Source organism: Rhinichthys klamathensis, unplaced genomic scaffold (assembly GCF_029890125.1).
Source record: "Rhinichthys klamathensis goyatoka isolate OS25496 unplaced genomic scaffold, OSU_Roscu_1.1 h1tg000110l_1, whole genome shotgun sequence".
Taxonomy (NCBI): domain Eukaryota; kingdom Metazoa; phylum Chordata; class Actinopteri; order Cypriniformes; family Leuciscidae; genus Rhinichthys; species Rhinichthys klamathensis.
In genome coordinates this window covers 1,327,345-1,471,523 of record NW_026606648.1, presented here as the reverse complement: position 1 = coordinate 1,471,523, position 144,179 = coordinate 1,327,345, and the positions used below count along the sequence as shown (strand labels likewise).

Here is a 144,179-nt window from a genome sequence, read left to right as displayed (position 1 = left end):
ATTGGTCAATATCGCCATCCAGCGGTAAGTTATTCCCAAATAACAACCGCTCAAAACAGATAACGCAGGCTCATCCGGGTTACTGAATTCAGCAGTGCTATACGCCTGCTAGGAACAGTTTTTCTTCCTGGAGTTTTGTATTTGGTAAGCTAATAAAGTATTAAAACTCAGTCGAATCAATATTTTGTGTACAGTTATTTAATTACGCCATCCAGTATTGTGGATTCGCTCTCTCTTGTTTCATACAAACACAGCATGCTGCCATTTTGTGACTATTGTTTGGTACACTGTTGGAAAATAAGATACAAACAGGTACGTATTTAAAACAGTTTAATCTGAAATCAATGTAACTTATCCCCATAATTATTTATGTGGCGAAATGCTGTGTAATAAGTGTACCGTATCTCTTAAATGTCCGTCTAGTTTGAACTTGCCACGCTACAACTGTTCTCTGCCGAAGCTTTGCGTTTTAACACCTAATAAAATATTTCAACTCAGATCAATATTTTGTGTCTAATTATTTACTTATGTGGCAAGTACCCGTGTAATAACCAGGATAATGTACATCCAGCCGGTGGTTCTCTCAAAATAGGCTTATGACATCCAGACTTTTGTCAAACGATCATCACACGCAACTGGTCGCATGCACACACACATCAACACAGCGTTCAGTCAGTTCGTGAGTGTGCATGGCCGATATAAAGAAAAAATAATCTTCATGATTAAGGGACACGGTGTAACTACTAGCAGGGCTGCCCTTATGTCACGTCATATCACAACTATCTTTCCAGAGTTAATTCTATGTTTTAATTAAATTAATCATGCCATGAAAGAAAGCAGGAGATGTGTTTGTGGGAATAATCTGGAAAATAAAGACCTGTAGGCCTATACTTGTTTCAGGTGGACATATCTCCAGTTACTCAGAGCTACCAGAGCTTCATGATGATAATTATTGAGTCAGAGCTCTGAGGAAATGCTGATGCAAAACAAACAATCCAAAGTCCCCAAAACTGTCATATAGGCCTATATAAAGTTGTAATCCTGTTGCCTTAATTGTGGATTTTTTCTTAGAAAAAATTATTTATTCTTTGCTTGTTGTTTCTACTGCAGGTAATTATTCTACTCTGTATTACAGTATTTACTGCTGTAAAAACAACAACAACGATGCAGCACTTTTATTAAGAAGCTATTTTATGTGTTTATCTTAATAGACAACATGTTTTCAAAAAAGGAGCTTTACAACATTATCAGAGCTACTGATAATATTAGTACATTTTAAGCCCCATTGTCAACTTTAATCATATAAAACGTAATTTTCCAACAACAGAAATGTGGCTAGTAAAAATGCTGCGTGGCTAGTAATTTTGGAAAACCACTAGCCTCATTGGCTAGTGAGCAAAAAATTTAATGTCAAGGCAAGCCCTGATTACCGGTAATTAAGTATAAGACGGTGGCATTTTTTTCCACCTGAGCATGTACTATTGCAGTGATTCAGGATAAGACAAAAACATGATTTGGAAGATGGATTCATGATGTACTCACTCATTATATGAATTTTGCAAATTCTGAACAAAACCGTTACATAGTGTACCTTTAACAAACCTTTAACTAGCCTATAACTTATAATACCAAGTTATTTATCACATCTTACTGGTTGATGACTTCTTGGCATCTGTTGTAGACTCCTGCCTGCTTGTCTTGTTGCTGTTGGTGACTCTTCTGGCATCTGTCCTCACTCCTGCTTGTCTTGTTGGTGATGACTCCTATGATGTTCTTTTTTGTGCAAAAATATGTGAATAAAACGCCAGTTTTGAACACTTTTGAATGTAATCCATTTACACAGTATCAAGAAACCTTCTCGAAAGTGAAGAGCGAGACATATGTTTTCTACTGTGACGTCACACTGAGACATTCCGCGGCTGACGCACATATCAGTGGTCTGACGACAGAAACCATAAGCTCCTCCCCTGAGCGCGTGGAACATAGTCCGCCATGTTTATCTCCTCGCTAGTGCATATTTGGGTAAGAAATTGGTTATTTAAAAAGCTACTAAAGTTATCCAGGCAAGAGCAGTGAGTGATTTTCTGTTTTTATTCTCATTAACAGAATAGACAGCAGCAGGTTCTGTACATTAAGCTGCTGTCGCTTTAATACACAGATATAATACAGGTGAATTCGTCGCCAGTTGTTTACATTCACAGATAATCGACAATATTGTGAACTTTGTGTGGTTTAACCTTGTGTGTATTGACAGTTAAGGCCAATAATATGTGAAAGAAAACTTAGTTTAGTACTTACGACATGAGTCTTGTGACAACAGGGGAGTATTCCAGAAACCATCAAACATACACTAAACTCTTGGTTGATTAAATGAAATCTTGCTTGCTCGAGGTAACGTTATGCTGGTTCCTAAATCGCGTAAGTAAGTTCAGCCAAGCCAACCCAGACCATGGTGTCGGTTAACACCAGGTTAACACACAAGACATTCTCGTCGATCTTCCCAACAGAGGGACGAGTCACCATGGAAACAAAAAGCGCTACTTTCTTCTTTAGCACAATGCCGGTTTACATACCTGGTGAATATCGCCACCTATTTGGTGGTAGTGCAATCATTTTTCAATGTTTTGTTTAATAATCTTTAACCCGTGAATAAGAACTATATTGTTTGTTTTATGCTAATTATATGTATAAAAAAAGACTGATTCAACTAAATATCTATCTATCTATGATCTATCTATCTTTCTATATATATCACTTTGAAGTCCGCTCCAAGAAAAAAGTGATGGACAATTTTTTTGTTTGCATTTCTTATCTCCTTATGTCGCTAGTAACCACACTCAATCAATGTATTTTTTTTTCCCAACACATCCCATAATTTTTTTAATATCGGCCTCTACCAAACAGAGATGGGGACTCGAGTTTAAGACTCGGACTCGAGTGCGACTTAAGTCCCACACACAGTGACTTCAGACTCGACTTGAGACTCGTCCTCGAAAGACTTCGGACTCGAGCTGCGGGACTCGTGAACAATGTTTATTTTTAGGAAACGTCTGATGAGCTAGCTGTTATCCCCCTCCCTCCGTTACCTATAACCTGCCTACGTAACCACGTACTACGTGGCCTATTGCTGGCAGCGCGCGCGCGACTGCACATGAGAGGATAACAAACAAAAAGTTCGACTGCACCGGCCGCTGCTGTGCCATTCATCGTTAGCTTTGGGTTCAAAAACTTCAAACAAGACGCGCTCAAAAGAAGCGCTCAATGCAAAATATGCAGTATCACGATAAAAGATTCTGGCTCAACCACATCTAATTTTATCAGGCATCTGAAAACGCACCCTGATAGGTGAGTAAACATGTTTAGCTCAGCATTGACCATCTACCGTTAGCTTGCTTATTGCTTTAGCTACCTAACGTTACGAGAGGTTAACTCCGACTGTCTTCCTTATGAAATATGAATGAGCGTTTGTTTAATTGCCAAACTTGTGGTGGTCGATTAACGTAACGTTAATCATTTACGTGCCGCTGGCTGCCCGTTGTCTACAAACAGGTTTATTGTTGATCATGTAACGTTACTGTTTCATTTAGTTATAACGTTACACTGGTTTGAGAGTCTGGGATGTGTTGGCTTACAGTATATAAGCTATGATTAGTTGCATAGGCAGTGCAGCCAGAAGAAGCCAGAAATGTTTTGTGGCCCATACCTAGTGTGTTGAGAGAAGAGAAGGTTAACCAGTCTGATCTCACCCTTTGGATTTTTTTTATTTCTAAACATTTTGTTCTTAACAAGTTACATGCCATAAGTTGGTCAGTTGCTTCACATTTACACTAAAGATTTTGAGCATTTTAATGTTTTGGAAGTGCACTGTAGTGTTAATTTCATTTGGATGCAATAGTTTATTTGCATTTAGCTACACTGATGTTTTGCACTAAATAGGAGTGTGTCAATTTTAGTGTTGCGAGTTATATCATTTTCTATATTTGGTCTTATGTCTTGGTATGTTCAAGCTACAAGGCAAAATAAAGAAATTAACTAAAAGTAAAGCATTCTTGCTGTTTTTGTCATGTTGCAATAGCCTGTTTACACTGATTATATACCAAAATCAAAGCTGATACTGTATGCTAATAGATAGTCATATCTATTAGCATAATAACTATCTAGAGTCATAATATGGTACCACTTTATTTTGATAGTCCACTTTATACATTCTACTAACTAGGGCTGCAACGATTAGTCGACGTTGTCGACAACGTCGACAATAAATATTTGTCGACAAATATCTTTGTTGTCGAGTAGTCGTTTGATCTCACGTGACCTAATGTAAGGGCCTGCAATCCCGAGATTTGACCGCTACGGCGCTGTAGCGCTAGAGTGTAGTGCAGCCCTTACAAATGCTATTGCGGTAGAAGAAAACACAGCGCGAATTATGACAGTGCAAACGAATCCGAACTAGCAAGGTTTAGGTTTGGGAAAGTTTCACAAAACTTCAAATCAAGAATGCTGTCGTGTTCAATACATGCAAGGCGGAACTTGCTTTTCACGGGAGCACAACATTCATGTTGGAGTGCAAGAGGAAACATCCCGGCAAAAGAGGAGCCGGTGAGAAGTGAGTGTTCTCCAGCTGGAGCTTAACGTTACTAACCAGCGGTAAATCTCTCTTTATTAGAGAATGCAATACTACTAATAATAGTAATAATATTATCAATAGTAATATAATTACAGTAATGTGATGACTTATTTTGCATAGAATAAAGCTTGATAGAGCTTAGGAGTCAGGGCTGTTTTTATTATTGTAACACTATTAGTATATTAGGTATTATTATAGTCTTATCACTTGCCTGTATTTTGTTCAATAATCATGAAGACTTACAAAACGAGATGTTATATCCTTCCTATGATATAGGAAGAATATCATGGCAGTAACTTTATCATACTATAAATTAAAAGGTGAATGAGAACATCTCTGTCAGCTCAATTGTCATGTAAAAAAAGATTGTAATTTTATTCTTATAATAATTGTTTGCAGATTAATATTTTACCATTCTTTGTGTCCTGAAGTAAATGTCCCTTTTTCTGTTTCAGTTCTAAGAAAAGCAGTGGGCCTATTAAACAATGCTTAGAGAGCATTTGTGTGTGATTTGAGTTGGACCGAAATCTGAAAACTTAAAGAGAATGACCTGTTTAGTTGGCTCAAAGTTCATTAAAACAACTATTTCAAAAGCTGAAGTGATTTTTTTTATTTTTTATTATAGTTAGAATATGTATAACTCAATGTTTTAACTAATTGGAAAAGCTGAATAATCGTTCCAAACTTACTGATTAGTCTGCGAAATAATCGACGATTAGTCGATTAATCGTTCTAATAATCGTTAGATTAATCGATTATCAAAATAATCGTTTGTTGCAGCCCTACTACTAACTATAAGTAACTTTGCAGCTGCATGTCAACTAACTCTCATTAGAGTATTAGTAGGCTGTCTGCTTAATATCTGCTAATTATATATTATAATATCTTATTTTGTTGGTTCCCCAACAGATATTCTACTGACTATAAGTAACTTGGCAACTACAAGTCAACTTGTTCTCCAAACCCGAACCCACATCATAACCTGACAGTCTACTACAGTCTACTAATACTCTAATGTATGTATTTTAATAGTGCATTGTAATGTCCATTCTCAAAAAGGGGGATGACAGTTAACCGTTATGTGTCAAATCAACCGTTTGGTTGAGCATGTTTTTGAAAAATTATTAAAAACATACTAAAGTTTTTTTAATGGCACCAAGTAACATAATTTTGTAAAGTTAGGGCTCTTACAGTGTAATATGTAAAAAAAAAAAAAAATGCTTAGCTTGCAAAATTTCACCAAAAACAGTTCACATGGTTGGGGTGATTTATTTGTTTCTGACATCCATGTTAGAAGAAGTGTTGTGACAAGTGCTGTTGATTGACACTGTGACATCTAGTGAATTTTTTTGGCATAACATACCTCAACCAGATGGTACGAGAGATGGCTCAATCAGTTTGAGTTAAGTTAGGTACTCCTCTAAATAAAATATAGTGACTCAAAATGTGCTCAACCGTTTGGTTGAGCAGACAGTTAAAGGGATATAACTAAGTAAACGAACCCTGGAGCAGGTTATGTAATATACTTATATACATATTTTTTAATATATATATATATATTTATATATTGTCCTCTGTATTGTTCATTGTTGTCTGTTGAGTGTTGTCTTTCTCTCTGTCTATTTGTGGTCAAAGATAGATGATCTTGTCTTTTGAAGGAAGATTTAATAGACTGATTTGTCTGGGGACTCTGGGCGAACACTCCAGGTTTGCTCAGACACAATTTTGTCCGAAACAGTTTTGCCCAACAACATTTTCATAGACGAAAAAAAAAAATGAAACAGTATATGACTGTATGAGACTCTGGTTGTTTGGATTATTGACTTATAAGTTTAAATGACTTGTATCTTTTGTTGTTTTATAGGCTATACTTTATATTTTGCAGGCAGAAATTCTATGAAAGAAATAGCTTTGACATTTCACGTGATATGCTGGAATGCCAATCATGAATGAAAACCACTTGGCTATTGGCATTCTGCTCTTCTGTTTACCCTATCAAACAAATGCTCTACTATCAGCCTTTAATGCCACTGCCTCTTCATCTCTGCCAGCAACCAATTTCACTGATACTGGCTCCACTCCTCCAAAATATCTCACTGACGCTGCTAACCTTCTCAGAACGTACATTTTATGATAAGCAAGAAATTCTTGATTTCTATAACACAAACATGAAATGTATGGTAAGTCACTACAGTAATCACCGTTTTAATGTATGATGCAGTCAGAAACACTTTATGACATAAAAACTGATTAAATAAATGTATTTGAATTGTTGTTGAACTGAAATACTTTGCCGTTTCAGTAGTTATAGGAAATTAGGATCTAAGAGTCAGTGAACGATCCATTGTGTGTCTTTCCCCAGACTTTCTTTAGTTTCTTTAGTCATTTACAGAATCAAAAATTTGCACTTTGTGGTACTCTTTGGGATATTAAAACTTTCTAATAAAATGAACAAATTTACTAAATTAATTTTGAACAGAAATTTTAGTCAGAGGACTGATAACAGTGTATTTTGTTTTTCAGCTCTGGGTCGACTATGTAGCAAAGACAGCTGAGCAATATCCACTTTTATTGAGGGACACACTCGCCCCAGTCTGCATGGGTCTTTGGGTCAGAAGTCACAGTTGGTTTATCAAGGTTTGTACCTTAATGTTTGTCATATGACCAGCTATGCCATGCATTTGTTACTCATTATATAATAAAAAATAGGATTTTTTATTCTTTGGACCATTTCTTATCCCACAATTTTGAACACAAACTGGTTTGAAATCTTTTCTAGCATTATACTGTAAATTAGTTTACTGTCATTTTTTATCCCTTTTTTTGTATCTTTGCTGAATAAAAGTATTAATTTCTTTTAAAAAAGAATCTTGTCATGTCAAAGGAAATTTCAAATTGTATATTTAGTTCATATCTGGCAACCAGTTCTCAATGTCAACTTTCAGGCATTAACCCTCAATGAGTTTTGTCCCGGTATGAAGCTGATTTTAAAGGGGTACTTCACCACTGACAAAATGGGCTTTCAATAAAACTTAGCTGCCTATATAGTAGAAAGGTGAAAAAAATGGAAATCTGCTCTATCTGATTAGAGAAAACAGAGAAAAAAGACTTGTCTTCCCTTTTGCCAAATAGGTAGGAAAACTTCAACACCCACGATGCACTGGGCGTGTTGCCATCCAAGGCCACTCCCACCAGTCTGCTATGTATACGCTTACCAGAGTCAAATACTGCCTTGCTTAGTAGGAAATACTTCTTAGCAAACTTTTAGTCATAATGGTGTCGACTTCCTGGGTGCAAGAATTCAAAGAGTAAATGTTTAGCATGAGTGAGTTAGTTCGGTTTCCAGTGAAGGATCCAGCGCGTTGTAGGCAGCGGCTAAAGGCTGCAAACAATCATAAATATATAGAGAACACTGCAACGGAAAATCTGAAAAACCTCCATGTTTGTAATCATCATTTCAAACTGGATGAACACAAGTGTTTTAGGCCAAACGAAGGGGGAAAAAAAACAAAATGCTGTTGCTTCCAGGCAAAGTCTGTTCACTCGGTGGCCATATTTGCAACGCCTCCGGGCAGCTATTCCGGACATCCAAGACCAAGTCCTATCTATTTGAATGGGGAAATCCTGAAATCTCAAAAACTGCTTGCTGAACTCAGAATTAAATAACATGTTTTAAATCAGAAATATGTTAACAAAACCTGACACTAACTGACCCATAAATGTTGTTTCTTATGCTCAAATAGCGTTAAAAAAGCGTATTTTTCAGACTAGACCAGCCAGTGCGCATGTGTGTCCTAAGCGCGAGTTTCAGGTTTATAGAGGAACCAGAGCTTCTAACAGCAGCTGCAGTGACATAATGACTTTACCAATCAAAGATTGGCTCTTTTATTCAGAAGGCTATTATAAGGTATTCCGACATATTGCGCAATGCAGTTTCTCCCATTCATAAGTAATAGGAGTGCAGTGTCTTTGTATATCTATAGACATTGTACAATACAATTTTCAGTGATAAACAAACCCGACATGTTCAGGCAGTCCTGACATGTTCAGGACTGCTGCTACCTACAGCGGCCATACGGACATTGATGAGTACGCCACGTCGGTGTTAGCTTACATCAGCAAATGTACAGAGGACGTTAGCGTCATGAAGACCATCATTACCAGAGCTAATCAGAAACCCTGGGTTAATGCAGAAGTACGCAAGATGTTAAAAGCACGCAACACTGCTTTTAAGTCTGGCGACGTAGAGGCTGTGAGAACAGCGAGAGCCAATCTAAACCGTGCCATCAGGCTGGCAAAGCGTTCTCATAGTGAGAAAATCCAGGACCTGTTCCAGGACCCAACCAACACCAGCAACATGTGGAAAGGTATAAGGACCATCACTAACCATAAGGTAACACCTCCTCCGGGAGGTGAGGCTGACACTGACTTTCTAAATGAACTAAATATTTTCTTTGCGAGGTTTGAGGCACTGAACAGCACTTGTGCAAAAAAAGCAGTGTCTGAACAGCAAGAAAAAGCACTGTGCCTGGACATAGCTGATGTACAAAGGTCTTTGAGGAGGGTAAATACCCGGAAAGCCCCAGGCCCTGATAACATTCAGGGGCGAGTGCTCAAGGATTGTGCAGATCAGCTGGCCTGTGTTCTGACGGATATTTTTAACATCTCGCTAGACCAAGCCATAGTGCCAACGTGCTTAAAGACTGCCACCATCATCCCAGTGCCAAAAAAATCTCAAATCATCTCACTAAATGACTACCGACCCATCGCACTGACTTCCGTTGTAATGAAGTGCTTTGAAAGGCTGGTTAAAGACTATATTATCTCCAGACTCCCTCCCATGTTTGATCCCTTCCAGTTTGCCTACCGGCCAAATAGCTGCACTGCGGATGCCATCTCCTCCGTCCTGCATCCGAGTCTTGTACACCTAGAGGAGAAGAACACGCATGTTAGGCTGCTGTTCCTGGACTTCAGTTCAGCTTTTAATTCCATCATTCCTCAACATCTGGTAGACAAACTGGGACCCATGGGTTTCAGTACACCCTTGCGGAACTGGCTGCTTGATTTCCTCACTGACAGACCTCAATCAGTGAGAGTTGGACAAAATACGTCTAGTGTCATTACTCTCAGTACTGGCTCCCCCCAGGGCTGTGTCCTGAGTCCGCTGTTGTTCACTTTGATGACACATGACTGCGTCCCTAGGCATGCCACAAATCACATCGTAAAATTTGCGGATGACACAACGGTGGTAGGCCTAATAAAGGATGACAAGGAACTGGCCTACAGAGAGGAGGTGGAGCAGTTGGTGGGCTGGTGCAGAGAAAACAGTCTGATCCTGAACGTCGAAAAGACCAAAGAACTCATTGTCGACTTCAGGAAGAACCAGCCCAGCCATTCTCCACTACTCATCAACAACATAAACGTGGAGGTGGTTAGCAGTATAAAGTTTCTGGGTGTGTTCATTACTCACGATCTTACCTGGTCTGTAAACACAGCATCACTGGTGAAGAGGGCACAGCAGAGGATGTACTTCCTACGGAGGATGAGAAGAGCCCATCTGCCCCCGCCTACCCTCACCACTTTTTACAGAAGCACCATAGAGAGCATCTTGACCAGCTGTATCTCAGTGTGGTGTGGAGGCTGTAGGGCCTCTGACTGGAAGGATGTAAGAAGGGTGGTGAAGACAGCGGAGAGAATCATCGGCACCTCTCTTCCCTCCATTCAGGACATTGCAGAGAACCGCTGTGCCTCTCGGGCCAGGAAAATTTGCGGGGACCCCTCTCACCCCCACTACGGTCTGTTTAGTCTGCTGGCCTCCAGAAAGAGGTTTCGCAGCATTCGGTGTCGGACCTCCAGGTTTTACAACAGCTTTGTACCCCAAGCCATCAGACTGTTAAATACTAATAAATAATCCTTAGTACTGCTGGTTTTATACTTGACTACTGTCAAATATTGAGTTAGATGTTTAGAGGGCTAAATTATTTATACTCTGCTATTTATATATTTATTATAAACTGTTTGTACAAATTTTTGGGATGAACATTTACACTGTAAAATTGAAACTGTAAGAAATTTGTGGCCTATGCAAACGAAATTTCGTTCTGTATGCACTTGTTGTATTCTGAATGACAATAAAGTCTGTCAAAGTCAAAGTCAAACCCTTGTTAATAACCCTCTGTCGATCCAACTGCCCGTGGGTGGGGATACAAAAATGTGGAAGTATAATCACTGGAGTTGTCAAAAGTCTGCCACATGACACATTTTGCGTCAACTGGCGGACTTTTGCTGACAAATAAACGTGAATTACTCGGCCCAGGTATACACGGAAAATGAGTTAACGTTGTTCATTTACATATACTAACGACACTGTAACAATACTAAACAGGTTGAAAATTGGCAAAGTTACGCTTTAAGAGTATTATCAAGAAACTTAAACCAGCCCAAGCAATAAACAAAGCAGCACTTTTGACTAATGCTGTAGCTGTTTATTGGGGGAACAGTGTAGGACGTGATCTATAAAAATATAAATAAGGCGCTCCTTGTTCCACGTGCCCTCCCAACTATTCAGAAAGATTTCCAGTGCTTTCCTGCTGTGAAATCATTAGCTGTGCTGGTTGGAAATTGGAATGAACACACAAAAATGATTTTTACTACTTGTACCGGTACTTAAATGTATCATACATCTAATTAGAATCTCTGGAGGAACATGCATGACAACAGATCTCTGTTTGGGAATTGTACATTGCATTGTCTTATTTACTTTTTGAACATTATTGCAGAGGCATTGGCAGAACCTTCCTGGCACCACTCATCAGGGATGTGAACATAAGGGCCATTCCACTCTTTTCCCTCTGCAGATTCAGCATAAGATATCAGAGTCACCAAATTAGGTACTTCCCTTTTTTATTTTTTTAACTTTTTTTGCATAGTATTTATTTTTTTCTTTGCTGCATAGTGCAGACCCGACTAAGGCTGCGTTCACACTGCAGGGGCTTAATGCTCAATTCCGATTTTTTGAAAAAATTTGATTTTTTTGCAAGGCCGTTCACATTTCCAATTAAATGCGACCTTTTGTGATCTCCTGTGTGAACGTGAAATGACCCAGAAGTGACCCGCATGTGCAGAAGAGTACTCAACAGCCAATTCCCGCCTACTTCAACGCAGAATTATGACGTTTGTCGCATATCAATGACGTGCGGGTCGGATACATGTGACCTGGCCGTTCAGATTGAAGTCGCATTTCAAAAGATCGGATACGGATACATATCGGATTTGGACCACATACCCAAGTGGCCTGGGTCGCATTTGAAAAGATCGGATCTGTGTCGTTCAGACTGTCATGAAAAGATCAGATACAGGTCGCATAGGGGCAAACAAATCGGAATTGGGTCGTTTCAGCCTGCAGTGTGAACGTAGCCTAATTAATCATTAAATGCATTGAGTGTTTTCAATCATATATTTTATTATTTGCTCGTTGTATCCCTAGTGCATATTAAAATCCGCTGCATTAAAATGTGTTGCACAAGGTTTTTACGTCAAAAAGCTTTGCATGATTATTAGCAAAGTGGAGCTGCTTTAGGACAAACATTTGATAAGATTGCCATCTTCTGGTGATTCATCACAGTCAATAAAAAGCTAATTTGAAAAAGATTTACACTCTCCAACCATGCAAGAACAGGTTAAGTTAGAAGTTGAAACCCTGTGCAGCACTTCTTTGATACTTATGACTGTAGTGTAGATTATGGTACTTAATGTAACAATGGTTATTAAATATGCAATTTAGAAAAATTATAGTCGTGGCCAAAAGTATTGTCAGGGACATCAATTTTGTGTTTCACAATGTTTGGTCTTAGTCCTAAACGACAGTGATGTGGTTATGTCTATTAAACTATGTCTATTAAACCTTTGACAGCGATGTGGCTATGTCTATTAAACCTTTGATAAGTACGATCACGGTGGAATATTCAGATCTGCGTTGGTGCCGCCGCTGACCCAGAGAGAGTTGTCATGTATAGGTATGAAACAGCTTCACAAACATTTTCAACCACACAATATCGTTATTTCTGTCTTAGAATCATTCAAATTATAACAGAAGTACTGGGATAAAAGTTTATAGTTTGGATATAAACACTGATGTCTATGGTAGCGATCAAATAATGATTCTTTCTTATATGATTCTTTCAGGTGCAGTATTTTCTTGGCCATTTTGATGCAAAGCCATGGCTGCGCGTCTTTCTGAGGTAACCATTGCTAACCATTCTGAGGTAACCATTGCAGGAGCTCAATGATTGGAAGCACCTCTTTCCTCTTTTATAGCAATCAGTCTGCTCTTATAATCCAATCAGAATAATGGAGTGATTTCTCCTGACTAGTACTTGTTCACACTTTTCCATGTGTTGATATGATTATTTAAATTTTAAATGATGTTAGCAGGTCATTTTCGATCAGGGCCGCAAACTGTGAAATTTGTGTTTTTGTAAAAGGATCTTTTTTTTTTGTCCAATGAAGCTTTATGCAATTATTGAAATATGTAATAATGGTGCTACTATCAAATCAATAAATACATTATTGTGGTACACTTGAGCCTGATAGAATTAAGAAGTTTGCTCAAAACCTGATGATCGTGTTTTGCAGCATAATTTGAAAAAGGATCCTAAAGGAAGCAAGAAAATGTGACTTTTTGTACAAAGGAATTCACATGATCAGTCACAAATATGCGTATTTAATTAGTGACCTTGTGCACAATCCTAAATACTTAAATGTGTCATATTTAAATAATTAAACATAGTAATTTTTTTAGTTCAAATTACAACTTTACACCTGTACACTATAGAGTTGAAACCTTGTAGAGTCTTGACTGTACATTAGGGTACTTGCTGTAACAATGATAAACAATGTATCGTATATGGTTAATGTGTAAATGGTTATAAATGTATCAAAGCCAGAAAACAATAACATTATTATGGTGATACACTGGTGCATGATAGAAATAACACCAACATTTGAACCATAGACTTTAGATTTGAACTTGTGTAGGTAAAATTCCACCAAGAAAACGGTAGAGGGAGACATTGAACTGTTTTTTGGTCTTGTATTTATGGGTTCATCCAGTTTATTGGAAAGTAAAAATAAACAGGACACTAACTTATACTTATGTGTCTCATCAGCCTTAAAGTACATGTACACTCAGGAAGTAAGGGGGGATTTGACTGTTTAACAGGGAGCCAAATATGAAAAAAGTGCAAACAGACTTCCAACTTGGAAGAACCGATAATCACCATAATGTTCTGCCATGTTCATTTTCAATTAATAACATATCTGCATATTATGTTAAAGACATACTTTTGAAGCTTATGATGAATATGCAATGAAAAGTTCAGTTATTAATAAATTACTTAATGCAATGAGTGTATATACCTTATTTAAATATCATCCCCCACTTCAAACTGTATGTCGTTTCATGTACCATGCATAAACATATTTTGAATTTTATATCTGATTGAATTTTTATGTCTTAGCAGCCCATGTATTATAGTTAAACTCAGAGCAGCTGTCACTCTGTACTATGGCTTATGAATTAATGTAGTGTTTTGTGGTGGGCTCCTGCTGGCACTCAAAGCACGTTGGCATTTCTATTTCAGTTGTGGACAGTCCTGGTCTCTTCACACAGCTATCTATTCTGATGGCTGCGGTCACAGCCCCACGCCACTGACCTACACAACCAGCTGCAAACTCTGGTTCATTGCTGTTTCAGATGTGGTAGGTCATGCTGTAGAGGCTCATTATAACATGTAAGTGCAAAGTAAAGCTGAACTCCAAAAATCACAGCTTCTGGTTTGGACAGGACAGGGATGCTAAATATAGATTTTGAGAGTCAGCAATAAAACTGGATTGAGTTCAAATGTATACACATGAGGGATACCATAGAACAGTGATTTACATTAAGATAAATACAAGGTGAGCTGCAAAATATAGCAAATAGGGAAAATTCATATTCTGGCAAGTTCATTTACCAAATATCTAAATATAAATGGCAGTGTTGGTTAGGTCAAATAATGAAGGTCATATATGATTTTGTATGGAAACTTTGTATGTAGCAGTTAATTATATTTCTTGTTTATTTTTAAGATGCAGTGGGGTCCAAAAGTCTAAATTAAATGCAAGGGAAAGGCTAAACTAAAATTAACATGAAGTTTGCTCAAGACCTGATGATCGAGCTATTCAGCATAATTTCATAATCCAAATGGAAGCAAGAAAAAGTAACTTTTTGTGCAAAAGAGTTAGCATACTCAGTGTCACAAATTTGCTTGTTTGATTAGTGACCTAGAGCATAATCTTCTTCATTTTATGTCATAGATTTAATCATAAAAAAGGGACATGCCCAAAATCCTAAACACGGTAACTTTACAATACGGTTCATTACATTAATGTTTTTACTAACATGAACTAACAATGAGCAATACATTTGCTAGAGTATTTATTAATCTTTGTTAATGTTAGTTAATAAAAATCCAGCGGTCCATTGTTTGTTCATGATAGTTCACAGTGCATTAACTAATGTTAACAAATACAACCTTTGATTTTAATAATGTGTCAGTAAATGTTGAAATTAATATTAACTAATTAATGCTGTAGAAGTATTGTTCATGCTTAGTTCATGTTAACTAAGGTATGTTAACTAATTAACCTTATTGTAAAGTGTTACCCACTAAACTTTCAATTGTCTTAACCACAAATTAGGTCAGGAAATTAGCACAATTTAAGCAAATGCACAACATAAAAAGTAATTGCTGTCTCAGAAACACATCAGAGACAGAATTAAGTTTTTTGGCAGGATATGGTAAGTTGTGTGTGAAATGATGAATCATAATGAAACACGAGTTGCATGGTGATGCTCCAGAGCGCTGTCTTCGAAAATCTGGCAAGAAATATAACAAATTCATCTCTACCACAGTGGAGCATTAAGGAAGAGGAGTCATTGTGTCGGTAACCTTTTTAGCTGCTCGTATTGGTGAGCTACTTTACTGTGAAAAGTCATTTAATGCTTTGAAAGACAGGGGAATATTGCAGAATGGCTTGCTTCCCACAAATGAAACGTTTTTATCTAAAGAGAAATGATCAGATGCCCAAATTGCAAAGACAACCAAGAAGTGGCTTGAGAACAAGTCCACCATCAGGCTCATGTTTTGGCCTATAGTCAGTGTCCAGATTTAGATTTCCACTATAGTGAATATTTGGTCTCACATAAACTTAAACTACCTGGGAAACATTTTTAAACTACTCATGAACTGTTTGAAGCCATCAACATTGAGTAAAACAAAACACAGACTCTTCTTCCTGTAAAAATCTGTAAGTTTATCCACATGGCAAACTTTTAAAGAAAACGAAAGGGAAGGCTATTCCAAGTTATTTTACCTACAGTATTTGTGCAATTCTTGGTAATTTCCTGAGTGATTTGTGATTTAAATGGTTAAGACCACGAAAAGACCACTAAATATTTACGTCTGTAGACTTTTAAAGCATGCTGATAATGTCAAGATGCTCTGTTGTTCAAATCAAAATGTGGAAGAAATGTGATCTGTGACTGATACTGAATGATTTATAGTGCCACAACTGCTGATCTTCTGGGATTTTCATGCACATCAGGCTCTATATCGAGGATGCAGACACAAAATAACAACTAGTAAGTGGTATTTTTGTGGGGGGATGCTGTATTAATGAGAGAGGTGAGAGTAGGATGACCAGGCTGGTGCAATCCGACAGAAAGGCAGCAGTGTGTGAAATAGCCACATGTTACAACAGTGCTGTGCTGAAGAACATCTCTGAACACACAATGAACATTGAAGTAAAGCACATTAGACGGCAGCAGAAAACCATTTCTTTCCAGGTTCCTAGACCCAGGTTCCAGGCTGGGCACCTGCTGAAAACTATACTACAGATGTTCCCTGGTATGATCTTCTTCCACAAACAATGAGTTTGAACCCAAATGGCATCTAGACTTCAATCCAACAAGTAATTTTGGGATGTTTCGTAACAGATCTGATACAAATGATGCTATCATATCAACATCAGGAATGTTTCTACCCCTTGTTAACTTCATGCCACTGAAAGTTGATGCATGCTTAAGTGGATAGCAATAAGGTGCATATTGATGATACATTTTGCATTAGCCTCTCCCACACAAATGCGCACAATAATGTGTTTACAGTTTGAAAATATATTCATTTGAATCCATGTTTAACGGGTGGGTCGACTGAAACAGGGGAGGCGTGGTTTGCAAAGAAATTCGATACTGTCAAAGAAGTTGAGTTTGGATTTAAAGAGATGTTGCACTCTGTCCCACATAAGGGGAACCGAGTCTCCTCTGCACATTTATGATCGTTAAATTGTATTTATGAGCATGCTTACAGATGCTTTTGGATCTATGGATGAGCATTCGCAAAACACTACGGTCAGAAGACAAGCAGTTCTCAGTAGGCTAGCCTGCTGAAATTTACAGCAAGTCTGCAGAAAATCTGAGTGATCGTTAATTCGCTGGATACAGTAGCTCAGGTAATCAGTATTAAAATAGTTTTTCTCTAAAAAAAACTTGGTTCAAAGTCTAATTAATGATTGCTTTATTATTGTTCTCTGGCAGTGTCAAATCTCATCAAAGACTATAAATACATATTAGGCCTACTTAATTTATTTTATGCAGCAGCAAAGATTTTTTTCTTTTATATTTTGCAAGCCTAATGTTTTGTGTTTGTCATCGTATGTAGTCTACATCTTATAACGCGCGTTTTTGCATTATGTTTAATTGTTAGTGTAGGCGTAGATATGTAAGACAGAAATTATGGCGTTGCGTTTTATGATAAAAACTTTAAAAATGATTTAAATTCCGTTGCTTTCCGTTTGACACTTTTTCATAGAGGTATACTATTCGTGAACAGTTCTTTTTAGTCGAATCTTTTTAATGACTCAGGTGAACCGGTTCAAAGAACTGATCTGAATCATTCGTTCACGATCGGTAATCAATCAACAACTCTCCGAAAAGTAAGTTGCTTTTAAGCTAAATATCAGAAATGTTATAAATAAAACGTAGTGGAAATATGTTTAGGCCTATAACTATTACTAAACATTCGAAACATCCAAAAAATGTTTGCCGACAAGAGATGTTAATACATTTTTTATTGTTTAACATGCAAGTAAAATATTTAGGTTTGAGTTAAACTTTTATAAGCCGAATCGTGGTTGCAACAAACTGAATGTGGATACATAGAAATACAACAGCCTTAAAATAAAACATAACTGAAATAAACATATAAACAGTCAGGGACAATGTGACAGCGTAATTACATAGTTATGTAGGCTAAAATAAGTTCTGAATTGATTCAGTTCTTTGAAATTAAGTTTGTTCATTAGACTTTCCTTTAATAGTTTTTAAACTTAAGAAAGTGTGCTCTTTGTACACTCTGTAAAACATTATTCAGCAGAATGATGTTGAATATGTAAACAAGAGCTGGGTTGAATTTTCAGAATTTTCTTCACAAGCCCTTGCCCATCTCTTTCTCTTTCTTGTACCTGTTTTATTTCTCAGCTTTACTGCCTGAAAGCTCTTCCTCTTCTCAACAGTTACCTGAAGACCCTCTGACGTCATCATCAGAAGTCATCCACCATGGGTCACTTAACCTCTGCATTACTGAGGGGGATTTCTCTCCTGCTGGTGACCCAGCGTGTGTTTGCTATGGTGTTGTTTAATGCCACAGATCTTGGCATTCTTTTGGATAAGTACCTGGAAGATGATGATGGAGACTGGATGGTGGAGAGACAGCGAGGCAAGAGGGCCATCACTGCCAGTGACATGCAGGCTATCCTAAACCTTCACAACAAACTTCGAGGGCAGGTCTACCCACCAGCTTCAAATATGGAATACATGGTAAAACATCCCTTCTCTGCTTCAAATGATCAAATTTGGTGAATAACATGTATTAGGAAGAATTATCCACTCAAATTTTGCTTTAGTTTAGTGGTAAGTGTACACATAGAACTTTGCAATCTATTTTGCATTAATTTGTTTTGCAGTCAGCTGTTACCTTTGTGGTTGTGGTATTGCATAGAAAACTATAATTTCAAATTCACAGCTTCTTCATGACGGTCTAATCCTGGCTTAATCTAAGCCCTGTCTGTGAAACCGTCTCTGGTTACTTACGTAACCTATGTTCTCTGAATAGGGAACGAGACGCTGCGGAAAGCGCAGTGGGATATCCTCTGGATGTGCCGATTGTCTGAAGCCCTATAGAATCACGCCAATCCATTGGCTGATGGCGCTCGCGCAAAGCTGGCTCCGCCCCGACGCTCTTACGTCGTAGCATGATGTACGCGCGCGCGCCATCTTCTCCTCAGATTTCTCTGCCGAAAAGAAAAACTGTCGGCAGCGCGAGGAGCTTGGCAGCGAACGCAGCGTCTCGTTCCCTATTCAGAGAACATAGGTTACGTAAGTAACCAGAGACATTCTCTTTCATAGGTTCACTCAACGCTGCGGAAAGCGCAGTGGGAACGAAATACCAAACTCGCCAAGCTAAGCGCTGCCATAACCGGTACCAGACCAAATAATAACAACCATGATAGGTTCAAGCAGATAGAACCTGGGAACCTGGAGTCATGTCAAGATCCAAATTATAGAACCTCACAAAGGTCTGCGGAGAGGACCAACCTGCCGCCACACAAATGTCTTCCAAGAGGGCCCCTCTAAAGAGAGCTTGAGAGGAAGCCACACTTCTGGTGGAATGCGCTCTGATGCTAAGAGGTGAAGGCAAACCACGCACCTCATAAGCCAGCGAAATAGCGTCCGTTACCCAGTGGGAAATCCTCTGCTTTGATGCTGCAAGCCCGCGGCGGCCAGCACCAAAACATACCAAGAGCTGGTTTGATTTCCTCCAACCGCTTGAGCGATCTACATACAACTTCAAAGAACGGACCGGGCAGAGCAAGTTAAGTTTCCTTTCTTCCTCAGAGGCAAAAGGAGGAGGGTGGAAAGCATTAAGGTTAACAACCTGAGAGCGGAACGCCGTGGAAAGAACCTTGGGTACATACCCCGACCTCGGCCTCAAGGTAACCCTAACCAGGCCAGGAGCGAAGTCCAAGCATGACTCACTAATAGAGAGAGCCTGCAAATCCCCTATCCGCTTCAGTGAAGATAAAGCTAACAAAAGAGCAACCTTAAGAGTCAGAATCCGCTCAGGAGCTGACTCCAAGGGCTCGAAGGGAGCCTCTGTCAAACCCTCCAGGACGACTGACAGGTCCCACGAGGGAACACTAGGGGGGCGAGCCGGTTTCAGGCGCCTAACCCCACGCATGAAGGCCGAAACTAACCTCAGTTTCCCCAAGGGAATCTCATCCGATTCTCTATGAGCAGCAATAGCTGCGACATACACTCTGAGAGTGGTAGCGGCCGCTCCGGAAGCAAACTTTTCCTGCAGGAATTCCAGCACTGAGCCTACTGGGCAGCTAACTGGGTTCCTATCATGTGCTAAGCACCACGCCTCGAACACCCTCCACTTGGAGGAGTATAGCCTCCTCGTCGAAGGGGCTCTAGCATTCGCAATAGTCTCCTGAACGTCGGTTGGGAGATCAAAGCTTAAAGCTAACGGCCTCTGATAGGCCAAACGTACAGCTTCCAAATGTCGGGGCGAGGATGCCATATCCTGCCCTGAAGCTGGGAAAGCAGGTCCTCCCTGACCGGTATCTCCCAGGGGGAGGATTCCAACAGAGGGATCAGCTCCGAAAACCATGGCTGGGACGGCCAGAATGGGGCTACCAGAAGGAGGCGGACTCCGCTCTCCCTCACTCTGGACAGAACCGCCTGGATCAGCTTGATGGGCGGGAAGGCATAGAGTTTCTGCATCGGCCAAGGGTGGGCGAACGCATCTATCCCCAATGGAGCTGGAGGGCTCAGAGAGAACCAAAGCGGGCATTGGGACGACTCCTGAGATGCAAAGAGGTCCACTTCCGCTTTTCCGAACACCTCCCAGATCAGGGCCACCGACTGGCGGTTCAACATCCATTCCCCAGACCTGAGCTTCTGCCTCGACAGAAAATCTGCTGCGAGGTTCAGAATCCCTGGGACATGAACTGCTCTCAGAGAGAGGAACTTGTCCTGGGACCACAGGAGAAGGTGACGCGCATGCCTGTCTAGGGTGCGCGATCGTGAACCCCCCTGTCTGTTTACATGGGACACTACTGCCATATTGTCCGTTCTGACAATGACATGGTGTCCTTCGAGGAAAGGGAGAAAGTGGCAAAGAGCCAGGAAGACAGCCCTCAGCTCCAAGCTGTTTATGTGCCACGAGAGGGTCTCGCCAGTCCAAACCCCACACGCTGGCCTGCCCTCGAAAACCGCTCCCCAGCCGGTCAGAGAGGCATCCGTCGTAACCATCTGGCGACGGAATACCGCACCCATACCGACTCCTTTCTGAAGGAAGAGGGGGTCCCGCCAGATTGACAGGGCGCGAAAGCAACTGCGCGACACCTTCAATAGGCGAAAGGCTGGCCCCGTGGGCCGAGCCCCTGAGAGCTTCATCCACCACAGAAAAGGTCTCATGTGGAGCAGCCCCAGAGGTAGCACAGGGGAGGCCGCGGCCATAAGGCCCAGAAGTCTGCGGCAGGTGCTCACGGAAACATGCTGGCCTAGTGCGAAACGGGACAGACATGTCACCAGACTGGAAATCCGTGCAGGAGCCAAACGGGCCTGCATAAGAACGGAGTCCATGCATACCCCCAAGAAAACCGTGTTCTGAGCTGGAGTAAGAACGCTCTTCTCCGTATTCAGCCTCAAACCGAGAGACTGAATATGACGGAGGACAATGTCCCTGTGGTGAGTCACCAACTCTCTGGAGTGGGCTAAAAGGAGCCAATCGTCCAGGTAGTTGAGTATATGGATGCCCTGGAGCCGCAGCGGGGCCAGAGCAGCATCCATACACTTTGTGAACGTCCTTGGCGCTAGAGCGAGGCCAAAGGGGAGGACCCTGTACTGGTACGCTTTCCCTCCAAAGGCGAACCTGAGGAACTTCCTGTGTCGCCGTACGACCTGGATGTGGAAATAAGCATCCTTGAGGTCTACCGTCACGAACCAGTCCCCCCGCCGGATATGAGATATGATGGCCTTCAGCGTCAACATTTTGAATTTTCCTTTGTAAAGAGAGAAATTCAACCGGCGAAGATCTAGTATCGGCCGCAGGCCGCCCCCCTTCTTCGGGACCAGGAAGTAACGGCTGTAGAAGCCCTGTTCGACTTCCCCCGAAGGAATCTCTTCTATCGCCCCCTTCAGCAGAAGGGATGAAATCTCCTGCTGTAGCACAGAAGCCTGAGCTGCGCTGTCGACTACAGTAGGAAAGACCCCGTTGAAGCAGGGGGGGTTGCGACAAAACTGAAGCGTGTAGCCGAGCCGAACTGTGCGAAGGATCCAAGGCGATACCCCTGGTAAACGCTCCCATTCTTGAACGAAATGTGATAGAGGCAGAGGAGTGTTGCAGTGCAAGGGACATACCTGAGGTAGGGTGTCGCGCTGGTTTCCATGGGGAGGCGCGGTTGACCGTGGAGGAGAGCGCTTGGCGTCCTGACACGTATTGGGGGGTACCACCACCTGGATAGAAGTAACTGGGTCCGCCTGCTCCAGAGGAAAAAGAACTGTGCCTCTGAGGAAGCGATTGGCGGGTGTAACGTGCACCGGGAGCGAGGGGAGAAAGCAAGATGCGTCTCCTTCCTCCTGCGCCGGACTGGGTGAAGAGAGTGAAACAGGACCTGCACTTCGAAACACGCTGGGTGGCGAAGGTGACAGGGTTGGATGAGGAGAGCCGGCTGGAGGAGGGCAGAAACGCTTGCGCGGTCTGTCCCAACCTCGTAGATCTGATGAGGCTCTCCTCCTCCTGCCCTGCGGGTCAGGAACGGCTCGAGGAGGCTGGAGCGGCCGATTTGTTGGACCGCTTCAGCTGAAGGCGCTTGTGAGGGCGCTGGCGAGGAAATGGACGACCTCGGGCTCCCCAGACAGTAGTTGGTGGGTGGCGAGCCGGGTCACTCCTGCTAGTAGGGAACTCAGCCCTATGAGCAGAGCGTTCTCGGGTTTGAGAAGGGGGAGGGTTGGAGTCACTGGGCCCTCTGACCCTCCTGGGCATAAACTGCCTGAACGCGGCCGACTGAGACTTAGCGGCGCGGAACTTGTCAACCACCGTGTTGACCGCCTCCCCGAAAAGACCTGAGTGGGAGATAGGGGCATCCAGGAGGAAACTCTTATCCTTGTCTCGGATCTCCGTGAGATTCAACCAGAGGTGGCGCTCTGCAGCAACCGAGCCCGCCATAGAGCGACCTACAGCCCGAGCAGTGTGCTTGGTGGCTCTTAGGGCCAGATCTGTGGCTTTGCGAAGCTCTTTGACAGCTTCGGGCGTCAGTCCCTCTCCTTCATCCATGTCCTTCAAGACGTCCGCTTGGTAGGCTTGAAGGATGGCCATGGTATGCAGGGCCATGCCTGCCTGACCAGCCGCCATGTAAGACTTCCCAATAAGGGAGGAAGTAGTCCTACAAGCCTTGGAAGGAAGAAGGGGACGCGCCTTCCAAGACGGTGCAGACGACGGGGCGAGGTGGTTAGCCAGCGTGTCCTCGACCGCTGGAATAGCGGAATAACCCTGCTCCACAAAACCAACAAGGTTGGTGAAGTCAGCGGCTGCCGCATTAGTTAGGCGTGCGGAGAATGGCTGCTTCCAGGATCTGGAGATCTCGTGATGCAGATCGCTGAAAAAGGGCAGCTTTCTTCGCTCTGGCCTAGAATTAGGGCCACGTAGGAACCTCTCGTCGAGTTTGGACGATTGAGACTCGCGGGGCTCATCAGGCCAGTCAATAGAGAGCTTCTCTGTAGCGCGCGACAGCACCTCAATAAGCTCAGTGTAGGCCGGAGTAGGCCGCGCGTCCTGGCCGCTAGGCGGGATAACGTCATCAGCCAAAGCAGGCCCGAAATCCTCGGAGTCGGAGGCTGCAGTGTAAATAACGTCATCCAGACCGAAAGAAACCGATTCGCGGGCTCCCGGGCTGGGACATAAATAATCATGCGCGAATTCAACCGCGCCGCGTGCGTGCTCGGGAGAGGGAGGGAGAGAAAGGGCGAGGCCCGTCTGCTCATACTCAATATCCTCGAGCTCAACATCCGAACCCCAGGCCGCGGATCCACGAGAGGCCTCAGCAGTCTCGGGAGCGCGACGGGGGGAAACGAATGTCTCCTTCTCAAAAACCGCGAGTCTAGAGCGGAGGGTTTTGAGAAGGAGATTGTCACAAAATTTACATTTCGACAATCCTAATACAGCCTCACGCGCATGCGAAAAACCCATACATTTAACACACTTACTGTGAGGGTCGTCGTTCGAGATAAAACGAACGCATGGCGGAGAGCAGCGTCGATAATCCATGACACTTCACTGTAAGGAGAACAGAGTTCCACTTATACCAGTCGCTGAAGTGTCGAGACGAAAGCTGAAGTTGAATTGAAGAATTCGGGCTCAGAAAAACGGCACGAAGGGCGAGATGTGACCGCTTCGTGAAGGCAGAGAAATCTGAGGAGAAGATGGCGCGCGCGCGTACATCATGCTACGACGTAAGAGCGTCGGGGCGGAGCCAGCTTTGCGCGAGCGCCATCAGCCAATGGATTGGCTTGATTCTATAGGGCTTCAGACAATCGGCACATCCAGAGGATATCCCACTGCGCTTTCCGCAGCGTTGAGTGAACCTATGAAAGAGAACAGGCCTTAGAGTATCTGATTTTACTTGTACTGAATTTAGGCTCTAATATGCACTAGTCCTCAACACCTAAGATACATGCCAGTGAAAATAAGAAACAGATGATTTGTAACTAGAGAAATCATAAAACTGAACACCTCAAAATTGCAATAAATCAAGGTCAACACAACACCCTCTTAACATCTACAACACTTAACACTGAATTAATCTCAAGTGCTCAACAAGGCCATAAGTAAACCAATATCCTTCAAAAAGGTCTCTTCAGTATAACATAAATAATATAATGTTAAGTAAAATTAGTCAAAGTGTACTTGCACTGGACCCAGCTGGTTTCGGCCTCATCACCGACTGCAGTCATGACCTCATCCCATAAATCAAACACCTGTGATTCACAACTACCTGCTAATGCATTCAAATTCATGTAAGTAAGGGCAAAACACACAAGATACAGTACCTTCAATGCCTTATAGATGGCGACATCGCTTCTTTATAGCAGAAATAAACTGCTGCAGAGAAAGTTAGGTGCCATGGAAAATGTAACAAGTAATTTCATTACTCAATACTCATCACAAATGTATTGGAGTAAAGAGTACATACTGTATACTTATTCAAAAATGTAGTCAAGTAGAGTGTACAAGTTGCTAATATCTTTGATACTCAGTAAAACTACAAAGTAGCCAAAACGATACTTAAGTACAGTAACTAATTACATTTACTCAAATACTTTACACCACTGCCAAAAAGTAAGAGGAAATTTTGATAGCTTGTAATGTAAATCAATGAGCTTTTGGAAACAGCAAACTACTTAAAACTACAGTACATAAAATGCATAAATATATCAGTTGTCACTCTATATCTTCCAATAATATGTTTTAGTAATATGAGGGGGGGGAATAAAAAGGTATGAGATTATTACAGACAAGTGTGGTGTCATTGCAGAATAGAAATAAGGTAACAAAATAAGAACATTGAAACATTAGTACAGCTTCACTGAGCTTATTGCTTTGTCTAAACTACCGGTAGTAACTAATACGTTTTTGATGTCTTTGCTCAAGCACTGCTCACTTTTCAATGAGCTGTTTTAGACTAGAGGACCACATACTTGCAGACACTCACCAACAACCTTACTTTAGTCTAGATAAAGAAGATACGGTAAATTATTATTCCCATATTGTTCTTCCAGTCTGTCTGTGAAACTGACAAATAACCTTCATCAGAATGTTGACTCATGGATGTAAACCAGCAAAATGTCAGTATCTTAAGTGTTGTAAAACAAATGCCGTTAAATATTGTTTCAGAAGCAGGGTTTCCTCATGCTTCTTCACGAAAGAGTCATAGTTCATTCAAAAACGAACATTTTGTCATCATTTACACCCTCATGTTGTTGGCATGTTCTTCAAAATATCTCCTTTTGTGTTCCCCTGAAGAAAGAAAGAAACGTGTTTGGAACAACATGAAAAATTTTTTGTTTGGAGAAACTATCCATTTAAGGTGTGTCTAAATTTGCTCTGTTTTACACTACTGGTCAGAAGATTAGCATTTTTATAAAATATATTTATGAAAGTCATCTCTCATACTCACCAAGGCTGCATTCATTTGATTTAAAAAAAAATACAGTTATAATGTGAAATATTACAATTTAAATATAACTCTGGTTTCCATTGTAATACATTTTAAAATGTAATTTATTCCTGTGATGACAAAGCTGAATTTTCAGCATCATTAGTCTTCAGTGTCACCTGATCCTTCAGAAATCATTCTAATATGATGAGTTGGTGCCCAAGGAACATTTATTATTATTATCAATGTTGAAAACACTTGTGCTGTTTAATATTTTTCCTCTCCAGGATTCTTTGATGAATAAAACGTTCAAAAGAGCAACAGCTATTTTAAATAGTTATTTTGCAACATTTATTAATTTCATAAATGTCTATACTGTAATTTTTTTAATCAATTTAATGTGCTTTTGCTGGATAAAAGAAATATTTTTTTAATCTTACTAACCCCAACCTTTTGAATGGCGGTATTTCATGATCTCCACAAAAATAAAACAAAATAAAATAAAATATTAAGAAGCAAAAACTGTTTATTCAACGTTGATAATAATAAGAAGAAATGATCTTAGAATGATTCCTGAAGGATCATATGACACTAAAGACTGGAGTAATGATGCTGGAAATGCAGCTTTTTGCTATTACAGGAATAAAGTACATTTTAAATTATTTTCAGTTATAAAACAGTTATTTTAAATTGTAATAATATTTGACAATATTGCTGTTTTACTATTTTATTTTATTTTGTATTAATTTTTTTTAAATAAATGCAGCCTTGGTGAGATCAAGAGACTACTTTCAAAAAGATTTAAAAAATGAATGATTTCAAACTTTTGACCAGTAGTGTAGTGTAGAAGAACCAAACCAAAATTAGGATAGAATTTGAAGCTGGATTTCCTTGCATGTTAAAGGGATAGTTCACTTTGAAATTAATTTTTGATATGTTTTAGCTTACTTTAAGGGCATCCAAGATGTAGGTGTCTTTGTTTCCGCAGTAGTTTCAATTTTGATATTTTTAGGTCAAACCGTTCTTGTCTGTCAGTCATATAATGCAGATCTATGGTCACCACCTCAAAGAGCATGCACAGAGAAGTCCAAACTAAACATGATTTAATGACTCGTAAATGTAAGTACACATTGATGGCCTAAGACACGAAACGAGCGGTTTGTGTGAGAGAACGAACAGTATTTATATCGTTTTTACCTCTTGTAACGCACAGACCGAAGCGCCCGCGCCCTCAGATCACTTGGACGTGGCTGTGTTTACAAGAGGTAAAAACGATATAAATACTTTTCGTTTTCTCACACAAACCGCTCGTTTCGTGTCTTAGGCCATCAATGTGTACATACATTTACGAGTCATTAAATCATGTTTAATTTGGACTTCTCTGTGCATGCTCTTTGAGGTGGTGACCATAGACCTGCATTATATGACTGACAGACAAGAACGGTTTGACCTAAAAATATCAAAATTGAAACTACTGCGGAAACAAAGACACCTACATCTTGGATGGCCTTGAGGTAAGCTAAAACATATCAAAAATTAATTTCAAAGTGAACTATCCCTTTAAACAAAACAGGACCATGAGACTGACCCAGCTTAGACCTTTACTTCAGAAAATGAATAAATAAATAAATAGGTGCATGCAGCATGAGCAGTCTTGAGCAGTAAGAGCCCATTTATATTGCAGCTTTTCAGAAAGACAGGCAGCGGTTTGAGAGATTGTTAACTGGCTGTCGGGAGTGGAGTTTGGGCAGCTCAGCAGAGTGAGAGTAATAGGAAAGGTGTGATGGATGTGGAGACATGGAATGTGATGATGCGCTGCTCCTGCCCTCCACAGCCTCTTACAATAACCGATTCTGAATTCTAGGCAAAACAGCAGAATTCCAGACTGCAGCAGGGAAATCCAGCAATCAACAGACCCACATTTCAACAGGAACCCAGTCTTATTCCCACACACATACGCTGTACAGCGGCTACATTTACTCTACGTTTCTCATTTGATACTTTAACTGAGGCTCTTTTGCCACTCAACAGAAAAAAATGAGCTCGTGAGGGACATTGGAAATTTTTCATTTTCTTGGAATGTGACCAGATGATAAAAAACGTGCAGCTGATGAGGTGTCAAAAGATGTAAACAATGGTGTGTGAAAGAGTGTGTGTCTGCACTGACGGGACGTGTTTTCCTTTACTGGTCCTGTCAAAGTGCGGATTCTTTAGGGCCTCCCATACTGAGAACGCTGTGTAAACAGAATCAGTTTACCCTCTTTTTTTCAGTTTACAGATTTTTCAGGATGGACCATTCACTGAAAGAAATACAGTACAAGCTGGCATTCGGTTTTGGGCAGCTGAACAATCTATTTGTGGTTTTGAAGTGTTTGATTTTGTTGGTACACCATAACACCTTGGATCATTAATATACACATGCTAAATGGAATACTGAAAAAAATATCTCCATTGATGTCAGTTGGTTAATATAGATATTAGACACCTATCCTTCTGCTTAAAGGAATATTCTGTTCAAAACAAGTTAAGATCAGTTGACAGTACTTGTGGCATGATGTTGATTACCACAAGAAAATATTTTGACTGGTCCTTCCTTCCTTTCCCTAATTCTGGGATCCGATGAGGTACTTAGGTTATGCTTTATTTTATAGTGACAATGTTACAGTGTAATTACACAAATATGTACTGAGTAATATTAATTAACTACATGAACTTACTATAGGGTTAAGGATTTGGTTTATGGTTAGTTACTTGAAATAATGTATAATTTACTGTTATAACTATAGGAACTACATGTAACGTGTAACTATGTCACCTTAAAATTAAAGTGTAACTGGTACTTACAATGGAAGTGAATGAAGCCAATCCGCAAATGTTAAATTACGCACTGTTTCAATAGTACAGGCAAGACATACTACAAAATGTGTGTTAAATTATTTTAATGTGAAAACATTGCTTAAATGCCAAAAATGTACAGTGCTTAGCATAAGTGAACACACCCATGCTAAAGTTGACTAAAAAGAGGAATAAAAAATCATCTTTTGGAAATTGATCTTAATGGCTTAATTTAAAAAATGAGGAAAACTCCAATCTTTAAGGACACCAATTTTCTTTGTGAATGAATAATGTATCATAAATAAATAAATGTTCTTCCTTAAAATACAGGGTGCATAAGTCAGGACACCCCTTTGTTAATTTCCCATAGTGGCAGGCAGATTTTTATTTTTAAAGGCCAGTTATTTTATGGATCCAGGATACTATGCATCCTGATAAAGTTCCCTTGGCCTTTTGGAATTAAAATAGCCCCACATCATCACATACCCTTTACCATGCCTAGAGATTGGCATGGGGTGCTTTCCATAAGATTATCTCTCAATGCAAATCGTACCAGCTATTAGGCTAACTGAAATAAAACCATGCCAATCTCTAGGTATGGTGAAGGGTATGTGAGAGCGTGGGGCTATTTTAATTCCAAAAGCCGAGAGGACTTCTTACAATGCATTATTCATTCACAAAGAAAATTGGTGTCCTTAAAGGTTGGAGTTTTCCTCTTTTTTTTTTAATTAAGGCATTAAGATCAATTTCTAAAAGGTGATTTTTATTCCTCTTTTTAGTCAACTTTAGCATGGGTGTGTTCACTTATGCTAAGCACTGTATCTTGTTACGTAATGTTTTTAAGGTAACACTTTATTTTGATACTTCACTTTAGACATTCTTCTAACTATAAGTAACTGTGCAACTACATGTCAACTACCAGCCATTAGAGTATTAGTAGACTGTCTGCTTAATATCTGCTAACAATTTATTTAGATTGTTCACTTTAGACATTCTACTGACTATAAGTAACTTTACAAGTACTGCATTTTTTGTATAAAAGGTGCTAGATTTTTTTACAACTTTGTTATCATGACAATGTAATGCCTAAAACTTAAATGAAAAGAACAACTTTAGAGCTTCTTGTATTAAATGCCGAATATACCTTTAACTCTACAGTATAAAGGCCTACTTTGATGGGTGGCTTAGCAAACCAAGCCGACATCCTGTTGGCAGGTGCTCACTTCAAGGATTAATGTCTCAGGCAATTGTTTCAGCTATTTTGGGGACCTTTTTGGGCCAGATTTACCACTGGACTGTGCTTGGGAGTTCCTAGGGGAAAAGTGTAACATGTATGGGCAGTGACAGGCCAGATAACTCCCTGGTCACCCCCGCCTCAATTCTGGCTCCAACCTTGAGTTTTGTATGCTTTCCATTCAAGGTGAAAGTGCCATTTTCCCTTTCCATGTGGGTCAGATAGACATAGAAATGCTTAGATTTGTGAGTAGCCTTGAACGGTGTAGTGTGCAACCAAATCTAGGAACAGAGCAGGAAATACAGAAGACAAAGGCATATGGAGAACATTACTGTAGTCCAGTGGTTCTCAAATTTTTTTTGGTCATGCCTCCCCTTTAAATCCCCTGCAGTACCTGTGTGCCTTAACCCCCAGTCAGCCGCGCCCCACACTTTGAGAGCCACTTCTGTATCCAAAAAAATTATTGTGCCTTTTGAATCAGTGCACAAGAAAAACAAACCAAGAGGTGGACCAGAGAGAAACCTGGTTCTTTGTACAGCCTGCAAGCACTCATTGTATTGAAGGCTTGCTAAAGTCAACTGAATCTATAAAAACTATCATACTGAATGTCACACTGACTAAAACAGCCATTGACTTTAGTAGAATTACACAATTTTTTTTATGTTAACAACCTTATAACCAGGTCATAATTACAACTACGCATACAAAAGATTAGGGATTTGTTTCTGTAATGCTCTGCTTCCCACCAACTTTGTCTGAATCTCAGCCCTGTATCTGTATTTTTTTTAGGTGTGGGACACTGAACTGGAGCGGAGCGCTGAGGAATGGGCCGAGACCTGCCTGTGGGAACATGGCCCAGCTGGTCTGCTGCCTCAGATTGGTCAGAACCTGGGAGTGCACTGGGGAAGGTCTGATTGTGCTTTGTTGCTTTATTGGCATGTGAGCTTAATAGTCAACACATTGTGATATCTAAACTACTCTATTAAAAACCCTTTAAAAACTAAAAAAAAATCTTTCCCAAACTCTTGAATGGTAGTGTACATGTCAGTCTGAAAATCTTCCTGTCTACGTGGACAGTTCTTTGCTAGAGTAAATTGTGGACAACCAACCCATATGATGTTTTGTCTAAGACCTGGCTATGCTAAGCATGAATTTTAAGTTATTATTAATTATGCTTTTTTAATGTTCACCCCAGGTATCGTCCACCTACTTCTCATGTACAAGCCTGGTATGATGAGGTCAAAGACTACTCGTTCCCATACCCCCAGGAATGTAGCCCTCACTGTCCTTTTAGGTGCAGTGGTCCAGTCTGTACCCACTACACTCAGGTTAGATATAATGACTGGAACATACCTCATAAGCATATCATGTGGGTAATTAGGTGCAAAATAAATTTGACAGATCTGAAAACGATTCTGAAATCGGCAGTGAAGGAATTTTAATACCAATGTAATATGTGCTCTCGTTCTGGTTGTCAACACTTCAGCTGCAGCCTTTTTAAATAGTTTGGAGTTTAACCCTCTGGGGTCTGAGGTGTTTTCGGGGTCCTTGAGATGTTTTGGCATGCTCTGACATTTGTGCATTTTTCAGTTGCTTATAAACATATTAATGGCACAGGTGAAATTACACTCTATATAGCACACACAGGGCTACCATTATATGTGAGCAACATGTATGTACATGTTTGTATTTTTGAGAGAATATTGTTTATGCGTGGTTATTGAAAAAACTAAAAAATAAATTTTCTAATATATGGCCACAAATAACATACTAAATATCTGTCCACAAGACTTTTGACTAGTGGATGTTGTCGCCTAGAGTATTTGCTTCAAATTGATCTGAAAATCATTCTGGCTAATCATTCACATAAAACAATAGATTGTTTTAAATTGTGAAAAACATTTTTTTGTTTGCAAAGGCAATATGCGGATGGGCGGATCGGCCCAACCCCCTCATGAATAATTAGGCAGTTCTCACCTGAGCAGACTGCATACTAATGAGCCTTTCATTCAGGGGTGTCACACAAGAAAGAATGCAAGGACAATATATATATATAAATAAATAAATATTTATATACACACACACACACACACACACACACACACACATATATATATATATATATATATATGTGTGTGTGTGTGTGTGTGTGTGTGTATATAAATATTTATTTATTTATATATATATATATATTGTCCTTGCATTCTTTCTTGTGTGACACCCCTGAATGAAAGGCTCATTATATATATATATATATATATATATATATATATATATATATATATATATATATATATATATATATATATATATATATATATATACATATATATACATATATATATATATATATATATATATATATATATATACATATACATATATATATATATATATATATATATATACAAACAATCAAAATATAAATGAAAGCCAAAAGCACATTTTTAGTCACACATTTTAGCCATCCACATACCATTTTTAGCCATCCACCGCGGTAAAAATAAACCAGTCGCATTTCAAAGTCGTACGCGAAATGACCGCCAGGTGGCGCAAAGGGACATTTAGCAAAACGTAAGTGGGGCTAATGTCTATTAACAGTAGCCTAAGGATGAAATACTACAAGTTATGGTAATTTCCAAATAAGCCTACAACAAATTGTTGGTCATACAGATAAGATATAATCTTTTAAAACTGTAAAAGGTTAAAGTAGGCCTACACTCACAGGCTAAAGACAAAACGTTTTCTCGCTCATGTGAGAATCAAACGTTTGGTTATTTCTCAGTAACAAAATTCATAGCCGAGCGGTAGAACTGATGGTTCATCATCAAGATGACACAGGTTCAAATCCCGCACAAACATGGTCTGCTGTATATTTTATATTTATTATTGCAGAGAGATTTGTCTAGCTCTAAAACTCTGTTACACCATACAGTTTTGTTTTATATAGGCTATATATATTTTTTTATTTATTTATTCCAGGCTCTCACGCCACCCCCCCGATTTCTCACGCTGAAGTGTCAACCCGGTCGGTCAAATTCCTGAAAGATATAGTTTATCTATAGATCTACCTGTTGAGCCACTCGTGATCGACTAGTTATACCGTAAATTAGTTAAAATATCCCGTAATCTATTTAGAGCGAGCGTGCATGCGAGACAGATATTGTGCTCCAAACCGTGCGCGCGCATGGCAGAGAGGTCTGTTCCCTACAACCTAGAGTTTTTAAAAACATGGTTTTAAGTAAAGTGTGATTTGCCAGGGGGGACTGGGATTTCCTTCTGGTCTAAACATCCCTACTTCTGCTGAATTATTTTAATCCCCACACCCCTCCCTCCACAGCTAATCAATGCTATAGGCTACTTCACCAATATCAAATATATAAAATAGAGATATGCAACAGGCACGTTTAAACGAAAAACAATAAAATCAAAACCAGCGTTTCAGTTGTTCATTAGTTCCAGTGGCCTTAATGCATGCACGGCTTTTCAAAATTTCACAAAGCGTGTTGAGATTATTTTGAATGAAATATTGAAGTTTATAATTAAGTGTTTTGGCACACCACGCCGAGTGACCCTATGCATTTTTCTAAAGTCGGGTTTTATTCTGGCATCGTGAGTTAGTGTTCGACAAACGCGGCGGCGCGTTCATTTAGATTAATTTATTTATCTCATTATTACAGCTAAAATAACTTAATAGGCGACTCCGTAATTTTTTGTCATACAGATAAGAGTAGAGTAGCTTACATCGTTCAAAACTGTAAACTTGTATTCATATTAGGCTAACGACAAAAACAGTATATCTGTCCTCTCTGTCTCCGGGAACTGCGCGTCACAAAAATGAACCGAAAGCCACTTCAGCTCAGTCACGATAAGAAATCGGCTATGTCTAAAGCCTTTAAATGTCTAAATATTTAGGCTAATAAATGTTATCTGATTATGTAGGCTAATCCATATGAAAACGAGAGGTACAGAGGATCTACTCAAACATGCGCTTCCCAATGAGAAAATGACAAGACATGGGTGAAAATCTCGCTCTAATTAAATGTAGGCTAAATCGCCCTGAATTAAAATGTAAAAACATAATAATGTATTTGTCGAAATGTTGCGATATTGTTTCATTTAAGTTCATAATTATTCTATAAATGTTATTTAATTTAGCAGCATTACCACGAAGCACCGTGTTTCGATATTTATTTGAATAATACAAAATAAAATAAAAACTTAATTCACAAATTGCATGCCTGGTTGTAAGGATCCAAAGATCCCTGTAGACTTTAATATTAAGTGACAACAAATTCACAAGCGTTTTTTCAGATTATATTTAGTTTTGCTTGGAAAAAGCTGCCCCAAACCAGTTTTATTTCATCAATTATTGAAATAATGAAATATTTAGTAATAAACTTTTATGACAGAAATATCACTAGGCTACATGTAACTTAAATCATTTAATTCCTTCATTATCAACACTGTCTAGAATGGCGATTTAAGTGTGAATTGCGACTTCTCTTTGTGTTAAGTCAGCCTCAGACTCCGATAGCCTGTGGGGGGTTGGAGGGACAGTTGCTGGACAAAGGTGTTAATGTTCCTCTTTCATATGGAGAGTGTCGGATAGCCAGCCTGATGAGCAGGCAAAATTATTGTAAGGATAAATCTGTGTCCAAATGTAGGCCCCATATCTTATTAAATTATAAATATTGTAGTTTATTTATTGTAGCCTATTTAAAGTTTTTTTTTCACACAAAATTTCAATTGAAGTTATTGTAAGGTGAATTCAACAAGGCATGCTGTGTCTTTGAAGCAACAATTAAAGGTTAAATAATTTTTTCGTGATTTGTATGGCTGACACGCAGCGACATATACAGTATTATCAGCTGTATGATGTGTTTTTACCCTGAAATGATTAATTTCGAGAGAGAGACCCGCGCGCGCAGCGAGGGAGACTAAATAAACTTGTTAAAAAGAGATCCAGCGCGAGAGAGGCAAAGAGAAACGCATGTTTTTAATTTAATTATGTTTCTTTGGACAATTTTCGTTTTGTAGGCCTACTGTTTTAATTGTTTAATTTAGCTGTAATTTCTTTGGCAATACAAATTTAAAATGTCGCAAGAATAAGATTAGCCTAGTGTTTCTTATTTTGCATCGCAAAAGAAATAAACTCTAAACAAGATGCAACCCTGTTTTAAATTAAACAATTTAAACCTTGAAATGTTCGAACTTGGTTTCAAACTTAAGTAATTTTAGTGTTCTTTTACATTACACAATAATTTAGCAGACTAAAGACGAGCTTCTTCATTTTCATTTTCTGATCGGCTGACAATCTTCATCAGTTTTTGTCGTTTGTGCAGCGGCTGCGGTTCTACAGGAATGTAGCAAATTTATGTTGTAATGATAATCAAACAAAACTCTTGACTTTAAATAAGTAAACAGATATAAACAGTTACCTATTTAAGCATCAAGGTGGGAAAATATAAACGTAGGACAACATCGGTTAACAACATCTATGCTACATTGAGATTCGATCTCGGGTCTGTTGAAGCTCCTCGAAGCTCGTGTCGTTGCGTTGATCACTGAGCTATCGTCTGTACGCTGTTAAAGTTGTAAAGCCTCGTTCATGTAGCCTAAATGTTTTTATTGCAATGTTTTATGTTGAAATGTTTTCATTATTTATTCAATTACATTTCAGTAGCCTAATTTCAGTATTGTGATTATGAATTATTTTAACTACGTTTCACTTGTTGAATTCTTCTGCTACCAGCTTTCAATCGCTCTGAATCAGCGCGGTGCGGCAGCAGATTACGCATTAGAGAGAATAAACCGGAATAAACGAACACTTTTCAGAGTCTATGATTGTAGCGCCTCTTAGCGGTAAAAGGCAGCAAATACACCACACATTTTACCGCCGCGGTGGAACAGCTGATGTGGGCGTTGTCATGGCTTGCCTCGACATTTGCGTTTGAATAGCGCGCGTCGTCCGTGGGCGTGTCAGATTAACGCGTAATGAAGTGTAATGAGCTGGGGGAAAAAATACTGACAGCACTCTCTTTTCATACAGATTGCATAAACTGAGAATATTTGTTTTTTATATAAATTACTTCATTTAAAAGAAGAGAATTCAAGCTTCATAAAGAAAAACCTCTCGTGCCTGTGTGACAAGTAATCGCGGAGTTACAGTTAATCTTAGGACGCGTTTCAGAATGGACTTCACTGACAGAGAGAACGCAAAACTCGCATCATGTTTGTTTTTCTTTATTTGGTGAAAAGCACAACACTTTGTTTTTATTGTGAGTATCCACAAAAAAAATAGAAACTTAACAGGATCTAATGATGTACAACACTTATATGTAAGATCAAAATTAACAGAGTAATTTGAGTCTCTTTTGCACTGATAAGGAAAAAAGTGAGCTGGTATCGCCGGCGAGACCGCCGACCCCAGAGAGTTAACCAAAGTTTTTTGAGAACACCAGACAGGAGGGCATTAAAGCGTTTCTGTCTGCAACCATTGAACATATGAGTGCCAATATCTGTGTGCCTCTTTGACGGCGATTCTTAGATGTTATAAGGCAGTTGTGAATTTTGAAGTGATTGAACTAAATAGGTTTTAAGATAGAACCTTGAAGAACATCACAAGTTTAGCTGAGCCGCTGTCACGGTTATCTGGACTCATTCATCTTTAGTTTCACTTTCATGGAATTTCAGTTTGTTTTCATCAGTCACATGTGTTCCTTTGTTTGAGTTTTCTCTTCAGTTCTCATGGACACTCATCAGATCATCACACCTGTTCGTCATCTCTGGTTGTCTTGTTGGTTGTTGTTTGTGTGTGCGTGTTACACACACTGTTATGTTGCCTTCCTCTTCATGGAATACCTGAGTTTGTTTTCATTAAAAGACCCTTTTGTTCATTCAAACCTTTGTGAACTCTTCTTCATCCTCATCATCTTCATCGTGTGACAGAACAACCAACCTAAATGGAATATGCTGCACGATCTGGCTCGTGAGAGCCAGGTTTTTTTAACCTGCACTGGACAATTCTGCCTCCTTGCCGTCACCAGCCCCTTTGATGACGAGACCCTGAAGTCATTGTTCTGGATCAGGGCAAATTACCATCACCCCGTAGACCTCCCAGACACCTCTGGAGGCTGATCTGAAGGGACGCTATCATTGACTTCAGTGCCGAGGTATCGTCTCCCACCCTATCCCACCCCATTTCGGATTTTTCATCGCTGTTCCTAGACTGCACTATGGCCTGTATGAACTTTCTTCCTGTTCCCACTGACCCTTCATTGCTGTTTCTAGACAGCAGAGACACCTGCATGGAAAATTTATTGTTACCTTCAACCCTGTCTAGCCATCATCTGCCTCCGTGACCGTCCTGCTCAGCCAGTCCTCCAGCCCCGCCTCTGCTGGAGGTTGTCAGCACTTCGCCATCTCCTGCAATGCCAAGCACTCACATCGAGCCTCAGGTCCTGCAACCACCATCAGCGACTGAACGGATAGATCCAGTAGCTCCGCCTCCGGCCTCAGATTGTCTTGCTCTGTCGACCTGACGGCTCAACCTTGCCCCCTCCCACCTTCGTCCCACCAGCTCCTCCTTGGTCAGTCGTCACTCCTCCTCCACCAAAGACTTGCGGACCTTCCACTACGCTCCGTTCCTCCACCCCTCCACCCCTACAAAAGCGGTTGTACAGCACTTTGGTCAGCAGTGGCTGTTTTAAGTGTGCTCTAGAAATAAAAGTGCGTTGCCTTGCCCTACGGCTGCTCTTTTTAAGGCCCTCTTTCCCTTTGGGTACGCCTCAGTCCTCCATCACACAGGCATCGCCTCAGTCCTCTGGCAATCTGGCTCCTCGTCAGATGATCGTCGCCGCGGCATCACCTAGGCTTTCTGTGCCAGCGATGTCACTCTTCTCCATTGGCTCACCGTCTGCGCCCTGGGATCCATCTGCTCAGTCTCCGTCGGTCGTCCCGGAGGTGAGGTCAGCCTCTACGCCACATTGGCTCCTCCCTGCCTCATCTCCACCGTGGGCTGTCATCGCTGGGCTCTGGGTCTGTGCCGTCGGTCGCCCTTTATTATCACCATCGGGGTCACCATCCCCTCATCATAACCTGTCTCCTTCACTGTGTCATTGCCTCGGCCACCTCCTAAGTCCCCTCCTTGTTTTCATTTAAAGACCCTTTTGTTCATTGAAACCTTTTTGAACTCTCCTTCATCCTCATCATCTTCATCGTGTGACAGCCGCGCCCAAATGGCAACAAAAAAAAACAGTTAAAGCCTACCAAAACTACCAAATGATTAAAGTGTAATTTAAAGTAAAAATTCACCCAAAATTTAAAATCTGTAATTAACACTTTTTTAAGAATCTTCACTCAACTCTTGTCCATACAATGACAATTAATAGCAACCATTATCCTAGTCTGTTAAACTCCAAATAGAAGAATGGACAGTAATACAGTAGACAACCTAAATTCAATATTTTTCTCACACAAAGCTATCTTATGGTTTCAAAAGACTTTATAGTGGGAAAAATAGCAAATCGTATGGATATAAAAGCTACAGACTGCTTGAGGTTATTGTATAGACAAGAGTAACCCATGCAAATAGATTTGAATATAGAACAAATTCAAATTCATTGTGCTGATGATAATGCCTAAGGTCATTAAATGATACCAACCAGATTACTTATAGTCAGATATAAGTGATTGACTGTTTTGCTTCCTTACTTATTCCAGCTTGTTTGGGCAACTAGTAGTCGAATTGGCTGTGCGATCAATGTGTGCTACAACATGAATGTGTGGGGCCAGATTTGGACAAAAGCAGTTTATCTTGTGTGCAACTACTCACCAAAGTGAGTTACTTATTCATTATTCTTCATACATTATTAAATACTGTACTCATTCTCTGTCATTTGTATTATGATAGCTTGTCATTGTTGTCTCTCCTTCTCTGTGTTTTGTTCTGTGTAGAGGTAACTGGTGGGGATATGCCCCATATAAACATGGCACCCCTTGCTCTGCCTGCCCACCTAGCTATGGAGGAGTTTGCAGAGAAAACCTCTGTTATAAAGGTTTGGAGCTTATATTACAGTAGCTTCCAACTTTGCCCATACATACACTACTGTTCAAAAGTTTAGGATCAGTAAAATGTGTTAACATTTAAATTGTTACAAAAAAAGTTATTTTTCAAATGGTAGTGTATATACATTGTGTTTAATTAATCATTTATTGATTTCTTGATGATTAGGATCAGTTTTTCAAATACACCATAACTTGATCCAGGCAAAATGGAAGACTCATTTATTTGTTTCATTTATAGGTGATGGAACAAATAGACAAAGCCCACGTGAGGAAACAGACGAAAGAAATTCTATAGAACCTGAGGCCCCTCATAGTTCTGGACCCCATTTACGGGCCCCAAGTCCTACCAGACGCCCAAATGCAGTTGTGAGCAAAGAGCAGATGTGTAAGCTGTGGTTCACTGATTATACTTTTTAGAGTCATGGGGGAACCACTTTCAGAAATAAAAGTTGTGCTTGAAAAACAATTTCTGTTTCATCTAAAAAATAAAATTTCTGAAAGTGTCTGCACCCAAAAATTGCTGGCTCTTAAACGTATTTCTGTTTAACTCAGATTGTTTTGATGTTCACCAGGCATGGATCTGTCAATTAAATCTTTTTTTTTTTTTTTTTTAACGTATATTTAATGTTGGAAGTGCAGCAGGGAGGTTTTTTTGTTCTCATAATGGTGATCCCCCTGCTGAGTATGTTTGCTTTGGGGACGATGAATACTTGTGGGTTTTAAATTGCTTCCTTTGCTGAAAGGGGGTTTGGACTGAAAGCTGAGATCTCCTGCTGTTGGCCACCATGAACTCCTGCTGGAATTCCACAGCTTGCTTTTACAGAACTGCAGGAACAGAGCTGTACATTTCTGCAGTGCTGCTAAACTATACAGCATGTCTAAACACAAATGAACCACCTGTGTTTCTTTTCTCCTTTGTGCAGCACAGATTGTGACATGTGACACAAAGCTAAGAGACCAGTGTAAAGGCACCACATGTAATAGGTGAGATAAAATATTTCATTTAAATATATATATACCTTAAAACGTCATTTTGGCCATTTTCTTGCCACTATTAATAACAGGTCCTGACTACACACGATCTATGTACCATAATTCTAAAGATCTGTATGCAATATTATCTTTAATTTCTGCAAAGGTACGAGTGTCCTGCTGGTTGTTTAGACAGCATGGCAAAAGTGATTGGAACAGTGTATTATGACATGGTAAGTGTGGCATACAGATGATTTTTTTTTTCAGTTTATCATGTCTTGTGTAGTTCATGCTAACAACATCTTCGCCCTCAGCAATCCAGTATTTGCCGGGCAGGCATTCATTACGGTGTCATTGACAATGATGGAGGCTGGATGGATGTCACAAGACAGGGCAGGAAAGACTTCTTCATCAAATCATACAAAAATGGACTTCAGTCCTTTGGGTGAGCAATCTGTTCAAGATTGAATTACATGCGCATTAGAAACAACTCCATCTAACATAATGAAAATGTTACAGGAAGTACCAGAGTGCCAATGCCTTCACAGTATCCAAAGTGATAAGTAAGTTTTAAATTAGTTTTTCAGTTTTAAATATATATATATATATATATATATATATATATATTACACTCTGCAATACTTAATTTTGATTGGTCAGCTGCAGCATTCAGAGGTAAATTATTTCATATAATGGCTTCGGTCTTAAAATGTTTTTTCAGCGTTATTACTTCACTATCACATGATCCTTCTGAAATCATTTTCATATGCTGATTTGGTGCTCAAGAAAAAAAATCTTATTATTATCAATTTTGTAAACGGTTGTTCTGCTTAATATGTTTGTGGATATATATTCTTTTGATGAACAAAGTTCAAAAGAACAGCATTTATTTGAAATAGAAATCTTTGGTTATTTTATAAATGTCTTTACTGTCACTTTCGATCAATGCATCCTTTCTAAATAAGCCCATACTTTTAAACAGTAGTGTAAATATTTGCTAAGTAGCTGAGTAAGAAGCACAACAATGACCAGCCAGTCAGTTATTACCGCAAAATAAACCCTGACATAAGTGATCAGGACCGCAATGCGAAACGGGGGGTCTTTTATCACCCTGGAAGGGTTTCATAAAGTACCTTTACTATTAATTTCACAATCTTTCCTTTGTTGCAGTAAAAGTTATCACATGTGAGACTACAGTTTCTGTGCTGTGCCCTTACCACAAGCCTGCAAGACACTGTCCTAGGTACAAATCTGTAATGAACCAAACCTCCAGCTGAAATGTTATTTGATCTTAACAGTTTTGAAATAAAACCTCCAAATAGCATTTGAAACTTCATTTGAAAAAAGAAAACTTTCCAACCTGTGCTGTCTTTCCACAAGGATTTACTGTCCTCGCAACTGCCAGCAAGAAAATCCCCACCTTTCTCGAGTCATTGGCACCGGAATTTATTCAGATGTAAGCTTTTTCATTTTTCAAAATCAAATTTAAAGGGACAGTTCACCCAAAAATGAAAATTCTGTCATGATTTACTCACCCTCAAGTTGTTCCAAACCTGTATGAATTTATTTCTTCTGCTGAACACAAAAGAAGATATTTTGACGAATATGGGTAACCAACCAGTCCCAGGGCCCATTATGGAAGTCAAAGGGGCCTATCAACTGCTTGGTTACCAACATTCTTCAAAATATTTTCTTTTGTGTTCATACAAAATTCATACAGATTTGGAACAACATGAGGGTGAGTAAATGATGACAGAATTTTCATTTTGGGGTGAATTATCCCTTTAAAGCACAAAGATTGCTGTCCCACTAAAGACTATGTATTTGTTTTTCAGAAATCTAGTATATGCAGGTCTGCAATTCATGCCGGCGTATTAAGCAACGGGTCAGGTGGTTACATTGACGTGATGCCCACAGACAACAGGAAGCTGTACATTTCCTCATACCAGAATGGCATAGTCTCAGAAAGGTAGGTTTTATCCCCAAACTGGCCCATGTGCACTTGGTGTAAGGCAGAGTATGGGGCAGCCTGTCTCTCCTTAAGCTTTTAAAATCACAGGCCTTTTTTGAGAAAGCTGATTAGGGTAGAGCCGTACCAGTGGTTCCACTCCAAGCGTGATAGAGTAAACTTTGTTAGTCACTTTGAAGGTATGCTTGCTAATGGTAGACAAAATCATGGATGAATGGACATGTGACAATTATGCTACTTCACAATGGCTTGTAATGACAAAATGAACATATCTATCCCACCAAATCAACACCAAGGATTTTTATCATAAACATCTTGCACTAAATAAGCTTTTCACCAAAAGTGGTCATTATGAACACAATTATGTTTAAGGGTTGGGAAGCATTGCTTATTTAACCTCTGTGTCCTCTCACAGCCTGCAGAACCCCGCGGGAGGCAAAGCATTCAGAGTATTTGCAGTTGTTTGAAATTGCGGCCACTCATCAACTTGTTCTGTTGATTAGGCTGTAATAGTGGCCATTGCAAGACCTTTTTTGCTCTAACCAGCCTATACTGTATTTCCTTTCACACAAATGTTGCCTGAACTAAGAATTTGCTGTATAGACTGAGACCCTCTCCAATGCATCAAGCTGATTAGCCATTGTATTACCTAAAAAGCATGTAATTAGAGGATCGACAGGGAATATGGTGTCTGTATTGCAGAGAAAAAGCACTTAATTTAAGTTTTAGTCTTCCATTATTTTCATAAAGAACATTTCAGAGACCATTATACCATATCTACGATATATTTTAGATAGAAACATGTTAAGTTGTCTTGTTATGTTGTCATGTTAATTTTTCCACTGTATTTATATATATATATATATGTGTGTGTGTGTGTGTAAGGGCAAGAAAGGACTGCTGATAAAGTTTTAGGGTTTTTGCTGATTATTTTGATGATAATAAAGAATGTGGATATAATCCTGCAGGGCAGGAGTTTACATCTAAAAACATCCAACAAAATGTTATATGAAACGTCCACATTATTAAACACTGTAAATAGCTTGTTTTGAATAGCTTTGTCTTAATAGTATTAATTGTAATGAGGTGCTGTATTCATATGTGCTGTGTACTGTATCATAAAACAACTTTAATATCATTTAATGTTTTTTATAGGTTACTAAAAAAATCTAGCGTTTATATGATGTCCAAATTAATTTGAGGTGCTTTTTTGTTTGGAATTTTTTTTGGAACTTTACATTTCCTTAAAGTCAAATTGAAACGGAAGTTGCGATAGTCGTTTCTTCCCTATTGTGATGTACTGTATATCTGAGTGAAACTGCTTCTCGAACAAGAAAATAATGTAGGGCAGGACTTAAGTTTGTCAATCGGGAATTAATTGGATCGTTGTGGTTTGTTATTGCTGTAATGTGAGTGACAGGTTGTGCCATCCTTACGCCAGTAAATTGGATTTTCATGGAGGCTTTAATGCAGTGGTTCTCAACTGGTCGGTCACACCCCAAAAATTTGTCGCAGATCTGTTCCAATGGGAAAAAAATCTAACCACATAATTAAGTGAACGCGATTTAACCAAGTACAACATGTCCCGGGATCAACATTCCAATCAACCAATCAAATTTGAGAAACCAGTTGTTAACCACTGTCTTAAAGTGGGGATACATTAGTGAAATTTAATGGTCAAAATGTCCTTTGTCTTTTGTGTAGCAATTTATGAAGCACCGCTCAAAGTCACTTTCCATGTGGAAAGAGAGAAATCTCCAAAACTGTCCAGTGGCGATTGGCACTTTACATAGTCCTCCCCTTACAATGTCTATTATAATGGCCTTGTGTAATGTATGCATATGGTTGTACAAATTATTTGTTTTCTACCTCACATTGTTTAAGAAACATTTTACAATAAACTCAATCAATCTCTTGTATGCCTTTTTAACCGAAAACATAGTGTTTTCAGCTCACAATGGGAATTTTTGTTGTTGTATACACTGGACTAGCACAATGCATGGAATAGAGAAATGATTGAGGCCATCTGTCTGTAACGAAAACCAGATGGAATAATTTTCAGTGTTTACTGCTCTCTCGCCCTCAAAGTAACAGCTGAAACAAATCCCTTATGGATTATAGAATAATTTTATTGAGGAACACACTTCCACATTACTTTCATTCATTCAGGTTGAAAGATGCTGTAGATCTAATTTGGTAGAAGAATTAAATGTCTTCTCAGTAAGAAGGATGGTAAATTTGGGTAAATAACTACTAAACCGGGTGCTATTGAATATTAAACGCCTGCAGACACCTCAAGTTTTCTTTTAAATAACTTGTTTATTAGTTAGAAGTCCACTTTGTCAGTGCTACCTGACTATTTTCAGACGTGCCGCAGTCGCAGCCTGCTGAGCCGTAGAAAGCCAGTATTTATGGCTAATGTCCAAAACATCATTCTCCATCCAGGTCATGTTCCACCTGAATGCCTGCAGTCCAGAAACACAACTCAAGTGTAATTACCAGCCACCACACTGACATCATAACAAAACAGAGTAATGCAGGGTGACTGCCACACTAACATATGTTTATAATATAAAGTGCCACTAACATATAATGACATGATTTCAACACCTTGATAAATAACTTTGCCTGTTTATTGGAGTTAGGTGCCTTTGGATGGAAATCACTCAAAAAAGCAATAACATTGGACATGGAAATATTAGTGTTACCACTGCTTTCTTACATCATAATCAACAAAATGTACACACACACAAAAAAAAACAGATACCCACTTTATTAAAGGAAAATGAAATACGTACATTTATGCTCAATTGCTCTTTTTCAGCTAAGTGAGAACAGACAAAGAACAACCCTGTGAGCATGTCAGAATTATTATGGCCATTGGACCAAATGGAGCTATAGTTGAATGACAATGTTCTATTCTAATGTATTATTGAACATGCATTTAAATGTCTACTGTATAAATTTGCTTGTAAAGTTAAATGTGTGAACAATGCCATATTTATTTACAATCAAATGTTGCTTAGAAGGATTGTGAACAAGCAAATGACTACTCTGTTCATTTGGTGCTATTTCTTTAAATTGGTCTTTATGTATTTGTGGGTTTTATTCCATGTCTATAGCTTTAAAGCCTCTATATATAATGTAGTAAAATGGGCCAAAAATATTGATGACTTATCCTGTACTTTTTGTCCAATCAAAATGTCTCTAGAATAAGAATGCCCGCCCCCACATACCATTTGCAATCAACTAGCACTTAGGTCCATAGCTCTGATGTAATTAAAGCCCATTAAGTGCAACAGACACTTTCTGGAAGTAAAAATACACTGCTCAAAAAAATAAAGGGAACACTTAAACAACACAATGTAACTCCAAGTCAATCACACTTCTGTGAAATCAAACTGTCCACTTAGGAAGCAACACTGATTGACAATCAATTTCACATGCTGTTGTGCAAATGGAATAGACAACAGGTCGAAATTATAGGCAATTAGCAAGACACCCCCAATAAAGGAGTGGTTCTGCAGGTGGTGACCACAGACCACTTCTCAGTTCCTATGCTTTCTGGCTGATGTTTTGGTCACTTTTGTATGCTGGCGGTGCTTTCACTCTAGTAGTAGCATGAGACGGAGTCTACAACCCACACAAGTGGCTCAGGTAGTGCAGCTCATCCAGGATGGCACATCAATGTGAGCTGTGGCAAGAAGGTTTGCTGTGTCTGTCAGCGTAGTGTCCAGAGCATGGAGGCGCTACCAGGAGACAGGCCAGTACATCAGGAGACGTGGAGGAGGCAGTAGGAGGGCAACAACCCAGCAGCAGGACCGCTACCTCAACCTTTGTGCAAGGAGGAGCACTGCCAGAGCCCTGCAAAATGACCTCCAGCAGGCCACAAATGTGCATGTGTCTGCTCAAATGGTCAGAAACAGACTCCATGAGGGTGGTATGAAGGCCCGACGTCCACAGGTGGGGGTTGTGCTTACAGCCCAACACCGTGCAGGACGTTTGGCATTTGCCAGAGAACACCAAGATTGGCAAATTGCTGAAAAGCAGCAGTGCTCTTCACTGATGAAAGCAGGCAGCAGAATGTTCTCCACGGCGTCTCAAGACTCTGACACGTCTGTCACGTGCTTAGAGTGAACCTGCTTTCATCTGTGAAGAGCACAGGGCGCCAGTGGCTAATTTGCCAATCTTGGTGTTCTCTGGCAAATGCCAAACGTCCTGCACGGTGTTGGGCTGTAAGCACAACCCCCACCTGTGGACGTCGGGCCTTCATACCACCCTCATGGAGTCTGTTTCTGACCATTTGAGCAGACACATGCACATTTGTGGCCTGCTGGAGGTCATTTTGCAGGGCTCTGGCAGTGCTCCTCCTGCTCCTCCTTGCACAAAGGTGGAGGTAGCGGTCCTGCTGCTGGGTTGTTGCCCTCCTACTGCCTCCTCCACGTCTCCTGATGTACTGGCCTGTCTCCTGGTAGCGCCTCCATGCTCTGGACACTACGCTGACAGACACAGCAAACCTTCTTGCCACAGCTCACATTGATGTGCCATCCTGGATGAGCTGCACTACCTGAGCCACTTGTGTGGGTTGTAGACTCCGTCTCATGCTACTACTAGAGTGAAAGCACCGCCAGCATACAAAAGTGACCAAAACATCAGCCAGAAAGCATAGGAACTGAGAAGTGGTCTGTGGTCACCACCTGCAGAACCACTCCTTTATTGGGGGTGTCTTGCTAATTGCCTATAATTTCGACCTGTTGTCTATTCCATTTGCACAACAGCATGTGAAATTGATTGTCAATCAGTGTTGCTTCCTAAGTGGACAGTTTGATTTCACAGAAGTGTGATTGACTTGGAGTTACATTGTGTTGTTTAAGTGTTCCCTTTCTTTTTTTGAGCAGTGTACATTTTCTCCATAGAGAAATTATTTTAATGATAACTTATAAACCATTAAAGGGGCTATATGGAACTTTTTCCCCGAAATAAACGTAACAATAGCCTTTTTATTTTATCATTTATGACTTAAACATCTCCTGATGAGCATACTGACACCTTGTCCGCTCACATTGGGTGCACCCATAAGCCTGTATCCTATTTTTCCTATTTTCTGTCGGGTCGGATTTTCCCCGCGCTGTCTGCGGATGTGACGTCAAGCGTGTTCATGTTAAACGTTTCAGATCACTCTGCCACCACCGCTAGTCAGCAAGTAGCCTACACTCGCAAGCAGTGCAATTGCGAATACACAGAAGAGAACCAGGACAACTCGGACACCAACAGTAACTCCACAGAAGACTAAAAAAGTTAAACCCCTGACAAGTGGCCGAAAAAGATCGAAGATTGAGAGCGACCGGCGCCGAGCAAGGCGTGACCCAGAAATGGCTTTTTTTTCCTGAAAAGGTAATACGTGATAAAACTGTTCATTGAAATAGCACTGTTATTTTCAGTTCACTTGTAAATGCTGTTAGTGAAGTGTGCACGTACGAGCGCGCGCTGCGAGAGTGAGCAGAAAGGAAGAGCAGTTCTGCTTTTTTGGCCACAGGTGTCAGTCGCGAGTTTAAATTTCAGAAAAACGCATATAGCCTCCTTTGAGTTCATTGAAATAAAAAAAAATTGAGTTAATACAGGCAACCAGGTAACTTGCTTTTTTAAGTTAAACCAACTTTTTTTTTTCTTTTTTTTTTACAGGAAAAGGGTATTTCTTTCTTTATTTAGACCAAATAAAAGGTCTTCTTTATCTGGTAGATAGTACTTTTCGTCTCACACCAAACTCAAACTTCTCCTATAAGCCCAAACAGAAGGTTGTGCAGTTAATTTGACTAAATAGAGCATAAAGGACTGCCTTTGGACAGCAAGGCATGCAGAGGTTCATGCAGGACAAATGAGGCTGGGAGTTGCCGCAACTTTCCATCGACACGTGCAGTGGTTGGCAGCAGCAGATTGAAGACTGAAGATGTTTGTGCGTATGATGAAAGACAAACCTTAAGACTTATGTTTTCTGAGAGTCATTTGAAATAACAGTCACCATTAATAACTTTCTAAGCTGCAGTTTGATGAACTGAACTGAAAGCAGCATATATTCATCGCCTGGCAAGGGAATGTTAGCCTTTTCTCTTTCAGTCTTTTGGAACATCTTCAACAATCTTACTCATTCGTTTTTCTATTTACATGTGGCATTTTCCAAAACCTTTGAAAACGATTCAGTCTGGCATTCACAAGGTTGTTGATGATGAATTGAAATATTATAGTGACCAGAGGTAATGTCTGCCTTTCTACGCCCACCTTTTCCTTGGCATCAGAATTGAATTTACAGATGAAGGAAAGCACTAAAAATATGACACACAAATTGAATACATTTTGAGTGGAAGGAGCTTTTTAGACTTCTCTTGACCTGCCAAGTGAGTCTTAAAATGAGCTATTTCAGTTCTTTAGACAAAAGAAAACCCCTATATAAATATAATAAGTGATTTTAAATATTATTTAATTACTATCTGGGCTACAGAAACACAAGCTTCTGCTCGTTTCTGCATGTTTTTTTGGATTAATATGAATGTGAAATGCACTTGTATGAGTGATATGATTTATTACTTCTGTCACATTAACAGGTCCCACTCTATAAGCACAGTCAGCATCCCATTTGTTCATATAAAAACAACAACTCTGTTCCCTATGCAATTTTCACAAAATTTCACATTTTGATATTTGTAGGTCTTAAAGTAACAATTTAAGAACCACAAATATCTTAAAGTAACCAGTCAGAAAAACATGTTTTTCTGACTGGTTACTTTAAGATATTTGTGGTTCTTAAATGGTTACTTTACAGTTTCAATTGTGCAATTTGAAGTATTTTAAAATACTTCAAATTGCACAAAAGAGAGCAATCTGAACATTAGACCACACTGAACATCATTACAGCAGATGAGATGTCAGATGGATCTGGAACATGTGCTCCAGTACAGGCAGTATTGAATAAATAAAGCTGTCTTGTTTCCACACTAATACAGTCATTTTGTGCTGAGTGAAACTTTTCCTTTAAACATGCATTCTGTGCCATGGTTAGTTTTTGGACGACATTTTACTCAAATATACTATCACTGGTTGAAATAAAAAGATTGCTATTGTTATCTTCATACACACAATAATTTTTGCTTGAAATTTGCACCTAGAAAAAAACGTAATTGCATGCCATTCATTGTATGCCAAAACTCCATCAACAAAAGCCCAAGAAAAACATTTGCTCATTTGACCAATGTAACATTCTCTTATGAGATGTCAGGAAAACCATAACAAAGTTTTTCTTCAGGTGTGTACCATATGTAGAAGGTTTTTAAAGCAAGCTCACAAGTATCAATAACATCAAATATGCAAGATATTCTCCAGAGATTACTGGAAAACTGCTGGTATTTGTGCATTAAAAATCAAATTCAAGGAAAGATTTATGATGAAAGTCTTGGAATATGCATGGTGTAGCCTTTCTAATACAGATTATTATTATGATTATTATGTACAGATTTTTATTACGGTGGAATATGCATGGTATACTTTTCTAATATGTACGGATTATTATTATGATCCTGTAAGTCCCACTGTTTTAGTTTACTGAAACAACACCACATTAGTGAAATGAGGAAATACCTTTAAATACAGGAACTACCACAGACGTTGTAGCGCTGTCTATTTTGGCATTCCTGTGAGAAGGAATCTAGGTCAAATAGGATGATGAAGAATACTGTTATTTTTTTCTAATCAAATTTAGAAAGAATTAAGCTGAGAATGAGTGAATCCAAAATATTAATTTATGAAGGTAAAATGGGATCTTGTCAGGCAAGACAAGATAGACTACACAATATATGTATGGTATATAGTCCATTTGAGTGTGAACTCATAGCCATGGTCAAGAAACCAGTTTGAAATGATTTGAGCTTTATGACATGGCATGTTGTTCTGCTGGAAGTAGCCATCAGAAGATGTGTATACTGTGGTTATAAAGGGATAGATGTTCAGCAACAAAACTCAGGTAGGCTGTGGTGTTTAAACGATGCTCAATTGGTACTAAAGGGCTCAAAGTGTGCCAAGAATATATCCTACACCATTACATACCAGCACCAACCTGAACCGTTGATACAAGGCAGGATGGATCCATGCTTTCATGCTGTTTAAGCCAAATTCTGACCCTGAATGTCGCAGAATTCGAGACTCATCAGACCAGGCAATGTTTTTCCAATATTCTGTTGTTCAATTTTGTTGAGCCTGTGTGAATTGTAGCCTCAGTTTCCTGATCTTAGCTGACAGGAGCGGCACCCGGTGTGTCTTCTGCTGCTGTAGCTCATCTCTGCTTCAAGATTCAACGTGTTGTGAGTTCAGAGATGCTCTTCTGCAGACCTCGGTTGTAAAGAGTGGTTATTTGTGTTACTGTTGCCTTTCTAACAGCCAGTGGTGGAAAGAGTACTAACAAATTGTACTTAAGTAAAAGTATTGGGTAACACTTTACAATAAGTTTCATTAGTTAACTTAGTTAACATTAACTAAGAATGAACAATACTTCTTCAGCATTTGTTAATCTTTGTTAATGTTAATTTCACTATTTACTAATACTTTATTAAAATCTTGTTAACATTAGTTAATGCACTGTGAACTAACTTGAACAAACAACAGCTGGATTTGTATTAACTAACGTTAACAAAGATTAACAAAAACAGTAACAAATGTATTGCTCATGGTTAGTTCATGTTAGTTAATACATTAACTAATGTTTAATAAATGAACCTTATTGTAAAGTGTTACCAAGTATTGCTTAAGTAATAATTTACTTGAGTACAAGTAGAAGTACTGAAAAATAATATGAGTAGTTTGCTAGTAACTACGTTACAAAGTAGGCTACTTTAGTATTATTTTTCTATTTTTACTCAAAATGGGAAGATGATAGCGATATGGAGCACTAAACACTCAACCCTTTAATGCAATGCGAATCAACATAGCTTGTATCATATAATTTAATAAAATAATATATTCTCACTCTGTGTTAAGAAGCAACATGAAACCAATTTCAAACACGACTGACATGTATTGTGATTTTGAAAAGCATAGTCCAGGAAAGATCATTTGAATGTTTCATTTGAATCATTTCAAAATTGAAAGCAAAGGTTAAGAGGACCCATAAAAAAGAGAGATTTACAACAGTAGCCTAGGAATAAAAAAGTGCCAGTAAAAAAAAAAAAAAAAAAAAAAAAAATTAAGTTGGGTACGGGTTAACATTAATTAAATACTCTCTTTTTTCCCGCTCTACCGATAATGTGCTGGGAGGCCATTGTTGCTATTGTAAAGAACTACACTTTTACATGCCTCTGATTGACAGATAAATGATGCGATCTTATTTCACTGTTGTTGAGGTTTTTTCAGCTTTGTACAACGTTTGCTTCGTACATTTAGTTTAACTGTATTGTTAAAGAGGGCGAGCTTTACCATTTAATTGAGCTGTGCAGTTTTAGACACTTACATTGTTCTTGCTCCGTCAGTGCAATAACTGCGTCCATGTTATGAGCCGAGTTTTTTATTTTCTTTAACTGCTCAGTGCTCTGGTATTATACGTATTTCAGGAGTTGCTAATAATTCAAATTTAAAATCAGAATAGTAGCATAGCTCACTTACATTCACTGAAATATTGAAACATTAGCTACTGATTCAAAACACGAGCGCCAGTGATTGAATGTCAAAGCGCGGTTTGAACGCCCCGCCCCCCAGCCGAACTGAAAGTTTTGATTGGTTTTGCACCCGAGTCAGACCTGTCAGTTATTGGCTGAAGCGCAGGGCTCCACCGCAGTAGTTTTGAAAAGTGTCTGTCAAATGTCAGCTTGCCCTGTTGCTCCGTTGGCACCTTTGACAAAGTAGTACCATAGTAGGCCTACTTTGTACTTTTGGTGAAAAATAAATTTAGCGAAGTTGAATGCTTTATTTTTATTCTACTCAAGTAAGAGTAAAAGTACCACATTTTAATTATACTCAAGAAAGTAGAAAAAATCGAAAAATGTACTCAAGTACTGTAACGAAATTATTTGTAATTAGTTACTTTCTACCTCTGCTAACAGCTCGAACCAGTCTGGCCATTCTCCTCTGACCTCTGGAATCAACAAGGCATTTCCACCCACAGAACTGCTGCTCACTGGATATTTTCTCTTTTTCGGACCAGTCTCTGCAAACTACGGTGGCCCAGTAGTGCACAACACAACGAAATTTAAAAAGCAAACATAAGTTCACAACACAACGAAATTAAGCCACAACACAACGAAATTAAGCCACAACACAACGGAAAATGTACAACACAACGGAAATAAGCCACAACACAACGGAAAATGTACAACACAACGAAATAAGGCCGCAACACAACGGAAATGCTCCCAACCACTGGGTTCTCGGAGCGCGATAAAGTAGTTTTCCTTGCCACTGTTCTATAGAGTCAGCACTCATTCAGCAGTCTAAAAAATATCAACACCACGATTAGTTTTAACAGTATAGCTAAACATTGTAACTACATTTATTAATTCAAAATCACCTACGTGCATTATAGCTGCATATTTACAATCTAATGCTTTGACGCGCTACCACAGCGTAACCCTAAGGGAACATCTGCCAATTCCTTCAAATTGTTTAAACGTATAATTTGTATGAATTAAAATTACTTTTAACATTCAAAAACATACATGTTCAAAATCCAAAGCTTGATTGTATTGGTAGTAGACTGACTTACTACAGCTGACTGTTTGTCCAATACCTCCCTTCATGTATATAGCCTACAGTAAACAAATATATTTTTAGGAAATTTCTGTAAAAGTTTTTTTTTTTTTTTTTTTATCAGGTTTCAAAGGTTGTAGTTCCTATTAACCTTAAAACAGGTGAAATTTTGTCAATAGCTCCCTGCATGCACAGTACACAATTTTTTTTTATAGAAACATTAGGCCTACTGTAATGTCCCAAAGCTTGTGTTAGGTTCCTAGTGACCTGACTGACTTATTACTGGTGAAATTGTGCCAATGCCTTCCTGTAATTCTGCAATTCACCTAATGTTTTATATTTTTATTCATCAAATTTTATTATAATAAATCATACGTTTTAACCACTTGGTGGAATTGCCAGACGTTCCCTTAGGGATCATGCGCTGTGGTAGCGCGTCAAAGCATTCTCTGAGTATAAATACGCTTGTGTAGGTGATTTTGAAGTATATTTTATGTCGATTTACAATGGTTACATACTGTTAAAACTAATCACGGTATTGATATATTAAGACTGCTAACTCTATAACAATGGCAAAGAAAACTAACTTTATCGCGCTCCGAGAGCCCTCTGGTGAGGAGCATTTCCGTTGTGTTGCGGCTTTATTTCGTTGTGTTGTACATTTTCCGCTGTGTTGTGGCTTATTTCCGTTGTGTTGTACATTTTTCGTTGTGTTGTGGCTAATTTCCGTTGTGTTGCGGCTTTATTTCGTTGTGTTGTACATTTTCCGTTGTGTTGTGGCTTATTTCCGTTGTGTTGTGGCTCATTTCCGTTGTGTTGTGGCTTCATTTCATTGTGTTGTGAACTTATGTTTGCTTTTTAAATTTCGTTGTGTTGTGCACTACTGGGCCACCGTAGCAAACCCCTGTAGTACGGTGGCCCAGTAGTGCACAACACAACGACATTTAAAAAGCAAACATAAGTTCACAACACAACGGAATTAAGCCACAACACAACGGAAAATGAGCCACAACACAACGGAAAATCTACAACACAACGAAATAAAGCCGCAACACAACGGAAATGCTCCCGACCACTAGAGGGCTCTCGGGCGCGATAAAGTTAGTTTTCCTTGCCATTGTTCAATAGAGTCAGCAGTCTATAAAAAATATATCAACACCACGATTAGTTTTAACAGTATGTATAGCTAACCATCATTCAAAATCACCTACGTGCATTATAGCTGCATATTTATATTTTTTATATTTATAGAAAGCTTTGACGCGCTACCACAGCGCATGATCCCTAAGGGAACGTCTGTCAATTCCTCCAAGTTGTTAAAACATGTTAAATGTCACAAAGCGTGTGGTTCCTATTGTGGCCAGACTGACTTATTACAGGTGGAATTGTGCCATTACTTTCCTGTAATTCTGCAATTCGCCAAATGGTTTTTATTTGAATTTATCAAATTATATTATAATAAATTATACGTTTTAACCACTTGGTGGAATTGGCAGACGTTCCTTTACAGATTTCTGTGCGTGAAAATCCCAGTAGATTTTCAATAATAACGCAGTGCTACTGCACAGCCAGCATAGTGCTGAGACTTACTCGCACACTATTGGCTGGTCAGTGGTAACTGCAAACCTACACTGTAAAAATTTTCCAGGATTTCACAAGATATAACCGTAATATTTCACAGTTAATTACATTATTACCACTTCACAGGCTTTAATTGTGATAATTCACAATATAATACCGTATTTAGACTTTTACTGTGAAAATAATGCAGGCGCGGGGCTTTTACAAGAAACTACTGTGAATTCCGTCTTTTTCGAGTGGCAACTGCGTCAGCGTCATCAGAGCTCTCTGATCTACGCGGTCTCCATTCGGTGGATTCAGCGGTAAGTGTTTAAATGTCATACTTTATCAATTTGGTGACTGTTTTTTATATGATAGTGCATGTTATTTAAAGGTATGAACCAAATTAGCGTTAGTTATAGGTTCTGTTGTCAATTTTGTAACTTTTTGTAAGCTGGAGCAGACTGGCGTCTAGGTTTAAGCGCGCAAATTTGAATGAACAGACGTTGGTTGTAGTGTTAGCTGCTAATTATACCGAATTAATTTAGTAGCTAACTGTGAGATGTCTGGTTAGATACACCGTCCAACATTTAACTTTAGCTTTGCTTAAAGCTTATCTTAGTTACTCTAACAGCGTTCTCTCTTTTTCCACAGCATTTTTCTACGTTGACCGACGATAAATAAAGTTATAAGGTAAGATGTGGCCTTAATAGTGGGTATTATGACAGTTATTATCAACTAGATAAATTATGGTGTTGTGGATTTGGGCAAAGCTGGATTAAATTCATCTCAAATTAGTAACGTTAACTATAGTTTTCTTCCCTGCTGTGTGTGTGAAACGGAGCAACCGTTGTCTGTCTCGTCAAAAGAAAAATGAAGTGCGCATGTCAATATATATAAGTTATATATTTTAATTATCTTGTCTCTGGAATTTTCCACTGCCAAAATAAATGTTTTGTGCGGCCGTTTTCCCGCTGTTAGACCAAGGTGCACTCATCTGTGTTTTGCAAGAACATTAATGTTGGTTAGATGAACCCCATAATTATTAAAATACCAGATAATTAATGTAACGTTACATTCTACTCAGAGGAAGGCATGAGTGGTGCTGAGAGAGCTGAACCTCTGATGGAGAACACCTATCATCCAGCGACGCTATCTTTATAGTGTACCTGCGCCAGCCATTGCAGTTGTTAAGGAGGAATGGCCTTTTCTCTTTTCACCAAGAGGTATTTTTTCCCTATTCCATCTTGTGAAGCACATGGCTCTTTGCATGGGTGGAGTATAGTCTCAATAATCTGAAATGTAAAATGCACATCTCTTTCAAAAACAATCCAAAGCTATACAAATTCCCTTATTTTACATGGCAGTATGTAACAGACTAACGGGTTGCGACAAACACAGGTCTTTCTTCAAGGTCATTGTCCACAATATCTTTCATTTGTTTTGTTACAATAATGAGTTAAAGGGGTCATATTATGTAAAATTCACTGTTATAAGTTGTTTGAACAGCAACGTGAGAACAATGAGCCTATACTGGCAAAAATCCACTCGCTCGTTTTTGCGGCTATATTCCAACCATGCAACACACACAATGTACCTGAAGCATCCAAAGAGCACCTGTATATAATTACAACAAAGATTCAGCAGCACTTCTACTCCATTATCTTCAGGTGTTCCCACTTTACTCTACTGACCGATGTCTCCATCCTCGTGAAGTTTCGTGAGGCCCTGGAGAACAAATTCAACACCATTCTGAAGTTCTGCCAAGAAGTCAACTGTCATCAAGGCGTGAAAGATGTTTTGGCTTGTTTTGAACCGGAGGCTTCAGACAAGGCTACATGCATTCTTCTCCTTCTGATGGCGTACTTCAAAGAGCCCAAGGATGCCATTGTGCTTGATGTTGATGTAAGTATATTTTCACTCTCACATTAACATAAGCATTAGGCCTATTGTTTTTTGTAAATGGTAATAGGACTGTACTTATATTGCATCTTTCTAGTTTTCTGACCACACAAAGCGCTTCACTCTACACTTCACCATTCATACAGGTGCCAACTGCTCATCAGTCCAAAGAAACCTGTCACATTGTCATGATCACATTCTAAACTTTACCAAATGTGTACTGCCTAATCTAAGATAAATTAATGGGGGCCAAGGGAAGATTTGTTCGCAAGTTGACTATAGCTACTATAGGTACAGATTATTAACATTTGAATCTTATTCTACTCTTATTTTTGCAGCCTTGTGCCACAGCCATTGATGTAGAAGGGACCGTGATGCTACCAAGCACCCCTCGCTTGATTGTTCAAGGTAATGTTAATGTCTTCCTCATTTTGAATGTATTCTGTCAAGTCATCCACAGATTTGTTGTGAACAGTTTCATGTAATAACTATTTTCTTTCAACCGATAGTTCCTACATGAAACTGCTCACAATAAGGTCTGGATTATCTTAAGTAAACCAGGTCATGATTTCTGGAAAGAGACATTGCTGTTGAGTTTTTCAAATGTGTTTTTTTGCACTTTGAGCACCACAAACAAAGTTCCATATAGTCCCTTTATATACAAAAAAATTCTGTTAAAAATATAACCTGAGAGTGAGTAGTGTTCTGAGTATGATGTTCATGTATTAATTTCACAGGCTTCAACTTGAATTAAACTAACAGGTTTCTTCTGTCTTTTTGTTTATAGGTGCTTCTTGGGCATCAACCCAGAGACGGGCACAAAATCTAAGAGGCAGAGAGGTCACATGAACCAGCAAGTCTGCACTCTGATTAGGAAGCTCATTGACTTCGAATGGATGTCAATCTAATGTAAGCTGTGTTCCAACTTCAGAACGGACGAACGAAACACTGTATCTGTGTTAAAGGAACACGCTGACTTTTTGGGACTTTATCTTATTCACCGTATCCCCCAGAGTTAGATAAGCCCATACATACTCTTTTCATCTCTGTGCGTGCCATAACTCTGTCTGACTAGTCACTGCTAGCCTAGCTTAACAAAGACTGGAAGTAAATGGCTCCAGCTTTTGTCTTTTCTTCCCTCTCTCTCCCTCTTTCTCTTTTGACACACATTCCTGTTACCCAGTGTTTTATTCCTGTAGTTAAATTGTATTTTACTTCTAAAAAATAAAAGTTAAATTACTGTTTGTATCAGTTTTGTTTGTTCCATCATTTATGCTAAATCACAGTAATAGATAGACATTCACAGTTATGTACAGTGATTCTACAGCTGCTTACTGCTAAATTACAGTAATACATGGACACCAACTGTAATTTCACAGTTAAATACATTAATTCTACAGCAGCTTACTGCTAAATCACAGTAATGCGATGGCATAATTACTGTGAAGTCACAGTATACAACTGTCATTTCACAATAATTTACTGTAAAAATAATACAGTAACTTACTGTGAAAGTCATGCAACTGGTAACCTGCAATTTATTGTAAATTTACAGCCAAATAATTAACAGTGTATGGCAGAGCGGCGTAACTGCGCGAAACAATCGGTGCGAAGCCCGCCATGCTGAGCGCAGAGCCCGCCAGAATGGGCGGGGCATCTGCCTATAAAAGATGCTCGATTTTGCCATGGATTCAGATTTATCTCCTTCAGCGACGATCTTCGGACCTTCGCTGAACTCCCTTCTACGAAGCCTTTGCCTTCTTCGCGAGACAAGTGGAGCCAGCAGTTGAACAGCGAGCGAGCCAGCGGACTGACTGATCCAGTGCGCTCAATTCGCCGGCGATCCTCAGCAAGCTGTCGCGCTGTTTCCCTGCGCTCTCCGGCGATTTTCAGGCGTACCCTTTTTCTCTTTTTCATTATTTGTCTGAAAGAGCAGCGACGTTGTTGCAAATGTCGCGCCACGGCTGTGGCAAATGCAGAGCCCCTCTGCAAGACAAGGACGGTCACAGCGAGTGCGTCGCCTGCCTGGGCAAGGCCCACACGGACACCGCTCTCACAGAGTCGAGCCGCTCTCTCTGCGAGAGTATGCCGCTCTCTTCTCTCCGCTCTCAGATCGCTCTCGGACTAGTGAGCTTATGCCGTTTCATACCCCACATGCCTCACTGTCTCCGCACAGAGAGATCTCGCCTGTGATGTTCTCACGTACGGCTGGCAGGGCCGGAGTGGGACTAATTTTCAGCCCTGGAGTTTCATACATTAGACCGGCCCACTTTAGTTCCCGACCGACTATATTAAAATAATGTAATTAAACCCTCAGTATATAAGTCTGCAATAGTGCACTGTTCTGTACAGCCTTGTAATTCATTGTATTTTTCAAAAATATAATTTTCTATTCAGTGCAATAGCCGTACACAGGGTTTTATAAATACAAAGGTCCCAAAAGTGATCTGGGTTCGGGGGCATATTATTTTTCCACTGTCATTGGCAAAGAACATGTATATCTGTGTTAAATAGGAATCCATTGTAATAAAGTTATTCTCATTCTGGGCACAATATGCATTAGGCTATTGCTCTTCCTGCTCTCCTCTCTCATCTCCTTCTCTCATTCTTCTTCTCTCAGTCTCTTTATCTTTAGGTTACCGTTGATTGATACAGTCTTTGCAAACTGATTATTTATGTCGGTCGTTTAATACTTCTATGGTAAAACAGCTGTTTAGTTTAGGCACTTGCATCTTATCTCGTGAAGCGCCGCGTTGGGATTCGCGCGCGGCCGCGGCTCGCGCTTCTGTGAACATAAATCCCGCTTGCTTTGATCGGTCATCTCAAACATTTTGCCATTGCCGACGAGCGGTGTTGAGTAGCTACTGAAGCAGCTCAGATTATGAGGTCGGTTATCGTCGCAATATGCGAATCATTGCAGCACCAAATTAGAGTATTAGGCAATTATTTCTCAAAGTTCATTATACACTCGAGGACCGAGGTCCGGACCTCAGAGACTTCAATGGTACGGCCCTGAGGCTATTTGGCCGCTTGAGTTTCTAGAGATTTTATATTATTCTGGCCTTTTCAGCGCCGCCTTTGCGCCTATTATCCATGTTTTGTATCTCTTATTTTTTGTTCGCACATCTCTAACAACTGACTTTTTTTTTGTGGGGCTGTGAGAAAATAACAATAAAAAATAGTGGGGCTGCGCTGTGACTGGAGCATTCAACCCAGTGCCATGACAACACCGGCCCTCCTGGCCAATAAAACAGACCGGCCAACCGGGAATTCTCCCGGTGCTCCCGATTAGCCAATCCGGGCCTGACGGCTGGAATTGGAATTGGAGTTCTCACATAGGGCTGCAATTGACGCCGAGCTGATCCGCTTCCTTTCCAGAGCAGTCGACGAGCTCGGTCTCGACTGGGCCTCGCCTGAGGAGCCCACACACAGCCGACTGGATGCGCCTGTAGCTACTCAGCCTCACCCAGCACCTGCGCAACGGCAGCGCTCCAGTCAGGCAAAACGCTTCCCACCTAAGCGTCAGGGACCCCGGCCTAGAATTACGATGGACCCTGAACCAAAGAAGCAGTCCTGATCCTCAAAGCAGGAAGAGGGAAGGGCTAAGTCTCGCCGAGGCCGGACCACCCTTCAAAAAGCCAAGAGTGTTCCTCCAAATGCCCTGTTCAGTTCTGGCCAATGGACCAAATGTTGCTATTGCAAGCAGTGGGCCTGTTCAAGTTCACGCCCCCTTGCAATCTACCGCTATTATAGCGAACACAATAAAAAACAAAAATAGTTGGCAAAAGAGCACTTTTCCTATTCCACACCACACGAGGGTCAGCTCCCTGGTCAAATGTAGCGCGCTGCCACTCGAAACTATAAAACCCATAGTCAAGGGCATGGAAAGACATCCCTGGTGTGTCACGATGGGTTATGAACACAGTAGAACAAGGTTACTCACTCCAATTCGATCGCAATCCACCCCGCTTCGCGGGCATAATCCACACTTCGGGGAAGTGCAACATATCTCACGTCCTCAATGCCAAAGTGATGAGCTTACTGGAAAAAGGGGCTATAGAGGCAGTGCCACCAGCCCACAGCGAGTCAGGCTTTTACAGTCGCTACTTCCTTGTTCCCAAAAAAGACGGTGACCTCAGGCCCATCCTAGATCTCAGATATCTGAACAAAGCCCTTATCAAACGGCCTTTCAAGATGTTAACTCTAAAACAAATCCTTGCGCAGGTTCGCCCGATGGATTGGTTCTTCTCAGTGGATCTGAAAGATGCTTACTTTCATATCCAAATAATCCCCCATCACAGACCGTTCTTGAGATTCACGTTTGAGGGTGCGGCTTACCAGTATACAGTCCTACCGTTCGGGAAGGAGCCCTCCACCTCCACTGTACTTCAGCAACTTTGACTGAAATAACCACTCGTTACAACCGAGGTATGCAGCAAAGCATTTGTGAAGCCACAACACGCACAACCTTGAGGCGGATGGGCTACAACAGCAGAAGACCCCACCGGGTACCACTCATCTCCACCACAAATAGGAAAAAGAGGCTACAATTTGCAAGAGCTCACCAAAATTGGACAGTTGAAGACTGGAAAAATGTTGCCTGGTCTGATGAGTCTCGATTTCTGTTGAGACATTCAGATGGTAGAGTCAGAATTTGGCGTAAACAGAATGAGAACATAGATCCATCATGCCTTGTTACCACTGTGCAGGCTGGTGGTGGTGGTGTAATGGTGTGGGGGATGTTTTCTTGGCACACTTTAGGCCCCTTAGTGCCAATTGGGCATCGTTTAAATGCCACGGCCTACCTGAGCATTGTTTCTGACCATGTCCATCCCTTTATGGCCACCATGTACCCATCCTCTGATGGTTACTTCCAGCAGGATAATGCACCATGTCACAAAGCTCGAATCATTTCAAATTGGTTTCTTGAACACGACAATGAGTTCACTGTACTAAAATGGCCCCCACAGTCACCAGATCTCAACCCAATAGAGCATCTTTGGGATGTGGTGGAACGGGAGCTTCGTGCCCTGGATATGCATCCCACAAATCTCCATCAACTGCAAGATGCTATCCTATCAATATGGGCCAACATTTCTAAAGAATGCTTTCAGCACCTTGTTGAATCAATGCCACGTAGAATTAAGGCAGTTCTGAAGGCGAAAGGGGGTCAAACACAGTATTAGTGTGGTGTTCCTAATAATCCTTTAGGTGAGTGTATATATATATATATATATACACACACATATACACATATATATATATATATATATATACAGTTGTAATCAAAATTATTCAACCTCCATTACAAATCAGTTTTATTGGCAACATTTACAGACTTTCTGATTTAAGTAATTAAAATAGCTCAACACAACAAATGTTTCAAGTGGTGTCCCCAAATTCAACTGAAAATGCCACTTTTAATGACTTCTGCAGTCTCAAAATTATTCAACCCCTTCATGGCAAGCATCTTTAGTAATACTTGAATACTCTTTTTCTGATCTGACCTGCTGCAAACGAGATGTACAACCAGACACCAGCTTCTGGCAGCGTTTCTGAGGAATTCATGAGCAATGGATCTGAATAATTTCGATTACAAATATATATATATATATATATTGCTCAGTTTATATGGTTCACATCCGTTGCAGCAACATACAGGACACAGTTAAGGTTACAAACTGTGGTGAGCACTAGGGTTGCGCCACTCATCCACGTCACCACTGACCTTTCTCTGTTTATAAAATGGATTTAATTTCGCTTCTTTTTCCATGTTCACACATGAGCCGTTGTCAGTACCCAAGGTGAGGTAAAAGAGTCGCTTTGTCTTAATGAAATGGCAGTGGCGGCCACACATGTTTCTGCCAAAACCAGCCAAGATTCAGAGCTCCACAAACTTCAACTGTTTTATATTAAATCCGTCAGATTAAATGAGTGAGCCGATAAACTTATGAATGCAGTGTGAGCCAAAATACACGCCTCTACCCCCTCACTGGCCCTAGTTTCCAGCTGATCCCATGAATGATTCTGTACAGCTCACTTGCAGTGACAGCTCGTGTAATGAAATCTGGTCTGAAGTTAACAACAGTTGCTTCTTAATCAATTAATTTCCTGTCCAGTTTAATAACTTATACAGCAATAAACATACCGGATAATCAGTATTTAACCGAGTCTTACAATCACTTGTTGCATGCAATAATAATAATAATAATAATAAATTACAACAGTAAATCAAATTACCTCAAATAATATTAAAAACAATACCCAAATACAAATGTTATTTGACTATAATTTATTTTTACTTTAAAACCAACCTTTATATAGGGAATGAAAACTCTTGATTCTTTTAAAGCACATAAAACCATACCAAAATATGTGTACAGCATCAGTGCAGCCTTAAACTTATAATTTTCTTTTAATATTTATTTAGAATTTGATGTGTTATCAAGTATATAAAAATATTCAAAACATTAAAGGAAGAATTCATGTTCATAAATTAAAATTATGTCATCATCTTACCATCATGTCCTTTTAAATCCATTTTAAATCCACAATTTTTCAATTGCTCTTTTTCATGAGATTACAGTGAATAAGGACTGAAACTGAAAAATCTTGCAATTGTGACTAAAATCAGTATTACAAGAACGAGAGTTTTACAGTAGTGGCCAAAAGTGATGGAAAATCACTTGGAAAATTGACATTCAATTATCAAAATGTTCACCCTTTACTGAAATATTATAAAAACTGGTTAAAGATTTTTTTAAGCATATTGTTGTGCTTGAAGTCAGTTGTTTAATCTGTGATAACACAATAAAACATGTCAAATTGTGCAGACTTACAAAAAATTATGAACATGCAAAAAAAAAAGACAGAACCAACGTGTGTAGTCAATGTACTATATGCTTTTTCCTGTGAGATTTTTTTGTTTTTCTGTGTTTTTCTGATTTTGTTTTGTTTTGCGTAGTAAAATAAAACCTGTAGCTGTTTTTGCCAAATAATTTCATCAGATAAATAGCTTAACCAAGTCTTCCCTCATATTTAAAATATTAAATTAATATATTTGACGTAAATACGTTTAATCGAACTTGTAGGGTCATTAATAACAAATATCCCCTCAGGACATTATTTGTTCCCCACTACTGTACATTTTATTATAATAGTTCTAATTTAGTCACTTTCAACACATCATTATAAACTCTGAGTCATGTTTAAAAAAAAAAAAAAAATCTAAGTACAAACTGAAGTCAAGACATATTCTGCTATAAACAAAATTAACAAAATAATAACCAAGCCAATTTCATCCACTTTTTTCATCCACAGTTGAGAATGCACCATCCAGCCTAAGAGAATAATTGATCAACTATAAAAGAATTGACGTCATAAGTGCCCTGTCCTTGGCTTAAACACAGTGCGCCCTGATTGTTTGTTGAATACAAGGTGAGTAGAGGATGCAGACAATTGATGAATTCTTGATTCTTATCTGAGGCCCATGAGGACCAAACTCTCCACATCAGGCCCAGCAGAACAAAACAGCCCAGCATCATCCTTAACAAAGGACAGCAGAGAAACAAGATCTAGCAGTTATCCACATCACACCACCTGCAAAACGTTTGCCTGTGATGACGTCAGACACCCAAACTGAGAACAGCAGAACTTGTGTGTGATAGAGAATGATGCCGGTAAGTGGTTTTCTATAATTAGCACAGGCATTGCAGCATTAATACCCTGATGGTTTATTCTTGCATGACTTATTTTGATGACCAATTTTGAAGCCTTACTGTTTTAATTCATAATTGATTCCAGTCTTCAAAACAATTCATTAGCCAGAGCATTGTTAATTGCATATAAATATTTATGACTCCAAAAAAGCAAACAAATTGTGTCTCTGGAGAGGGTTGTTTTATTGAAATGACATTGCACTCTCTGAACACTCTCTGTACTCAGTTACACTGCTCCAGTGTTGCCTAAATAGAGTTTGGATTTTTATTTCAAGGTCAAAAATTAATGTGCAAAGGAAACCAATGTAATCATTGTTATGCTGGATTTCATAACTGTGCATATTGTAATTCTGGATCAAATCTGCATACACACATACTGTAATTCTGCATAAAATCTGCATATACACACATACTGTAATTTTGGATAAAATCTGCATACACACATACTGTAATTCTGCATAAAATCTGCAAACGATTTCATGCAGAAATCCTGATTCATCAAAAGGTTGACATGTTGTTTTTAGTGTGCATATATGCACATGTGGACAAATTTTAGTGGATGAAGCTCATTGTCACATGAACATAACTTCAGTAGTTTTATTTATTTCCTTTCAGATTGATTAGCTCTTATATTGAGATATTTCACACAAACCAATATCATCTGCAATACTATTATTGTTTTTAAATATTTTGAATTATTCAAAGTTTGTGTTTTTGTCATTTTATTAGTTATTATTTTTGTAAAAAAAATCTATATAGACATTTAATATCTTCAATAAGTCGTTCAATGATTCAATAAGTCGTTTTCAATTTTAGTTTTAGCTATCAGTCATTCTAATGTAATTTAAGTTTAACTGACTTTTCAGGAATCATAAGGCAGCAACTTTTTTTACAGTGTAACTAAAATAAAATAAGTTTATATTTTATTTCAGTTAAGGTTTATTTAATTTCAAATAAAGCATATATATATATATATATATGCTTTATTTGAAATTAAATAAAATATAAAATAAAATATAAAGGTTGTCATATATATATATATATATATATATGTTTTAGTTTTAGTTAACAATGATAACCCTGTGGTAGCCTACATTTTGCTCATGGTTCTGAAAACCAGGATCAGGAAACATTTCACGAAAGAAAAATGACAATTCTATTTTCAAATATTTTCTTTTGTAAGAGACTCAAGTATATAAAGTAAGCATCCAAATGAAAGCATATGAAATTTCCTCAGATATAAATAGTCAGGTGATCCAAGGGAAGGACTGACATTTTGGCAGGAGCTCAGCTTAATGACCATGTGACAAGTACTGGCATGCACTAACTGGACCCTTAGGTTTCTTACTACATGCATCAAATGTAACATTGCCATCTAATGGACAATAGCTGCTGTGACAGCTGACAGTGCATGTGTTTGTCACCTCAGTCATGTTTCTAGAGCACAGGAGATATTTTGATGATTTATGATATTTTGATTTAAGAATTTCTCACCAGCTAATGTTAATAGCCAAAAGCAGCAGGTATTTATTTATTGCCAAAGTTCATATTAAAGAATAATCTTTAAAGTCGATATGAAACGGAAGTTGCGAAAGTATTTTCTTCCCTATTGTGACCTGAGTTGTGATGTGATCTGAGTGAAACAGCTTCTCGAAACAAGAAAAATTTTTGCGCAGGACTTGATCTTCTCCATCGGGAATTGATTGGATTGTCGGATTGTTGTGGTTTGCTATTGCTGTGATGTCATGTGAGTGACAGGTTGTCCCGCCCTCGCGCCAGTGAACACATCATCAGAGAAGAGAAGAGATGTCACTGCTAGAGGAAGTTAAGTTAAAGTTATTTTGATTAAAGTTTACGAGGGCACGTTAATTAAGAAAAAATAATTATGGGAAAAGATAAAATCCTGTATAATATGCAATAGTTAATTAAAAACAAGAATTGCCCATTTTGATTTCATGGTGATTTCAAAGGAATAGTTCACCCAAAAAGGAACATTCTGTCATCATTTACTCACCCCCATGTTGTTCCAAACCTGTATGAGTTTCTTTCTTCTGATGAACACAAAAGAAGATATTTTGAAGAATGCAGACAGTTGATTGTAGCCATTGACTTCCATAGTATTTTTTTTTTTTTCATATGGAAGTCAATGGTGTCCAGCAAGTCCGGTCTTACTCTGGTTTTGCCCACAGTCCAAAGACATGCAGGTTAGGTGAATTGAACAGTCAAATTTTTTTTTGCCTGTATGTGTGTGAGAGCCCTGTGATGGACTGGCCATCTGTCCAGGGAGCTTTCTTCTGCCTCTGGCCTTACAAGAAACTGGAATAGGTTCCAGCCCTATGACTTGGAAAGGTCATATAAGGAATAGAAAGAGAGAGAACCATTCGATGGCCTTCATTTACAGCAAGAAATCGTTTTATCGTAAAAAATAAAATACTAGATGTTGAATGAAAATAGTCATCTGTTTAGAATGTGCTTTCAGCTGAGTTATCAAGCATGATCAAACATGCAGTGGCAGCGAGATTGTGACACTTCACATGCACAGTGTGTATTTGTGTTCATGTGTGAATGAGTGTGACAGTTAGAAGTGTGACAAGGCACACATTTTTTGACAATAAATCTCAATATAGCACAGCCAGCCTGTGATTAATAGTTTGGAGTTCACACTTCACACACGGCACAATGAAATGTGTGAAGTTTATTCCAGTGGAAGGCTTTGTTCCATCTTCGAGTGAACACTTTATTGTCACCTTCAGTGACAGCAGCTCTCAGACTCCTCATGCCCGGTACGCATTGTACGATTTTGGACTGTCCCAGACGAAAGATGACCAATCAATTTCTGTGGCTGTGGCTCCTAAACGGTTGTCCTACGTCGTACAGTGAGAGAGGTTCAACAATGGCTGTGTCACGGTCTTGCGACCAAAGATAGCCTGATAGTGTCAGAAATTTGGCATGATCATCTCGGTGTGTTTGCTGCTACGACCTACGTCTACTGAGTAGTTAATACAAATGCAACACGAAATGGCAGAATGATCAACGCGACATGGCGCTAAAACTTAAAACTACCTCAAGCTACATTTGCAAAACTCGCATCCCAAGTTGGCTTCTTTTCCCTGGCCATGGCCGCGTCCATATTCTCCTCTTTCGCTTCCTCCTCTTTTTTTCAAAACCACAACTGCCAAAGTGTGATTCATCTATTTGTTTACCACTAGTGCATGCTGATTATGTTTTATTCTTCTATACTAACTGGCGTCATAGCCTACGATTTAAGAGGTGTCATCATCGTACAGTCTAGTTTATTAGATCCATGTTGTACAGTGTGATTTGTAATGATCTTATATGATTGCTGAAACCACACAGTCTGTAGCAGGCATTATACATCAAGGGTTACATTGTGTAGAGCTTTCATTTATAGGTGAGTTATCTATGTCATCAGCACGGGTAAATTACTTCAAAGGCAGCTGGGCTGCTAAAGTATGTTACCTCAAAAGTGAAGGTCAAGGAAGCCCTCAAACCATTTCCTAACTGTTATGAATAAATCATAACCATGATACCAGACTCCTCAGGGTGGACGGTGGAGATTTCTTTTTTATGCATTACAGTAAGTGGAAGGCTTGCAAATAAAGTTGCTGCGAAAGGTACTTCATCTAAGGGTTGCGTGTCTGTTTAAAAAAAAGAAAGATGAAATGTTGGTTGTGAGACTTGAATGCAAAATGATCTGCTTTCTTAACACATAATGAATAACCTGTTTTGCTGAGGTCAAGGTATTGGTGCTTTATTCTACCAATATAACTCACTGGAGGTTCACCTGTTCAACTGCTCGTTAATGCAAATATCTAATCAGCCAATCACATGGCCGCCACTCAATGCATTTAGGCATGAAGACATGGTCAAGACCTGCTGACGTTCAAACTGAGCATCAGAATGGGGAAGAAAGGTGATTTAAGGGACTTTGAATGTGGCATGGGTGTTGACCCAGACGGATTTTCTAGGATTTACAAAGAATATCGAGTGAGCGGCAGTTCTGTGGGCGAAAATGCCTTGTTGATGCCAAGAGGAGAATGGCCAGACTGGTTCGAGCTAGAATTCGAATAACCACTCTTTACAACTGAGGTCTGCAGAAGAGCATCTCTGAACTCACAACACATTGAATCTTGAAGCAGAGATGAGCTACAGCAGCAGAAGACACACCGGGTGCCGCTCCTGTCAGCTAAGATCAGGAAACGGAGGCTACAATTCACACAGGCTCAACAAAATTGGAGAATAGAAGATTTAAAAACCGTCCCCTGGTCTGATGAGTGTCGATTTCTGCTACGACATTCAGATGGTATGGTTATAATTTGGAATAAACAGCATGAAAGCATGGATCCATCCTGCCTTGTATCAACGGTTCAGGTTGGTGCTGGTATGTAATGGTGTAGGATATTTTCTTGGCACACTTTGAGCCCTTTAGTACCAAGTGAGCATCGAACACCACAGCCTTATTGTTGCTGATCATGTCTATCCCTTTAACCACAGTGCGTCCATCTTCTGATGGCTACTTCCAGCAGGATAACACGCCATGTCACAAAGCTCAAATCATCTCGAAAGGGTTTCATGACAATGAGTTAACTATACTCAAATGGCCTCCAGAGTCGTCATGGATTTGCAGCCGCCAAATCTGTAGCAACTGCGTAATGCTATCATATCAATAAAATCTCTGAGGAATGTTTCCAGCACCATGTAGGAACTATTCCCTTAAGAATTAAGGAAGTTCTGAATTTGACTACCTCTAAAAAAAACAAATTTAATCTTGTAACAATCAAGTAGAAAGTACTTACATACTTTCCATACATGTTGGATCCATGTCAGTGCACACGTCTTATTCATCATTCTCAATAATATTTTTATATTTTTTAAGGTAATATATTATGCCACCTCAAAAAATGACTTCAATTCAGGAAGGTTAAGCATGTTCTTCGAGAGGTGTTTTCAAGTCATTGTATATGCATGAAATGTTTAATGTTTTATGAATGCTTAATGATTTAATTAAAAAATAATGTTTTATAATTCAATAATGGTTCAAAAAATGAGGGTCATGTCATTGGACAACTTTTGTTTCACTCATTGTCTCATATAAACTTCGGTGCATAGATAACATAGATTTGCAACATATTCTCTAGCTATGTTTATGTCTTTCATTTTAATGAAATGATTGAATGAATTTAATGTAATTTTCATGGCCAAGATGGTATAATGTTGTGCCTAAAAACAAATTAAACAAATGAAAAATGATAGCTCTCAAAATAACTCTCGTTCTTCTTCTTTCTACTATTTTTTTTTCACTTCAGTCTTAGTGGAATGGATGTATGACAAGACGGTAAGATAGACAGAGAGCCAAACTAATATATATATACTTTACTGAAAAGATCAAATTATGTGATCACCCATGTGGATTGTATGTCTGATCCATTTTACCATTTGACTTCAGTAATGTGAGAGATCTTTATTCACGTAACATCTTTCATTGTCATGAGAGATGCAGAAAACCCTCTCACACGTGTAACTGTGTCATCAACTGTATCAAATTGGTTTTGCCATTTTTCCACAGGCAGGGCGTCTCTATAAAGTAGGATTAAAGGAGGAGGCTTTTTCAGGCATTTTCAGCATTTGTGTCAGTGGAGGTTCAGCACGCTCTAATATAGCATCCCATCCATTTCTGTACTTTTTTTTCTCATTTGCTTTTGATCTGCTTTGATCTTTTAATCCCAAGGATCCAATCAACAAAACAAATCTCCCATCCACTAGTTATCACCACCCTTTTATAGTAGGATAATTCTCATATGAAAGTAAAACTGTATTTTGCTAATGAATAAAAATGTATTCTCTAAATGTTTAAAGATATCACATGTAGTTAGTTAGATTTAAATCAATAGCAGCACTTTTTTAATTACTTAATGTGTTATGCTTGAGGCATGCTTATAATAACATGCAACCTAGAAAACTCATATTTCACATAACATAAAAAAAATACTTTAAAATAATTTTTTATTTTCATATTTTGCTTACAGAAAATAAGGCCTGTTTTAGGATAATTAAGGATTTTTGCATTGTGACATTAGTTTCAATGCAGAATTCCCCCTCCCCGAATGAATGAATGAATGAATGAATGAATCAATCAATCAATGATTTTTGTGGAGCTTAAACATCACATAATTACATAAAATAAAATCACAAGGATTATGAATTAAAACAGAGTAATAGACTAGAAGCCTATAAAAAAATATATGATCAATAAGTTATGACAACATATGTTTTGACAATCAAAATAAGTTAAACAATAAAAAAAAAAATGTGTTACCGTATACAAGATTCAACTCATCTTACATTCAGTGTAATGTAAATTAAGTTGAAATGACTTCAACATCCAAGTTGATTGTACTTAAAAATTTAAGGCAATCTTTTTTCGCGTTTTAGATAGAGAACTGTTCTTGATCATAATCATCATAATGAATAAATTGTGGCCAAATTTTATGATTTTGTTTTTTCTTTAGTAGGCCTAAATTACCTTTTATACAGGTGTTCATTTTTGATATCCACATCAAAATGAAATTTCTTGTGCCTGTGTGACAGTGAAATAAAAAAAAAAGTCTTAGCTTATATGGCTTTATTATAATATAGGCTACAGCTGTTAAAATTTTGAAATCCACAGTAGAGAAAAATTCCTGTGCCTGTGTATGAAACTGAAATTTAACATCTTTCCAAAAAATCCTAATACTACTGAGTAAGTAAGTAAGTAAATAAATAAATGGTTCCATTTTACGCAAGTAGTTCACTGCATCCACCCCTCTGACAGCCCTCTCATGGTGCATTCCAGGAAGCTGCACTCTTCTTTACTGAATTAAATCATCTGACGCGCGCAGCGCGCTGTCTCCCTATTCTCGTGTGGAATGAGCCGTTCGAGCCGGTTCGGTTGCCCGAGCAGCAGCAACAGCAGCAGCGGCACTGAGGCACTGAGACACTGAGGCAGGTTGTTTGAGGACTGAATGTCGTGGTGACTTCTGAGGGGACTCGCAGCCGAGGACAGAGAGGCTGTTAGGATGGCTTCAAACTTCAACGATATAGTGAAGCAGGGTTACGTGAGGATTCGGAGTAAGAAATTGGGGGTGAGTATAGTCAATATCTGCTGGACGTTTCAGTGTAGTCAGTAATTTTGGGGTATCTATTTTAAAAAAGGGCTTTAAGGAGCGCGCGCTTATCAAGAACATATCAATAACATATCAATGTGCACGAGGAACTCCACTTTATGTTGTATTCTTAATAACCAGTTGTTTCATTTTCACCATATGTATTTATCATTCAGTGTATAGCCTATAGTTTAAATCCTGGTCTGATGTTATCTATCTGAACAAGTTGTATTCAATAGTCATTCATTGATCTATTGCTTGTGCTTTGAGAAATTATGGGTTGTTTAAACAAAACTTGTCACCTTGTTTTACCATAAACATAATATTTGCTTTAAGCATGATTATTTATTTATTCAAATATGGTTTATTTTTAAAGTTATAATTGCAATGACTGTTAAAAAGATTAAGTTTATGACATTTTAAAGAGTTAATCAGGAAACTGCTGTCTTCAGTAGTTTCTTTGCCTATGAGAAGATACATTTGTCAAGTCTACAGATGCAGCATCATCTGTTTATTGTCCTCCTGATTCTGCAGCTGTGAATAGAGTGAGTACTGTAGGTCATCAGGTCTGTGTGATACAGCAGGTGAAGTCATCCAACCAAGATTTCACTTTCTTATATGGTATGATATGATGAAATCTATGGTGATTAGTTTAATAGCAGTAAGGGGTTTAATGAGGATTTTACCGCTGAATAAGTATCTATTGAAGTTCATTGGCTAAAATTTATGATTTTTTTTTTAATATGTTTTGTGAATTGTTGCTATCTATGCAGTATACAATGCAATACGATATAAATTTCAAAATACAAGACAGTGCAGTGGAGTACATTATGCACAATATATATACACGTAGGCCTATATAGACAATAGTGTATATATTGTGTATAATATATATATTATACACAAAATTATAATACACAAATTTATATACAAGTATATAATTGTAACTTTCAATGCTTAATTTTGTTCAGTCTGTGGTGTTAAAAGGTCGCATTAGCAATTAAAGAAAAAAACACGTAAGCAAAACATGGTCAGGTCAAAGTGTCTGAATAATTTTTTGGTCCCAAATTTTTATAAATTTGACTGGTAATCCACTATATGAATAATTTTTGGGTATGTCACCGTTTATTTTATTTTGCTATCCTCACCTACATAAATTAACTATAGTGTCTTGCACCCACTAGTAAAAAAATATCAAATTATATCTGGTGTCTGAATAATTTTCTTTATAGAATAAATGAAGAAATGTATATATCATTTCTGTATTTATTATTGATTTATTTTACTTAAAAATAAGGGTAAAGTATGTGGTAACAGTTTTTATTCTGCTACTATATTGTATATTGTTTACGTAATTAATCTAATATATTATTATACTGTAAATTCAATTCAAATTTATTTGTATAGCGGTTTTCACAATACATATGGTTTCAAAGCAGCTTTACAGAAAGTGCATTTCAGAAATGTACATAGAAAAATACAGTTAGTTAATCATGTATTAATTTAGGGCATAACATATCGCCGGCGTTGAGTCGTCTCTTCACAGTCGTTTAAATAAATTAACAAATAATGAACATTGTTTTTGTCTTAAGTTTGAGACCTCTATTTTAGCAATAAAACATAAATACTTAGTTCTATTCCATATTTAGTTCTATTTGATGTCTCAGGGATGTTTGACCAAGATGGTTTGTTTTTGCCCCTAGACATGGGATACGAGACATGAGATAAAGTGTATTTCCACAGATATTGCTTCCATAGTGTGGGCTTACTCTAAATGCATTTTTTGAAGAAGCAGCTTCATATTGCTTTTTGATTTTTATTGGTCACATATAAACTTACCAGCTACATTTCAGATTCAAATACAGTGGTCACATCTCATTGAAACTAAAATAAAGGAAACTGCTCAGTATTGCTACATCTACTGCATTGTTCTTGCTTGTAGAGCATAGAATTAGCATCTAATAGTACTGTGAGAAAAAATATATAATCTCATTATTTTTCCATTATGTGCGGTACATCTTTATGGCTGCATTTGCCATTAATTGGACAGAATGAATGTTTAAAAAAAGTGTAAAAGCGGGTTAGTAAAGTTGCTTTGATATCCATGTAAAATATTAATTTACAGTTCAACGCACCTGACATTAACTGACCTTCTCACATTGACACCATGCCCTTTGAACTCATGGTCTTCTGCACCTTTGGCATTTTCCCATTTGACACACATCTGTGTAATAACCTTTATCTATTATATAAATATTAGTATACATGTTGATGATAACCTTCTGATAGAAAACAGCAGAAAAGTAAGGTTTAAAATGCTTTTACTCATATTCAAAAAGCCTCTATTACTGGTCTTTATCAGCCATTTGTATCTATTTGAGTGGAATCTGATCATTGGATAAAATATGCTGATGAAACGGGCAGCTGCTCTTTTGAAGACTGCTTTAAAGGGAAGGACTACTTGTCTCATCAGTGCTGGCACAGTCTTTTTTTTTAGTGCGAGTATCATGTTTTGAACAACAGGATCAGCTTAGGGTTTCCCTCTGATCTCTCTCCCTCTCTCTCTCTCTCTGTTCCTCTTGTTTTCCCTCTCCTCTCTTTCTCAATCTTCTGAGACCTAGAAATGTAATGCAAATTAAAAAACGAAATGGGGTAAAAAGGTAAAAATTAAGTCACTTTTTCAACACTTTCCACAAATAAGGTACGAAATAGGGCCTGACAAAAAAAAAATTCTGTCTCTTTCAGTAAGGACATGCTTAACCTCTAGAAAATGTTGATCGTACAACCACAGGAGGTCAATATTATACAAGCTGTGTTATTTTCTATTTACTTTAATCATCTAAATTAAGCTGTCACTCAGTAGGGGTGAGCTGGGACCAAATATTTGTTTGATTATATATATATATATATATATATATATATTGCAATAACAATGGTTGAATGCTTGAACTTGACGAATTCAGATTTCACTGCTTGAGTGTCACAATTTAAAGTATTTTTTAATGAGTATTTTTTAATATACAATAGCATTCAAAAGTTGAACTGTTACAACTGTAAGATGTTTTAATGTTTTTGAAATAAGTCTGTTAGCTCACCAAGGCTGCATTTATTTAATCAAAAGTAAAAACATTAATAATGTGAAATATTATTACCATTTAAAATAGCAGTTTTCTATTTTAATCTATTTTAAAATAATAATTTATTAATGTGATGGCAACGCTGAGTTCTTTTAGTCTTTAGTGTCACATGATCTTTCAGAAATAAATTTAATATGCTGATTTGGTGCTCAAGAAATATTTTAATGATATTAATAATAATTAAACAATAATATTTGTTATTATGATCAATGTTGAAAACAGTTGTGCTGCTTAATTATTCTGTGGAAACCTTATACATTTTTTGTCAGGATTCTTTGATGAATAGAAAGTTAAAAAGAACAGCATTTATTAAAAATATAAATATAAATGTCCTTATTGTAATTTTTGATCAATTTAATGCATCCTTGCTGAATAAATGTATTACTTTCTTTAAAAAAAAAATCTTAGATGGGATGGCCAAAATCACTGTTTTAAGGGGGTTTCAGACATTTAGGCCTGGTTTCACAGACCGGGTTTAGATTAAAGGTTCTCTAAGCGATCCTGGGTGACGTCACTTCTTGTTGACGTTCGAACTATTGTCAAACAAAACGGAGGCTAGCTAGACCCTCCCTCCTCCTCATCCGCACACTAACCCCCCAAACCACACCCCCAAACCCTTCTTGTCGGTCATTGGCTGGAACAGTTTGTTATGTTTTGGGGAGCGGGTCGCTGCAGTTTGTTTTTGGTGCTGTTTGTGAAGCATGGGCTGTCTACAGAGATCGCGTTTCTTTACAGTGTGTTCAGGGGACAGGCAGCCAGCGGATAGTGAGGAGATGTTTGCTGTATGTGACAAAAAATGTTTTGGCCTAAAAAACACATGACATCGCTTAGAGCACCTTTAAGCAAGGATTATGCCTTAGTTAAAATGGGTAATTTAAGTAGCTTTTATAAATGTTTATCTTGAGACAAAACAATGGCATTGACAGATTTTAAGATGTGTCAGTGCAATTGCTTTCAAGACAACTCAAACATGCATTTTAGTTTGAGACTAGGCTTAAGCCTTGTCTGTGGAACCGGGCATTAAAGGAATCACTTTGAAATTAATTTTTGGTATGTTTTAGCTTACCGGTACCTCAAGGGCATCCAAGATGTAGGTGTCTTTGTTTCCGCGGTAGTTTCAATTTTGATATTTTTAGGTCAAACCGTTCTTGTCTGTCAGTCATATAATGCAGGTCTATGGTAACTTCCTCAAAGAGCATGCACAGAGAAGTCCAAATTAAACATGATTTAATGACTCGTAAATGTATGTACACATTGATGGCCTAAGACACGAAACGAGCGGTTTGTGTGAGAAAACGAACAGTATTTATATCGTTTTTACCTCTTGTAACAAGCCACGTCCAAGTCATCTGAGGATGCGGGCGCTTCGGTCTGCGCAAGCGCCGGAAAGCGCCGGAAGTGATCTGATCTCTCGCGCTTGTACGTCACTCATTGTTTACACAGAACAGAGATTGTAGGTAAGACGGCTAATTAAAAGTACTAATTTGCGTTTATCCGGGATGTTTAAACCGTCGTAAAAGAAAACAATTACGTATGGTCGCGTGAACTCATCCGGGAGTAGTGAGTTTTCACAAATTCCCAATTTATAGCCTTCTCCCTTGAAGTTATGGTTGATCGCGCTTGCGCAGACCGAAGCGCCCGCGCCCTCAGAACACTTGGACGTGGCTGTGGTTACAAGAGGTAAAATACTAATACTAATACAAAATAAAATAACAATGTAAATACTGTTCGTTTTCTCACACAAACCGCTCGTTTCGTGTCTTAGGCCATCAATGTGTACATACATTTACGAGTCATTAAATCATGTTTAATTTGGACTTCTCTGTGCATGCTCTTTGAGGAAGTTACCATAGACCTGCATTATATGACTGACAGACAAGAACGGTTTGACCTAAAAATATCCAAATTGAAACTACTGCGGAAACAAAGACACCTACATCTTGGATGCCCTTGAGGTAAGCTAAAACATACCAAAAATTTATTTCAAAGTGAACTATCCCTTTAATGTGTTTAAAACTGGGTACTTTTCATGTCAGGTTAATGTTATAATATATAAAGGTTTATTGAACATATCTAATGGTTCTCCCAAAAACAACATTGGATTTGTGCCTACAATGCTCCACAAAAGGCCAAACTGTACCATATTTAGGGAATGTGATTTTTATACCACCTATTTCTATGATTTGTATCAGTTTAATTTCTCTCTGCCCAGTAGACAGTGAATGGTATTCCTTGTCCATGGAAACTCTGTCCTTACTGAAATGCCCTTTAACCTTGGATATGTTGTCTCTGTTGGCCCTGACAGCCACTGTTTATGACAATTACAAACAGCCTTATAATGCATTGTGAATCCATAGAGAATCAACCAGGCTTACCCTGGAGCGGTCGACTTAAAGCGGCCTTCCTCTCAAACACTTTCAGCAGAACTGTAATCTTATTTAAGCTGTTGTTGCAAGCCAGTACTTGACCCATATTTGACAACTGTGTTTTGTCATCTGTCTCTAAACGTACAGGCAGTTTAGTAATGCGAGAGATTAATGTTTAACAGAGATCAGCCTAACATGATGTTCTGGACAATGAAAGTGTCTTCTAGCTGTAAAGCCCATCTAGGTATACATGGTCTCACTCCATGTTAAGACATGTCATGTCAAACAGCTGGCAATTTGCAATTTGATATAGGCCTACATTTTAAATATTTTTAAAGTGTTAAATAACGATTTTGAGAGTAAATTTAACAGCAAATTATGAGTGAAAATTCTTGACCAAATCTAAATTTTCAGTGTAGGAGAATTTCTCCATTTAAAAAAGGATTATTTCATGTCATTTATAGTGGCCCATTATTCTTTTTCAGATATTACCTTTCATGAAGTGTGTAATAACTGTTTGTGAATGTAAAAGATATTGTCTTCCAAAAGAAAGAAACGATTCTGAACTGTCTGAAGCGAATCGTCAGTAATTCCAGTCTTACTTCCTGCACGAACCTACAGTTTGTAACAAATCTGCATAATGCCAGCCTATGGTTTTCATTGGCTGCACGAAAAAAAAAAAAGGAGTCTACTTTGATCCGTCCTCAAACACTGTAGTTGTGTAGCTGAAGCCTGGAAGAGTTTGGTTTGCGTTGTCTACATGTCAAGAAGATGCTGTCATCTGCGCTGTGAAAACAAAACCACTTTGCATGCACTTCCAAAGGATGAGGACTCAGCCTTGATTTGATACGATAAAATCGATGTCATTATTACTGTTCGTATCACTGTGTATCATGTGCTGAGGAAGCCTCTGAAGTTGAAATTCAGATACTGTATAGTTATGGACATTTATTTTCCGATACGTGCTGCAAAAGACTGGGCCGTCTGACCAATCAGAGCAAAGTATAGGCTCTCAGAAAGAAGGGGTTTAGAATATTTATCAAACCGTTTTAAAGTGTTTTTTGACCTTAGATGCATGCAAACCTATAACCTCCAAAACAAAATGAGTAACCTTTAAAATAGCATAATAGTGGCACTTTAAACGATAACACATAATTGTAAAAAACTTAAAACTGCTGTAAATGTCACATCAGTGTCACCTATTTACTTATATGATTAGTGACCTAGAAATAATGCAGAATCTTAAATATTTCGTACTTGTTTAAAACGTATTCAAAATACTTACATTTTATTTAAGGTATATTTACCATTAGGTAATTATATTGTCCACATAGGCAAAACATTTGGTTTGGGTCATTTCACTATGGAACTATACCTTAAATATTCAAACCCACACTTTTGCAAATATTTTATTTCAGCTATGTGCTGACTAAACCAATTCTTAACTGACCACTGATGTACTGTGTGGATGCTTATTATCTGACAGCAGGTTTTCATAATTCTTTTTAGTGTCTCTTGTGTGCACACAGCTATGTTACGTTACTATGCCATACCAATGCTGTTTTCATGTTCATGCTAATAGTGTTTATCCAGCTTTCATCAAATTGATTCAAACAAAGAGCGGAAGACAAATTGGAGGCTCTTATTAGGGCTGATGAATTGCCCCCCACAGCAGCAGAAGCAGCAAATGTTATTCAGAGTGAATAATGCTGCACTATTGTGCCATTTCTCTGGCAGATAAATCTCCTCTCAGTCTTCACTCCAACATTTTACATCATCGATCCCTGCTGTTTTTAATTACAAAACACACTTTTGTTTTGAACAGGAGTAAACATTACTATTAGCTGTCATGGATGTGTGATTGTGCAGGCTCTTCAATGTTGAGTGAGCAAGTGCTGTTTGTGTCATTTCATGTTCTCGTTCACTCATTTGCTTTCTTTATATCTTGAAAGAGCAAAAGGGAAAAAGTGAGGAAAAGCTTTATGTTCTCCTGCTGATGATAGTCAGAAGTCTTTCATCCAAGGTCATTTGAGAGCTGCCATTAAGCCAATCATCAGACTGAAAAGTCATGTTGAATCTGAAAAGAGCCCTTTATCTTTGATTTTTGCCAACTTCTTAGCTGAGTGCAGACTACTTGACTGAAGCTTGTCATCTTTTCATGTTATAAAGAAAGGGTTCACACAGAGTTTCTGTCAATATTTACCCACCCTCATGTCATTTCAAGCTTCTTTTTTGTTGAACACAAAAGTGAATATTTGAAGAATATCCTAGACAGTAGGATATCCAGGATACCCCATTTTCACTATAATGAATGTGAATGAGAACTGGTGATGTCAAGCTCCAAAATTACAAAAAATCTCCACCATAAAAGTACTATATAAAGTCTTAGAGACTACTAAAGCTATAAAGTAGCTTTATATGAGGAACATAATGACATTTCTAAGTCACTATTCACTGAAAGTCTCGACAATCTTAACAACTCATTGACTATTTAACAACCCACACTGAAGGTGAAGGTTTTTACTGAACGATGAATTTAATTTTGGTCTGTTTGTTGTACTACCAATGTGGCAAAAAGTACTGTATATGTTTTCAGATATACACTCACTGGCCACTTTGGTACACTTTCCTAGTACTGTGTTGGACCCTCTTTTGCTTTGAACTGTCTTAATTCTTTGTGACATAGATTCAACAAGGTGCTGGAAAAATTCCTCAGATCATATTAGCATGATAGCATCACGCAGTTGCTGCAGATTTGCACATCCATGATGCAAATCTTTCATTCCACCACATCCCAAAGGTCCTCTGGAGGCCAATTGATTAAAGTGAACTCATTTACATGTTCAAGAAACCAGTTTGAAATGATTTGACCTTTGTGGCATGGTGTGTTATCCTGCTGGAAGTTGCCATCCGAAGATGGACGCACTGTGGTTATAAAAGGATGGACATGGTCAGCAACATTACTCATGTAGGCTGTGGTGTTTAAACGATGCTCACTTGGTCCTAAAGGGCTCAAAGTGTGCCAAGAAAATATCCTACACCATTACATACCAGCACCAACCTGAACCGTTGATACAAGGCAGGATGGATCCATGCTTTCATGCGGTTTACGCCAAATTCTGACCCTAGCATCTGAATGTTGCAGCAGAAATCAAGACTTATCAGACTAGGCAACTTTTTTTCAAATCTTATATTGTCCAATTTTGTTGAGCCTGTGTGAATTGTAGCCTCAGTTTCCTGATCTTAGCTGACAGGAGCGGCACCTGGTGTGTCTTCTGCTGCTGTAGCTCATCTCTGCTTCAAGATTCAATGTGTTGTGAGTTCAGAGATGCTCTTCTGCAGACCTCGGTTGTAAAGAGTTGTTATGTGTGTTACTTTTGCCTTTCTATCAGCTCAAACCAGTCTGGCCATTCTCCTCTGACCTCTGGAATCAACAAGGCATTTTTGCCCACAGAACTGCCGCTCACTGGATATTTTCTCTTTTCTCTGTAAACCTTATATATTCCTTATAGATGCATGAAAATCCCAGTAGATCAGCAGTTTCTGAAATACTCAGACCAGCCTGTCTGGCACCAACAATCATAAGTCACTTAATTCACCTTTCATCCCTGTTCTGATGCTCAGTTTGAACTTCTGCAGATTGTCTTGACCATGTCTATGCCTAAATGCATGTAGTTGCTGCCATATGATTGGCTGATTAGATCATTTGCATTGAGCTGTTGAACATGTATCTGGCCCACAGTGATGCTATCATGTCAATATGGACCAGAATCTCTGAGGAATGTTTCCAGCACATTGTTGAATCTATTCCATGAAGAATTCAGGCAGTTCTGAAGGCAAAAATAACAATTACAATTTTAACAATATTATTTCAAGTGTAGTTTATGAGATTTGTTGTATTTTGAATTCTTTGTAAAATAAATAGTTAATCATACTGATATCAAAGTTAAGAATTCTTTAGTTTGAATATACATTGAACCAAACACTATATTATACACTATAACCAAACACATCTTATTTGATAATTCAATGCTTCAATACTTTTTTTTTTGGCAAAACATCCCATGTTTCGGTCATGCCTGCACATTTTCGGTAGTGACAGTAATGTTTTGGTAGCGGCCACATCACATTACAGAATTGTAACTCTCATACTAAAACTCTACAAAAAGTTCCTTAAAGTTACACACGTATTTTCAGACTTTTTAACACATTTACCTCAAAATGATGGGACCTACAGTATCTACTTGCCATGTAGCTATGAGAGAGAGGGACACATGAATATTTTCTGATCTAAATTGTAGGGTGTAGTTAAAATCAGTCTCAGCCAATGGACTAAAACATACACTGTTTCGGTAGTGACATGAAAATGCGGGACATGTTTTTTTTTAACATTAAGTTTCATGATTTACAAAGAAATTATAAAATTTCTTTTTTTTTAAGGTTTTGGTTTTTATCTGAAATAAATTTTGGCCAAAAAAAGTGCATTGGCAAAAGTGCCAAGTCTTTCTTTTTTGAGTAGCATACCCTGTAAACAGTTGTATGATTTCAGTCTTCAGAGACTTTTTCCATTTGTATGGAAAATTTTCACCTCTGAATGAATCTACCATAGGTCCATTCACCCAGCCGCTGTCTCTTCTAATCATTTGGCACACATTAATCATGTCTGTGTCTCCTGGGTCTTGCTAATCTCTAGTCATTCTGCTGTCTAGTGTCTCTGAGCACAGAACAGTACAGTATGTGCTTTGGTTAAAGCAACAGCACCCAATCTGGCCAACCCAGCCCCAGTCACACTAGCATGGCCCATTGAACACATTTTTGGGGTTTTGTTTTCTGCAGGACAATTTTACTTCACTGTTCTATCACTCTCTTTCCCACAGAACATCTCAGTTTCCTTTTTATACCACCTCCTTCTCTCTCAAGCTGAGAAAGTTCTTGATCCTTCAGGCCTCTGAGAATTTGCTATGTGGACATGCTATCTGCTTTCCTTTGCCAAAAGCGAAAATGTGTTTTTCATGCACCCTCAGATAAACCACAATCCATAGTATAGCTAGGCTTTATTCTTTTCCTCATAATTTCGTAGACCATGTACAGTTATGTTTACTTATGACCCTAGTTTAAGGACACTATGTGCCTCTGGACTGCTTCAAAGTTTAGCTTATAATATGTCTCTGTATTACAAGATAAAATGCGTTAGGCCAGTGATATTTTTCCCCCCACTTTTCTTATTTTGACTACAATGTTTTCATATTGTTATGTCATACTCATTAGTTTTAGTCTGTTTTACACCAAATGAAATTTACAGACTGAAATATTTCTCTTTCACATTGAGTGACTTTATCAGGGCCTGATTCATTTTTGCCAAAAGCATGTGATCTATGACATCTATTGATCTGAGAACCACGTGAACACTTCAATGTCTGGTTTGAAAGGAGCGAAACCCAGTGCAGTTTTCCTTCCTCTTATTCTTTGTATTTTGTTGTTTTGTTTTTAACAATAAATACTGTAATTTACATATGAAGAGTTCAATGTTCAATTTATTATGGAATTACAGTTGAACTGGGCTGGGTTATGGTTAAAAACAGACAGATCGCAGATTTTATCTATGTATTTGTTTCGTTTATTTTAGTGCTAGTACACGGACACAAATCTTTCACTTTGACAGTCATTTTTTCAACAAAAAGAAGAAGAAAAAAAGAATCAGCCACAGGTCACAATGTAGACTCTGCTGAAAAGCTTCGAGTAATGAACCTTTTTATGATAAAAAGGTTGAGAGGAGGTTGTTTGGCAAAGCCTCATTTAACCTTAGAAACTTAGCTTGTCACTTGCCTGGAGTTGGCTGCAAGTGACTGTCTTCATGAAAGTCATCAAATCATTCAATCAACCGATTTGTTCAAAAACGCTGATTCATTCAGGAATTAAACAAGTGAGTGATCCTTTCTGGAACGCCATTACTGTGTGTTGCACTGAGACACATAATGGTTCTTGCTGTGGCTTTGTTTGGAACTTCATCTGCAGACAGAAACATTGTATTGACAGAGTAACTGGCAAATATACTGCTTAAAATGCTTAACTTCTTATTTATTGAACTTCTTATTTATTGATGTAGCGTGTAGTCAGCACACGCAAAGATGAAGAAGATACAAATAGACAATCTTTATTTATAATGCAGATCACAGGAACAACATATGAGAAATGCTAATGACATAAATCATAAATGAGAACCGACATGGGACTGAATATTACAAGGTGTATAAATACAAGGTGAACATAATGAAAGACAGGTGCAAATTATTAGTAACGAAACAAATGAGGACATACTCAGGAACCCAGGAAACTGAAACTAAACAGACCAGGGAAACAGGAACTAAAGGAAACATAACAATACCAAAGTAGAAGTCCATAATTGTGACAATTAAAGCATTCATGCTGTTTCCCCATGCTGACTTTCAGGAACAACAGCCCTCTTGCTTGTTTGATACTACTACAAAAATTAACTTCTGTATTATAGAGACTGTTATTGATAATGCGTTACATGCTGCCCGTTGTTCGAACAACGGCATCTTCAAAAGGTGACCAGATTTCTGAAATTGAAACCGGAGACATTTCCTAGTTCAGTGGTCAAAATATCACTGAGATATATATATATGCATATGCACTGGCCAGCTGTAATTCTTTCTTCATTTTTTTCCTTTTTACTTCTAAAAAGCACATTATTAATATCATGCTGTTATTTTTTTCCTCTCATATTTTTGTCAACAGTATGTTTTAATTGGTAGTTTAATTATCATCGTATTAACTTCATAAAAAAACCTTCATCATTAACTGCAGAAGTCTAATATCTTGCTCCAAGTGCAAAACTCAGTTGAGCGAACTGTAGTTTATCTGACCGAGTGTACAGTACGTGGGAGTTTTCATGCTCTGTTTTAATTGGAGAGCCACTCACTAAGCACCTGATCCCTGCAGTAAGTTATGCAAACAGCTTTCCATGAATGCTGTCATTCTTTGGTTTGAATTTTCTCTAAAGCTAAGGATTAGTAGAAGACCAAATAATCTGTGAAGTGTTGTTCGGCTACTTAATAATAAGTTATTTACAAGCAGAAATTAGTTTTGTGATAATTTTTTTTCAGACCCCACAATGGCTTATTTTGGAGATTTGCTGCCCGCTCTGTCCCATCAAATCTAGTTTACTTAATGGTTGCCCATTCTGCTTTGTCATATCTGCCAGAATGATGAACAGTCCCTCACACATAAATGCCATAGGCATTATGTTGAGAAATAGCAGTCACCCGCAATATAAGTACAATAGACTATAATGAGCAAAGAGATGGCTGCTGAGCCAAATCTTTTTTTGATGAATATAAAGCGTTTTATTGCACAGCAGAATGAATTCTGCCTTTTATTAGGCACAATTTTCATTTTGGCAAAAAAAAAAAAAAATATATATATTCCAGGGAAATATATTGGCAATGGTAGGAGATGTAGGGAAGACAAATGGCCTGGACAATAAAGACAACATGCAATTTATGGGAACATTGCCTGGAACAAAATTATATGTCATGAATATGATGAAATATATTCCCTGGAATGGAGATTCATATAAGATTGTGAATTTGTAGGCTACTGTGGTTCTTGATAAAAGCATCCTTTCAGGTTTGCATGACCTTTCTATTCCATTAAGGGTTTTTGAGCCGTACACTTTTGACCACAGTCCTCCGTTTACAGTATAACAATTGAATGATTGCAGTGAATGATCTCCTTTTGTCATTCACTGGTTACTTTTCAGAATGTTTCTGTAGACACTTGGCTTTGATTTCCTTTTGAAACCAGGCTGTTATGCATGAGTTATCCTGAATCATGAATCAAATTCATTCTTTTAGAGAAAAGCGAGTATAAAAATAAGCATGTAATGACACAGAATATATATTTTCCTTGTGCACTGGTGCATTTAAGTTTTCAGGTCTCTGCTAATCTGTGTCACATGGGTTTCATAGATTAATACTTTTACCAGAAATGTATATAGACATGCACCTGACTCTCTGGAAGGACCTCAGTGATTTCTTGGAACAATCTTCAAACAATAACCCTGCATTAATCCTGGTTGTTACCAATGCAGATGCTTGAGTGCACATGCTTAGCCTTGGTGATTAGTCCAAAAATAGCAAACCAACAGTGTCCCCAAACTCCACTTCATTATTCTCCACTGATCATGTTGTCATGTGGGAGATGGTTGTCACGGTGGCGTGAAGGTAAACAAGTTAAACTGACAGAAAATCAAAGCATCCTTGAGTTTCTCAACCATGTGTCTAAATAAGATAGAGCTTTTCTCATGAATAACTCACAGAGCCTTTGAAAATGCAATCAGACCCTAAACCAATTCTTTTATTTTATTACAAACCGTCATTCTATTTTATTTCAAAAACATTGACTCAAAAATGACTTGTGTTTAGCATTTTCATGTAAGAAAATATCCAAAATTAAATAAATATTTGAAATGTTGTTTCTATTTGTGTGTGGGACATGGCGAAGAAAAAAAAAGAGATGGGAGGAAAAATTATATTTCAGTGCTTTTGCGTTCTCTTGCAAAACGTTTGCATTGCCCCAAACGACTTTTTGTTCGATTTTACTTTTTTTTTTTTGTGTGTTCCCCCAATAATACTTTTGCGTTACCCAAAGAAACTTTGTGTTGTCTTGCAAAACATTTGCATGTCCCCAAGAAACCTTTAATTTGCTCTCTAATTTTTGCATTCCTCTGAGAAACTTTGTTCTTTTGCCAAACTTTTGCGTACCCCCAAGAAACTTTGCGTTTGGTCACAAAATTATTGCGACAAAAACACAAATGCATTAAAAAATCATTTATTTAATGTAAATATAATGGCCCTCATTTATCAAAAGTGCGTACACCATATTTCCAGCGTACTCCTGGCGTACACCCAAAACCACGGTGACTTTGAGATTTATCAATATAGACGTTGGCGTACGGCACGCTCAAATCCTACGCCAGCTCAGGAGGTGGTGTACATGTACGCACGTTTTGAGTTAGTGCGGAAATGCGCTGAAAAACAATTCCTAACACCACAAAACGCACTGACAAACTAAAAGATATGATATATTATGACCAACAACAACAACATAGTAATTATAAACTTCAGTGTTTATTTTTGTGCAACATGGACTTCAATGTTTAATTTGTGTGACTTTACCAAAGCATTTGATTTGTAGCCATATGTATTCCTTCAGTTGCGAGCCTGTGCGCTTTACCCTGACGTTTCATGGTTAGGCCCGGCAGGTGCGCACGGACTGGGTTCGGTAATGAAAGGCTTTCAATGACCAAAAAATAATTCAGACTGACAAAATAACAAAAAATACATTCTTCTTCTTTTAAATAATAATAATAATAATACAAATAATAATAACGACGTTCTTCTTCTAAATAACAATAAGCGTCATTAATAATAAAAATCATAATAATAAGAAGAATATTACAAATTGTCATGCAATTATTAATGTGAATGAATGGTACTGCACATCACATCATCATCATCATCACTATTGTACACCCCAATACATGTGACGTGATTCGAAATTGAATGCTAATTGTTTCGAAAGACGTGCTTTAAAATATTGCATTGTGATAGGTCATTTCGGCTCCACGTCGGAGAAGTTTCTCTTCTATGCCGTCTTCCGTGTGTACATGGCGTAAAATGAGGGCGTGGGGGAAGCGGAGACTAGAATATATAGGGGCGTGTTATTCTAATGACGATCGTTTTCAGCCGCGGGATTTATCAAGGGCAGGTATTGCGTACACCTAGATTTCAAAGGTACGCACAGCTTCATAAATCAGGCGGTGAGAGGAGTGTAAGCATAATCTTACGCCAACATATACACCCGTTTCTACGCAAGAATGATAAATGAGGGCCAATGTATTTTACCATACAAACTAACTAACAGCACACTGTCAGCATTCAAATAAATTTCAGCAGCTAATATCAACAGTGATTTGACCATTATGACCCAACGACAACAATACTACATTTTGTCAGACATTGCCTGTGGGTCATACTTTCTGTCAAAATTTTGATTGGTTTATGCAATTAATTTATTGTTCATTTATGTCCACCCTCACAGTGCACTACAGAACGCTTGATACGCTTCACGCATCACGGATACGCCTTCACTTCCTCCTCAGCTACTGAACTCTTTAGCTCCTTCAAAGTGATTGTTGGCCTCTCTATGGCATCTCTCACAAATCTCCTACTTGTTCGGTTGGAGGGCTTTGACAGATGACCTTTTATAGATGGTTTCTGGGTGGTTTGCTGTATCTGCCATTTGATAATTGACAATTCAACCAACAGTGTCCACTGAAATTGGTGAAATCCTGTATGCATCCCTGTCCCACCCCCAGGTTATTCATGCATGGTATGCATCTCTAAAAAAAAAAAAAAAAATTGAGGTGGCGTGTTTGTTTGTTTGATTATTCCCTTGTTGATATTTTATTATGGCATATAGATCATCCAGCTTGACAGTTCTGTGCATAGCATAGTGTTTCCTGGTTTGTATTTGTCCCTGGGCAGATTTATAAATTGCACAGCTTTTGTATGAGAGCCCCATAATAGAAGCAGTGGATAAAAGAAAAGATTCCATAGGCAAGCGACCGTACATGATTAAAAAAAATGAAATTCCCCATTAGAGAGATGGGATGAGAGTATATATGGTAGTTATCCGCCTTATAGTCTCAGACAGCACACCCACAGACTGTTCACAGACTGTCTGATACATCTTGCTCACAAAAATACCTAGAACTGCCTGTAATAGTTTGATTAGTTGACTTCTATTCAGTTTCAGGGTGCACAAAGAAAAGGAAACAGAGTGATAAAGTTCCCAGACTGCTAGTGAATGCTTCTGAGTCGAGAAAGAGCTAGTGACTGGAAAGTTTGAGAGGTTTGTGGTATTGAATCGTTGGACTCGCAAGCAAAAATGTATGCATCTTTAAATACATTTTAGCTATCCTTGGCATGTCCATTTCACAAGCAAATTGTTGAATCGGTTGCTTAGAGTTTACGAAGTGATTCTCTCTGAATGATATTTCACAAATCCAGATTTAATAATTCTTTCACAAATCAAGCTGATCTTAGGATCAACTTACTGACTTTGATCAAGTTTCAGTAGTTAACAGCCCACTGGAGTGGAAAATTATCAGTGAAATATAATTACAATTTTGGTCTCTCCATCATTATATTGCTATTGAGTCATAAGGACTATACTTTTATGGGGGTTTGAAGCTTGAAAGCTCCAGTGCCCATTGTAATTGTATTAAAAACACTGTAATAAATCTCCTTTTGTGTTCTTTGTAGGAAAGAAAGTAAAAAAGGTGTGTATATAATTACAGAATATATATATATTCTGTAATTATTTACACATCTTTTTATGAATCTTTAATAAGATTACCTTTTTAAATATTTTATATATATATATATATATATATATATATATATATATATATATATATATATATATATATATATTTTGGTGAGCTGTACCTTTAAGGAAACATTGTGGGACTTCTGCTGTTATAGATCAGATGTTTAGGGTCAGTAAGATTTTGTTTCTTTTTTCAAAAATTTGTAGTTTTTTTCAGCAAGGATGCATTAAATTAAATAAAAGTGGCAGTAAAGGCATTTATATTAGAAAAGATTTCTAACTCGTATAAATACTGTTCTTACTATTAATCAAAGAATCCAAAAAAAGTATCACAGTCCCCCTGTGGTGAAAATCAAGCTTTTAATATTGTTTATATGTCTATGTGGTTTTTTAATACGCTTTATGACAAACCATGTCCAAATTCATAAGTCAACACCATTGCTGAATATTTTCTCCTTAAAACTGCAGTGAACTAAAGACGGTCTCGAAAACGCGGTTTGAAATCGCTGGTGTTTCTGACATCACAAACCACATCAACGTGTGATCGTCAACGAGTGGATCTCTGAGCTGGTGTAAGTGAGTGGAGGCGGGGCTAATTTGCATATTCATAGAACTGCGTAGGCTATACTTAATGAGGCAAGGGTGAGTTACATTCAAGCTATTTTAAGGTATGAAGAAACGTTTAAATATGTTTTAGTGATCAAAGGTGAGTTTTAAGGGAGAACATCATTGGCTATTGGTGGACTTTAAGCTGCATAGCTGATTTCAACATTAATAATAAAGTTTCTTGAAAATTAAATATAGCCTTGGAGCTTATATACTTTCAAAAGCATTAAAAACCATTACCGACTCAAAAAAAAAAATGTACTTGAACTAAACATGCTGGTAAAACCAAAGATTTGGTACCAAACTTGAAAATGAATTAAAAAGCTTCTAACCTCAATATTTAATAACTGTAGATTTGAACGCTTGCGTAGGTTTTTAGTATCCGAATGATCCCCGCTGCCACTGCTTCACTTTAAGATGAGAAAACTTGACCTACATATTGTTTCAACATTATTTTGCAGCTATTTTGGTAATGTACTAGTATATGTGCAGAGCTGAGGCAGGCGGTTAGACCTGCCTCAAACCTGACATTTTAACTAATGTTCTTCACAAAAGGTTAGAGTGACCTACATGCTCCATGTGGAGTTTTCTCTCTCCCCTCCTCTTTCTCCTTGCACCTGAATGAAATGATGCCTTAAGTGTTAGAACGCATGCACAAAATAAGAAGTGTTAATTATTCAGGATTTAAATTATGCGACTGACGTTAAAGAAATAATAACTTGATGTTGATATCAACAGTATAATTAGTCCTATAGAGAGAACATCTGAACTGTGTTACCGAACTTTCTGTTCCTGATACGAAACAGGGATGTGGCGGCTCTGATAACCCAAATGTTTGTGAGTCATCAGCACCTGCTGAATGTCACCTGAATTCTATTTCCTCCTGCAGCTTTCAGATCTGGCTGCAGTAACAGGGAAAGAGGCATGGGTGCTCTGTTGGACCGAATTTGTGCAAGAGAAATAAGTAAATAGTGTTATGCTAATGCTATAAGCCAAGAATGTCTCTCTCTGTCCCTCCTGCGCTATGCTGGACATTGGTTCTTGCTGGCAGTGTTATCATCCATGCAGATCTTTGAAAGGCTAGGCTTTGGATTAGCCCTATGCTGACACAGCTTGACCTTGTTGGGTTGTGTGTGCGTGCATCTCTTTGATATGTGAAAGTGTGTGGCGCTGTGTGTGTGTGTGTGCGCCAGCGGTGCTTTCTTCTAGGAGGTAAGGAAGGCAAAAATTGACAACAGAATGCTTGAAATGTTTGGTTGGTTTGACTTCTAGTTTTTATGGACTTTTAGTATATTATATTTGCTTGTTAATACTGTCAGGCAAACGGTTTTCCAAGGCTTTAACCTGGAATTTACATTGGACTAAAAAAAGAGATTTAGCCCAGAGAAGAGACTTTGCCTCCTCATTTCACAAGGCAACCACTGGTTTGTCACTTTGCTGTATGTCATTAACTCCATATTACATTTCTGGACTTGGGTGGAAGCCCATGGATATTTTATTAAAGAGTGTCCGTGCATGGGAAATGAGCCGGCGCTATACTGTGATTACTTGCTACTGGGGCAACGGTGTGTTTCACTTTCGGAATGCCCCAGATAGTGTAATCTATGATTAACCAGGAAGAAGTTTCACTTTCCGGAGCAGTTGTTGGCTGCGTCCAAAAACTTTGTTGCCTCGCTGCCCTATCAGGCAGTGTGACTTTGCAGGGAGCGTTTGCGCATGAAGGTAACTCACAAAACTGATTTCGGAGAGAGTTCGAAGGCAGCGTAATTGTTTAATGATCTATAGCAAACTAGAGAGAGCTTTGGTGAAAACTAAGCTAATATTTAATTGCCAGTAATATCTCGCTAGAAATGACATTAAATGTGGAAAACGTTGTTTAAAAATAGAAATTTACACACAAACTGAACACCAACTGCAACTTTCAGACACCATCTTTCCTTTTTAGCTTAACTGTCACAGAGTGGAACGCACAAGATTGTGGGGTATCAAAGGCAGAGAAAGATACATCTATGCTACCTTCAAAATCGATCAGATGAAGTTATCTCAGGAGACAGGAAGTTAAGCTAACATTGGATTCAAATGTGCCTTGATGCCTTCCTACCTTGCAATGCATCCTGCGAAGGCAGCATTTTAAAGATTTTGGATGCAGCCCTAGTCACTGAGCAAATTAATAAATTAAATGATGTCTACACCTGATATGCATCAACCTAAAGTTGGGATTGCAGCCAGTGGGAGTGAAATCGAACCCAGGGCCCAACATTAAACTTGTACACGTAAAGTGTACTTTACATTAAACTTGGCAAAGTAAAACTGACGGTTTTCCTACCTAACAGCTATAAAGAGCTAGTTCACCCAAGAGAACTCATTTACTCAGCCCATATACAGTATACTGTATATATGAATAAATACTATATAGCAGCTTGCCCTGATATCTAATATGCTACCAATTTGAGTGTAAGGGTTAAATAAAAGCTTGATCAGGATGCAAACCGAAGTCTGGATGTGATTGCAGTAATGATGGCCTTAGCAACCGCTCGTCCAGATAACAAATCAAATCACAGCATCCTCTACAGCTCTGTCCCAACTCCCAAAACAGCTTGGCAATCATGTCAAAACAGCCCTTTTTTTGTTTGTATGGAAAATGGTACTCACAGTGTCAGGATATTCCCAAACAACATCAGTACTCATTATTCTTGCAGCTTCATTCTTTACGGCTTCTCAAAATCAGCAGAAATTGCTTTTTGTGTGTGTATTTAGCAATTCTCTTGTAGCTTTAATGTGTATTTGTGCATCATTGCAGATGACCTGTAATTGCACTGGATTCATATACAGTTTACAGTTTACATTCACAGTTATTATCATATTAGCATAACGTCTGTGGTTTATGTACTTGCAGATGAGATTAAGATCTTTGTCGTTATTAAAAAAGTGGGAGTGTATGTGGGCGTTATAGAAAGTCATCCGTGCAGCATGAAACCCATTGAAATGAACAAAACGTATACAGTGTACACTATACTGTTCAAAAGTTTGGGATTGTTTTATTTTTAAAGAAAGTAGTATGTTTATTCAGCAAGGACGCATTGAATTTACCAACAGTGACAGTAAAGACATTTATAATGTTACCAAACATTTAATTTTCCAAATAAATAACTTTCAATTCATCAAAGAATTCTTAAAAAAGCATGATTTCCATAAATTATTAAGCAGCACAACTATTTTCAATACTGGTAATAATAAGAAATGTTTCTTCAGGACCAAATCTGCATATTAGACTGACTTCTGAAGAATCATGTGACACTGAAGACTGGAGTAGTTGCTGCTGAAAATTCAGCTTTGTCATTTTAAGAATTAGTCACATTTTTAAAAAAATTATTAGAAAAAAGCTATTTTGAATTGTAATATTTCTCAGTATTACTGTTTTTACTGTATTTTATCAAATAAATACAGCTTTGGTAATTATAGAAAGACTTAGAAAAAAAAACCCATTTAAAATATTTTACCAACCCCAAACTTTTAAACAGTAGTAGTGTAGAAAAATCAAAAAGCCCTCAACGGTAGTCTACCAAGTATAAAAAGATGTGTTGCACGTGTTGTTTTCTTAGAGCCCCACTTCTGTCACTTTCTGTGGACCTACTATTACTGTAAATATTTTTTTCTTCATCTAGACACATCTGATGACAACCTAAGGGAGTTTTCTACAAATGTTTGCATTGAAAACTGATTATCATTTGTTTACAAGTCACACGGTAGCGTTCAGTGTATTTAATCAGTGTATTCAGTCTGCTCAGATCTATCTGGGCTTACAGAGAAATCAAGTAACGGAAGTGTTGATTCTCTCTGTCTTTTGCCCTCTCTGGATGCAGAGTGAGTATGATTGCTGTGGCTTATAAGTAATCAGATAACTTTCTCTGCTAGCAGCGGGTGGTTTGTGGATCACCGCAGACATAGATTTTATTAGAGAGGTGAAACGTCAGACAGTGGAGCCTCCAAGGTGGCTCACATCATCTTGCTGGCACATGAAAAGGTCAGCCATCTCTCTGACTGAGCTGCATTGTCTTTTGATAAGCCAATGTCATGAACAGACATTCCTGCATGCTTACAGGGTTATGGTAGCATTCATTTGCTTTGGATCATATCTGAATTCTCTTGATTCAGTTCATAGTTTCATATTTTTGTTGGCTACATTAGTACATGCATAACAGGTGTGATTCTCGAATCCTCTCATGCACACAACAGCTGCAGAAGTGATTTTTTTTTTCTTTTATGAAATTGTGTACAAATGGATGTGTACCACATGAGTGTGGTATATTGAAATGTGTATATAATGTGGATTGAAATGTGTATATATACTGTGTATATACACTCACCTAAAGGATTATTAGGAACACCTGTTCAATTTCTCATTAATGCAATTATCTAATCAACCAATCACATGGCAGTTGCTTCAATGCATTTAGGGGTGTGGTCCTGGTCAAGAAAATCTCCTGAACTCCAAACTGAATGTCAGAATGGGAAAGAAAGGTGATTTAAGCAATTTTGAGCGTGGCATGGTTGTTGGTGCCAGACGGGCCGCTCTGAGTATTTCACAATCTGCTCAGTTACTGGAATTTTCACGCACAACCATTTCTAGGGTTTACAAAGAATGGTGTGAAAAGGGAAAAACATCCAGTATGCGACAGTCCTGTGGGCGAAAATGCCTTGTTGATGCTAGAGGTCAGAGGAGAATGGGCCGACTAATTCAAGCTGATAGAAGAGCAACTTTGACTGAAATAACCACTCGTTACAACCGAGGTATGCAGCAAAGCATTTGTGAAGCCACAACACGCACAACCTTGAGGCGGATGGGCTACAACAGCAGAAGACCCCACCGGGTACCACTCATCTCCACTACAAATAGGAAAAAGAGGCTACAATTTGCAAGAGCTCACCAAAATTGGACAGTTGAAGACTGGAAAAATGTTGCCTGGTCTAATGAGTCTCGATTTCTGTCGAGACATTCAGATGGTAGAGTCAGAATTTGGCGTAAACAGAATGAGAACATGGATCCATCATGCCTTGTTACCACTGTGCAGGTTAGTGGTGGTGGTGTAATGGTGTGGGGGATGTTTTCTTGGCACACTTTAGGCCCCTTAGTGCCAATTGGGCATCGTTTAAATGCCACGGCCTACCTGAGCATTGTTTCTGACCATGTCCATCCCTTGATGGCCACCATGTACACATCCTCTGATGGCTACTTCCAGCAGGATAATGCACCATGTCACAAAGCTCGCATCATTTCAAATTGGTTTCTTGAACATGACAATGAGTTCACTGTACTAAAATGGCCCCCACAGTCACCAGATCTCAACCCAATAGAGCATCTTTGGGATGTGGTGGAACGGGAGCTTCGTGCCCAATAGAGCATCTTTGGGATGTGGTGGAACGGGAGCTTCGTGCCCTGGATGTGCATCCCACAAATCTCCATCAACTGCAAGATGCTATCCTATCAATATGGGCCAACATTTCCAAAGAATGCTTTCAGCACCTTGTTGAATCAATGCCACGTAGAATTAAGGCAGTTCTGAAGGCGAAAGGAGGTCAAACACAGTATTAGTGTGGTGTTCCTAATAATCCTTTAGGTGAGTGTATAATTGAAATGTATATATATACTGTAGAGTGTACAAAGAGTGCTGGTGTTTTGTTCCTGAATAAATAAGTGTTTTAAATAAGTGTTTTAAACAAATCTGTTGAATGAGTGATTCAATGACTCACTCATTAAGACAATCACTTGTTTTGTTTCTGGATGAATCTGTGGCTTTAAACAAATGTTGAATGAATGATTTAATGATTCACTCATTTTAAGCCACTTGTCATAACAATATAACCTGCAGAAAGAGTTACTAAAACAGTCTGTCTAAAACTTGCAATGCAAAGTCACTGAAAAGGTGAAAAGTATGAATGCTGTTTGAGGACCATAGCTTAAGCTGGGCACTACAAGATAATCGGGCAGATTTTGGGCCCAACATGTTGAATATTTACGATCAGAAATCCTGTAGTGATCCCCTTGGACAGACAAGCACACACTCTATAGAGTGTCACGTGGAACGAAACAATACCCAAACAGAAAGCAAGCTGACAGAAGACACACAGTCAAACCAAAAAATTTATACCAGATATAATTTTTGATATTTTTTTACAAGTGGGTGCAGGACACTATAGTTCATTTATGTAAGTGCACGGATAGCAAGGTAAAGTAAACTGTGACATATTATACCCCAAAATTATTCATACAGTCTACCAGTCAAATTTATAAAAAATTTGTTACCAAAAATTATTCAGACACATTAACCTAACCATGTTTTGCTTAAGTGTTTTTTCTTTAATTGCTAATGCGACCTTTTAACACCACAGACTGAACAAAATTAGCATTGCTTGGTAATTGCTTGACCTAAATTGATATTATCTAATTGTGTACTTAAATTTAACAGCTGACAGCTATTCAACCTAATTCATTTGTGAGACAGTCTAACAGAAGGATGGCCAAAACCAGTGAAATATCAACTGATTTGATAACTTTGAGTTCCTGACATTTTTTATTACCATTTTCTAAACTATAGTGAATATACATGTGATAATGTGAGAAATGTTGAAGGTGTCTGAATAAATTTAGGTTTGTCTGCACCTCCAGCTCGATCTGTAACATGTAAGGTCTGTTGGCTCGACGACTTCATTAAAACCTAAAACAAATCCGTAAATATTCCGTTAAAAGCAGTCCAAACACTATTATCTCCATTTCTTTTTACCCGTCGTCCGCCATGTTTGTTTACTCTATAGTCACATTTGACCATGAGAGATTTTGCTAGATTTCCCCATGTTCACAGTCGGGACTCGGGTTGTTTGTGAATGGAATCTGCTAGTAGGTGGTGTGTTGTGCTGTCTTGGTCACATCACGGCACTCCACACACTATAGGAACAAAGCTGTTAAATCTATGATTTTTTTATTGTCATGTTTGTGGTATCTCGTGTGTGGGCCGTCCTTAACTGTAGTATACATTTTACATTTATTTGTATATATATATTTTACATAGGCTATTTTAATAAAAAATTAACCACTTTTCAACAATATTAAAAATGTAATGGGTAGATTATAAAAGTACATTGACAATAACTTAAATCACAATGCAATATTATTCATATATATATATATATATATATATATATATATATATTGTAAAGAATGTAGAATCATATGAAAATGTTTATTTTGTTTATTTTACACTTTTGGGGTGAATACTGCCCTGTTGCATGATTCAAATGTAACAATTACCATTTTGGCTTATTTCAACCTAGTAATTTAAGCGGTGGTTTTCATTGGAGGATCGTGTACAAGGATCTACAGTGAATTATTTGCTCTATTGAATCTTATATTGCATGCATCAATTCTAATCAAACTCTGCAGAATTTTTTATATACACTTGTTTACGGTTGGTTCTTAATGAAGTGGCTAAATTTACCTGGCTGTGTTTCCACTGAAGAGCCCTTGTGTGTGTACATATAATTTTGACGGTTTGGAGGGTACACAGTGTCCTGATTCATAATTAAACAATTCAATTCAGAGACAGAAGACTTGTTCATTAATCAGCCTTTGAAATTTCGGTTTGCAATCAGAGAGCTCAGAGAGATACTGTCTGCCTGGAACTCCTACCGTCCATTGAGCTGCACTAAGTGATGGAGAGGGTGGCTGATTGCAAATTCATTTATGTCAGTCATAGTTAGGGTTGATGACTTTGGCCATGGTTGCATTAAAGTGAAAATTGGCTAAGAGTAGTGTGTTTATTTGGGGATAATACTGTGAAAAAATCTAAATGCCATGGTCAGAATTAGCATTTATATAAAGCTATTACACACTCAAGTTGCATTTACTTACCCGTATCAACCTTTAAAAAAATCAGTGGGCACCTATTTGGATTGTTGCAGAAAATCAGCAGCTTTTTTGAAAAAAAAAAAAAACATCAGTCAGTTTTACTGAATCGTGTTTGGATGAACTTTAAGAGATATTGGCGGCTTACTGACAAGTTTGGTTTGATTTCGGAACTACTTGTAATGTGACAAAACAAAGTTAGACAGACGTCAGTGCAAGCACTGCAACTGAAACAGCAGCCATCTTTTACAGTTCCAACTGAACCAAAACAATGAGCTTATACTGCATTCACGCCATAATAACTACTGTAATTTGGAAGAGATGGAAACCCTGACTTTATACTCAGAGCGGTTCGTGACTCAAATTTATGTGCTTCAATGGCAACACTATCAATGGCGAAAGGAATCTGCTGCAGTCAGCTGGTACAGGTCACTGATCTTTAAGTCGTTTTTTGATCAAAATTATTGTAACGTTATTTTTTGAGACCTGAGGTAGTTTAATACCGTCTCTTTGCTCCCTGCTGTACGCGTTCATGTGTTTTGAAGGAGGCGTGGCTTTGGAGATGCTCTGAAGGGAGGGTGGGATCTTGTGCTTTCAAAGCTAGCTCGCTATTACTAGCCTCTTCGAACATTTCCCACCCTACCTTTAAGTTTCAATTACCACCATTTTTACCTTAGTCGTAGATGTTTTTCTTAAATTCCATGTAAATTAAAAAATAGAAGCAAAAAAACACTACAAAACACTTTTTACCATCTATTTACTTTAACTATTTGCTAATTATTATACTACAACTATTTACTTATATAATAAATAGTAATATAATATATAATTTACTTATATAATGCAACTATTTATTATAGAAATATATAATAGGGCATGGCACATCCACTTGGCTGCTTTCTAGGACTCAGCTAAAAGTTTGTCATAAAAACAAAGTGTTGGTGTGAGAAGAATCTGAAAGTTTGCTTCTAGAAGGTCAAGAGGCAGCTGAATGTCATAATGTCGAAACAATTCATTCGAAATGAATGGTTGATGCCGGGTTCTTCTAGCTGGCTCTGCTTAAAATTGAATTCCTAGACTAAAATCAATAAAAAGATGAGATTATAGATGGCTTATGCTGTTGTAAAACATAAATGAAAATGAATATTAGTGAATTGTCAGAGGGTGCATGCGTGTTAATATGAATGGACATGAATAAGCAGCACCCCCGTCTATCACAACAGTCGGCATCCCAAAAGTCCTGCAAATAGCAGAGAACGTACTGGGCTTGTGAATCTCAAATTCCCATAACCACATTTGATAACAGATGGCATGCGTGCACAGTGTTTCATTATTTTTGATTGTCTCATTTGCAACAATGTGGATGAAATGGAGCTATTTTGCTTGTAACCTTTTGGGTCGACACACATCGCAGGTATCAGGAGCACCAGGCGTTGTACAGGAATGCACCCAGATCAATTATGTTGAGTGCCAAATTAAGCATTGTTCTTTTTCCATGCACTACATCAGTGGAGTAAACAAATTAATCTCGCCCATGGATATGAATCCCAACAGGATTTCACATACATCAACAGATGAATATTGGCTGCCTGAAACAGGATATGCAGTATCCCTTCCGTAAAATGATCCTCCTAACCTTAAAAAGCATGCTGGGTCTTATGTTTTTAAGTGTGATGGGGTTGCACTTAATTCTCTGTTCGGCCCCAAACAGAATGTACAGTCTAATTTTTTTCCTGTTGCTCATGTCACTTCCTAAAGGTATTATGTTGTGAATGAACTTACCATCAAATAAAATTATTTGATTTAAACTGTTTAATGTCCATTCATTTCCTAAATTACCAATATATATATAACTAAGTAGATTTATATATAAGTAAATATATAAATAACATTCGCTGCAAGGAAATTGAAATAATAACTATTTATTGGGTAAAATTAGCCCATTTTAGTCAATATGAGCAGAAGGTGTGTTCAAGTGTGCAACCTACTTTAACCCATGTGTTCTGTCCAATATTTACCCAGTGCTGGGTTGCCAGTTGGGTTGTTTTTAACCCAGCCTTTTTTAGAGTGTAGGTGGCAGAATTTCTTTTTGAAAGCTAGACTTCGGGATAGTATGATATTAAGAAAATAAACACTCTAAAAAATGCTGTGTTGTTTCAACCCATGTTTGGGTCAAATATGGACAAACCAAACCGTTTGGTTAAAAAGATTCATTTAAACAATTTAAATCAACTGTTGGGTTTCAACATGGTTGAAACAGCCCAGCATTTTTTTCAGCCCAGAGTGAACCTTGGCGCTGATATAGGTGGACTCTTAAGCCTCAGTAAATATCCATCGTAAAAGGTTCAACTACATTTGAAGAGAGTATGTTTTATTATGTGAATAAATCAGAGATATTAAACAGATGTGGAGGGTCCCGCTGAGAAAAGGCCATTCAAACCTCATTTGTTAATTATGGAACTGCTGGGTTATTGATTGGGCAAAGCTATGATTTTCCCCATGCCCTTTGTGGAGAGAACTGTGTCTGTTTTGGGGCAGTATAAGAAAATAAACACAGGTGTCAGGGGAAATGGATTGAAATAAGTATGTGTGTGTGTTTGTGGATTCTTTTTGTAATAGAGATTGTGCACATTCTCTCACACTCTCTTTTCTGTTGACCTTGAAACGCTGTCAGGGGAATGTGAGTGTTTAATCTGTGAAAGTCTCAGACGTTGCTTGGAGGAATGTTTCAGAGAGAATTTTAGTCCTTTATTTCTTTAAATAGTATGCAGGGGCAAACTCGGACGAATGGACACTGAAACGAGTGCTGAAATTGAGATCTAGAGGCTCTTTCATGGTTTTTATGGCTCAGCGGTACATTGTGTAACATCACAAAGTATGGCCAGAGTGTTTTATTTGTCTGAAAACCTTTTATGGAAATGTTTTCTATATTGTATGCATTATAAGCGGCGGGTAGATGCTGTCAATAATAAACTGCCTGTCATTTTTTTTGTAGAATTTGTGGTTACACTTTATTGTAAGGTGTCCTTGTTACGGTGTAATTATACATTTAAGTTCTGAGTTATAATAATTAACAACACTACTAGGATTAGTGTGAGGTGCATGTAATTATGAATAATTTACTGTTATTACTATAGTAAGTACATGAACTTGAACTAACTTGAAACAAGGACACTAAAGTATATTAAAGTGTTACCAAATGTTATGAACTTATTTTAAAGAAATTTGTATAATATAATATATAGACAGCACACATGTATGTGCAGCATATTACAGTAATACGTTTTATTTTTATATATATATGTGTGTGTGCGCTGTCTATATTTATTATATTATTTAAATGCTATTTTTTTCATAAATGTGTTGTATTTAAATAATACAATAATAGATGGCACACATAGTATTGTTCTTGTAATTCGGCTTGTCACGTAATGCAGTTTTTTAATTTAATTCGATTTAAAAAAAAAAAAAAAATTATGAATTGTTGTTTTGTGGTACATTGCAGTAAATACAAATGCATCTTTCTGTAACAGATCTTCAGAAGATGCTGGCTTGTATTCAAGAAGGCGTCCAGTAAAGGACCACGGCGATTAGAGAAATATCCAGATGAAAAAGCTGCTTACTTCAGAAGCTTTCACAAGGTAAATGTGACTTCCATGTTTCATCTTGATTGAAAACTTCATTTTGATCACGTTTACAAATCACTAAATTAAGAGACACATTGGGTCCATTCTGTTTAACATGCTAACCCTCGGTTCATTCCAGACTCAAGGATAGCTCTATTCATTACCTGCATCATTTATTTGCACAGCGTCCCTTTTGAGAAGTTCCTCTGACAGTGAGGGCTCTGGCTCAAGGGTTCATGCTGGGAAAGGATCTCTGAGTCTAATTATTTAGTTAGCAGGGGTCATAGGCATTCCGGAGCGATCACTGTGTGATACTTTTGGAGCTGACAGTAGCTCAGGTTAAAGGTGTAATCGTAAGCACATGTCTGTTTATTTGTGTTGTGTCAGTTGATAATATGATGTGTTCTCTGTGGAGTGTTGGTCAGAGACTTGTATCTGACATTGACATCGCTCCGATGACTTTGAAAGTCACTGCGATTTAAGGATTTGATCAGATGGTCTAGAGAGCGTAGAGTACCTCCTCCCAACCCGCTCTGAAATTGCTCACAAGAGTTTGAGATTTCCTCAGGTGGTTGACAAATGGATCACAAAAATTATAGATAATTTCTTACTGTATTTCTTAAGAAATATTTCTGTCTGTCTGTCTCTGTCCATCTGTCTGTCTGTCTGTCTATCTATCCATCCGTCTGTCTGTTTATCCATCTGTCTGTCTGTTCATCCATCCGTCCATCCATCCGTCCATCCATCCGTCCATCCGTCCGTCCATCCATCCGTCCGTCCGTCCGTCCGTCCGTCCGTCCGTCCGTCCATCCATCCATCCATCCATCCATCCGTCAGTCCGTCCGTCCGTCCGTCCGTCCGTCCGTCCATCCATCCATCCATCCATCCATCCATCCATCCATCCATCCATCCATCCATCCATCCATCCATCCATCCATCCATCCATCCATCCATCCATCCATCCATCTTGCTTTTAATGACCCTGCAAGTTTTGATCAAACATTCAAAATATTAAGAAATTATTGTATATCTTTTTAAATATGAGGGAAGAACATGGATGTTTTTGCATGTGTTCATTATTTCTTTGTATGGCAGTCTGCTCTGGTCAAATATTATTTCCGCACAATTTGGCATCATTGCATTATCACAAATAAAACCCTTGACTCCAAGCTTAACTATGCGATATATATATATATATATATATATATATATATATATATATATATATATATATAATTATATATATATATATATATATAAAAGGGTTTATAAAATATTTTAAGGGTGTAATAAAGGGTGAAGGTCAATTTTCCTAGTCTGGACATCACTTACAGTATTATTTAGATAAATATGCAAATATATTTACTTTATTTATTTGATCAAAAATACTGTAAAAAAATAATATTGTTAGATCTTATTACTGTTTAAAAATTAACCTATTTATGTGATGCAAAGCTGAATTTTCTGCATCATTACTCCAGTCTTCAGTGTCACATGATCCTTCAGAAATCATTCTTATATGCTGATATGCTCCTCAAGAAACATTACAAAAAAATTATTGTTGATACTTTTTTCAGGATTATTTGAATAAAACAAAAAAAACAGTGTTTATTTGAGATAGAAATTTTTGTAATATTATAAATGTCTTTGTCACTTTTGAATTTAATGCTTGCTGAATTAAGTGTTAATTCCTTTAAAAAACAAACAAAAATCATACTGAGCCCAAACTTTTGAATGGTTATTTGATAATGCCTGATAGTTTTAGACCATTTTTATAGTCTACCTAATATACCCTCAGAGAATTTTAGAGATTTTTTTTTCTAATTATCAGAATGTTTTTTCCTAATTGCAGTATCAGAATTAGTTTTATAACGTATACAGCCAAATTAAAATCCATAAAGGGCATTTTGCAATTGCACCAGCTTTCCGCCCAGGAACCAGACCCTCTTTTAAAGTGAATAATTTCGAGAATTACATCCCTTTCCTGTCCTCAAGCCCTTTTGAAAATATTCCAATTAGGGCTCATTATCAGGGCGATGGCTGATGATCTTATGCGGCGAACATGCAGAACATTCTAGAATAATGAGCACAGATGCGGTTGTAGATTATGGCCGTGACACCGCGGTTTGATGTCGCTGCATTGTGGGAACGTGCCTTTATCAGCTCTAACAAGCCTGCTAATAAGATTACACATTAGACATGAGGGAGATGAGTGAATGTGGTACAAAGCAACAGCCCGGCTTTTCAGTATGTGTGATGAAGACGCTGTAACAGGCAGATCTGGTGTAGGTGTGCAACTCTCATGTCTCTGCACTAGTTCAGATTTGGTTTTGCTATTGAAGTTTAGATTTAATGATAGAATGATTAAGCTAATTTTCTATTATACTCGATGTATACTTGACATACGTTAGCTCTAAGTGAATGAAAACATCCTGCAAAGTTTTAAATCTGAAAGTGCACCGTATATAATGTTAGTGTCTTTCAAGAGTAAGAGAGTCAATGAAATGAATCGTTTTTCAAATGAGTCATAAGCCGTTTTGTTGTGACGTCAAGACGAAACATTAGCATATTGCCCGCCCACTTATTGTGCGCGCAGACACCAGGGAAAACTTGAACCTCAAACACTGCAGCTGATTCCTGTGGATACTGGACAGCATCATGTTGAGAAGACGCTGTGCTCTAAAATGTGACGGTAAAGAGAGTTTTTTTTTCACTGCCCAAGGACGAGCATGTGAAGAATCAGTGGTTAAAATTCATCTTTACCACGATACCACTGCAGTATAATCCTAAACATTTGCTGTGTTCCCTGCTTTTCAACTGCAACTGCTTTTCAAATCTCTGAGTTCAATGTAGGATTCGCAAACCGCTTGCTCTTGAAAGATGGTGTTCAAAATACTTCGTTTTGAGTTTGATATTGTGTTGGTCTCCTGCTAACATTATTACTGTCTTACTGAAATACTTCTGCTAATCAGTTGTGGGCCACTATTATCTAAAACTCTGTATATTAATGCAGATTGTCTGTCGTTCTCACTACTTTGAGGAAAGATTAAGCATGGAGCACGATTTGTTTGACCAACGTTTATGTTTCATCAGTCATTCACGCTAGAGCTCGACTAATGTATGCATTGTTATTGATACAGTTTCCGCATGTTTACCGCAATAAATCAGAAAAATACTCGGTAAATAAATAAGTACAAGTAAAATAATCGGTTTGTTGATGGACATGCACTTGTTAATGCTGATAGTGAGGAATTACAGTTGCAACATCTCAATGTACCTCAAACTAAGTAGCGCATCACTGAGAAACGTCCTGCTCGAGTCGTCCTTGCGATGGAGTTTCGGGTTGAACAACTGGTTCTTCCAGTGTTTCATCATCGGACTCGCGCTCAGATTGATATGGTAAAATCGACGTCATTGTTATTTACTGTGTTTAGTTTACGGTGCAGGACACCTCTGGACAGCTGACGCTGTTATGGCAATGGCCGTTTTTGTTTTCAACGCCTGCGCTGCACACTGTAGACCAATCACAACAGACTGAGCCATCTGGCCAATCAGAGCAAAGTAGCTCACGGAAAGGAGGGATTTAGAGAGATGGATTTATCTGACGAGTCGTTTGAGAATCATTGAAAATGTGGTGATGTGCAAATATTATGAGAAAATGAAAATGCATGCCTTAAATGCATGTAAACATGTTGTTGGAGACTCCAAAACAACATTAGGAAACTTTAAAATAGCATAATAGGGGCACTTTAAATAATTTAATAGCATGAAATGGTATGAAGTTAATAGCATGAAGAGGTAGTGACCTCAATAAGCCAACCTTTTTCAAAGCAAATAAACAGTTGTTACTGTTATTGTAACTCTTATTTGGAGCCAATTTCATGTTCAGTTTTTGAGAAATTGTGATCAAGTGTTGCTGTTAAACACTGTTCCAGATTTGTGCTATTTGATAAGCTGTTCAACACTATTTATCTGGTGATGAAACTGGGTATTTATTGACAATCATTTTAAAATTTAGAGATTAATAAATTGATTGCAACCTGATATATTTTTTAAAGCAGTATTCTGTATTTAAAAAATAGATATCATGAATATCTGCAGCTAGTGCATAACACTTTTTGACAAAACTGTTTTTGACTAAATGTGTGGTGTTTAGGTGAGAGATTCATCTTGTTTAATACTTTATTGGAAGACTTCAGATATGTATAAGAAAACACCGAAAACTTGATTTAATAGCATCACTTTATTTAACAGTGTGATATATATATATATATATATATATATATATATATATATATATTATACAGTATAAACATGCAAATATTTTTTAAATATATATACATGTATGTCTGTGTGTATGTATATATATATATATATACACAAAATAATTCTAATTCTACTAATAATCGTTGCCCAGCACTAGTTCAGTTTTATTTCAGTTACCGAAAACCATTTTTAATAGTTAACAACAACAACAACACCATTGTATAAACATTCTTTAGACTGTACATTACTAGTCTCATCATCAGGCGTCATGGACCGACTGCTTGGCCAGAATAAGATGCAGTGTGGGTCTGACTGTTTGATGTCTAATCAAAGGTCTGGCTTTGCGAGGCTAGCACATTGCTGAAAGCTAAGAAGTTTTCAGAAGATGCTTCAACACACCCATCATCAGCGCGTCATCCATTCACTGTGATACTCTCAAGCTGGAGAAGTTCTTTCAAAGCCTTGGCTTGAGCAAACCCTTCATCAGACTGAAAAATCTTCAACCCACACTCAAGCACAACACAAACACATTCAGATTCAAACAACTTCCCTGTTGCCACAGGCAAATCATATACTCTGCCACCGGCAAAGCTGAGAGATGAGGTGTAGCGTCTGCTGTCTCGACTACATTTTAACTATTTTAACAGAGCTCGGAAGAAGTGTTGGTAAACTTCGTGTAAAAACTTCGGGTTTTTTTGAGGAGTGTGATGCTAGAAGATGAAGTGAAATGTACCATGAAGAGCATTTTAAATATAGACTGTGCTTATTTTGCACTGTCAGTAAGGAGGCTGCTTTTCTCTGAGGTAATGGTGTTTGTCAAGGATGTGAAAATATTTTAAATCATGAATGAAAAATCATATTCAAATTCACATCCCTGCTAGCTTAATTTATTAAAGCGCAAGCAATCACAAAACAATATCAGCATTCATTCTTTCTAATTGCAGTATGGTGACAGCTTAGTCATATCACTAATTATCTCATTATCTTGACTCCAAATTTTGACTCCAGGAACCCCCATTATCCAAAAACAATTATTCAAAGGTCCCATGATTTTTACAGTTTTTCGTGTTAAGGATATGGATTTTTAAAAATATTTTTACTTACACAATTTCTACCTCATAGATTATTTTAGAGCTTGGCTTGACTAAACAAGTATATTCATTATAAAAATGCCCACCTAGTTGTAAGATATAAAATACTACTATAATAGATACTTTTTGGAAATCACACTTTTAAGATTAGGCTTATATTCTGATGGGTGAATTAAAATATGAAGCATCTTGATTTTTTATTGTTTTGGCTCATTTTGCTGATTGTTTTGTCTTATTTTAAATAATTTTAAGTCATCTTGAGGCCATTTTCCAATCTCTTTAAGTATAATAAAGCATTGGGTGAAGAAATATAAATATGTGTCTGTGTTGACATTTCTGCAAAATTATATTACTGGTCTTGCACGTTTTGCAACACTTTCAAAGTGAAATGTCCAGTCAGCGGCACTAAAAGTGGGTAGGTTGTTGTACGTAACGTGTCAGTGTGGAAATGAAATGTTTGGTGAGTGGCATTAAAAGGTTGATGCTCTATCATGTTTGAAAATAACATTCCACCAGGGCTTGACATTAACATCCACCAACCCGCCAAATGCAGGTGGATTTCAGCAGTGGCGTGTAATGCAGTCACTCCTACTAGCCACTTTGGCAGGTTGAATTTTTTATATAATATATAGGCTACATTTTTCAATTGTAGTCTTTTAAAAAGGCATTTGAAATAATAAACCATTGCTCCATAAATCCAGGCACAGCAGTAGTTTCAAATCATTTCATTTTCAGATAATAGTTACTACATTACCTCAATGTCATCCTCCTTTCTTCGTTTCCTCCTCCTCCTGAGTTTGTTAATTTTGGTAATGAGTTTTGTCTTTTTCTTCCGCAGATTACTGAGCTCCACAACATTAAGAACATTACGCGAATGCCACGAGAGACCAAGAAACACGCAGTGGCAATTATTTTCTGTGATGAGACGTCAAAGACATTTGCCTGTGAGTCAGGTAAGCATTGTCTCCAGCTATAAGAAAAGTCTTTGTTGTAGTGCTGGATTGTATCCAAAATGACTTCATTTATTCTATATTTCAAGACGCGCAAGTATTGATTTTCACATATCAGGGATAATCGTTTATTCTTTGAGTTATTCCATTTATACCTTGAAACTGGAGAAGGTGCTGAAAAACATTAAGGCTAGTAAGTGTTAGAAGAACCCATTGGGATATACAGGGATTTTTTTTTAAAATTGTGTCATAAGCTTGTGTCTAAGTGAATGAATATGGCCAAAGGCAACAGACAGATCTGCAGTTAGAAAACAAAACAACAAAAGAAAGGCTTAAAACACAAACACGCATTTGAAATATGAATGAGATGCTTTACTCACCATTAGCTTGGCAGCAGAAAGTGTCTTTTCCCATGTGTTTTCTCTCCTCTCACACTGAAAATCTTGTAGTGGAAAGATGGCAATGTCAAAACTGATCAAAGTTTTCTCGCAGGGAAAAAAAGAAATACATCCAGAATACAAAGATGAGTTAGCACTAACTTGGTTGCGAAATGCTTTTAGAATAGTTTTAATATTCAGTTCTGGGGTTTACCACAATCGTCATTTTACCGGACCGAATAAAGCATGATTATCCCTAATTAAATGTAACATTTTGTTTGTTTGAGAGAAATTGTTGAACTACCGTTTAAAAGTTTGGGGTCAATTTAGAATTAGAAGAATTAGAATTAGTGTTAGAATTAAAAATGTATGCTCTAGTTATGTGAAAAACACAATGGGAGTGCCTCAGGGATCTGTATTAGGTCCTTTACTTTTTAGTCTTTATATTAATGATCTTCCACAACACTGTAATGGAGTTGACATACAATTAAATGCCGATGACACTGTTTTGTACACACATGCAAAAAATGCTAAGCTAGCAGCAGAGAAATTAACTTATGCCATGCAAGGTGTTGTTGAATGGCTTGAACAATCTTGTCTTACTTTAAATATTAGTAAGACAAAGGGTATGTTCTTTAGTAAAAATAAGGGGCAGACTCAAACTGCAGATATTTTAATTAAAAACGAAGCAATTGACATAGTTACTGAATTTAAATATCTTGGATTGATCTTAGATTCAAATTTTTATTTTAAGAAACACATTAAGAAAATGACAAAAACTATCAAATACAATTTGGCAAACTTTAGACAGATTAGATCGTTCCTCCCTATGGATGTAGCCAAAATATTTATGCATGCTTTAATTTTTTCACACATCTCATATTGTATCACCTGTTGGGGACAAGCCAAGTGAGTCTGCCATTAAACCTCTAGAATCACTATACAAGCAAGCTATAAAAAATACTTGATAAAAAGCCATTTCGCTATCACCATTGCAAGATCCTATAGAGAAACATAATTTATTGAGTTTTGAAAATTTTAGACTCTTTTCGAACTTGACTCTAGTGTATAAGATTCTACACGGCCTGGCCCCTCCTTGTTTATTGGTTTTTATTTGCAATCGCCCCGTAACTTCAGTAAAATCTACCAGAATAGCATCCATTTTTGATTGTAATATTACCTTTCTGTCGTTCAACCTTTAGACAATCTGCTTTTTCTTACAAAGCCACTACACAGTGGAATGCAATAGCGAATGATTTAAAGAGCTGCAATTCCATTAGAAGTTTTAAGTCAGAACTAAAATCCTTTCTGAAGACTACTCAAATCTGTACTCACTGAAGCTGATGTGGTGTTGATCAAATGTGTTTTTTTATTTTTTTGGGGGGGTGGTGTGAGATTGTTTTTATTTGTACCCTGCCAGGGGACTGCAGATGTAAAATAGCCTAGGGCTAACTCTGGTACAATGCATCAAATGGCAACATTTATGTTATAGATTGTACATGGTCCCTAATAAAAATAAAATAAAAAAAAATAAAAAATTTTTTAGGAAATTAATGGTTTTATTCAGTAAGGGCTCATTACAATGATCAAATGTGACAGGAAAGACAATATTACAAATTATTTCTATTTCAAATAAATGCTATTCTTTTGATCACAGTTTCCTCAAAATTATTAAGCAGACAACTGTTTTCTACATTGCTAATAATAAGAAATATTCCTTGAGCAGCAAATCAGAATATTAGATAATGATTTCTGAAGGATCATATGACACTGAAGACTGGAGTAATGATGCTGAAAAGAGACAAGACAAGCATAAGAGATAATACATTAAAAGAAAACATAAAAAAAACTTGAACGATAAAAAAAAAAATAGCGTATAGCTCCTATGGCATTTGAAATACACATGCTCATGTATGAATGAATAAATGTAAATGGTTAAATATGCTTTATCCGCTTTTCCACATCATATTTTGAACCGATAACCTGCATCTAGTTTAACGTAGTACTAAATGCACAGATACAATGCTGAATAATGAGTATTTAAATTACGTCATTCACATCAGAAAACACCTCCTTTTTATGTAAATAGCTTTATTTAAATATATTTATAATGAGCCTAATTCGCAAAGCTCAGCACTATTGAATGGCATTTAATTGAAATAAAACTTGTCTTAATGTAGCACTGAATTTGTCCTTTGCCTTCACATTTTCCTGTCGAGCAAAATTCCCAGGTAGGATAGGAGAGGAGAGAGAAGGAGAGAAGGGGAAGACGGGAAGGAGAGGCAGTGGAGTGGATGTGCAGGGTGAGCAGTACGGTGGACCCGCTGGGATATCATTAGCACCTCTGGGGTCTTCCGCACTGCCAGGGGGAGGCGAGGAATGTTCTCCTGAATCCATTTACCACAATAACCTCCCCACCCCCAGCTCTGCCTCGACTCTCTTCCACTCCCTTCAGAGCCAGGATATTAATGGGAAACGGGTAGTGCGGGCATAGGGCATAAATGAAGAGCTGTGCGAGATATGGGCGTACACCAAGGGTTTGCCTTGAGGCCGTTTAAATGAAGTCTTCAGTCCTTCGGTGTTGCATCTGTGACACTTTCAAAGACTTTTCTGTGCTTGTTTGTTTGTGATGTGTCCTGCTGTATTAGATCACCTTGTTGTCCTTGGGAGTAAATCACCTTTGTGTCAATGTGGACCTCATGCGCCTGTGTGAGTGTGCTAAACTCTCCTTGTGGCTCCTTTAATTTTGGCACAGGTACATGTCCACAAGCCGCCCCCTCTCGAACTTCCCCTTTCCCACTAACTCCGGCCATATGGAGCTTGTGTCCCTCACATGTCCGCCACATGTAGGAACTCGACCTCCCTTGATCCTTCACTTCCACTTCCTCACCTCCCTCTGAGTCTGTCGGGTTACGCTTGTGCTGGTCCGACCCTTTTCTTCTCTCTCACTTTCTCTCTCTCTCTTAGAATTATCATGTCTGACTATGAGGGCTGTGATTTATAACTAATTTAAATCAAGATTTCACATTTTGCTCAATGTTTTCTCAATGTGCAAATTTAATTGTTTTATAATGTATACATTTTGCACCCAAAAACAAATGAGCCATAAAATAAAATATAAAAATATATAAGTATAATAATAAACCGTTCAAAGGTTTTGGGGTTGTTATGATTTTCTTTATTTTTAAATGAATGCATTAAATTGATCAAAAGTGACAGTAAAGTATATTTTACATTGTTACAAAATATTTCTATTTAAAATAAATGCTGTTCTTTTGAACTTCATTTAAGAATCATAAAGATTGGAGTAATGATGCTTTGCCATCACAGGTATAAATTACATTTTTAATATATATTATATATATATATATATATATATATATTTATATTGTCTATATATAACTATATTGTATAATCATATATAGAAATCCATTAATAAACCAATATTACTATTGTGCAAATAAATGCGGCCTTGTTAAGCATATTAGATTTCTTTCAAAAACATTACCAAATCTTACTGACCCCAAACTTTTAAATGGTAGTGTAGATATTCCTAATATAAAAATTCAGTAGAGCATGACATTAGCAATGCCAAGGTCTTGAATTTGTTTTCAGGGACTGCATGAAAAAAAAAAAGTATACCTTCTATAAGATGGTTAGTCATGCATAAATGTAAATCAAATGTTAATTTAAAACTTACATTTGATGTTTAACAATGAATATTGCTTTCTTGCTTTTAAGATGCTCTACTTAGCTAAATGAAAATGCTCACCGTCCTTATAAAAATAAAGCAGCAAAATGTAATTAAAATGTCCCCTCCCATGTAAATGCATTTTTCAGTGCTTTAAAGTGGCTTCATCTTCTCAGTGCAGGGCCCAGAGACCCTACAGATCGATGAAATTCATCGATGATTATTTTCATTATCAATTTGATGTTGCCACATTAATCTATTTTCATCCATCCTGACCCGTTTTCTCTCTCCTGACTATTCATCATGTAGTTCTTCTCATTTCCTGTGCTCTGAGTGAACCATTAAGCATGTGAAGATGTTGTGCTGTAAAGTGCTGTGATTCCACCGGGCATCTTTGTGTTTGTGCACATAGCTGCCTGAGCACTTGAGAGTTTGCCATGCTGATGAAGTATTTGTTTATCCAATTTTCCACTCAGTGGGCCCAAAAGTGTGTGTGAATTTAGACACACTTAAAGGTCACCGTCTCAGGAGAGAGGCCATGCAAAAACTCCAACAAAAAGCTTGTATAAAAAAAGGAGACAATGTAGACAATGATTTTTTTTTGTGATTGAATAAAGTTAGATATAGATAATCCAAGGCATTGTGGTTTTATTTCCAGCTTTTGGATCTGTGTGCACAACTTATCTGAACTTATTTGATAGGACTTTATTGTCTTATTCACTGATGCATTTGGCACTAAAACAAATTCTAGTATTTTTTTTTTCTGATTGAATATTTTGAATGGTGCCTGCTCACATTACTCAATCAAGCTAAATTTAAATGTGAATAGACATACAGTATTAATTTTAGGCTTCAATTTCTACAGCAGAAATATACTTAGGGAAACATCAAGCAGACAGCCATTGTTATTCAAACAAGCTCCGCTGAATACGCAAACTCGACCAGGTCACGAACTACTTGGCGCATAATTAGACAAATCTAATCTCATAATGTTGAGCTTTCAAACGCATGTCACAAGGAGAAGTTGTGTGTAAGGAGCTCATTTTGTAGTTGCCGTAGTCATAATTTGTGTTCCTTTTGTGTCATTGTGCTTAACTGCATTAGGTGCTTCTGAGTGGATGTTCATTTGCAAGGTTTATTCATTAGAAAGATTCTGTTCAGAGTCTGCTGTAGATTAGCCAGGAGCTTTTCAAGAATTCCATAAACTAACTGCCAAGAAAAAAAAAACAAGAAGTCACATAAATACATGCAAGTGGCTTACTCAACATGCTCAACTCCTACAGAATGCTATTTGTGTTTTTCTTTTGTGTGCAAACAGGGGCCAAAATAACTATTGCAACACCTGCCAATAATGTGTAAACTGAGAAAATGTGCCACCCATAAATATTCTTTTTACTGTGCATTGAGCTCTGCATTATTTATATAACTATAAATATATCACTCTATACACTAGCAGTTAAAAGTTTGGAAGAATTACGATTTTTGTGTTTTTTTTTTTTCGAAAGAAATCACTAAGACGTTATGCTCACCAAGATTGCATTTTTAATAAAAAAAAAAAAATACAGTAAAACAGTAATATTGTAAAATATTATTACAATTTAAAATAACTGTTTTTTATTTGAATATATTGTTTATATATATATTGAATATGTATTTTATTCCTGTGATTGAAAGTTGAATTTTCAGCATCATTAGCCCAATCATGATTATTCAGAAATCATAATCTATTATGCTGATTTGGTGCTCAAGCAAGATTTTTTATTCATTTATTATTATCATCCTTGTTGAACACAGTTTTTGCTGCTTAATATTTTGTTCACAGCACCAATTAAAAGTTTGGGGTAAGAAGAAGATTTAAAACTTTTATTCAGCAAGGACATATTAAATTAATCAAAAGTGACGGTAAAAACATTTATAATGTTACAAAAGGTTTATATTTCAAATAATTCCATTTCAAATGTTCATTGAAAAAAATGTATCATGGTTATCGCAAAAAATATTAGGCAACAAAGAAACATTTTTCAACATTATAATAATAAGAAACTATATTAAAAATAACTAATAATAATTGAGTACCAAATCAGCATTTTATTGATTTGAAGAATCATTTGACTCTGGAGTGATGGCTGCAAAAAAGATTCAGCTTGGCCATCAAAGAAATAAATTACATTTTAAAATATATTAAAATAAAACAGTTAATTTAAACTGTAATAATATTATACAATATAACTGTTTATTACTGTATTTTTGATCAAATAAATGCAGCCTTGATGAGCATAAGAGACTTCTTCCAAAAACATTAAAACAATTGTATTATTCCAAACTTTTGACCAATAGTATATAACATTACTATATATAATATCATTTATATATGAGTGTAAGTGTAATAAATAGTAAAGTTCCCCTAAAAAAAGAAAACCTGTCATCATTTTCCCTCATGTTGTTGCAAACCTGTATGAATTTCTTTCTTCCATCATTGTGCTTCCTAAAAATGGCCAATAATTCTGTCTTCTTTCTTGACAGCCGGTTTTTCCTCACATTTTGCACTTGCCGAGTATTTTTAGACTGTGTCCAAACCTATAAACTTGCCTGTCTGTCTGTCACTTCTGTATGTCTGTCTGTTTGGACATGACTACTGGCTATTTTAGTTTTAAAACACAAATCTCTTGTAACATTAAACATTGAATAAATATTCATAGAAAGGCTAAGCTGGTTGATGACTAGAAAAATAACATTCATCACCAATGTAGCCTTTTGTGCATTAGTGCTATATCTGTAAATGCGTTTTCTTCTTCTTGTTCCCTGTTTGCCGCTGTCTCTTCAGTAGCTGCTCCTGTATGTTTGCATATAAACATGATGATATGGATGTGTGTGTCCACAGAGCTGGAGGCTGAAGAGTGGTGGAAGTTATTGTGTTTGGAGTGTCTGGGCAGCAGACTTAATGACATCAGCCTGGGAGAACCGGACTTGTTAGCAGCAGGGGTGCAGAGGGAACAGAACGGTCAGTATCCAATTAGAGCCCAGCTTTTTGGGTGATTTTTACTCTTGTACTCCCTAAATGATTCTATTACAAGGACCAAATGTGTTTGTTAAACACAGTCCCTCCAGGTCTGTTCTCATGTTTATAAATGATCTGCTCGGGCCAAGGATCTTTACTAAGCACTAATGGGTACTGCCGTGCATCAGAGCATCGGCCCATAATGAAGCTTGTCATAGAGATGGATGAGATTATGACGCAGAAGAAAGCTGGATGAATACGTATAGCACCTCTGAAAAAAAAAAAAAAAAACACAAGAGAACTATGTTTTAAGGAACATTAAATTACTAAGATTATTACATTGCATGTTTTAATTTGATTGTGTCCTGCTCTTAGCTGCCAGCAAGGCCTTATTTACACCTGGTATTAAGATTAAAAAAAGGAGTAAAATGTTTTGAGCTTGTCCAGAGGTAGTGGAAAACTCCTTTGACCGGATTGCTTTCGTTGTGTAAACGTTCATGTGATCGAATGCGTTCGAACATCCACAAAAGACCGCCTACTGACCAACATTATGGGAAGCGCGCTAACCAGACGGGATTTAAACTTTGTTGGCTGATGACCCAAGTTTAGTTTGATGACACAAAAAACCTACCAAGCACAATGTTGTCTTATCCATTCTTGATTTCTAACACGCGTTCTGCGTGGTCTTGCGGCTTTCAGTGCAGAAACGAAAGCTGATGCTCTCTCTGTATTTTTCCACTGTCTCTGGGCACGTTCATATGTAAATTGCAGGAGCTTATTTCATCCATTAGATCGAAAGATCTGGACAAGCTCATCCATTTACCTGCCTATAGAAATCAGGACAGAAGTGTAATCCCTATTATGCTATTTTAAAGTTTCCTAATGTTGTTGTGGAGTCTCCAACAACAGGTTTACATGCATCAAAGGTCAAATTTTTTTCATTTTCTCATAATATTCATTTGCCCATCACCACATTTTCAATGATTCTCAAACGACTTGTCAGATGAATCAATCTCTCTAAATCCCTCCTTTCCGTGAGCAACTCTGCTCTGATTGGCCAGATGGCTCACTCTGTTGTGATTGGTCTACCGTGTGCAGCGTGTGTGTCGAAAACAAAACCGCCCATTGCCATAACAATGTCAGCTCTGCTTGTCCTGAGGCTTCCTACACCGTAAATTAAAGCAGCACTCAGTAAGAATTCCGTTTTTGTCAAACAGCGACCCCTAGAGTCGCTGTGGAGTACTTGTACTGTCGTGAATAGCACTCACGCAGAGATATCTCGCACTCACGGCCGGATCCCCTCCCCCTGTACACCGGTACCTGTTCAGTAGGATGGACGCTGTAACGAGTGGAAATAAGGTATGGCCCCTTTAAGAGCTGCGCGCGCCCAACACCACATGTATATGCCGCCGGGTTATTTCTGTTTGATGCTCATTTTATCAGAATTTGATCAGATCTGTTTTTTTGCCGTAAAGCAATTCGTTACCTCGCGAGACCTGATATCACACGATACTTCTTAACACTCAGGCCGGCGACACGCCGGCCCAAAGTTGCAAGGGTGGTTTTGCGGCTCACAGGCACCAGGGGAGTGCGAGACGACCACCATTCAACACGAAATCAGTAATATAAACATTACAGTGACTCCAAAGCTGTTCGGTTAAGGTACAAAAGTTACTTAGTTCACCTTTAAACACAGTAACTGTGTGTTCGCTCTCGCCGTCCTGCCAACGACGCCGTAGAAAGATTCGTGGACGCTCTGATGTAGATCGAATGCTTGGTCTTTTTTTCAACTTTATTTAAAGGGGCCGCAAAGCAAACAAGCATGTTGATCATTATTTTTGCAGACTGACCAAGTTGGGTATAAGTTAACCGCATGGAATATTTTAAATGTGAATGTAAGAAATTAATCGATGGAAAGAACTTAACAATTATAGTGAAATGTTTGCAAACAAAATAAACCAATTAAAAGCCATTTATGTGGTGTGTTTTTTGTGTTCATAAGTGCTAATCTAATTTGCATTCCTGCTGAAAAACAAGCGTTCTAGCACGAACATGTTGCCTATAAATAGTGTTGCGCGCCTTCTTATCAAATTCACATAATCAACCCCTCCTCTATTTTGCCTGGGAACTAATGTGGTCAGAACCAAAGTTTACTTGACTGCGTTCTCTGGAATCCTCTCAAGCGGAGGACTTCTACATTCCGATCGTCAGCTGTCCAGAGGTGTCCTACACCGTAAACTAAACACAGTAACAAACAATGGCGTTGATTTTACCATTTCAATCTGAGCGCGAGTCCGATGCGCTACTTAGTTTGAGGTACATTAAGATGTTGCAACTGTAATTCCTCACTATCAGCATTAACAAGTGCATGTCCATCAACAAACAGATTATTTTACTTGTACTTATTTATTTACCGAGTATTTTTATGATTTATTGCGGTAAACATGCGGAAACTGTATCAATAACAGTGCATACATTACCCGAGCTCTTGCGTGAATGACTGATGAAACATACACGTTGGTCAAAGAAATCTTGCTCCATGCTTAATCTTTCCTCAAAGTAGTGAGAACGACAGACAATCTGCGTTAATATACAGAGTTTTAGATAATAGTGGCCCACAACTGATTAGCAGAAGTATTTCAGTAAGACAGTAATAATGTGAGTTAACCAGTTAGCATGAGACCAACACAATATAAAACTCAAAACTAAGTATTTTGAACACCATCTTTCAAGAGCAAGCGGTTTGCGAATCCTACATTGAACTCCGAGATTTGAGAAGCAGTTGTCAGGAAAATAAAGGGAACACAGCAAATGTTTAGGATTATACTGCTGTGGTATCGTGGTAAAGATGAATTTTAACCACTGATTCTTCACATGCTCGTCCTTGGGCAGTGAAATAAAAACTGTCTTTACCGTCACATTTTAGAGCACAGCGTCTTCTCAACATGATGCTGTCCAGTATCCACAGGAATCAGCTGCAGTGTTTGAGGTTCAAGTTTTCCCTGGTGTCGGCGCGCACAATAAGTGGGCGGGCAAAATGCTAATGTTTCGTCTTTATGTCACAAAAAAAAACGGCCTATGACTCATTTGAAAAACGATTCATTTCATTGACTCAAGAGTCGACTCTTACTCTTGGGACACTAACATTATATACGGTGCACTTTCAGATTTAAAACTTTGCAGGATGTTTTCATTCACTTAGAGCTATGTTACACACTACATGAAAGGTCATTTTCAGAAAAACATAATAGGGGCACTTTAAAAATACATATTTCACTCATAGTTATACGGTTAGCTTTAGTTTTGTAATTATATTTTCATTTTATTTTTATCTATATATTATTATTATTATCATTATTATCTATATTATTTTATATATATATATATATATATATATATATATATATATATATATATTACAAATAAAATTATCATTAAAAAATTATAAAGGCTGTCAAGCAATTACAATTTTTAGCGAAATAATTGCATGATGTGCTGATAAATTAATCGCACATCAAATGTGGCTGAGAAATGACCCCCACAAGATAATTTAAAGTCATTAATGTGTTAAATGAGAAGCATGAAATAGACAAAAAGTAGCTTTAGAAAGAGACATTTTATTTGATTCAACATGGAATTTATTATATGTAAACTTTTAGGCTACAGCGACCATGGTTTTTCTTTAGAAGCTGCATCTGAATTGGTATTTAGATTATAATGGGGTGAGATTAATGGATATTAAAGGGATAGTTCTAAAAAGAAACTTCTGTCATCATTTACTTACCCTCATGTCTTTTCAAACCCGGATGACATCTTTCTTTCTTCTGTAGAACATTAAAGAAGATGTCTATTTGTCTAATGTCTATTTGTTTCATACAATTGAAGTCAATAGTAACCAACACAGTTTGGTTACCAACATTCTTCAAAATATCTTCTTTTTATGTTCCACTGACTGCTTTTTAAGGCAACTTCATCTCCTCTTAGATCAGACTGTTTCAGTCTGAGATGGTCTGAGTTGTGTCTGTGTTTATGTGAGTGTTTTTTTAAGCATAATTCCGAAAATCAATATCAGTTTATCTCCTAGTGCTGCTGAAGCATTCAAGCATTACGCTGCGTCAGACACCGTGCCGTGATCATCACATTTTTTTTCAATCAAATGACAGGCAAATATTGATTTGTTTTCATAACGACAGCGCAATATGTATATGATTATATCAGCTGGAGGTCAGCGAAATGATCGTTTCTGCGCTATTCGACAGCTGAGGAATAACGAGCAGAGAGTTTGCCATTTTGCGCTTCAATTAGACCCTCTAACGGCGGGCTGCGATAATTAAATCAGAGTTAATTTTCACAATCCCTAAAATAGACCCCACATTACATTGCCTCTTCCTCCGGAGAGACACATAGCTTATTTTGAAGCATTAGGTATAATTAGGCACTATTAATTTGGATTATGAAGTGCACCCTTGTCTTTTCGAAGCTAATTGAGATGGTGTGGTTACTCCAGCCACGGTTGGCTCGGCTGCGGCTCTATGGCAACAATCTGTTGACCTTTGTGCACTGCAAGAGCTGCATCTGCAAGAAGGGAAAATAGTCCGTTGGAAAAATAATAATCTTGCTAGATGGCTCTGTTAAGATGTTCTCTCGCTCTCCAGCCGTACCCTTTAATTCTCTGTCATCTTTAGGCAGAGCAGGATCTGTCAGCTGCGCAAATAAAAGCTGCATTTACCCAAGCTGTTTTAGATGTCTGTAAATATGACAGCTGAATGGACTGTACCGCCACAGTGGTTGCCCTTTTTTAAGCAAATGTAATTATTATTAAAAGAAATGTCAATCAAACCGCAGTCGGCAACCTTTTCATATCTGTTAAAGAAACTGTTTACCCTGTTATGAATTTTCTTCCACACAAATCATGATGAACTTCTATGAGTCATTTACTTAAAGAAAGCACTTAGTTTTGTCAACCTACTTAATATAAATCCCTAGGTTTGTTGGGTGAGCTTCATCTGTGCTTGTATCGAAATATATTAAAGAACATTTCTGCAAAATAGTGGAACATTTTTTGACAACCCCAACCCCTTCAGCTTCAGCTTCATGGCTCCATTCTGGCATATAACGCCCACTTTTAGTGATTTAATCAATTCCCAATGAAAACAAAGTCAGGTCCTATTCTACTTTTGTTCGCATTAAATATCCTGTTTTAGCCTACTTGGTAATACTAATGGAAGTAAAATGAGCTGTGAACACAATTTCGATAAATATTATATTATATAAAATGTATAATATTATATAATACATATAATGTAACATATAATGTATTATAATCTTGTAAATAATATTATCTTGTCACATTATTTGCATGTGGTTATTAGCTAAATAATTAAAGCATATATAAATCATTTTTATAAGAGGAAATTAAGTATTTTATTTAAATAGTTAAAAAAAATTAATTGATTTTATGTTTTTTTTATTTGATTTTATTTATCAACAATCCCCCAGTCTTGTCACATTATTTGCATGCTGTTAATGCACAATTATTAAAACGTATATAAACCCTTTTTATAAAATCTAATTAAGTTTTTTTAAGTCTAAAATGTATCTTTTAATGGTTTTAATTGTTTGTTTGTTTGTTTATTTATTTATTAATTTATTCAATTTATTATACATACTTTTTGATCAAATCAACAATCCCCCAGTCTTGTCAATTTGCATGTTGTTAATGCAAAATAATTCAAACGTATATAAATCCTTTTTATAAGATCAAAAGAAGTGTTCTTTTTTAATGTTTTTAATTTTTTAATTTTTTTTTTAAATTAAATTATTATTATTATTATTATTTTATTTTTTTATCAACAAACCCCCAGTCTTGTCACATTATTTGGATGTTAATGCAAATTAATTGAAACGTGTATAAAGCCTATTTATAAGATCAAATAAAATAAAAATGTCTAAAATGTATATTTTAATGGTTATATAATGATTTATTTTTTTTGTATTCATAATCGACAAACCCCCAGTCTGGTCACATTATTTGCATGTTATTAATGCAAAATAATTAAAACATATATATAAATAATTTTGTATAAGAACAAATTAAGTTTTGTTAAGTCTAACATTTCCTGTTTGTTTAATAAGTAAAACATTAATTGTTTATTTTTATTTATTTATTTACTTATTTATCAAATCAACAAACAGTCTTGTGGCATTATTTGCTTTTAATTGTGGTTTTTAATTGTTTATTTTATTTTAATTTTATTGTTATCTCAACAAACCCCCAATCTGCAGTACTTATGACTTTTAATTATTTTTATTTCTTTTTTCCAGAGAGATTTAATGTTTACTTGATGCCTACCCCAAACCTGGATATCTATGGAGAGTGCACAATGCAGATCACCCATGAAAACATCTATCTTTGGGACGTCCATAATGCCAGAGTCAAGCTGGTCATGTGGCCGCTCAACTCCCTGAGGAGATACGGCAGAGACTCAACCTGGTTCACATTTGAGTCCGGGAGGTGTGTGAACACCATTCGATTCTAGTTGGGTGTGCTTTTGTCTGAGAAGATGTTTTCATCCTAAATCCAATAGTCCTGATTCTGCTGCTCTGCATATTGATTCGCTGATTCATGAAGGTGCTCCACATTTAACATAAGCTTTCCCTTACAGGCTGCCCTTAAAGTGTACTCCTACTGTTCAGCCTATTACAAGAAGTGTGTGAGTGTACTGAAATCTAATAGAAGCAATAATGCTTAGGGGTGTGTGTGTGTGTGCATGTGTGTTGTGCTTTTACAGGATGTGTGATACAGGGGAGGGTTTGTTCACGTTCCAGACCAGAGAAGGTGAGATGATCTATCAGAGAGTTCACTCTGCCACACTGTCCATCGCTGAGCAACATGAACGCATGATGATGGAGATGGAGAAGAGCTCACAGGTATAGTAAAACTTCACATCTCAAAACTCTATAGGGCACACTGGGGCAAAAAGGCATTTATTATTTAGTATTTTATAACAAAGGGTTAAAAAATCCTTTATGATGGAGTGAAAACCGAGGACCGTGACGTTGCACGGCATGGCGCAGCCGGGGCCCCATCCTGGAGCCAGGGCCGGGGTTGGGGCTCATATGCGAGCGCCTGGTGGCCGGGCCTCCCCTCATGGTGTCCGGCTGGGCTCAGCCCGAAGGAGCGACGTGGGGCCGCCTTCCCGTGGGCTCACCACCTGCAGGAGGGACCATAAGGGGCCGGTGCTTAGTGGATCGGGCGGAAGTCAAAGGCGGGGGCCTCGACAACCCGATCCCTGGACACGGAAACGAGCTCTAGGGATGTGGAACGTCACCTCGCTGGCGGGGAAGGAGCCTGAGATTGTGCGTAAGATTGAGAGGTAACGACTAGAGATAGTCGGGATCACCTCCGCGCACGGCTTGAGCTCTGGAACCACACATCCTTGAGAGAGGATGGACTCTTTACCACTCTGGAGTTGTCCATGGTGAGAGGCGGCGGGCTGGTGTGGGTTTGCTTATAGCCCCCCAGCTCAGCCGCCATGTGTTGGAGTTCATCCCGGTGAACGAGAGGGTTGCTTCCCTGCGCCTTCGGGTTGGGTATACGTCTCTCACTGTCATGTGCGCCTACGGGCCAAACGGCAGTGCAGAGTACCCGGCCTTCTTGGGGTCTCTGGAAGTGGTGCTGGAAAGTGATCCGACTGGGGACTCTGTCGTTCTACTGGGGGACTTCAACGCCCACGTGGGCAGCGACAGTGACACCTGGAGGGGCGTGATTGGGAGGAACAGCCCCCCTGATCTGAACCCGAGCGGTGTTCTGTTATTGGACTTCTGTGCTAGTTACAGCTTGTCCATAACGAACACCATGTTCAAGCATAAGGGTGTCTATCAGTGCACGTGGCATCAGGACACCCTAGGCTGGAGGTCGATGATTGACTTTGTGGTCATTTCATCCGACCTCCGGCCGTATGTCTTGGACACTCGGATGAAGAGAGGGGCGGTGCTGTCAACTGATCACCACCTGGTGGTGAGTTGGATCCAATGGTGGGGGAGGAAGCTGGACAGACTCGGCAGACCCAAATGTACTGTGAGGGTCTGCTGGGAACGTTTGGCTGAGTCCCCGGTCAGAGAGATCTTCAACTCCCACCTCCGGCGGAGCTTCGACCGGATCCCGAGGGAGTCTGGAGAAATTGAGTCCGAGTGGACCATGTTCTCCACCTCCATTGTCGACGCGGCCGCTCTGAGCTGTGGCCGTAAGCTAGGGCTGCACAATTGATCTTATTTTAATCACGATCACGATTTTGGCTTCCCACGATCAAATTCGCGTGATTGAGCGATATTTAATCATTCCGTTCATAGAATGTTCTGTATCAAAGTTTTTTTTTTTTTTAAGCCAATCTAGCGCTCTTTAAACCACTGTCCGATCACGTGCCTCCATGAACCAATCAGAATTGTTCCCTGCACCGCGCAGCTTAGTTAGACTATGTTAGACTATGAGGCGCCGGACTGGACAAAAGCGAATCGAACTGCGCGAGCTAGCAACACTGCGCGAGAGACCGAGTGACACTACGCGAGAGAGACTGAGTGTGTCCGAGCATTAGTAAATTGCATTAGTAAATTGGTACATACTACATAGTAATATATAATTATTATATAAGAGGCATAGAATTAATCATGATCTCAATATTGATCAAAATAATTTTGATTATCATTTTGGCCATAATCGTGCAGCCCTACCGTAAGGTCTCTGGTGCCTGTCGAGGCGGCAATCCCCGAACCCGATGGTGGACACCGGAAGTAAGGGATGCCGTCAAGCTGAAGAAGGAGTCCTATCGGGCCTGGGTGGCTTGTGGGACTCCTGAGGCAGCTGACGGGTAGCGGCAGGCCAAGCGGACTACAGTCTGGGTGGTTGGGGAGGCAAAAAATCGGGCCTAGGAAGAGTTTGGTGAGGCCATGGAGAAGGACTACCGGTTGGCTTCGAAGAGATTCTGGCAAACTGTCCGGCGCCTCAGGAGAGGGAATCAGTGCCCTACCAACGCTTTTTACAGTGGAGGTGGGCAGCTGTTGACCTCAACTAGGGATGCCGTCGGACGGTGGAAGGAATACTTCGAGGATCTCCTCAATCCCACCGACACGTCTTCCATTGAGGAAGCAGAGGCTGAGAGCTTGGAGGTGGACTCATCCATCTCCCAAGCTGAAGTCACCGAGGTAGTCAAGAAACTCCTCGGTGGCAAGGATGAGATCCGCCCCTGAGTACCTCAAGTCTCTGGATGTTGTGGGGCTGTCTTGGCTGACACGCCTCTGCAGCATCGCGTGGCGGTCGTGGACCGTACCTTTGGGCTGGCAGACCGGGGTGGTGGTCCCTCTTTTTAAGAAGGGGGACCGGAGGGTGTGTTCCAACTACAGGGGGATCACACTTCTCAGCCTCCCCGGGAAAGTCTATGCTAGGGTACTGGAGAGGAGAATACGGCCGATAGTAGAACCTCGGATTCAGGAGGAACAGTGTGGTTTTCGTCCCGGTTGTGGAACACTGGACCAGCTCTATACCCTCTTCAGGGTGCTGGAGGGTTCATGGGAGTTTGCCTAACTGATCCACATGTGCTTTGTGGATTTGGAGAAGGCATTCGACTGTGTCCCTCGTGGAGGGTGCTCTGGGAGTATGGGGTCCCTGTACGACCGGAGCAGGAGCTTGGTTCGCATTGCCGGCAGTATGTGCAGCTTCTGCAGTAATCCGGTCAATGTACCGGTCTGTCGTGGTGAAGAAAGCACTGAGCTGCAAGGCGAAGCTCTCGATTTACCGGTCAATCTACGTTCCTACTCTCACCTATGGTCATGAGCTGTGGGTCATGACCGAAAGGACAAGATCCCGGATACAGGCGGCCGAAATGAGCTTTCTTTGCAGGGTGGCTGGGCGATCCCTTAGAGATGGGGTGAGAAGCTCGGTCATTCAGGAGGAGCTCAGAGTAGAGCCGCTACTCCTCCACATTCAAGAGGGGCCAGCTGAGGTGGCTCGGGCATCTGTTTCGGATGCCTCCTGGACGCCTTCCCGGGGAGGTGTTCCGGGAGCGTCCCTCCCGGAAGGAGACCCCGCGGAAGACCTAGGACACGCTGGAGGGACTTGGCTGGCCTGGGAACACCTCTGTGTCCCCCCGGAAGAGCTGGAGGAAGTGTCTAGGGAGAAGGAAGTCTGGGCATCTCTGCTTAGACTGCTGCCCCCGCGACCCGGCCCCGGATAAGCGGAAGAAGATGGATAGATTGACATTTTATAACAATTTGCTGTGTGTATTATTGTGTAATATTAGTACAAGCATATTTCACAACTGAGTCTTAATTGTAGTGTTCAAATTGGAGGGATTCTGGGGTTCTTTATTCATTTAGCATTGATAAAATTGATAAAATAATAATAATAACCTCCATGTGCACATAAAATGCAGAGTATTACTTCTTATCTTTTTAACTTTTGACAGTTACTGGAAAAACTATGGATTCAATCACCTAATAGAAAATTTAAAAAGATTTTTTTAAATACTTAAAATTAATTACTGTTTTAAATGTGGGGGTCAGTAAGACTTTTATTTAGAAAGGATATATTAAATTGATAAAAGTGAAATTTTTTATGTTACAAAAGGTTTTTATTTCAAATAAATGCTGTATCACGGTTTCCAAAATAAATAAATAATTATAATTAAGCAGCACAACTGTTTTTAACATTGATAATAAGAAATGTTTCTTAGAATTAGAATGATTTCCGAAGGATCATGTAATACTGAAGACTGGAGTAATGATGCTGAAAATTCAGCTATCACAGGAATAAATTACTTTTCAAAATATATAAAAAATAAAAAACAGGTGTTTTAAATTGAAATAATATTTTACAATATTACTGTTTTAAATGCAAAAACAAATGCAGACTTGATAGGCACAAGAGGCTTTCAAAAACATCAAGAAAGCAAAAAACAAAAGTTTGTTTAGGACGGAGGGGGGGCACACAAGGTCTCTTGCTCTACACTCATTGTGACAATGAATTATTTGATATACTTAAAATAATGGAATTAATAAAAATGTATATTATTATTCAGTCTCATAATCAATTATGAAATATAATAGAAATTAATATTTCTAGTTTTATAAATAGATAAACATATTATTATTAAGTTTTATCAATCTGTTTTATTTTTATTTCTGTATCTTTTTACAATATTTCATCTGACATTCTTGGGTATTGAAATAGTCAATAATTTATATTATTTAGTATAGTTCACATTCATATGTGGTTGAAAAATTATGATATACCTCCATATCATCGCTCTACTCCTTGTCCATTCCGGATTAAATGAGGTCTGACGTTTCGGCATTTTAACGTTATGATATGACGTAGGCGTAGTAGGCAGCACATCGAGGCTTGTTTACGTTTTTAAACCAATGATATATCAGATATTTATTTGACACCGCTTTCAGCCAATCATTTGTTTGACCAGAGATCTTACAGCATTAGACGCTATGCTGCTGCGTCTCAATAAAGATTCAAGAGCGTTTTTTTTTTTTTGGGCCGATTCAGCGCAACTCCAAAAAGGAGGACAAATGAGTGTCCGGCTTGAGGCTGCGCCGGACACGGGGCTTAAAATCCGGACGTATGGCCACCCTACCAAGAACACACATACTGATAAAATAGAAACCTTCAGCTGCTACTGAAGTCGCTTTGGATAAAAGCGTCTACCAAATATGTACATGTAAATGGATTAGAGATGCAATATAACAACAGAAATAACAGCCTCAAGAGTTTTTCATGGTTCAAAGCTTTCTGCATCTAAACAGTGATGCCTTGAAATGTGATCTTGACATTTTTATTGTCAGCATATCACTGAAAGCACATTTTGGTTATTTCTCTGTAACCTCCTGAAGCTAGCGAGGTTGATGAATCGTTCAGTCGCCTGGTGCGGATGGTCTTTCCTGCACTATTTAAATCTGGCTGGCAGTGAATCTATGCTGTCATCTCTAAGGCCTTCAGTGGAGGCTGATGAGACTTGACCATATGGCCCTCCGCTCAGATCTCGCATTCAGGACCCCTGCCAAAAAATGCTGCTTGCTCTGAAATCTTGATCTAGACTCCCGCTACGAGTATTATTTGTTCGAATTTACGAAATTCTCTTAAAATGCTGCGATAAAAGGCTGTAATGACATCACACTCCACCTGTCATCTTTAATGATCAAAACAGCCTAATGCTGTTTACTGTGAGTCTCGGTCTTTGAAATCCTCTCAGTGTAAGGCCTTTCCGAGTAATTTGACTGGAAATATAACCAATGTAACCCAATGATTTTCTGCTCTGCCTCACAGACTCTTTCAAACGAGAGCACATTAACAAAGTCGATATCTCTCCCGCGAAGCGCTTACTGGCACCACATCACGCGTCAGAACAGCGTGGGAGACATCTGCAATTACCAAGGTAAGACAGAGCTCTTTCCCACTCCACAGCTCAGTTAAAACAGCATCTTTAAATGTTTGCCGTACTTACGAAGGTGACGATTTCATCTGAAGCTCAATTTGGTACATTTATAAATCGATGAGCAACCCTGGCCCTTTCACTTGGGTAAAGTAAATCAATCTGGCGATTGAGTAAAGCAATAATATGGCAACACATTTGTTGTGCATGTACTAGCGCTACGTGCTCTTTTATATCCCGCTGCCCTTTCTCGAGTAGTGTTTTGTTAGCCGGTTTGAATGTGGTGCTGCATTAGTCTAGCTGGGAATCAGACTGGTGGATTTAATTCAATACTTTAAGTGAACATAAATTAAGCATGGAAGGTTTCCATAGTGATTTTGAATTACCAGTAAAGCTGTGTTCCGCATAGGGAGCGGATTTGCATAAAGTAGCTGATGAACATGAATTCATCTTATTAAAACAATTGTGTCAGCAAAACCTTACTGTATTTGTTTATTAAAACATGTTGATGCTTCTCCTGTTATGCCAACAAATAAATTAATACTGCATTTTAAAGTGAAATATGCTTACAGCACATTTATTCTTTAAAATAAACAATGCACATTAATTAACATGATGAGCACTCAAGTCCATGATGTAAATGTGCCAGATTTAGCAATACAGACTAATTTTCATCTGTAGTTCCTGGCAGGTTAATGGTAAAGAAAAGTGCACACAAACATGAAAAATCATGTAAAAACACGAAAAATCATGTAAAAACACATTCCAGCAAATATAGCCATAACCAGAGCATATTAACACAAAATTACTTTAAATATAAGGAGACAGAAACAAGCCACTATTCCAAATTATGAAGGCATGTTTGATTATTCAATAACCACTGTTTGTTTTATCGATGCAGAAAAATATTTCTTAATTATGTAGGTATAGTATTCCAGGTATGTGCAGCTCTATAGCAAAAGGCTGACTGCCGGAAAGCACTTTTACTATGTGTTATTGTACAATCCCCTCCAGTAGTGGTTCTAGTAGATGAGTTAGGATTTTGTCTAATAAAGTAATTAAGTGGAGGTGGGGCCATACCGTGCACAATTTTTTACACAAGTAAAATATCTGCAAATGTAATCATATTTTCCTAGTTTAAAAAGTCTTTCTGTTGATTGTAATGTAGTCCTACCTTGTCTGCGTCAAGCTGGTAAGGCAGTAATTCATATGTGAAAAGATCATGGCATTGATGTATAATTTTGAGGCCTCAGTGGTTAAATTATTTCTAATATGTATCAAATTTACCAGATTAAATACAATTTTATTCACAAGTTTTTTTAAACTTGTTTTTTAAATGTAAGTTGTAAATCTATAGCTATAACTAAACATTTATACTCATGGACTACTGAGACTATAACATCTGGATCTGGATCTCTACAGTATTTGTAGACTTTGATAAAAACATACAGTTTTACTAACATTAAGATGTAAACATGAATTTATTAACCGACTTGCTTTTTGCTTTTAGCATGCATATGTATTACCGTATCATCAGCATACATGTAGCAATTAACAGCAGATGCACAAACGTAGGTAGGTCATTAATAAACAAACTGAATAACAAAGGACCCAATATTGAACCTTGAGGTACGCCAACAGAATTAGTAACTATTTGTGAAGTCTTATGGCCTACCCGGACACACTGTTTTCTATCAGCAAAGTATGATCTTATCCATTTAATTACCTCTCGTGAGAAATGATAATTTGATAATTTATTAATTCAAATCTCACGATTTACTCTGTATCAAAGTCTTTCTTTAAATCTAGATAGACAGCTCCCACCACACCTCATTTGTCCAATTTATATTTTATATTTTATAAAAGAAAACAATTAGCAGTTTCTGTAGAATGATTTTCAGTTTTGTAGAATGACTTTCGAAACCCAAATTGCATTGGATGTAATGAGAAATCAATTTTTCTGCAGGATACTAATTGGTCTATAATTGATACTAGCCATGTGATCACCTGATTTAAACACTGGTGTAATTATTGCAGTTTTCCAAGCACTTGGAAACACTCCATCATTTATAGACCAATTAACAATTTTGAAAATAGGAGGAAAGAGTGCCTCTGCACTGCAGTATATAGGTTTAAAAGAATATTGTATCCATCCCATATACATAATTTGCCCTTGAAATATTAATAGAGGAAATAATCACGTACTTTAGAATTAGTCAGTTCTCTAAAATTCAAAATAGGAGCATTAAAAGATAAAGTTTTGCTGCATGGACAAAATGCACCATAAAATTATCATAAAAGTAGTTTGTTTGACTTTTTTCTAAGTCTTCAGAAGCTCTTTAATAGCTTTGTGTGAGGAAAAGACCACATTTAAGTTAAAATTCACTAAAACTTTCAGTGTATGGAAAAAAGCTAAATGTCTTGGACATTCTGCTCTACAGTAAATACTCATTTTTGTTTAACTGAAAACTACCATACAGATTGAGGGAATATTTACAGATTTAATTTTTGTTTTTGAACTATTCTTTTAAACATACCATTATACCATACCATTTGTATTACTCATGTAAACCACTCACTGATGCACATTTAAATCAATGTTACAAAAATACATTTTGCATCTTGCTATTTGGGCACCATTGATTTTCTTTTTCTTTTTCCACGGCTCCTTTTTAGCAAATGCTTTTGAGGGTTTGATTGAAAGCGTGTGTGTAGGTCCATGTGGTCCGGAGACATGTAGCATTAGGGAAATGATGTGTCCATCTGCTGGGAGAGAGATGAGTTAATCTGCCTGGACGCCACATGGGTTTGGTGCTTCGGTCTCTGTCAAGCTGTCAAAATCGTCCGTTGTCATATGCGAATAACCTGTGTTTTTACTGTTACGCAATTTCACAAGACACAAGCAGGACATTTGAACATATGAACGCACACAAAAAGATTATTGGCTATAATGGCAAGATATTTGCGTCCCTAATCAGTGAAAAAATTTTTTGAGGCATCTCCAGATGCTGATGTATCTGGCTCTGAGGCAGCCAGCCTTAAAACCTCTGTCTCGTTCATCATTGTGGCATTCCCATTGTTGAGATGTTAGCCTGATATAGTGAATGTTCCCCCTCCTCATCAGCTTCCCTCAGAAATACAAATTCAGCAGAATGCTGCTTTTTTTTTTTTTTCAATGAATAAATTGAGTGCATCACCATGTTGAAGGACGGTGTTTAGGTTGAAGAGTCAATGAGAGCGCGCGCCTTCCGTGAGAGGAAAATGGAAATATTATAAAGATCTCTGCCGTGCAACAGCACACTCCTTACGAATTGTGCTGAATAGAGGACTTTGCCACCTGCGTAAGATGGCATGTACAGCATAACATGCTTTTTTTAATCAATCAGCATGCATATGAACAACCCACCGCACTGCTGTGTACGTTAATATACAGTTCATGGCATAAATCGAATCATTCACACCTGAAGAATGGACACTAAATCAATGAACAAAGATGAATCGGTGACAGCTGGTCATAAACAAACAATATGTAATGTTCAGTATGTTCATTTAACTGCTCATTAGATTGTGTACATTTAAATATTACATTGAAAAGCATTTTAAAAACGTTTCAATCAAATAAGTTTTATAAAAAAAACTTTTTTCAAATGTTTATTAATTAAATGTTTATTGATTTTTTTTGTGTATAGTTGTTAATTATTATTTAATAATAATGTTTAATTTCTTTATAAGTATTTATTAAGTAATAAATAATAAAAAATGTACACTACTGTTCAAGAGTTTGGGATCAGAAAAGATTTTAAAGGATGCATTTAATTGATCAAAAGTGACCGTAAAGACATTTTATAATGTTACAAAAATATATTTATTTAAAATAAATGCTGTTCTTTTGAACTTTATCAAAGAATCCTGAAAAAAATGTATCATGGTTTTCACAAAAATATTAAGCGAAACTGATTTGACATAATATGCAATTATTGAACACAAAATCAGCATATTAGAATGATTTCTGAAGGATCATGTGACTCTAAAGCCATGAATTAATCACATTTTAAAATACAGTATATTAAAATAGATTTTTAAATTAACTCAATTAACTTTTACTGTATTTTTGATCAAATAATTGCAGTCTTGTTGAGCATATCATTTTCAAAAATATTTTAAAATCCGGGATGGTCCAGCAACAGACATCCTATAAGTAACTTTGCAACTACATGTCAACTAACTCTCATTAGAGTATCAGTAGACTGTTAGGCTAGAATAAGTTGACAGTTGCAAAGTTACTTTTAGTAAGTAGAATGTATGTTTGTGGACCATCAAAATAAAGAGTTAGCAGATATTAAGCAGACAGTCTAATACTCTAATGACAGTTGACATGTAGTTGCACAGTTACTTATAGTTAGTAGAATGACTAAAGTGAACCATCAATTAATCTTACTGTTCCCAGACGTTTGCACTGTAGTGTGTAAATCAGTTTAATTTCTAACTATTAGAATCTACATCAACTCGTTTACATTGTTCAACCAGAAATGAAAATGAAAAAAATATATATCTGATGATATTATTAATGAAGGTTATTATAATGTAATGCGTTATAAGACATTGAAATAATGTGTTTTCCCCTCATACTGATGTATGAACCACAATATTAAGATGAATATCTGCTCTTTAATTGTTTACAGTTCTCCAGCTAATATCCACATCTGGCAGGAAAGAACATGACTTCCTGTCACTTTGTGAATGAGAAATAATGCCTGGAAAGTGTTGTGCTGATGTTCATTCAGTCACAGCTCAGGTGAAAGATAGAAAACAGGGACCAAACTGGCAGCGTACATTTGGTCACAAGATACATTTTTAGTCGGCAGCTATGGATTTGCTGACTCACATAATATGAGTCATACTGTATCTATTCTGTTAAAAATGGATCACCTCCTTCCGCTCCTTCCAAGACATTATAATTAACCTGTTACAAATAGCCTTGCAGTTCTTGTATATGACTTTAAACTACCTTAGAGTAGGTGAAATAATAATGGCATAATAATGTCTTTGAATTTATTTGGGTTTTTTCAGCATATTTTGATATGTGCAAGTACTTGATGATAATTTGATTGAAATATTTTTTTTTTTCATTAATTGACAGCTCTATTTAGAGTCATACTTAGGGCCCTATGATTTTGCGATGTGGAAAACACATGAACTTCAACTCCAGAGCTGATCTGAGACACTTCACCAGCATTTGACCATTTCATCTAATAAAACTATCATCATATACACACACAGAAACTCGCAGGTATTCACTACAATCCACCAAATTATGACAGAAATATATTACTATTGTATAGTAGAATGTACTTTTCAATGTAATAATGATAATAATCATAATAAAATAAAAATATTATTTGACACTTTTTCATCCATGTTATAAACCGTAAAACTGTTGTGCAGCACTTTCAACGATTTTATGAATTCAGTTAATTTGACATGCTTTTTGATTGATTAAAATTGAATTAAAGCTTTAAAATGGAAAACATTTGGAATTCAAAAAATGTGTATGCTAAATTTTTTTTTTTTTTTGTGTGTTTGTAAAAATGAAAACATGGATGTAAAGGTATTTTTATTTTCAAGTAAATTTTTACTGTGCTGTGTCACATACTATATACGCTATACATCAGGTATCCTCAAATAGCGGTCCGTTTCCGGTTCCAACCGGACAACGAGACATAATGACAACAGCAACACCGGATTACCATTTCTACAGTTTAATGTCATTTATGATAATGATCTTTCAGCACTATATCCTCTTATTAATTTGAATCTAGAGCCAAACGTGCTTCATTCAAACCTTGCGCATTGCTTCTCTCTCCCGCTAAAGACACTAAAGCGGCACATTAAAGATTTTTGGGATAGTTTCTGTCATAATTTACTATCACTCAACGTGTATGAGTTTCTTTCTTCTGTTGAACATAAAAGAAGATGTTTAGAAGATAACCAAGACAGTTGACGGTAGCCATTTACTTCCATTTATTCCCCTACTATGGACGTCAATGGCTACTGTCAACTATAAACATACTGTACTATTCTATTGTGTAGCTTTAAATTACACCACTATAGAAAGCTCCCCATGTATCATGATTATATACTGTAGAATAGCATAATTACAGTTACAATGAACTGTGAGCAGAGAGCAAATGCACACACACGCACGCACACACTCACACATTGGGTTTTTGTGAAGACATGATTCTTCTACTATACAAACTTTACATGATATCCCTTACCTGGAACACGCACGCATACACACACACACACACTTTGGTTCCACACTTTCTCCAGGACACCTGCACTAAACACATTGTCTGGGTTGGAGCTGAGTGAGTCCAGTCCATATACAGACTCAAAAATGCCCATCTTCGCATTCCTCACCATCTCGCTAATCTGAAATCAATACACAACAGACCCAATCTGTGTGCCTCCCTGCCAGACAGCACGTTCCCAGCACCTCCAACCTAGCAGTGCTGATATAAAGAGGCTTTTCTGGAAGATTCAGACAAGGGTAGAACTGAGAGAGCTTTTCTTATTATATAAACATGCTCACATGCTGCGCTCAGGTCTTGGGGACGCTCTGGAGTGGTTTGATAAGCCTGGTGATCAGTTCCATGTGTGTCCCTTTGACCAGCTGCACCTTGCTTTTCTACTGATTGGGCCTCTTCTGTTCCCTGTCAAAGATTGTGCTATAGTATGTATATATGTGTGTGTGTGTGTGTGTGTGTGTGTGTGTTGAATCTTTCCTTCAGCAAAATATGAGTAGGCGTACTTTTGCAGAGAAGTATTGTTCTGTTGCTCTAATGGACAACAGCTACAGCTGTTCTTGTTAACTAGTATTACTTATTCCTTTTCTGATAATGGCCATACCTGTATTGGCCATAGACTTATATATCATGTAAACAATGTATAAAGCCAATGAGTTTACATGCTGACATTAAATTAGTCTAGTGACAACAGTGTGGCATGCTATACTCCAACTAGAACTATTTTATAATTTTTTATTATACATTATTACTCATATTAGTTGAGAGATGAAATTGAATATTTGTCCTTTTAACAATGCATCTGTTGCACCACATGGTTATTTAAATAAACTGAGTCAACAAATTAATAAATGGATTAAATCTAAAATATGCATATCATCTAGAAGATATAAACATATAACATCTATAAGTCGGGGGGGGGGGGGGGGTGTTGGGGGGGGATTCATGGACCTGTTATTTGTCAAATACCCAATTATAGACTTTTGAAAATGGAGGCTTTTGCTTAAAACCTTTTCCTCTGCCTTCATTAGTTTGGCTCATTTACTTTGGCCTTTCGGTTTGTAATCACCTTGCGGAGAGTGGTTGTCTGGTGATGGCAGGTTATATGTGAGCAGCAGATTGGGCTTGATGTAAATTAACTTTCAGAGCAGGAAAATGGGAGTTTACTAATGCATATACTGTATATACATAGTGGAAAAATGTTTTTCCCAGTCAAATTGATTTCATTCATTCATATATATATATATATATATGCACCCAGTAGCAGCTCCTGACAGTGAATGTATCTTGGGTGGATTTTTCGGCTAGTTTATGATAAACATTTTGTAAGCTTTATTTTCTAATCGCTGAACACATGCAGAACACTTTTGGGAGAGGTTGCGTTATTCCGCCTTCTCTCATTTTGATTGACAGGCTTTAAGGACACATGACGCACGCATATAATGCTATTTAAAATTAGGTATTTATTGCCAGTACAGAGCATTCACATGGGCAAATTTAAACTAAAAGGGTTTATACTTTCATTAATTTGATACGCTATACTCCACTTAGGAAGAACAGACATGCCAACTAAGTTATTGACCTGATTCAGACTAATATACACATAGCTGAAGCAAATTGATATCGTCTTGGACTGGAGCGAAGCTTGCGTAAGGTAATGTGAAAACAAGCAAGGCAGCCTGAAATCCTGAAAACATTTTTTGGAAAGAAATTCTAGCAGTTTTTTGTCAGCAGGTCAATCCAAAAACACATTAAATAAACTCTCATAGCCTCGCTTTCATTCCTGTTAAAAGAAGCAATCGGCAACCTTGCACTATCAGTGCCATTTTTTTTTTATTTTTTTTTTTGTCTCAAGATTCACACCAGCAATGTTTTTTTCTAAGGCACGTTAATACAATTTGCTTAAATGCCCTAATTGAACTAAGGCCTAATCTCACAATTCTGAAATTTATATCTTTCTGCCTTTTTTTTCCCCCTCACAGTTCCAAATTTCTCTCACAATTCTACGAAACAGGTCAGAATTGCGAGTTATAAATTTGGAATTGCGCAAAATAAAATCAGAATTGTGAGATATAAAACTTTCTTGTTGTATATTTCTTGTTTCTCTTGCAAGTTTATATCTCGCAATTCTATTTCTCACAATTGTAAGATACAAACTTGCAATTACTAGTTACAAAGTATGAATTGCGGATATAAACTCACAATTCTGAGGGGGAAAAAAAACTTCATAATTATGAGTCGCAATTACCGATTACCGCAATTACGTTTTATTCCATGGCGGAAACAAGCTTTCATGGTCTGTCAGTCTGACAGAACAATAAAACTATATTTGAATGTGAAGGATTACAAAATGTTCAAAGTACAATAAAAACATTTACACAATGAATACAACAGGTTAAAGCAAGTACAACTCTAGTTTCTGCTCTTTATTCTCTAGTCAGACTGGTGTGGCCTTCTTGCTTTAATGTCAAGCCAATGACAAATCATCTTTGTCCCACCAGGTTAGATAAGTGTATTGCAGCCTCGTGCGCGCGAGTGTGTGTGTGTGTGTGACAGCTGTGGTCTAACCCGGAGCCCTGGCGCTGCAGGAGCTGTCTTGCACACAACAAATATGCGTGTTTACCATCCCGGACGATAATTCTTTCTTCTTTCTTTTTTTCCCTACCAAGCTGAAACAGGGCCAGAACTTTGAGCAACAGATCTGCAGTATAATGGCTTTTTTCTAAAGGCTGGCTTGTTTCAAGTGAGGTACGAAAGGCATGTTTGGCTTCTGTCATAGGAACCAAGGAAGAAGAATCGAGAGGTTGTCACTTAGTTTTCTTCTCTGGTTGTTGTTAGTCCGAGCCCCTGCGGTGGGATCTGATGGTGTTCGCCAATTGGCTGCTTGCAGTCAAAATATGGGAGTCAAACACAGCAGCACTTCTGTTGATGTCATTAGCTAGAATACATGTAACGCCATGCCAGTGTTTGAAAATAAATCACCACACATTTTATGTGCATGTTACTCCTTAAAATGACATAAATATAAAGAGGAGATGGCCTCATGTCCTTCTCATTTAGCGTTTGGTGTTTAAAATTAAAATTTTGTTTTGCTTTTAGTGATTTTGTTATGTGCTGTTTGATTCATTTTGATTTTTTAAAAGTATTTCTATTTAGCTTTATTTTTATTAAAATGTTCCTAATTTTATACTTATACAAGATAACATTTCTAATTTTTAAGGTTTCTGTTTACTAACTGTAGTTTAACTACAACTTAAAAGTAAACATGTATTCGAAAATGAAGCTGAAATAAAATAAATAATTTTAATAGTTAATTTTAATTTAAAAAAAAAAAAAAAAACATTTTAATAGTTTTAGTTAACAATAGTAAAACTGTCACATTAAATAACCAGTTTTACTAATATAAATGTTAACTAATAGCTAGTGAAAATGTATTGCCATTTACTGAAAATCTGCACTGGGATTTTTTTTTTTTTTTTCATTTTAAAAAAAGAAAAATGTTTAATCTTTATTATTAAATTGTTTTTTGTTTTTGAAATGAAGCTGAAATAAAATAAATCATTTAATTTTTATTTCAAATACAAAAAAAAATGTTAATAGTTTATATTTAGGTAACAACAACTATAGTGTCTCTTTAAAGGTGCTATATGTATTTTTAGCGGCCTCTATCGGTGATGTTTCAGATTGCAACCAATTTTTTCAAGAGCGCTCGTGCTCTTGCGCGTGCTCGAACACAAGAGCGAGCACTCATGGTACCTGCCGGCCACACACAGACTTTCAACACACCGGAGAAAGCATCACACAACGTGCTGGAAACTCATGTAAACTCCCACTGCAACGTTATAATAAGACTACTTTTATCAGTTTGACGTTGAACTAATGCTCCATGCTCGTACCATGATAACGTTACCTTGACTGCATTTAGCCGACATGCGGTGTTAGCATAAGGCATTTCACTAACTATTCGTGTATCTTTCACAATCAGCAATGTCAACATAGGTGAATATGATAACGAAAACGGTTAGTGACCTAGACTGAACAATTTCAGTGTAACAGTAAGATCGTAGGAAGTAACATTACTGTACTGAACATGTCTGAAAATTATAAACAATATGATAGTACTTGGAAGAGTGACGTTAGACAGTAGATCTAGTACATAAAATAAAAGTTACATCCTAAAGGACCTACTTTTTGTTATCCTGGAACAGTCTTTTGTATTAATTTCATGTCTCATGTATGTTGTAGTTTACCTTGCCATTTCATTACAGTTTACCATTATTTATTTCAGCATATCTGAAAACTTGAAATTGATCACAATAAAAATAGCGGAGGTCTCTCCATAATTCAAACGCTCTGCCGATGTTGATCCGTGTTTTCGTCCTGAGTCGATCAGAATCACGTTTGGCCTGACGAGCTTCAGCAGATACATTTTTTTGTTTTGTTTTTTATATTTATGTGGAGTTAGTGTTGGAGTGTGTGTTGTGCTGGAGGCAGGTCGTTTTTTGGTGTTATCAGACTCCATGTCGTCAGCTGCAGTGCCGTCGCATAGACTGTATATAAAAAGGATAGAGGTTCGGGAGCGCGCATGCACGTCACATCCGATGGATTTCGCAGAAAATCCGACCCGGAGACTTCACATAGAAATAGGAATACTGGCCTTCAGAGGTAATAGCAAAACCCGACAAGTGGATCATTGTAATGTGTGATTACAACCCCTCACACAGGCAATAAAAAAAGGATTCATTTTAGAAGAAAAGTTACATATAGCACCTTTAAATAACCGTTTTTACTAATATAAATGTTAGCCAGGGAAAATAAAAGTTGCGATTTACTAAAAATCTGTTGGGATTTTTTTCATTAAAAAAATCCTATCATTTTGAAAAGTTTTGGAAAAGAAACAATTTAAAATGAACATAAAGACAAATAAAATACTAAGAAATTTGTTTAATTAATTTTTTTGTTACACAATAATAAATATTAAATATATACATATTTAATCTATAAAAATATTCGTTTTTTTGTCATGGATTTCACGGGAAACAAATTTGTGCTCATGTAAATAACATTTTTGCATGTCATATTGCTGTATTTTTGTCTGTTGAAATGAATAATGGATTCATACTGCAGACTACAGTCACAGTCGGATTTTTCATTATGGTTTGACTCAGTATTTGATCAAGATATAGTTTCCTGGTTGTTCAGGTACACTGTATTGCCTTTGTTATAAGAAAGTGATACAGCTTGTAGACTCTGGACATGGCAAATATTGAGGTTTGGTGTGTATGTGTGTGTGTTATCATCCAAGTCTGTTTATCTGGACGTTGCTTCATTTCCTCCATCCTGTAGAGCTCACTGGCAGCTCAGATCATCTGTGGCGCAGAACCCTGACTGCAATTTCCTAAGGTGATGGAAACACGCATGTGGATGGTGTGTGTAGGCAGGTCGCAGGGGCCGCAGAGGCATAACATGTTTACCAAGCATGCAGGACAAGCGGCGCTCCAACTGCCCTTGGGTTCATATGGCTCCCGCAAATCCGCTTACATCAAAAGTGTGACATCTGGATGAGAGGACACCCTCTGTGCTGTGTGAATCATGTACCAGAGCGAGAGTGTTCAGTTCTGCTACAGGATCCCACAATGCAGAGGTTAGATTCGGACACACCTGCCTGTAGTGTTCGGGAAAACCCATTCAGATGAGGAGGGCTGGAACTAAACTGCACCTAGTTCACACAGTTGAAGATGCAGACACTTTAAGCATGAGGAATTATGTCAGATTACACAACGAATATGGGCAACGGGACACGATGTCATGGTTTAGAGCCAGGGCTGTTATAGTTGACTAAAACTAAAACCAAAACGATAACAAAACAAACATTTCTGCTGCTTAAAATAAATCGAACGTTAACTGAACTTTTAACTTATTTTATTGCAGTTAGTTGGCAAGGGAAGATTTCTTCTTTTCATTTAGTGTAACTTGATGTACTAAAATGACTAAAACTGAAATGAAAATGAATAAAAACTATACAGACTTATTTTTAAAAAAAAGAAGCTAAATATCAAAAACATACAATAAAGTGACTGAACATTTAACTACATTTAAAATGAATCCAGATACCAAAATAACACTCTATGGGGCTTCTGGTTTGGTAATAAATAAGTAATATTAATTAATAATAATACTAGTTTTGGGTCAGTAAGATGTTCTCTTAAATCTCTTATGCTCACCAAGGCTACATTTATTTGATCAAAAGTACGGTTTTCTATTTGAATATAGTTTCAAATGTATTTTATTCCTGTGATGCAAAGCTGAATTTTCAGCATCATTACTCCAGTCTTCAGTGTCACATGATCCTCCAGGAATCATTCTAATATGCTGATTTAATGCTCAAGAAACATTTATTATTATCAATGTTGAGAACAGTTGTGCTGCTTAATATTTTTGTAGAATTAATTTTTATTCAGGATTTTGTGATGAATAGAAGTTCAAAAGAACAGCATTTATGTTTTATAGATTTTTTGTAACATTACAAATGCATTTAGTTTCATCATCCTTGCTGAATAAAATAACTTTTTTTTTTTTTTTTTTTTTTAAGCCTTGCTTACTTTTTAACAGTAGTATAAATAAATAAATAAATAAATAAAGCATCTATTTCACTTTCATCTTTAAAGATTCTATTATTCATAATTAGTCAAAACTCTATAGACTGTATTGATCAGATCTTAGGCTTAGAATCTCAAATCATGTTAGTGATGTTTTACTTCGCTAAGCAAAGCGGAAGTTAGATCAAGGATAATAAAATTAAGTATAAATAAAATCAATGCGTTTCACTCAGATATCTGCATATCATCCCTTAAATTAACACAGTATCCGCTGAAAATCAGCATATTAACAAACACTTCGTTGTCAGTCTGTATCAGTTATACACACAAAGAAATGTTCTAGCAATAGTATAAAAAGTAAACTGTCTTCACACATGTGTATGTTCAAATAAAACTTATGCTTAAGGTATGTTTGCTATGAATTTAAAATATTTTTTTACCTTTTAAAAATGACAGAGCTTTGATCATAAAGTATTTAGATAGTTTTTGGAGATGTTTGGTCAAATATAACAACATCTGCACCAAATTGCATATTTTTGGCTCAGTTTGGGCCTGAGGGGTTTTTGTCCTCCTTGATTTTGAGCTCCATATCATACTAGATGACCCATAAAAACACAATATCAGCTTTACAGAGAAAATGATTGGAGAAATCTGGCATTTCAGCAGTATGACATTTTGATTAAACATTGCATGTACAAAAAAATAAAATATATGGATGATTTGTTCACAATAAGATAACCTGCATTTATAAAAATAGATTAGGTGAATTTATTTTATGCCAACTGTGGATTCTTCCTCACAGTCCTCACCAAACAAGATTACATTCTCGTGTCCTGAGTCTGACTGTTGGTCCTTTTTGCCAAATGTTGTGGGGTGATATAGATGAAATGTATGAATCCAGTGGAAAAGTAGACATACTATTCTCAACACGCTTTAATTTGGGACGCATTATTATTTATGACGGATAGTAGGCCTATGCGAATTAGGACACAGCACCGGAGCAGGATTCAGCACTCCTGTTTAGCTCAAAAAATGCATTTGATTTCTATAAACCTGAAGAAATATTTTTACCAAAACACCCTCCCATCACCTGTAAGATTAAGTTACGAAGTGACAGTCTTCAATGCAATACCTGCGTTCCTCAGAAGCGGCTCGCTTGGTTTCTAAATAAGGTGTGTGTCGTGCGCTCGGTGTGAGACTGTATTTGAGTCAGTGCTCTATATATGTGCTCGCTGTTGTTAAGAAACAAGTTGTGTGTGTGATTCGCCTACTTGGAGAGCAGGTATCCTCGTCTCACCCTGGGTATTCTACTCCTCCTCATCCATAATTGATCACACAATCACCTCTAGAAAATCGAGTTAAGCCATCTACCTCTCCCGCGAGCGTGCCAAACACTGATAGGTTGAGAGTTGCCAAAATCTCTTTTTCCTAAATCCCTTCTAGTTTGAGGAACAGTAGTGTTATTAATGCACAAAGTCGATCAATGCTGCGTTCAAAAAGCGCAAGTTAATCAATGCGCAGGAATGTGTTTTGCTGTACAGTTCTTATGTCTTCACTCGAATGCCTTTTCGAATCAGCGCCGTGTCAATAACATGCGTAATGATCTCTCTGGCTCTTTCAAGGTACGAGTTTGACTATGACACTCATTCCACGGGCTCAGACGTTTCAAAGCTTCCTTTCCGAGCAGACTGAGCAGGAGCAGGAGCAGAACCAGGAGCAAGCAACAGCGGCCTCTAGTGGCCACGATAGGAACTGCAGCGCCTCGCCGCTCCGTTGACATGCACTGTCATGGCTTGACGAAAGCCACGACTCCCGGACATTCCAAAGCTTAGGAAGCTCATAGACACATGAACAGTATGAACTCTCTTTTTCTCTCTCTCTCTCTATATATGTATGACTTAATAATTATTTGTAGAACAGGGTGTATACTAAGAACTCTAGGAGCCTCTTTTTGTACGTTAAAAAAAAAAAAAAAAATGCCAAAAAGTTGTACCATAAACTTTATTTTCCTTGTGTAGTTTAAGACAAATGGACTTTTCGCAGTTATTTTTCAGATATACTGTAAATATTAAAGCGCTGTAGCGCTTACATCCATAGTTTCTTGCATTTTTGTCTGTCTTTGTAATGGGATACCCACTTAGCTTCTGTCAAACAAGGAATATGTTTGTGTTTAGCACCCTGCACTTTTAAATTAGAGCTTGTTTTGCACTTTTGTCGTTTTCTTTGGGTTTCATTATGCCATGATATCTGTAAGTGCTGTGTGGTGTTTTGGGGATAATGAAAACAAAGCTTACTTTTATAGGGATAGTTCACCCAAAAATGGATATTCTGTCACTGTTTACTCACTTTCCAAACTCGTATGTTTTTGTTTCTTCTGTGGAACACAAAATAAGATATTTCAAAGACTGTGCTGGTTGCTCTTTTCCATGAAATCTGGAAAAGCTTCAAAAAAGACTTGTTTAGACTGTCAGTCCAAATCTGATCATATTTTACAAGTGTGAACGGCAAAAAACAACAACAACATGAAATATCCGATATTTACAAATCCGCTTTGAGCTACATTCAAATGTGATTTGAAATCCTATTCAAGTCTCATTTCTGGAAATCGGTTTCAGTCTGGCCGCTCTGATCGTAGCATTTAAAAAAAAAAAAAAAATTTACTTTCTCACACCACGTAAACACATATCATACTATATATAAAAAATGCATAATCATATTCTATATAATATTGCAATGCAACACTGCAAACCCTTCCATGCTGTTTTTGCCGTATGCGGACCAACGCAACGCAACAAAGCATAAACCAATGCAGATATTCCAGAAAATGAAAGTGCGCCATGTGACACACAAATCATATCTGAACAGTTTCGATACACATTGTGGACAGTCAATTCAGTTTAGATCAGATTCCAATCACGTCTAAACCATGAACAAATGATTGTTTTGAATCAGATCTTTTCAATGAATCAGTTACGCCATAGTCACACTAGACTTGGAGCAAATTTCTACGGACACTGCAACGATCGCAATATGACGTCACACTCTGCGGCGTCTTTTTAAGTACATATTCTACATCAAATATGCAATCTTACTCCAATGTACTACAACAGTGCAGTCCTGTAGATTCAAAGTTTGCGTTCTTTTGATTCAGCTAAGAGCGTATCAATCTTCTATTGGTCAATACGAATTTGATTGGATACGATACGAGTTTGCCTTGTCCACTAATACATTTTCATTTGAAAACGCATCTTTTTCTCTCCGGTTTGGCCTTCCGTCCACACTGAGATGGCATTTTTGTCCTGCAAAAACAGCTTTTTGAAAACGCTTTCCAAAGTGGATAAATTTGAAAACGCCATTTTCGCATTGTAGTGTTAGTGTTTCGCATTGAAACCAGAGGCATTTGAAAACGCTGACGCATCTTTAGCCATGTGACTCATTAAACCGATATATATGTATGTTTATACTGCTTAGTGTGCCTGTAATGTGCTATTCACTTTCACACAGTTGCTAAAATATGTTACTTTATACACACTTCAATTTCGAGTAAATTTTCCGTCATCTTTGCAGGACTGTGATATGCTGTCCTGCGGCAAAACACGAGAGCAGTTGCGTTTTAGACCAAACATAATGGTGAGAGAGTGCGACCTGGACGCATCAGTGAATGGTAAGATATTTTGCACAAAAAAAAAGATCCTGCCTGAAGAATAGCATGAGAACTTCATTATATTATATATAAATGTATACGTCCGAATTTGTGTGCGTAAACACTATTATTATATGACGTTTTGTAGTATAAATAGTGGCAAGTAGTGTGTTAACACTGAAAATTCCAAATAGAAAAAGTTCACTTAAAATAGGTATCAGGCATAGACAGTATAAGAAGTGGACAGAGCCATCTCATTGGAACTCAGTTGAGACAGTTGAAGCCCATTTTTAGCGATTTTTGAGCACTTCCGCTCCTGACGCGCAGACTCAAACCGACTCGAACTAAGCTTGATGACGTGAGCAACCTGTCTGACAGACGTTAATCTTCTAGTAGCTGTGCGTGAAAATTGCCAACGTTAATCTTGCAGAGACGGGGAACTTGAGCAAAGAGTTATTTGGCGTGAGTGAGCAGGAGTAAGTATTCCGTTGCTTTTATGGACTCATTATCTATGGGCTTCTCCCTTGACGGGACGTCACCCCGATTGCCTGCGAGCTTCTCCTCCTGTCTGTACGGTAATTTCTGTACAGCGCGACAGAGAGTCGAGTGGTTATGACGCAATCGTTAGCCTATTTTTACAAAAACTGTTTCTACGGGGCCATAATGTAACATAGAAGGTAATGGAGCCCTTTATACATTGTCGTGTTTCTTTAGAAATAAATAATGGACAAATGGAGTCTTTAAACGCCTCAGATGTAAAGTTATTCGCTGTCAAAGTGACGCCAAAATGAATGGGAGTCAATGGAATGCTAACGCAAGTGAAGTTCTGCTACAAGATGGCGGCACCCGGCCGGCTTCAACTTCCGGTCGATGGATTACCCCCTTGGGATCAGGCTTCCCGGATGATGCACTTAATCAACCGAAAAAACGAAGTGTGGAATGTTGGACACTTCATGCACTCAACTGTCACAGACTCCCATGTTGAATGGCAAGATAACCTTATAGAATTCGTACACTACACGGTTGAGTACATAGTCATTTGGGATGCAACTTTTGTCTGTTCCGTCTGTATCATCTCAGTGAGTTTTTATGAGGTTTTACGTAGGCCTATGCGTAGTAAGGTGAATTTAGCGTTTTCCGACGTTTCAGTGTGGATGAGAAACTTTTGGATAACGCTAGAGTGGACGGAGAGCTTTTTTTTAAACGAAAAACACAGTTTTCAAACGTATCCGGATTAATGTAGACGTAGCCTAAACTTGAACTTTGGAACGCGACAAAATGTGAAACTAGCGTTTCCGGACTCCAGCATTCGCATGCTTATGAATAGAAATCAATTTAATGAAAAATGTCGCGTGACCGTCCCTTTAGTTGAAAAACGCAGTCTGACTGATTAATTTACTAATCTGAGTGATCTGGAGTCAATTATCTGGTCACAGCGGTTAAGACGACGACAGTCATGCAGGTTTGGAATAACACGGAGCAGAAAAATGGTCAGTTGCATTTTTGGATGAACTATTCTATTCTCCAAAAACAACCTTATTTTCTATGAATTCTATGTATTAATTTCTGAAAAGTGTCTACACACTGGATGGGAGGTTCAGTTCATCTGAAGCCTCTCACACTGCAGAAGAAGTGCCTTCAGACTCTGCTAGACTGAGACTCTGGCTGGAACGCTGA

At 37.9% G+C, this 144,179-nt stretch overlaps 2 protein-coding genes across 2 annotated transcripts; both read left to right on the top strand.

Moving 5' to 3' along the window:
* The first annotated feature begins 17,989 nt into the window (after positions 1-17,989).
* Positions 17,990-42,869, top strand: crispld1a (cysteine-rich secretory protein LCCL domain containing 1a). Its single transcript, XM_056254098.1, has 14 exons — positions 17,990-18,545; positions 30,807-30,925; positions 31,213-31,345; positions 38,742-38,857; positions 38,976-39,076; positions 39,325-39,471; positions 40,010-40,070; positions 40,225-40,291; positions 40,373-40,503; positions 40,578-40,621; positions 41,229-41,301; positions 41,439-41,514; positions 41,894-42,027; positions 42,443-42,869. Exons 1-14 carry the CDS (start codon positions 18,285-18,287, stop codon positions 42,492-42,494), a joined length of 1,515 nt encoding a protein of 504 aa, XP_056110073.1. The 5' UTR covers positions 17,990-18,284; the 3' UTR covers positions 42,495-42,869.
* Positions 42,870-70,791: 27,922 nt separating this feature from the next.
* On the top strand, positions 70,792-141,493 carry dok6 (docking protein 6). The gene is made up of 8 exons (XM_056254097.1): positions 70,792-71,071; positions 100,053-100,160; positions 106,341-106,455; positions 113,402-113,521; positions 119,843-120,032; positions 120,310-120,448; positions 125,847-125,955; positions 140,482-141,493. The coding sequence occupies exons 1-8, from the start codon at positions 71,006-71,008 to the stop codon at positions 140,634-140,636; spliced, it is 1,002 nt and encodes a 333-aa protein (XP_056110072.1). The 5' UTR covers positions 70,792-71,005; the 3' UTR covers positions 140,637-141,493.
* Positions 141,494-144,179: the final 2,686 nt, after the last annotated feature.

Bases quoted from the DNA above. Each gene is read 5' to 3' on its own strand.
- dok6 (XM_056254097.1), top strand. From the start codon at position 71,006: ATGGCTTCAAACTTCAACGATATAGTGAAGCAGGGTTACGTGAGGATT. The intron at 113,522-119,842 runs GTCAGTATCCAA...TCTTTTTTCCAG, and splicing joins GGTGCAGAGGGAACAGAACG to AGAGATTTAATGTTTACTTG. The intron at 125,956-140,481 runs GTAAGACAGAGC...GGCTCTTTCAAG, and splicing joins AGACATCTGCAATTACCAAG to GTACGAGTTTGACTATGACA.
- crispld1a (XM_056254098.1), top strand. From the start codon at position 18,285: ATGGGTCACTTAACCTCTGCATTACTGAGGGGGATTTCTCTCCTGCTG. The intron at 39,472-40,009 runs GTAAGCTGTGGT...TCCTTTGTGCAG, and splicing joins TGTGAGCAAAGAGCAGATGT to CACAGATTGTGACATGTGAC. The intron at 40,504-40,577 runs GTGAGCAATCTG...AAAATGTTACAG, and splicing joins AATGGACTTCAGTCCTTTGG to GAAGTACCAGAGTGCCAATG.